The 121,896-nt window shown below is 43.1% G+C and overlaps 4 protein-coding genes across 8 annotated transcripts in view; 2 read left to right on the top strand and 2 right to left on the bottom strand.

Annotated features, from left to right (window-relative positions):
• Positions 1 to 3,672: 3,672 nt before the first annotated feature.
• On the bottom strand, positions 3,673 to 46,533 carry APOO (apolipoprotein O). Of its 2 annotated transcripts, none has more exons than XM_072138009.1 (9): positions 46,383 to 46,533; positions 28,429 to 28,536; positions 26,610 to 26,729; positions 21,470 to 21,524; positions 18,454 to 18,549; positions 17,728 to 17,819; positions 8,543 to 8,647; positions 6,080 to 6,168; positions 3,673 to 3,869 (listed from the first exon to the last, which is right to left on the bottom strand). In XM_072138009.1, the coding sequence occupies exons 1-8, from the start codon at positions 46,389 to 46,391 to the stop codon at positions 6,082 to 6,084; spliced, it is 672 nt and encodes a 223-aa protein (XP_071994110.1). In that variant the 5' UTR covers positions 46,392 to 46,533; the 3' UTR covers positions 3,673 to 3,869; positions 6,080 to 6,081. The 2 variants fall into 2 exon arrangements, with proteins under 2 accessions (XP_071994110.1, XP_071994111.1); XM_072138010.1 differs by having other exon boundaries at positions 3,673 to 3,833.
• Positions 46,457 to 64,691, top strand: C2HXorf58 (chromosome 2 CXorf58 homolog). Of its 2 annotated transcripts, none has more exons than XM_072138007.1 (8): positions 46,457 to 46,956; positions 49,139 to 49,238; positions 49,463 to 49,557; positions 51,318 to 51,429; positions 52,996 to 53,127; positions 60,898 to 61,127; positions 62,689 to 62,836; positions 63,761 to 63,838. In XM_072138007.1, the coding sequence occupies exons 1-8, from the start codon at positions 46,829 to 46,831 to the stop codon at positions 63,800 to 63,802; spliced, it is 987 nt and encodes a 328-aa protein (XP_071994108.1). In that variant the 5' UTR covers positions 46,457 to 46,828; the 3' UTR covers positions 63,803 to 63,838. The 2 variants fall into 2 exon arrangements, with proteins under 2 accessions (XP_071994108.1, XP_071994107.1); XM_072138006.1 differs by lacking the exon at positions 63,761 to 63,838 and adding an exon at positions 63,959 to 64,691 and having other exon boundaries at positions 46,463 to 46,956.
• Positions 64,692 to 75,467: 10,776 nt separating this feature from the next.
• On the bottom strand, positions 75,468 to 86,663 carry KLHL15 (kelch like family member 15). 2 transcript variants are annotated; one of them, XM_072138001.1, is made up of 3 exons: positions 86,369 to 86,663; positions 84,024 to 84,735; positions 75,468 to 78,259 (listed from the first exon to the last, which is right to left on the bottom strand). In XM_072138001.1, exons 2-3 carry the CDS (start codon positions 84,726 to 84,728, stop codon positions 77,150 to 77,152), a joined length of 1,815 nt encoding a protein of 604 aa, XP_071994102.1. In that variant the 5' UTR covers positions 84,729 to 84,735; positions 86,369 to 86,663; the 3' UTR covers positions 75,468 to 77,149. The 2 variants fall into 2 exon arrangements, with proteins under 2 accessions (XP_071994102.1, XP_071994103.1); XM_072138002.1 differs by having other exon boundaries at positions 86,544 to 86,663.
• A 30,214-nt stretch (positions 86,664 to 116,877) lies between these two features.
• PRDX4 (peroxiredoxin 4) overlaps positions 116,878 to 121,896 on the top strand; it is a 14,577-nt gene continuing 9,558 nt past the window's right edge. Inside the window, exons 1-3 of one of the 2 annotated variants that reach the window (XM_072137995.1) lie at positions 116,878 to 117,176; positions 120,140 to 120,257; positions 121,717 to 121,833. In XM_072137995.1, the coding sequence (XP_071994096.1) occupies positions 116,879 to 117,176; positions 120,140 to 120,257; positions 121,717 to 121,833 (533 nt within the window). In that variant the 5' untranslated portion in view covers position 116,878. The remainder of the gene's footprint in view (positions 117,177 to 120,139; positions 120,258 to 121,716; positions 121,834 to 121,896) is intronic. The other variant, XM_072137994.1, reaches the window with a different exon arrangement.

The raw sequence follows: 121,896 nt of genomic DNA, 5'->3' as shown, positions 1-121,896 counted from the left end.
GAAATAATCATAGGAAGGGTCATAGTACACAATAGGGTTTCATTAGGGTTAATGTATACACTGACCTAACTGTTTCTGACTTGCATTCATAATCAGAGAAATATGAGCCCTTACATGAGAAAATCCTTGTTTTTCTTAACCCCTTAATGACCTGGCCCTCCTTCAAAAACCTATAACTTTTGTATTTTTCCATGCACAGAGCAGTGTGAGGGCTTGTTTTCTGCATCACGGGGATACTACAATTATATTGGTTTTATAATGTTTTCATACATTTACATACAATGTCCAAAAAAATAATCTTCATTTTGGAATTAATACATTTTTCATACTTCAATGTACGGAGCTATGGGTGGTGTCATTTTTGTGAGATGAGATTATCTTTTTAATGCTACCATTTTGAGGACAGTACAGCCTTTTGATCACTTTATTACATATTTATATGTTGCAAAATGGAGAAAATGTGGCACTTTAGGTGCTATTTTCCGTAACGGGGTAAACGCCCAGAATAAGCGTTATTATATTTTGATGGATCGGACATTTTGGGACTTAGTAATACCTCACATGTTTATCGTTTGATCTGTTTATTTATTTTTATATCAGTTCTAGAGAAAGGGGGTGATTTGTATTTTTAGATTTTTTTAAAATTTATTCAAAGTACTGCCCATTGTCAACCCTCTTCTCCCACTTTTGACAGACTGATAGCAGCACTGCAGATGAAATGCTAGCACATGCTTTTAGATGACCTCAAAGGTCCAAGCATCCCACATGAACAGTTCCCTGGAAAGTGGATTGGTCGTCGTGGGCCAGTTGAATGGTCACCAAGGTCTCCCCATCTGACCCCCTCAGACTTTTATCTATACTATGCAGATACAAGATTTGCAGTATCTGAAACAACGCATACTGGAAGCCTATGCTAGCCTTTCTTCTGCGGGGTTGCTATCAGTGTGTCCAGAGTGGGAGAAGAGGGTGGCATTGACAATCCAACACAATGGGCAGCACTTTGAACACATTTTATAAGTGATGATAAACTTGCAAATAACTCATGAAAGAATGAAGTTATGTTAAAACAAAGCACACCATTGATGTGAAATTCTCAATAGTTTGATGTGTTACATGAACTTCTTCCCATTGGAAAAAAAAAGGCCAAAAAGGCCGAGTTCAAAATGGCCACCATGGTCAACACCCATCTTGAAAGGTCCCCCCTCCCATATACTAATGTGCCACAAACAGGAAGTTGACTTCACATCACCAACCATTCCTATTTTATTATATTTAGGTGTATTCATATAAATGACCCTCCCTGTATTGTCTGGGTTTTTAATTTTTTTCTTCTATTTAAGAAAATTTGCAATTTATATCCTAAACATTGGCTGTTGTGTGACACAATCTCTGTTTTTGTTCTGTTTCTGCCAAGTAACGATAACAAGCATGTCAACGAACCATCACACAATCTTATTACAAGATTTGATCCAATATTTTAGGTTTTATGGGGCTGAAAAAATTAGCTTTCAATCTGGTTTTCATGCCTCTTTTCATGCTAGGGGCCTTTAGACCTTTTCAATCGGCATATAATGGTTTTCATGTCCTTTTACAACAATAGGGAAGATAGCTACTTATTTTTTTGTTGGCATATGATCAACCATCCATTCTGCAGTTTTGTAAGTATCTAGATTTTTTTTTTGCTGAGTCAGCAGTGTATATGGAGCTCTTATAATTACCCAATTACATATATTCTAACTTTTTATTACCCCATAAATTCAACCCAAGATTAGTACTCGTACATAAATTGTAGAGATAACCACACAGCAATCTTTATGTACAGTTACATAAACTTCATAGTGTAAAGAAATGTGTCCTTACAATACCTCGGCGAGATGTTATTAACCCTGGTGCACGTGTCGTCTGCTTCTAGAAGTAGAACATTATAGAGACATGTGGCACATTTGTAGTTCCGTATTACTAAAGATTTTTAAAAAGGGATCTTAAATATAAGAGCTTTTAAAACTGTATAATGCTGCTTAGAACACTTTTAATAATTGGTTTGTGTTTTTAGAGACACAAGGATTGTCAATGTATTTATTTTTTGATGATAGATAACTTTTGTATAGTCAAAAATCATTTAAAGGACAGTTCTACAACCACAACTCATCTCTGATCCACAGGATTGGTGATAATGGTCATATCCTACCACAATTGTGGTGTCAATTTTGTAACCTGTTGGAAATCTAGAGATAATGCTGCCTACATGTTGCTGTTTTAAAGTATAAGTGTAAAGTTACTTGAAAAGAAATAGTTTTAGCGCAGCTGGAGAGCTCCTTTAACAACAATTCCAACAATACCTATCATATCATGCTTTTGGCTTCTTCCTATCCGGAGATATAGTGCCAATAGATATATGAGGCAATCTGTAATATCCTCTCAGACTTTCCTGAAATGGGCGGGACTTCCTGGTTGTGACATCACCTAAGGGCATTGAGGCCAGAGCACTAAGGACCAAATCAGCTCAGCCAATCAGGACACAGAGTCAGCTACTGCTTGTACAGAGCAGAGCAATGCAGGGAAGACACAGAGCACTGGAGCTCTGCATCATAGCAAGAAATGATCATACAGTAATCTGCTAAACCACAAGAAAGATATATTAATACATGTCCAACTACACTATTACACCTAAATGGGAATAAAGATGAACACAAGGCAACATCACAGCATGTGTAAATTTATGTGGCAATGTACAAAGACTTTCTCCTTGTAATTTGATGACTTGAAGCATGTGATCAGTCATATGATTGTGATATCACTGAAAGTTCTGGGGGTTTTTCATGTTTCCAACAATTATCAGGACTGATGTTAATCCTGCACCCAGATCATCTTCTAGTGCCCCTCCCAACAATATCCACCCACCCTCCTCTCCACCATCTAGATATGGAGTCCCATGGCAACCAACCAAGCAAAGGCAGCCAAGGGGACAAGGTAAAAGCCCAGATAGCAGGCAAACAGCAGCAAATATCTAATGAGTGTAAGTTAGAGGACTGCTTATTTTAGCATAGCATAAACTTTATGGTTGTTCTTTAATCATAGTCTGACCTGTCAGCCTGATCACCAACTTGGAAAAAATTTGAATCAGCGCTATTTCTAATACGACCTGAGAAGGTTAGTATAACTTTTTCCCTAACTCCCTAGATTAGCGCTAGGTAGCACTATGTTCTCTGTCTTTTTATTTTCAAGCATACTTCTAGTGTTGTCTTGTGGCAGTGCTGATTAGCCCTGTGACACCAACCTTTTAACAACTCTATGGACTTAGAAAGCGCTTTAACTCTGGAAAGAAAAAGGTCTATAGATCTGTAGAGCATTTTAATGCACAGAGCAGAAAGCTCTTGAAGCTGAAAGGGCACACAGACCTCTTGAAGAAGCTGCAACTATAGATATAAATGCATTTTTCACAATTCTGCTAACAACACACACAAAGGTATGGATTCAACGACTGCCAGGGCGAATACCTGACGCTGTACTGACAACACAGTTAAAAGCTTCCCATTCATTATCACTTTACATTTTCTGTCCTCTTGACTACTCAGAAGTAATAAAGCTGGTTGAAACTTTACCACATATGACTGTGTGCTTGCTTTGTTATTTAATAAAACCCGGCATCATAACTAATTCAAGAGGTCGATCTATTTGCAAATCAAACATGTTTATTAAGTGGTGTGCATTGTATACATAAATAACAGAATCTGACTTTGGATAGTAATTGCGTTATGCTGATGGCTGCCCGCTTCTCCATAGATCCTCCTGAGCCTCAGTGCAATGGATGATTTCCTGAGCTGCACTAGAAGCTGTTCCACAAGAAAAATGAAAATTATTAGGAAAATCTGTAAGAGAAAAAAACCAGCAAAACAAATAAGATGCAAATGATGAGCAAACGTATCTGAATGATGATGGATGTCTCACAGAGATGAGGCTAGTTTGAATTATTTTGTTATTACTCTATAAAAGTGATGGCGAACCTTTTAGAGACCGAGTGCCCAAAATGCAAACCTGGCCCACTTATTTATTGCAAAGTGCCAACACAGCAATTCTAGCATTAAATTATTAAAATCTTCTTGCTCTGTGCTATACCACAGCTTTCAGCGGTCCGGAGGACACCAATATCGTTGACAGAAGGTGGGAAAATTCAGATTGCCATTGGAGCTTCCCTGAACATGAATAATTGTGGGGCCAAGAGCAGGAGCTTCAATGGCTCCAATGATAATCTGACCATGTCCACACTCTCTCTTCCCGCAGTCTCAGGTAGACCAAGATGCTTCATGTCTTGGGCTACCCGGGCATGCAGGGGGATCCCTCAAGTCCTGTCTGGTGAATTCTGTGCTGGGGCAACAGCCTGAGTGCCCACTGAGAGGGCTCACGGTGCCACCTCTGGCCCCCATGCCATAGGTTCGCCACCACTGCCATAGGCAAAGGGCACATTTTATTTAACTGGTTCCTGACCACCCATGCTGTATGTTTATTTTGGGGACGGTCAACGCTGTATATTTTTGGGTGTGGGGGGTCAAAGCTGTATATTTATGGCTCATGCTTTAGGCGATTGCTGCAGGGGACCCGTGTGGAGAGAACAGGAGTAGTACTTACCACTTCTGTCTTCTGCAGCTCTCATACATAGCGCTCAAACAGAGCGTTGTGCAGAAAGTAGAGGCAGCGGAAATATAATATGTGACTGCCAGGATCTTGCTGCTCAGCAGCTGCTGCTGGGTGTGCCTAGAAAATTGTCACTGTGATGGTGGCTCTTTCCGCTTGTAGCCTGGGCTGGACAGCAACCCCAGTTACATTGAAAAAGATAAATGTAGTTTTTTAGTTACCCTAAGGCCCCTTGCACACATGTGTATGGGGGCCGTTGCTACAGTAGCAAAATTTGCAGCCGCATCACAACTCCCATAGATGTCAATTAAATTTGGTCAAGGTCCAGTGAACACATGCTGTCTTACCACACCATGACCGAATTGGGCGGCTGCTTGGCTTTTAATGAAGGGAGGAGGGTTGAGGAGCACTCACCCCTCCCCTCTCCTGCATGCGGCTGCATACTCGCTATAGGGCTACAGCATGGGCAACCGGAAGTTCGTGTGTAAGGCGGATAATACAGACATATGAGACATCAAAAAACTTAGGGCCATTAAAAAACGTGATGAATTAAAAAAATTGTGTATGGTCCTGGAGGTGCTAACCCTGTTAAGAAACCAAAGGGAAAATTATATATCTTAAAAGCCCACCAAATCATGATTGAAGGGGAGGTCCATCTTTTAGGCAATGTCTGGAACATGGGCAACATATTAGATCAAGGGAAAGCTGGATACATTCCCTGTGATACACAGTTATTTGACATGTCGTCCATGGTGCTGAACACAAAGCTGAAGGCGCTGTTTTCAATTGTAATGAACCCCCAAGAGAATTGCTGGAGAGAATGACCTTTAAACCATAAGAAGTACAGGCGGTCCCCTACTTAAGGACACCAGACTTACAGACAACTCATAGTTACAGACGGACCCCTCTGCCCACTGTGACCTCTGGTGAAGCTCTCTGGATGCTTTATTATAGTCCCAGACTGCAATGATCAGCTGTAATGTGTCTGTAATGAAGCTTTATTGATAATCCTTGGTCCAATTACAGCAAAAAATTTGAAACTCAAATTGTCACTGGGACAAAAGAAAAAAATTTGTCTAGAACTTCAATTATAAAATATACAGTTTCGACTTACATACAAATTCAACTTAAGAACAAACCTCCGGACCCTATCTTGTATGTAACCCGGGGACTGCCTGTATTACAAACCTGATTGCGGTAATCTATTTCTGAGACAATTCTGGTCTTCTGTGAAATGTTACACGACCACCTTCCTATTAGTAAAACTTGCCCTTGATCCAAATGGTGGCTTTCAAGATGGTGGCCATGTTTCAGATGTAGCTTAAAAGATAGGCCCCTCCCACTAATCACTTGCTGGGATATGCAGATATGTAACTTTCCTGTTTATTTGTGACATAACAGTGTGTCCTGGGCCTGTATATCTATACCAGTCATATGGAGAACTTACTGCTACTTGGAGCCTTCAGACGAAGTCTCTGGCTGTGTCTTCTCAGCTGAAGCTGGATCACTGCTTACTGCTTGGTCAGGACTCACAGGCTATAAAAGGAAAAATATTCAACTTTAATTTTCTTTCTCTGACAATTTTAATACTGCAATAACAGCAGGAGAATTTCCCAAGACAAAGTGATCCTTACAATTAAGGAAGTAGAGGTTCTGCTTTCAACGCCTCAGACAATTCTCACAAAACTATTTCTGCTGTCAATTCATAATTATCCTACAGACTTCCTAAGAAATAACATATGGACTGATATTGAGGTTATAGAGGTAAGCATTCTTGGCATAGTCAGAGGTACTGCTTCCGAAACCCAACTCACTATGACTTTAACTGTAGCTAAAGCGAGTGTGAGGTAGTCTTAAATCTAGGTCTTATCTTACCATAGGCTTAGGCTGCTCCTTTGTGTCTTCCCATACTTTACACTACAGCTTTGATTACTGTGTGTAAGAGCCCATAATAAGCTCAGTAAAAGTCAGTGCATGACCAACCAGTCTCCATTAGGAACCATCCAAACACCCAAATCCATCATCCGTACCGAGAGAATAGACACAGACTACATACAGCCCCACTGTCTGGTCTGTATGTGCCCTCATCAGGAAATGTGTTGCCAATTACCATTTTGGCTAATCTGTCGAATCTATTTCAAATCTATAGCCATTTTCCAGCACTCCATGTAGTAGAAAAAAGGTAAAAAAACGAATTTATTCAGACTAAAATTAGATGTGATCACATCCAAAAAGAAGTTGACACATTGCAGACAATGCTACTATTTTAAACAATATTCTCCAAGGGTCTTAAAGGGGTTTTCCCTTTAAAGAAAGTTCTCAAATTTAAATCCCCTAGTGATGCTAACACAATTAAGATAATTTTTAACTCTTTACTTCACAATTTTACTCTCTTTTATTTTTTTATTGCTCTTTTAGCTCCTATCACTCCCTAGGCTGCTCAGTGTAAGATTCAAGGGTCTACGGACGCACTTTCGTCAGATTTCCCGACATTTTCGGGTTTTGCACGGCTGTGACAGATATTTAACAGGGGATTGTATTGCACATGCTCGGATTCTGTCCAGGACTGCAGGGGCAGGGCTAGAGTGCAGGGAGTGAGAGAGAACAAGCTCCGTGAAGCCTCAGGCAAGATGGCTGCCGACCCTATCGGCAGAAGTTACAGGGTCGTGTCATGGGGCAACTGAAATTGTGTACAGCAGGACTGATAGAGACAAGTTGGACTTATATCTGTGAGATGCTGTATTTTTGTTAATAATAGTGACTTAGAGAATGTGTTATTTTGTTATCCTGAGTATATATATGAAACTTGTCTCCATGGGAATATCCTTTTTAAAGGACATTTAAAAAGTTCTAACGATGTTCCTCAGGACTTCTTTAAAGGAAACCTACCATTTAGAATGGTCGGTGTAAGCTGTAAGTACCGGGCACCAGCTCAGGGAGCTTACTTTTGCTAGTATTATAAACCTCGGTATCGCGGTTTTAACACTTTTTAAACTTTAGAACAGAGGAGGCTTCGGCGCTGTGTGCGCACGATCGTGCGCGCGCCTACATAAGAAATAGCGGAGATGTTGCGCGCGCACGGTCACGCTGAAGCCCCTTCTGCTCTAAAGTTTAAAAAGTGTTAAAACCGCGATACCGCGGTTTATAACACTAGCGAAAGTAAGTACCGGCACCAGCTCACCCTGAGCTGGTGCTCGGTACTGACAGCTTACCCCTACCATTCTAAATGGTAGGTTTCCTTTAACAATGTACCCCAGCGATTGCAGCAATAAAGAGTTATAAAAATTATTCTAACTAGTATGGGGCGCTTGGTCACCGTTGTGCTTTGTCTTTTAATTCATTCACTCCTCCGTGTTCCGATACACGGTCCCACCCATCCACAGTGCATAGAGCAGGTGACGGGCAGGACCGAGTGGGACTTGGGGAGAAATGAATGAATTAAAAGATGAGGCACTCAGACAAATTAGCATAATCAAGCATATAGAGTTAGAATAAAAGAAATCATGAGAAACATCGTTCACAGGGACTTCTTAGTAGGACAAGTCTACCATCAGTGAAACTACAAACATGACCATATGTATTTTGTTAGTTTTTGTCATTTTAGGATAGTTTTGTTGATCTCCCATGTGGTGCTTCCATGTGGATATGCTGTGGAGGTTAGCTGAAATATTCATCTTTTTTCATTGTCTCAACAGCTACAAATACTAAGCTAGAGTAACATGAATATGACAAACTAAATTATAAAATGTAATATTAACAACTTAAAATAGTGTGTTTATATTATATATAAGCATTATATGTAGGATGATAATTACAATATGTAATTATGATACATCTTCATTAAACACAACAGCACCAATTTCGACCATTTTCATAAATCTACATTACTGTACATTCTATATTTTCTTACCTTTTCATGTTTTTTGGAGGATTTCTTTTTACCACCATCCTTCCACAAAGACTCTAAAGTAACAAATCCTTGCAGACTCCAGTCATACAATATCGTACCAGTGTCCTTGAAAAGGAAAAATACTTAATATAAAAACATTGTAGAGGACACTAGAAAAGCTTTTTCACAGAACCTCCAATTCTCAGAAAGGGAAACTGCAATATTCTTTGTAAGTCAGAGAATTTCAGCGAATGTGGCAAGCGTGAGCATGAAAATCTAATGAATGACGCCTCCATCTCCTCATGAATTTTTTTTGTCTAATATGGAAGGGACGGCTCCTACTATTGGCATAAAGATATAAGGGGTGATAGGGGACGTGTCGCACATTAGACCAGTACAACTAGGCAGATGCTGGATGATTGACTACTGAGTCACACTTTGCACAGTCTATTAGTTGGTCTAGTTAACTGCATCAAATTTTGGCACACTAACTGAATTTTTTGACCCATTATTTTTTTTTTCTTGCGGGGATACGCCCCCTTTGTCATAATAGTCGGGAAAGTGTCTAAAAGTCTTGATAAAAGCGGTGCATGGTGCAAATGACTTCAGAATTTAAGTGCAAGTAGATTAATAAGTCTCCACCACAGACCTCCTTAAAGGGAACCTGTCACCAGGGATCTCATTTTCACTAAAGACAGGTTGTAGAAGCCCATCACCTGCAGAACAAATATGTATTTCGGCTTTTTTTTGAGCATTTTCATTACAATATGATTGTGTCTTATAACGTACCTTGCACACTGACAGAATCCTCTGTGTTGTCACAGGGGTTGGTATTTGGTTTGGATGCATTTCAAAAACAACATGTAACTTGTCTGTGTTGCAGACTCCTCAGGTCTCAGCCCCCACCTTTGTGCTCTTATACAGTTCTTCCCTCTCCCACTGATGTCAGCTCACCAGGCTGTGACCTTTGTGAAGGAGCAGGAGGGAGGAGCTGTACAGAAACACAAAGGTGGGGGCAAAGATCTGAGAGCGCGTAACACAGACAAGTCACATGTTGTTTTTTAAAGTGCATCTAAACCAAAGCCCATCCCCTGTGACTACACAGAGGATTTTATTGGGGTGCAAGGTTATAAGTTATAACACACAATTATATTGTAATGCAAATGCATAGGAAAGGCAGAGAGGCAGATTTGCACTGTTTTTAGTGAAAATGAGGTCCCTGGTGACAGGTTCCCTTTAACCCTTGTGGCACCTCAATGGAATTTTGGCAGTTCTGTTTTGCTCTACCTTTAGAACACCTTTACACAGCATAACAAATTGTACCTCGTTTTTATGACACGTACGACTCGGGAGGGAAGTTTGATTATTTAAATGTCATTTCTTTAAGAATTACACAAATTATGTGAAAAAATTAGATAACAATGTGAAAATATAAACATTTTTGTAATTCATCCCATGAAAGAAATTAGCAAAGTAGCAAAATCTGGAGAGCAGAATATAAAAATCTTACTGAGTGGCAATCTTACTGCCAGCCAACGAGAAGCCTTGACATGTTTACGTCCTAAGAAAGACACTGTTATCAGGATGGCCGATAAAGGGGGTGAGGTTATCGTTCTGGATAAGGGTCTAAATCATAAATGACACACAGACCTAAAGAATTTTGCCTAGTCATCCAACGTCTTTATTTGAGGCACAAATTAAAAGTCTCATACAAGAGGGAGTTAATTTAGCTATTTTATCCAAGAAACGTGGTGATTTGTTGTGTCCTTATCCTGTGACTGACATTTTTCATGGATTACCCAAAATACATAACAAAAATTATTTATTTCCTCCTCCCTTACATCCCATTATTTCTGGCATATGTCCCCTCAATGAAAAATTGTGCCAGTAGCTTGATCAACATTTACAGCCACTGGTTATGAGAGAGACAGTAAAGAGGTCCTCAGGATTTTTGATAAATTTACTTGGAAAGACAATTACATGTGGGTCACCTGTGATGTATGTTCTCTACATACATGCATTCCACACGGTTTGCCGTTAAAGGGGTATTCCGGGAATATGGACGTCTGACACAAAAACCCATAATGCTTTAAATAAATGAAAGTAACATAACTAAATGTCATTAGTCACAAAATGGAGCTTAAATGGTTTGATTTTATGATTCACAAAATTTTATGGTCTCTCTAAAGTTATCACTAAGATGGCCGCCACTGGAAACTACAAGTTCCATGATCCTTTAGTTGTCAGTAACGCCTCCTCCCTCTTATGCTCTGCTCCCAGTGATGATGTAACAGACTGTGCTGCTCTGTTACCATAGTAATGATGTGTAACTGCCATCACCACAACACTGTCCATACTGGATGCACTGCAACCTACCGACTACAGCCAAACTTAGTGGTGATCACATGACCTGCCCAGACAGGTGCAGGACATGTGATGTGCACATGTGACCAGTGGCCATCTTCTGTCCTGTGTATGCTCTGCAACGGACCGCTCGGAGGAAATCAACGGACTGATTAAAGGACCAGTAGCATTTTAATTCTTCATTAAGGTCTATGTCACCAGCATTTTTCTGCTAACGGGAGCAAAATTTTAAATAACAACTAATTACATATAAGCTTATATTTTACTGACTCATTTGTATATGAATTATGCTGATTCCTGGAATACCCCTTTAACTGCTGTAGAACATCATTTGTTTAAATACACAGGAACTGTGTGAATATTTGTTGAATACAACCAAGTGTTTGTTAAAGGACATCTACCACCAGGATAAAAGGCTATATGCAAATGAACCTGAGGGGCCCCAGGCTCCATTAACACCTATGGAGCTTGGAGCCCCTCAGGCTCATTTGCATACAGTCCCTCATCTTAGTGGTAGGTTCCCTTTAATACACAAAGGGGGCTCGGTTTTCAGCCTCATGGGCGAACCTCTTTATGACCTGGAGGGAGGAGGAAATTACATCGACAATATACTAATTGCGTGGTTGGGTCATGTGTCGTTTGTACCAGACTTTGTCTCATATTTAACCAACAATAATGTTAATTAACATTTGACTTACCCTGTACCCTTAATTTACACTGAATTATTATGGAGAACAGAGTATCCACGTCCCATTTCAGAAAAGATACAGCGGGTAACGCTACTCTCCATGCTAGCAGTAATCACCCTCCTCATACCATTTCATCGATTCCGGTGGGAGAGTTTATTAGGCTGAGAAGAGCTTGTACAGAACATACTGGATGTATTTGTCAGTCTTTGGAATTTAAAAATAGACTCCTCTTTAGAGGATATCCACTGTGGTCTATTAATAGGGCTTATGAGTTAACCATTAAGAGAGATTGTTACAGTTTGCTAGAGACTAAAATAAATAAAAATTTCCAGTCCAAAGTAACATTGTCTACAGAGTACAATGTAGAATATAATCAAATTCTTCAGATTCTAAAAAGAAATCTGCCAATTCTGTACCAAGATGACAAACATAACCATATTCTTGATAAACGTTGTCATTTTGTGTCAAAACAAATTGCAACAAATCCCCTGATCAAGGATTGTCTGGAGCATCTAAACATTTTTTGTATAAACATGTATAAAGCCATCTGGCAGTCGTGAAGGGATAAAATTGTTATACACTGCCCCTTGAGAGATGTATACTGTCTAACTTTCTGATACACAGCGGTGATCATCAGCCTCTGTCCACCTGTACAATACGGGCTGCAGTGTAAAAAGTGACCTAAGCAATGCATCTTTTATTACACACAACCCTACTCCTAACAATTTTTTTTGCTTAATCTGGGAAAAACCCTTTCATATACATATACACTGTGTGGCTAGCATATTTCTAAGCAATGTTTGAATATTCTGAAAGAACAGAGAACTTCTGTCATCTGCAGCAATGTAGCTCATATCCTCTTGTAACCCTTTCTATTTTAGACCCCACACAGAGAGATGAGATTGCGTGGCAGTACTATGAAGTCATGTGAGGACAGAGGGTATAGAATCATTGCTATTCATTACAATGTACATACAGTCATGAGAAAAAGTGAAGCCGCTTTAGTTACATATAAGAAGCGTTCTGGGAAAAGTTAAAGAGAACCCATCATGCAAAATAACCCCCCTAAACTAAATATATTTTCATAAACTGCCATTAGAGAGCATTGCCTCTATCCCTTCATTGTCCCTCTACATGCCTGTAAACCTAAGCAATGAGGTCCTAAAGCTGTATGCAAATGACCTGTGAAATGTCCAATGAAGCATTAGCATATTCAAGATGTCCACTCTATTCATGAGTGGGAGGCACAGCCACACCCCCAGTGCTTGACTGACAGCCTGTATAATGATGTGAGGCTGTATAATGATGTGCTTGATGGTGCTGGCGCCCCCTGCAGCCTGTGTGTGTGTATAGGAGAGATACAGCAGCTCCAGACAGCCATGTTACAGCAGACCATGTCAGATTCATGTGTAGCTGATGTCTGTGTCTCTCACCTGTATATTAGGAGGATGCAGCATGTCAGCAGATGCAGCACACACACTAGCCATGCTTTACTATACATTACACAGACATGAGCAGGGGGAGGAGAGGGGAGGGGAAACAGGGGTGACATCACTGCCTCTGACCATGTGACCAGCCTCATTTACATAATAAAGAAAGGATGATTTTACAATGATTAATGTATGAAATAACTAGATAAAGGCTGGGATGGGATCCTTGTGAGCTGCTCCAACAGGTAGAGGTGACAGGACTAGTGGCAGAGACCTGATGACAGGTGTCCTTTAAGTACACCCCTGCTGCTTCCATAAGAGAGCCTTCTATTACCAGAATTCTTTATCAACCACTTATAGCATCCCACAGAGCACAGCACATAATATATAAACACACCCTCATAGGGGAAGATAGATACTCAATTTGGTATAAAAAATGATTTTCACTGTGCATTGATATTTGTGCCCAAGAACGGCATCTAAACTTTTGATTAATCTCCCGCCATACCTATCATTAGGGCTGGATTTAGACAAAGTGGGGCCACAAAATAAAACTATTTTAGTCAGTAAGAGGCTCCTTTACCTTGCACTATAATAACACTTTGTAGTTTACAGTAGTAAGGTAAGGCAATCTGTATTATGGGGCAGTAGGAGAACTTTATAGGAGAGAGACAGATGATAGGTAGATTGAGGATAGAAGATAAATATGAAAGATGATATAGATTTATAGATAGATGATAGATTTATAGATGCATGAACATAAAGTAGATTATATATAGATAGCTAGCTAGATAGATGATAGAAGATAGATATGACAGATAGATCCAGTAGAAGAGAGAAATAAAATAGATTGATAGATGGATAGAAAATAGGAGATAGATAGGTAGCTAGAAGCTATATAAATAGACAAAAAATTATATTTATCAATGGTTAGATGATAGATATATAGACAGGAGATAGATGAAAAGCATCTTCACTCGGGATTTAACCAAGGGGTATTAAAAAAGCAATACAAAAGTCTGTATACAAAAGTCCACACGCAGGGAGTGCCTTTAGGACAGGGGGCCCTGGGTGAATGCCCAGTTTGCTGCCCTCTAACGCCGACCCTTTTTATCATTAAGCATCAGACACTGATAAATCTGATACGGTGTAACTTTGCACTGTGTAACATTTAGATATGTATAACAACTGTGTCCCAATTAATATTTTTCTGAGGCAATGTAGACTGTGGCTATAATAAATAAATTATATAAATATTATGCAAATTATACATTATTTTGTAAAGACAAAATAAATACAAAAAGTTCTATCTGATATTTAGACAAGATATTTACATCAAAGATTTGAATAAAATGGAGAATTGTTTGTTTGCTGTACTGTCTTTTTCTCATGATATATGCTTTACCACATCAGACATGCACTGATTTTCTAAATGATAATTAGTAATAGTAATTCCTATTTCAAAAAAATAAAAATTCTTATAGGAAATCAAATGCCCTATTAGGTCCTGGCAATGCCTCAAAGTGATATGAAATTGACTGTCAATTAAGCTGGGCATGAAGAGAATACCACCGAACAAATGGCGCTTTCTTCCTGCAGAGGAGACAATTAGCATTTTGTATGCGGGCAGATACGGCGCACAAAGTTCTCTTCATCCTCTATCAATGGCTCGCATGAAACCCACTGGAATAAGCAAAGTTATGCTCCTGCCAAGTCCTTATTCATGTGGGAAGAGTTACTCATTCATACAGGGATTACATGGCGAGCTTGCGAGAACGTGCAAAAATATATGGACATTGAGAAAATAAAACTGTGAAGGTAAATCCATCATAAACATCGTAGCAACTAAAATTTTAAACTGCAAGATCCTATTTGAGTCAGAAGAATTATTGCATGCTGAAGAGTCAGGTCTGAGAGGACATCTACATCATTAGACAGAGCAGCGCTGTGACAGAAGGAAATGCTTATGGGGTAAAATATAATCACTTATTTCATAGCCACGCGCTCGGTCTGAAAATATTATGTCAAGTGAGCAGTACAGGCGTTGCTACACACAGAGAGAAGAAAGAAGAGGAAGTTTATTTTTTTATATGCCGAGGAGGTGCATGGGGCATTTCATGAGAAGAGGGGGGGCCTGCCTACATGGGGCATTTCATTACTGGAGACTGTGACCAATGCATTTCCCACCCTAGGCCTAGTTTTCCCAGTTATTTGTGGCGAAATTAGGGACCTCAGGTCGACTTATACTCGAGTATATATTCTTCTTTAAAAAAAAATTCTATTTTTTAAAATTTTTTTTTATCTTTTACTATATTTGTAGATGCCCTTCTGTTATAAATAATAATAATTCCTTTAGTTATATAGCGCACACAGATTTCCAAATCAGTCCCTGTCCGCATTGGGCCTCACAATCTAATCAACCTACCAGGATGTTTTGGAGTGTGGGAGGAAACCACACAAACACAGAGAGAACATACAAACTTTGCAGATGTTGATCCTGGGACTTGAACCCAGGTCCCCAGCGCTGCAAGGCTGTAATGCTAACCACTGAGCCACCTGTTGCTAGCACCGATAGCGGATGTTAACCCTTTGATCATCGGCGGCAGAGCTGCTGAAGGCATTAACGAGCCGGCGGCGCGTGGCCACGGTCATCTTGGTTTGGATGGCGATTGGTTGCCATGTCATGTTTTAGGGTATCTATTATAATGTGCGATTTGCCATACGTTTTTTTCTGGCATTTAACCCTGTAATGGAAAATAATGCCCAAATTCGAAAAGACCACTTTTTTGCCATTTTGCAAAAAAAATTAAAAATTCAATAAAATTGATCAAAAGGCCGTACCGTCCTCAAAAAGGTAGCATTGAAGACGTCACATAAATTCGGAAAAAAATGACACCACACACAGCTCCGTGCACTATAGTGTGAAAAAGTTATTAGCGCCAGAAAACGGCAAAATGAAGAATTTTTGTTTTCTATTTTTGTAAATGTATGAAAACATTATGTGTGGAATGTTAAATACCATCACTATGAAGTGCAATTTGTTATGCAAAAAACAAGCCCCATACAGCTCTGTACATGGAAAAATAAAAAAGTTATAGATTTTTGAAGGTGGGGAGTGAAAAATGAAAACACAAACATGAAAAAAGGGCCTGGCCATTAAGGGGTTAAGAATATCCAGGCATACAAAATTTATAGGAAACCTACCACTTGAAGTGGCAGGTATAAGAAGGAAATACCGAGCACCAGCTCAGGGTGAGTTGGTGCCGGAGCTTATTTTTGTTAGTGTTTTAAACCGCTGTATCGCGGTTTAAAACACTTTTTAAACTTTATGGCCGAAGCTGCTTCGGCGCAGGGAGGTACGCGCTCGGCGCTTACCATGCGCGCAGCTCTCCTTCACTTCCTATGTAGCCGCGCGCATGGTAAGTGCCGAGCGCGTACCTCCCTGCGCCGAAGCAGCGATACAGCGGTTTAAAACACTAACAAAACTAAGCTCCGGCACCAGCTCACCCTGAGCTGGTGCTCGGTATTTCCTTCTTATACCTGCCACTTCAAGTGGTAGGTTTCCTTTAAGTTGAAGTTAATGAACAAAGCTTTATTGCGGTAATCCAAAGTATCACGTTTCGGCTGAAATAAGCCATTGTCAAATACGTCTACCGCGGTAAGAAGGAAGTAAGAAAGAAGTCCAGCATTTATGTGTCTGTAGTTCTGCGTGGTATTGCACGTCTGTGCTTGTGGATGGAGAGTGCCATTCACTTTAGACGTAACAGGCCCTGTAGTCTTGTACAGACTCCAAACTGTCATGAAGATGAATTGACTCTCCTTGATGAAGTCATGTGAAACTATGGTCCCCGTTAAAATAGTGTTTCCCCCATGCCCAGAGGGACAGTGCTCCTGGATCACAGTATAACAATGAAACTACACCACGGATGGGCTCTAGTAATGCCCCTAGAGCCCTTCTAGCTCATTAGCATAATTTTAAAACTAAATTTTAGAAGGAATGAAGAAGGAAAGAAGCCATAGACAACAAATATGATGAGATTACCACAGCCACAATGTGGAATAAGTGTCCCTGAGTGATCAAGCTTAATTTTGGTGGTAGATTTAAGGCAAAGTTTTTCTTATCTCACCATGCATTTGCATATTTAGTTCAGTGAGACACGAATGACCTATAAGTCTCTGTATACCTACAAAGATGGTCTTTAGTAGCAAACTCCATTTCATAACCATAAATCCTGCATTAGCTAACATAAATGTCACATACATTTTCTCATTTCAGCAAATATTTCTTCAGAAACAATAACATATTTTTCTTGCAGATCCCAGCCCACTGCTTTGCATAGGAATCCCGTCAGCCATGGGGAAAATTTCAGTTTGTACAATTTCCCTTTGAAATGATGATAAGAATGTAAACAAAATAACGAGTAATTATGTATCTATGTGAACCAGGAATGTGTGGCAAAGGTTCATGTCCATTAACCATGAATTGCATTTCACCACGAGGTAGTTCACAAATTGTGTTACATGCAGAATCTTTCCTGTCTCTGGATTGCATATGCTGCTAACAAAAAAATTCCTTCTGGCTGTGGAAGATCATTGTATGAGAAGAATGATGTGCCCCTAGTGGAAGAAATCTATTGTGCATGTCTGTCAAAGGTCAATGAAGATATAAAAAAAACGAGACCTAATAAGTGACTTAGACAGAGCCAACAAAATAAAGGCATACCTTGGCGATTGTAGCCGCTTGCTGGGGATAATAAAGGGAGGCACCAATTCCCATAAACCCCAGTGGATAGATTATTTTCTTTATCCTTGAACCTGTTGATAAAGATAATCAAGTTAACCTACTTTTTATATCTCTGGTTTGTTCTGGTTGCTAATCGTACATCAGAAAACAGTGTAATCAATGTGATACAACAGGGCTGGAGGGAAGGAACTTTCCATCTTAAACTTGTACAAAGGGGGTGGTGTACGGAGCGCGGTAAGTAAGCAGGCCGCTACACTCCAGGCCATCACTGTGACCCCAAGTCCCCAAGGATTGATGGTCTAGTCTAAAACAAATACAGGCAGTCCCCGGGTTACATACAAGATAGGGTCTGTAGGTTTGTTCTTAAGTTGAATTTGTATGCAAGTCGGAACTGTATATTTTATCATTGTAATCCCAGGCAGAACTTTTTTGGTCTCTGTGACAATTGGATTTAAAAAATGTTGGGTTGTCATAAGAATCAGGATTAACACTAAAGCTTCATTACAGACACATTTGATAACTTTTACAGCTGATCATTGTAGCCTAGGACTAAAGAACAATAAATAACCAATATCAAGGGGTCCGTTTGTAACTATGGGTCGTATGTAAGTCAAGTGTTCTTAAGTAGGGGACCGCCTGTAGGTCATCAAAATAAAAATCCTGGAAAAAGCTCCAAAAAGACATTTCAAATCACAATCTACTCACCTCTCGCAAGGAACAATCCAACAATTCCTGCAAAACCAATCAAACCGAGTCTGGGGTAGAATCCGGGGGGTGCATCTCTCAGCATTTCGTATGTCGCTAGAAGTGAAGGTATATAGCATTTATTTAGTAATAGGTAAATCTTTTTTTATGTTATACAACAAAGCAATGGATTGCAAAGAAAAAAACATCTGTCCTGGAGTAAAATTTCCCTAATTTGCAATGATGAGAAAAGCGGTGGAGGGAAAAGGTGGGGATTGTGCTGAAGAAGAGCAGAGGATTTACCATGAATCATATACAGGGGCTTGGACGCTATGGACAATTTCTACACTTGGGAATATGAAAAAGTGCCCCGCCCCCCCCCTAATGAAATGCCAGCAATGGCCTACAGGAGAAATGTGATAGAAATCAGTGGGCTGTCTATGTGTAATGCTGAATGAGACAGGGCTTCAGAACAAGAGATGCTCTATGTAACTGCCCTGAACTGTAGTTAAAGGACACCTGTCATCAGGTCTCTGCCACTAGTCCTGTCACCTCTACCTGTTGGAGCAGCTCACAAGGATCCCATCCCAGCCTTTATCTAGTTATTTCATACATTATTCATTGTAAAATCATCTATTCTTTATCATGTAAATGAGGCTGGTCACATGGTCAGAGGCAGTGATGTCACCCCTGTTACCCCTCCCCCTGCTTATGTCTGTGTGTAATGTATAGTAAATGCTGCATCCTCCTAATATACAGGTGAGAGACACAGACATCAGCTACACATGAATCTGACATGGCTGCCTGGAGCTGCTGTATCTCTCCTATACACACACATGCACACACAGGCTGCAGGGGGCGCCAGCACCAGGAAGCACATCATTATACAGCCTCACATCATTATACAGGCTGTCAGTCATGCACTGGGGGTGTGGCTGTGCCTCCCACTCATGAATAGAGTGGACAGCTTGAATATGCTAATGCTTCATTGGACATTTCACAGGTCATTTGCATACAGCTTTAGGACCTCATTGCTTAGGTTTACAGGCATGTAGAGGGACAATGAAGGGATAGAGGCAATGCTCTCTAATGGCAGTTTATGAAAATATATTTAGTTTAGGGGGTTATTTTGCATGACGGGTTCTCTTTAAGAGATAAGCATCCTAAATGAGAACCTGTCACCGAGCTTTACCCCATTAAACTACTAGCCCCCTCAGGTAGGGGATGAAATGTCCTTTTATGTGTAATCCACCTTTTTACCTATACAAAGAACTCCCTCCATAGTCAGGAAAATATGTGTTACTCCACTATCTCCATTAGTCCCATAACAAGGAATGCAGCGCAATGGACATGCAAATTCATGTTTCTTCTTATATGTCAAGAAATACAGGGCCCTTTCCACAAGATTGATCCATCTACTAGTCACTAACCATTAAAGGGATTTGCGCATGGAAAAAATCCCCTATAACAGTGTTGGCGAACCTATGGCACGGGTGCCAGAGGTGGCACTCGGAGCCCTCTCTGTGTGCACTCAGGCCATTGCCCCAGTTTCACCAAACAGGGCCACATCCACCAAATCTTCCTGCCGTCCCAGGCAACTTAAGGGATGCTGCTCTTAGTGCTATTTTAAAGCGACATTTCACTGGCTGTTTGAAACTGCAGGGAAAGTGAGAAGGTGTAGGCTAAACTGCATTGTCTTTGGATGTCCTCCTGCTGGACCCACTGTTCTTCCTGGAGAGAAGCTACAATGATGGTCTGAATTTGCCCATGTGGAAGAACAGATAGCAATAAGTTACTGCTTGAAATGCCATGTTGGCACTTCATGGTAAATAAGTGGATTTTGGTTTTAGTTTGGGCACTCGGTCTCTAAAAGGTTCGCCATCACTGCCCTATAACAATAATAATCTTTATTTATATAGCACCATCAAATTTACAAACCCCCTAGTTATGTTTACACAATAAAGAACCCCATGACCCCTAACTTTACAATTTTACAGTTATATTGCTATCTTAGCTCCTATCACACAGTGATGATCAGTGTAATATTCCAGACTGTCATTGGGGACTCTTTAAGCAGACACTTCGTGATCCCTCTAGTTCTGTGTGCTGGCAATGTGGTTAGATTATCACAGTGCAGGTTTAAGTTCCTCATGACTAAGGCCTTTACTAAAACACCTTAAACGTTCATGCTGTCCTATTCTTTGTATCTTTTGATACAAGTGGAACTAAGAAGTGGTAAGTGGTTGGTGTATCCAAAAAATTTTAATCTGCTCCACAAAGTGAACATTCTCTGTTTATAGAACTACACAATTTTATACACTTATAATTGCTTTTTAAGAAGATTCTGTTGAAACATGACATAATTTAGGGCAGTGGTGGCGAACCAATGGCACGGGTGCCAGAGGTGGCACACAGAGCCCTCTGAATGGGCACCCTTGCCATCACCCCAGGGCAGGGTTCGCCAGACAGGAGTCAAGGCTCCTTGCAGTCCCAGGCAGCCCAGGACCCTAGAAAGAAGCTACAATGATGATCCAAACTTCTTCTCCTCCTTTCTACTGTATTGGTGTCCTCAGGTGCCTATACCATTTAAACCTGTGACAGAGCAGGGAGTAATAAGTTACTGCTTATAATGTCGCATTGGCACTTTGCAAAAAATATGTGGGTTTTGGTTGTAGTTTGGGCACTCGGTGTCTAAAAGGTTTGCCATCACTGATTTAGGGGAACTAGGAGACGTCCATGTACAGAATTTCAGAAATTTGTGCAAAAATGACTGAAAAATGTGTGTCTGAGACACTTTTTAGACGGTTTTAAAAAGGTATCGAAAAAAAGAAGTTTAAGAGCAGCCATAAAAAAGATCACACTTATTAGATACACCTAATTTTTTGGGACAACATGTTTGTGTCTATAAGTGTACCGACCATAAGTAACTAATACTTCAATGACATTTCTTAGTGTTGGTATAAGATGCACCATATTTACATGCATTTAAATTCTTCTATTTCTCAATCTCCCTTATTCTGCTGGTAATTTTTTATACCTTTTGAATGTTCTACAGCCGTCTCCACTTTAGGTTTGGCCTTTACATACACATCCTGCAGAAAGTAGGGAAGAAAGTCATGATTAAAAATATGCGACTAGGAATTATTCAGTGCCAAATCAATAAAAATATGCAGAGGTAAAAGTTACATGCAGAAACAGTCAGCAAATTCTACCAACACAAATAATGAGTTCATTTATCTCTTGTCATTTTTCTTTATCATTCTCTTCTAAACATTATACATGACTCTACATATTCTACATGATGTGGACTGTTGTGACTGAATCATGAATTTCATACAACTCCAGGGACATTCAAGGGAGGTGGTAGGCCACAAAGGGTCACAAGTGAAACCATTTACCTCAGTGTGGTACCTAAGGTGCCTGACCACTCCAACATGCATAGGTGCAATCGTCTTGCTGGAGAAGCAGATATTATGGAACCAATAATGTTGGAGATGTTGATGAAAGCGCTATGCATCAACCAATTTTGACACCAGATGGGCCCATACAACTTGAATAACATTGGTAATCCAGTCCATGTGCCTCTGCATGAACACAGACCCAAAAATGCCCCAACTCATTGGGGCAGATTTACTTACCCGACCCATTCGCGATCCAGCGGCGCGTTCTCTGCGGTGGATTCGGGTCCCGCAGGGATTTATTAAGGTAATTCCTCTGACGTCCACCAGGTGGCGCTGCTGCGCTGAAAAGCACCTGAACGCACTGGAATACACCGAGCCGGGCTGAGTGAAGGTAAGTGCAAGCTCCGCGACAGATTTATTTATTTTAAATGCGGCGGTTTTTCCAAATCCATCGGGTTTTCGTTCGGCCACGCCCACCCGATTTCCGTCGCGTGCATGCTGGCGCTGATGCGCCACAATCCGATCGTGTGAGCCAAAATCCCGTGGCAATTCAGGGGAAATCGGCGCAAATCGGAAATATTCTGGTAACATGTCGGGAAAACGCGAATCGGGCCCTTAGTAAATGACCCCCATTGAGGTTGCATCATTAGGAAACGTCTGCCGGAGACTGGGGAACCTCAAATGGAGTGACCTGAACTTTCTGCAGACCTGAATCCCAATGAAAACCTATGGGGTTAGTTGAGTTGCCGAGTAGAAGATTGAACTCTGTAACCCAGAACTTTAATGACCTCTAAGAGCAGCCCTTCAAGAAGAGCGGGTGCCGCCTCGGCAGACAATTAGTGACTTGTAAACAGCTTTAGATCTTGTTGTCAAGCTGTTATTGATGCTCCAGGACACATAACAAGTTATTGAGACACTGAACATGATGCGTGAACTTTTTACATTTTCCATAAATTTCCCTGGGCATTAAAATATTCCTAACTTTTGGTTTATGTATATATACACCAATTGTATATTTTTTTTGAGGCTTCATCCCCTCGGCCATGTGCTCACCTGGACCGGATCCAGGGCGAGCACAGGGCTGGAAGGAGGAGATGAAAGGGGTGAGCGCTGTTCACTCCTCCTCTTTCCATAGGCAGACGAGCAGGTGTGCCGCAAATCTGCCAAATTATAGGCCGCCTTATTTGGACACGCCGTGGTGAGGCGCCATAGAGGTATATGGGGGCCGTCATCTGGTGACCTCTTTGGCTCCAGGTCATTGTAACGTGACCAAGTAGGGCAGCCTATACTTTGGCAGATGTGCAGCACACCCGCTAGTCTGCCCCAGAACAGCTATGTGAATGAGGCCTTAATGAGAGATTTAGGTGAAACCATGACATTGAAATACAGAGGTCATCAGCTTTCACGTCTTTGATGCCTCTTGCAGGAATGATAAAAAGGCAGCAGCAGACAAAACATTGTAAAAGCACATTGTTTGGGAATTATTACCCTACAAGAAAGAATGTCTACTCACACCTCTGAGTAATGTGTAAAATCACTTTACTATAGAGCTTTTGTTCTCACTGGAGCAGATTTAGCAACACATGTCCCAAAATTCTGGTCTAATTTACAACAAATTGCCATGTATCTTCTATTGCATGTGTTTGCTTTCAGAACTGCTGTGTCCCTTATTAGCCCTGATAAGGAGAACCAAAATGGCACAATGGAAAAATCCAGTACATAACAGACTTGTAATAATTCCTCTCACAACAGCCAATGTCTGTCTATATCAATGACATTTCATAAGATCGGAGTTAAATTGTTGTGTAGTTGTAAGGGTCAGAACACATAAGTCCATGCACACTGCCCCAGGATTACTCTCCATCATTGCTGTTTTTCCGATTCAGATGTGTAAAGCAGGAACAAAGGGCACATTATAGGAAATGTTGTGCAATTAACTGAATAGACAGGACAAGATTTTGATAAAGTCTATCTTTGGTTACTACTTGTCCTAGGACACACCAGCACACATCAAGGATCCAGGAAATATTTTATTCTCAATATTAAAGGGAACCTGTCACCACATTTTTCACAAATACAGCTAGTGGCAGCTTCCCACAGAGCCCTAGTAACTATCTGACACCCTGCTTTTAGCTAAAAATTGTTTCCATCACACCCCCATAATATCACAGTTATAAACCTGCCTGGGATATCTAGAGCGTGCGGGGGGGGGGGGGGGGGGGTGCTAATGTCATGTGACCAGGTTGACATCATCTCAGGTCCTTAAGCCTCCTATCATTAGCAAACTGAAAACCATGAATATATCTGAGCACATTAAATAACAGCAGCCTCCATGGAGGCATGGAGAGGACTAAGTCCTCTGATAAGTCCATGGAGGATGATGCGATTTCATGTGGGGACAGGTTCCCTTTAAACCTGAAATGATTATCATCTTTGCCGGCTTTAGATGGTCAATGTGTCAATGTTCTATGGCCTGAATTATCTCTGCAATCCCCATACCAAGTCACCTTCATGTGATAGACACTTCAACAAATATTTCAACAACTATGATCAAAATTTTTCATACAGTTCACACCCAAAACATCTTAGTGCCCACAGGCACCGCATTGCAGATCTACACCTGCTCTACTTATTAAATATTGTTTGGAGGTGCCGACCTAGTGTTTTCTTTTTAACTTTTTGAAGAAAAATCAGCCGTGTCCAGTTTCTCTAACCTGAGGCAATCAGCTGTTGTTGTGTGAAAAAGTCACCTCTGTAGCTTGTAGTAAAATGAATGTCTCCCCTGTAATTGTGGAAGTAGTACACGTCACTCAATGTTGGTGGTATGGGTGCACAAGTAGGCTGCAACACCTCTCAATAAATCTTGAAAAAAACTTGGCACTCCTGTGATACTTGATTTGCATATTTTATTATAGTGAATCGGCAATCCAAAATTAATGCAACGTTTCGGTCTTATAACATCAGACCTTCTTCAGACACGGATTGCTGGGCTTGCGGTGGTGTGAATACGGTTCTATGACTGTTGTGGCGCTTGGGGAGCTGTGGAGCGCGGGAGACCCCGCTGTAGGTTGGCTGCGCGCCCTGATTTGTGTTGCATGCAAACCGCCGCCGATGCGCCACAATCCGATAGCGTGCGGGGCAATTCAGGGCAAATCGGATAAAAATGTGAAACCGGGTGGAAATGCGTCCAACGGACCCTTAGTAAATGTTCCCCTCTGTGTTTCTCTGAATACAAGACCTAGCATGATTTTTCAAGCTTTTCAGGCTATATCTTCGGAAACAAGGCACCTAGAAACGCAGTTCTTGTGCCATTTTAAAAAGGAACTAATACATGGACAGGAGGTGGTCATCTAAGTAAAGTGCCATTGCTAGACATTTGTCCAATGATCACTGGTCCAATGATTCTGAAGCCCATAAAGTCACAAGGCATTCAGGGTTTGGAGAGGTATAATCATTTTCCCAAACATGAAAATATGATTATATTTGAATGTATATTTGAACAAAAAGAAAAAACAATAGCCTCCTGAAAATAAGCCCTAACCCAATTTTTTCGGCGCAAAAAGACCCTGACTTATTTTTTTTCTCTTTTATTTTTTAAATCAGAACATCTTCATTGTGTTTTTTAACCTTTTTACACACACACACACACTCGAACCTGATAATGTTATTAACTTTATTGGAGTTAGTAGCTCTATTGGAAAAAAAAAAGATCTTTTACTGGTTCCACAAATATTTAAGAGATTGTAACCATAAATGGATAGAATGATTTGGAAGTCACATACAGTCAAATATTTTATTATAATCAGTTAATTTATTATAATCATGTCATGAAACTTTTTTTTCATGGAAAACTTAAAATAAAAGAGGATATTCCAGCAGATCTATTGTTACTGGATTAACAGATTTTCTTCTACATATGTGTATACCGGTAACCTTCAAGCCATAGCAAGCATCAGGCCCATGTTAAGAAGCATAATAAATAAAGGTTTGTTTACACCGTAATATAATGTGAAGGACATAAATCCTTCCTGAATGGCTTTTTATGTTTATTCCTGTGTCTTTAAATCACTTTAAAAGCACAAACATTCTTGTTGTGTTGAAGTTGTTCATTAAACCCTGGAAACATTCAGAACACGCCATGCAAATATTAGTTTAGGCAAAAGAAAAGCCAGTGACAATCCATCTGAAAGGAGTGAGAGGGCTTTGTAACCATGGCAGAAGAAGCTTACTGTCTGTGGGTATTAATCCTTTATAAATCACAAGTAGCCAAGCAGAGCTACCTGATAACATTCTGTACCCTAGCAAGGCCACAGAAAGCCCACTGTATACAGGCAATAGTCTAAAACATTACAATATGGGGGGTGTACTTTCATGCACTTTCAATATCTTTACTGTAATATATATGTATGTGCAGGTAATTTCCTAGTTTGAATGAGTGCTAACCACTAAGCTCATGCAATATAATATCATATATATATATATATGACCACTTAGTGGTTAGCACTCATTCAAACCAGGAAAATACCTGCATTAAATATGTATGCTCACTCCTATGCAGGTCACAATGAGCTATCATATTGCAAAAGAAATATGGCTTCCTATGAAACTGGATGTATCATATGTTAATTCGGACTCAAATCAGGCAAGTCTTTCAGTCCTTTGTATTTGGTGTCAGGCCCTCTCTTATCTTTCACACATAAAAAGTATTTTTGGCAATTACATTCTACATCAATGAAATGCATAACCCGTCAGCTGCTGTGAGATACGGGACAGTACCTGACACCACTGAGTATATGGTGAAGTAGATGTTCTCAGCCATGAAATCCCCTCCTCCAACTCGGTTTGCTTGTCCTCAACATATCTGGTTTCTGGGACTGGACTAGAATAAAGTGAAAGCTGCAAATATTTAAGAGTAAAATAGATTAGACATCCAAAAATCTTAACTATAAAATCAAACAAATATAAGTTAATATTATGTGGCCAGATGAGCCCACGGCTGTCACAAGGTTATATGTTCACCCTATTGTTGACTGTATGTAGATCAAAAAAAAGACATAAATGTTTTCCTAGTGAATGCATAATAACAGAAGACTTTCCATTTATATCCATTGTAAATGTTAAAATAAAAATGAGAGGTGACATTCATCTGGTTTCCATTGTTGTTCCATCTAAGAACAGAATGTTTTCATATTAATATAGTAAATGATTTAGGATGAAGCGGTAACCCAGATCCTTATCTAACCAAATGGGTCCTGGGTTGCTACATACGGCATTAGCAGCCTCCCTAGTTTTTACCCTTTAACACCTACACAAGGAGCTGAACTTTGCTGCAGGGAGACCACTAAGTCACTACCCCTTGAAGTGGTCATGGTGTTAGTGACATTGGCCTGGGGACAATAGATACTGTGAAGTACCAAGGGCAAGCAAAAACGTAATCAGATGCAGGCCCAGATCAACCCGGAACTAACACACAGTCAGAAAGCAACCGAAAGTAAGACGAATTCTGAAAATGCAGAAGCACTAGCAAAATGATATTGCTCAGGTTTCCCCCTGTGGTGTAAAGAGTCTTATAAAGAGGAATAACTGTGGACAGCAGTAGGTACATGGTATGCGGAGTAGAGAGATGTGATTGTCTCCAAATAGGAAGGGTGCTGCCAACTCTGCAGTAACCAACTAAGTGGCTGTGACCAGTGCGGAGGGTGGGATACCACTGTCACAGACCACCACTTACAAGCACAAAGTCATAAGTGTGCATCTGATAAAGGAAACAATAGACCATCAATAGTAGCCTGAAGCGCTTTACATCTCTCATGGGTCTTGAAGCCCAGAATGTATTAGGCTTTGAACAAATGGGTTAAAGAGTGAGAAAGCAGCAGTGAACTGTAATATGAGGAACAGCAACTACTAAAAGTATGAACAGGTAAACACCTAAAACAATACAATAATTCTCCATGTGATGTGGATGTCTGATCCAACTGATTTTGATGGCCCATCCTTAGGAGGATTAAAGCAAATCCACCATAAAGAATCAATCTTACTCATAGATCCAGGCAGTGTGACTGTAGTAATCGTATATCGATTTATCATTGCCTCCTTCCTTCTAACACTACAATTAAGCTAATGAGCCTAAAGGGTTCCTGGGAGTGTTACCAATGCCCAACCGTGCTGCAGCTTCACAGGCTGTTTCACTGTATCACCCTTCTTCTCTGCTCCTGTAACACTTTCCCCTCACACAGTGGGAGGGGGAAGCGCTCATTGCACACTGTAACAACCTGTGAAGCTGCACCATGGTGGGGCTCTGCTACCTTCTTATAATGCTCATTAGCATAATTTTCAAAGTAGATTGTAGAAGAAAGGCAGCCATAGATAACAAATAAGAAGATTACCACTGTCCCAATGCCTGGATCTATGAATAAGTGTCCCTGGTTTATCATGATGATTTATTTGATGGTAGATTTCCTTTAATTGTACATGTACTATAGCCTATGGCAGGTTCTTATAGTGGAATTCTGTGCTAGGCAGTACCACGCATAGAATTCATCCCGGCCGTAGACTTTTGTCCGCTTAGAATTGTTCCTGTGGAGTTATAATTTACCTCTTCGACTTTGATCAGGGGCTTTGGAGGAGCCTTTGTTTCGCTTGCTGCATGTACATGAAGAGCGACAAAACTCAGGCTTGTCGGAACGGTCACAAATTTCACTGCCTGATAAAGAAAGATTGATCAGTACATGTAGGATTCACACATGACAACATGGCACCAGCAAAGAAAAACTGTAATATAAAATAAAATATGTGTGCAAGTATAATCAGACACATACTAATAAAAGTGTGTAGGGCAAGGTTTCTGAGAAAAAAAAACTATTAGAGAAATAAAGGAAACAGTTGGGGAGTTTTTTTTACTACTAAAACTTCCTGTTTGTGAACTATTTTGCAACCAGCCTCTCCCCTTCAGAACTAGCTGACTGGTAAAAATCCTGCAATGTGTCTATTAAAGGCAATCTGTCAGCAGGTTTATCCATCCACAACAACTTGGGGAAAAAAGCTGACAAATTCCCTTTAAAGTAGGCGAAGATGTCATCAAACTACTAAAGTTTATCCATTGCATGTAAAAAACAAACAAACATAAGAATATCTAGGGTATCCTTACTTTATACATGGTGGCAGACTATTCCCTAATCCCTTCCTGTAACTTGTAGATATGAATGTAATGGATTACAACATTTTATAAGAATATATAACAATAACTTGTATCTTTGAAGATATCTATTTCTTTGAAGAAAAAAAAAAGTCCCAAAACTGGGCAAAACAAGAATTAGAGGAAATCTACCATCAAAATTAAGTGTGTATAAAATCATAGATCCAGGTAATGTGACTGTGGTAATCTTCTTATATTTGTTATCAATGGCCTCCTTCCTTCTAAAATCAATTTTTAAAATTATGATAATGATCCCAAAGGATTCTTGGGGGCGTTACCATAGCTCCTCCATGATGCAGCTGCACAGTCTGTTACACTGTGCAGGAGCACTTACCCAAGATGATCCTGCACAGTGCTGAGGGAGCAAGGTGAGACATGCTCCTGCACAGTGTAACAGCCTGTGAAGCTATATCACTGAGGGGCTCTGGTAACACCTACCAGAGCCCTTCTGGCTCTTTAACAGAATTCAAAAAGTAGATTTTATGGAAAGAATCCATTGATAACAAATAGAAGGTTACCACAGTCACAGTGCCTGGATCTATGAGTAAATGTCCTTAGTTGCTTAAATATGATGGTAGATTTCCTTTAAAAACCCCTGATCCTGGGGTAAAATGTTACAGTAGCCCCTGTCACTGCTTGTTCATATTCAGGTGTGACATCATTTTAGTGCACGTACTACAGCAGAAGTTGGAAGCAGTGAAATCACCGATAAGCAACTGTATACAGAAGCTGGTGACGGGAGCTGCGGCACTGAACTTATTCCCTTGAGAGGAGCGAGTTAAGAGAGTTGTCCCCCATCTGCACAGACAATACCTTTAAATCTGGTTAATTTATAGGAGAAGAGTGAAGAATTCAGGCAACACCTTTTTAACGCTGAGTATATTTGATGGTGAGCTTTTGAGAATACTAGTTCTTTTCGTCAGACATGATGTTATGCTATGTTATATTTTCACATGATCTGTTGCCCTCTGGTTTGTCAGATGTTTTTATCACACACAGAAATACAAGTACAATCATATTATGAGTAACAAAAGCTTTTACTGACAGTTAGAATGAGTTACTGCAGTCAATATTAGCAGTGTTGACCCTTCTTCTTCAGGACCTCTACAATTCTCCCTGGCAGCTCTCAATCAACTTCTGGACCAAATCCTGACTGATAGCCGTCCATTCTTGCACAATCACTGCTTGCATTTTGTCACAATTTGTTGGTTTTTGTTTGTCCACCCGTCTTTTGATGATTGACCACAAGTTCTCAATGAGATTAAGATCTGGGGAGTTTCCAGGCCATGGACCCAAAATCTCTATATTTTGTTCCCTGAGCCATTTAGTTATCACCTTTGCTTTATGGCAAGGTGCTTCATCATGCTGGGAAAGGCATTGTTGATCACCAAACTGCTCTTGCAGGACATTCTGCTACCATTCTTTATTCATAGATGTGTTTTTCGTCAAGACTGTGAGAGAGCCGATTCCCTTGGCTGAGAAGCCACCCCACACATGAATGGTTGCAGGATGCTTTACAGTTGGCATGAGACAAGACTGATGGTATCACTCACCTTGTCTTCTCCGAACAAGCTGTTTCCCAGATGTTCCAAACAATTGGAAAGAGGATTCATCAGAGAAAATGACTTTACCCCAGTCCTCAGCAGTCCACTCCCTGTACCTTTTGCAGAATATCAGTCTGTCCCTGATGTTTTTTCTGAAGAGAAGTGGCTTCTTTGCTGCCCTCCTTGACACCAGGCCTTGCTCCAAGACTCTCCGCCTCACAGTGCGTGCAGATGCACTCACACCTGCCTGCTGCCATTCCTGAGCAAGCTCTGCACTGCTGGTAGCCCGATCCTGAAGCTGAAACACTTTTAAGAGATGGTCCTGGCGCTTTCTGGTCCTTCTTGGGTGCCCTGGAGCCTTTTTGGCGACAATGGATCCTCTCTCCTTGAATTCCTTGATGATGTGATAGATTGATGACTGAGGTGCAATCTTTCTAGCTGCGATACTCTTCCCTGTTAGGCCAGTTTTGTGCAGTGCAATGATGACTGCACGTGTTTCTTTAGAGATAACCATGGTTAACAGAAGAGAAACAATGATGCCAAGCACCAGTCCTCTCTGGAGAAATATGCAACCACTGGGAGAGCTTTCCTTTCATTTTTAATATCAGATTGGTGCAAGTTCATGCGCTGACGGAGTCTCTGGCCTGTTTCCCCAACATAAAGGCCTGTGGTTAGACACTGTTGACACATAATAAGGTAGACCACATTAGAGGACCTGCAGGAAAAGGTCCCCTTGATCTGATGTACCTGCTGTGATTGAGGTACAGGTACCTGGTCACCTGTGCGAATGTGCTGGCACATTTTACATCTGCTTTGCAGGCAGGGTGAGGTACCATTTTCTGATGGGGGTCTCATAGCACTTCGGATAACAAGTTGTTTCAGGTTGGGTGGTTGCCGGAAGGACAGGAGAGGAGGGACTGGAAATATTTCTTTTAGTCTTGTATCTTTATGCAGAATCGGTTGGAGTTCCTTGGCAATGTGACGTAGGATCTCCAGTTGTGGGCTGTAAGTGACTACTAGGGGCACTCTGGCCTCCTGTTGGGTCTTCTCATATGTGAGTAAATGGTCTCCATTAATGGAAACTGCTTTTCTTATTTGGTTATCAGTCACTTTTGGTCTGTAGCCCAACTGGAGAAATTGAGACCTGAGCTCCAGGAGGTGTTTTTCCAGGTCTTTCTTGTCTAAACAGATAGTTGTAGCGTATGGCCTGGCTGTATATGATGGATTGTCTGGAATTTTTGGGGTGGAAGCTGTTATTTCTCAGGTAGGCCTTTCTCTCTGTTGGTTTATGGAATATTGTTGTGGTTGAGCAGCTGTTTTTAATCTGTATGGTGGTATCCATAAAGTGTCTCCTTGTCTGAATAGATTCCGATTGATGGTGGGGTGAAAGTTGCTGTAGCCCTCATGGAGCTGAAGCATAGCCTCCTCACCTGCAGTCCAGATGATGAGATTGCCGTCCTGTATTTATCAATCTGTTTTAAATTGTTTAGTATCCTCTGATGATCACTGTTAGTGTGTATAAAACGCTGTGAATTTTCTGTTTCGTGCATAACATCATGTCAGAGAACTAGTATTCTCAATAGCTCACCATCAAATATACTCAGCCTCAAAAAGGCACAAATACAAATCTACACTACAAGCTAATTTATAGGGTCAGAATTCCCACACAAAGCTCTAATAACATACAACATGGCTTCATTTGGCTGGAATTAAAGGTATAGACAATCGTATTCAAGTCTCTTCAGCAGGACTTCTGATATACTCATGGAAAGAGTCATATTTCACCCATTATGCTACATAAAAAAATGATTCAAGGCCTTGGCAGTGACTGTAATGAATTCACCAAGTATGTCTGCGGGCTCAGGCCAGTGTGTGGGAGTTCTTGGCATCAGAGCAAAACACAGCAGTGAATGAAGTTCTTCTTTATGCATGGTTTGTGGCATAACAAAATGATGGCCGCCGACCAACACAAATGGTTCCTATTTCCAGCACTGTATCTACACTGGGACATGTCTGCTAGCGCTAGTAAGTTTTTTATTATTGCAATGTATAATTTCTTTTCTATTCTAGTCTTCTTTGATGATCCACAGAAATTTGGTGGATCATATGGACCACTTTGACTGCTACATGAACACCAAGGTTACTTACAATTCTGATCAAGAAGCTTAAAAATATTGGACTTTCCTTAAAGTGCAGTTCCGATATTTTTTTCCCCAAAAATCAATATTATCATGATTACCAATGTGCAGCAGATTCTTTGCTATCCTCCTCAGTTTAGCCTGGCTATGAAGTATCTGTATCCCCTGGCTGTGCTGTTTTTTGCTGTTTAGAGATAAGACCAGGGGCTGCTGCTACCTTCTCATACAGGAGGGAGGAGGGGGAGGTAATGTAACAGCTCTCTGTGTGTAGCAGTATGTTCAGTGCTGTAGATGCAGAAGTCTCCTACACAGAATAATGAGGTAGGAGATCTCCCCTGTTCGCCCATCCATCCCAGTCTGTGATTCTGCAGAACTTTCTCTGCACCTCAAGCTGTGTCATACACTCCTCTGCAGTTCCCTCCCCATACAAGGCATCATGGGAACTGTGAGCAGCCTAAATTTGACTCAGCTTCAGGGCAGATACATAAAGAGCTCAGTCTCCACCCACTTCACTGCTTCCGAGAAAGATTTTTGGACAAACTTTTTCTGAAGAGAAAATGCCATAAATCTGGAAAGAAAAGGGCCAGCAGCACAACATGGCAATTGCTAAGTTTGTTTTAAAAGGAGGAATTAATTGACAATTTGGGGAAAATCATTATAATATTGAAGTTTCGCTTTAAGGGTGCGTTCACATATTCGGTTTTTATATGTAGTTTTTGAAGCCAAAAGCAAGTGTGTATTATAATGGGTGGGAACATATCATCGAGAGGATTTACTCCTCCTCTTTTTTTAAATCCTCTCCACATCAAAAAACATATTTAACACCTGTTGTCAGTCTCTTTTGGCCCTTCATCTACAGTGTTCAGTGCTTGATGCACATAGCTCCATGTAGTGGCCGTGTCAGGATACTGCAGCTCATATCCTTTTCAAGTAAGTATAGGGCATCAATATCAACTTTGCCGTAAACCCCTTACCGGGGAGGTCTCTACGGGTTCTCATTACAGTTGAAGAAGAATGTAAAGGAAACCAAATGTGAATTTTATTTTCACATAGACTTAAACAGATCTTCCATTATGCATTTGTGAAAAAGATCGAGGTCTGCTATGCTATTTTTCTCAGCCATTAATAACAGAATGTGTAAGGGAACCTGGCAAACGTGGGTGCAAAAATAGCCTTAAGGTGGTGGCACACGTGGCGTTTTGAACCCATTTTTAGGCCGTTTTTAAGCAGTCCTTTAAGGCAAACACAATGGGGCTTATTTACCAAGGGTCAGCGGATCGCAATTCCTTCGGACTTCCTGACATTTTCAGGATTTGTGCCGCTGTGACAGGGATTTAGCAAGAGATTGTGTTGCACGCGATCAGATTATGGCGCAGCAGCGGTGGCTTTCATGCGACAGATATCAGGGGACGGGCCGTCAGACGAACCGACTGATTTGGACTGAGCGCGGGATTTAACATTCAATTTGTGTCGCAAGACAATGCACTTACATACACCAGGAAGAAGAAGGTGAACTCTGGCGGAGCTTTCGGGGATCGCGCAGGACGGGTAAGTAAATGTGCCCCAGTGTCTATTTAAGTGCACAGGACATGGCCGCAGTACTGGAACACAATTGTTTTCGTTTCATTTTTATCAGAGATGTCTAGCAGAAACAAGAGTGTGGTTTACAGCAGATGCCTGGCTTCTGCGCAGCTCAAGCCAGAAAACATCACGTGCCTTGTGTGCAGCTGACAATGTGTTTGTAATCTCTGGCCACCCTCCAGTCATCAGGCACAACACTTTTTTCTTTTTTTTTTAAAGTGCAAAATGACAAAATGATGGGACTGACTGTATAATACATGGGGGCTGGCTGTATCCTACATGGGGGCTGGCTGTATCCTACATGGGGGCTGGCTGTATCCTACATGGGGGCTGGCTGTATCCTACATGGGGGCTGGCTGTATCCTACATGGGATCTGGCTGTATCCTACATGGGGGCTGGCTGTATACTACATGGGGGCTGGCTGTATACTACATGGGGGCAGGCTGGCTGTATACTACAAGGGGGCTGGCTGTATCCTACATGGGGGCTGGCTGTATCCTACATGGGGGCTGGCTGTATACTACATGGGGGCTGGCTGTATACTACATGGGGGCTGGCTGTATACTACATGGGGGCTGGCTGTATACTACATGGAGGCTGGCTGGCTGTATACTACATGGGGTCTGGCTGTATACTACATGGGGCTGGCTGTATACTACATGGGGGCTGGTTGGCTGTATACTACATGGGGGCTGGTTGGCTGTATACTACATGGGGGCTGGTTGGCTGTATACTACATGGGGGCTGGTTGGCTGTATACTACATGGGGGCTGGTTGGCTGTATACTACATGGGGGCTGGTTGGCTGTATACTACATGGGGGCTGGTTTGCTGTATACTACATGGGGGCTGGTTGGCTGTATACTACATGGGGGCTGGTTGGCTGTATACTACATGGGGGCTGGTTGGCTGTATACTACATGGGGGCTGGTTGGCTGTATACTACATGGGGGCTGGTTGGCTGTATACTACATGGGGGCTGGTTGGCTGTATACTACATGGGGGCTGGTTGGCTGTATACTACATGGGGGCTGGTTGGCTGTATACTACATGGGGGCTGGTTGGCTGTATACTACATGGGGGCTGGTTGGCTGTATACTACATGGGGGCTGGTTGGCTGTATACTACATGGGGGCTGGTTGGCTGCATACTACATGGGGGCTGGTTGGCTGCATACTACATGGGGGCTGGTTGGCTGCATACTACATGGGGGCTGGTTGGCTGTATACTACATGGGGGCTGGTTGGCTGTATACTACATGGGGGCTGGTTGGCTGTATACTACATGGGGGCTGGTTGGCTGTATAATACATGGGGGCTGGCTGTATCCTACATGGGGGCTGGCTGTATCCTACATGGGGGCTGGCTGTATCCTACATGGGGGCTGGCTGTATCCTACATGGGGGCTGGCTGTATCCTACATGGGATCTGGCTGTATACTACATGGGGGCTGGCTGTATACTACATGGGGGCTGGCTGTATACTACATGGGGGCAGGCTGGCTGTATACTACAAGGGGGCTGGCTGTATCCTACATGGGGGCTGGCTGTATCCTACATGGGGGCTGGCTGTATACTACATGGGGGCTGGCTGTATACTACATGGGGGCTGGCTGTATACTACATGGGGGCTGGCTGTATACTACATGGAGGCTGGCTGGCTGTATACTACATGGGGTCTGGCTGTATACTACATGGGGGCTGGTTGGCTGTATACTACATGGGGGCTGGTTGGCTGTATACTACATGGGGGCTGGTTGGCTGTATACTACATGGGGGCTGGTTGGCTGTATACTACATGGGGGCTGGTTGGCTGTATACTACATGGGGGCTGGTTGGCTGTATACTACATGGGGGCTGGTTGGCTGTATACTACATGGGGGCTGGTTGGCTGTATACTACATGGGGGCTGGTTGGCTGTATACTACATGGGGGCTGGTTGGCTGTATACTACATGGGGGCTGGTTGGCTGTATACTACATGGGGGCTGGTTGGCTGTATACTACATGGGGGCTGGTTGGCTGTATACTACATGGGGGCTGGTTGGCTGTATACTACATGGGGGCTGGTTGGCTGTATACTACATGGGGGCTGGTTGGCTGTATACTACATGGGGGCTGGTTGGCTGTATACTACATGGGGGCTGGTTGGCTGTATACTACATGGGGGCTGGTTGGCTGTATACTACATGGGGGCTGGTTGGCTGTATACTACATGGGGGCTGGTTGGCTGTATACTACATGGGGGCTGGTTGGCTGTATACTACATGGGGGCTGGTTGGCTGTATACTACATGGGGGCTGGTTGGCTGTATACTACATGGGGGCTGGTTGGCTGTATACTACATGGGGGCTGGTTGGCTGCATACTACATGGGGGCTGGTTGGCTGCATACTACATGGGGGCTGGTTGGCTGTATACTACATGGGGGCTGGTTGGCTGTATACTACATGGGGGCTGGTTGGCTGTATACTACATGGGGGCTGGTTGGCTGTATACTACATGGGGGCTGGTTGGCTGTATACTACATGGGGGATGGTTGGCTGTATACTACATGGGGGCTGGTTGGCTGTATACTACATGGGGGCTGGTTGGCTGTATACTACATGGGGGCTGGTTGGCTGTATACTACATGGGGGCCGGTTGGCTGTATACTACATGGGGGCTGGTTGGCTGCATACTACATGGGGGCTGGTTGGCTGTATACTACATGGGGGCTGGTTGGCTGTATACTACACCCTCGGCTTATACTCGAGTCAATAGGTTTTCCCAGTTTTTGGTGGTAAAATTAGGGGTCTTGGCTTATACTCGGGTCGGCTTATACTCGAATATATACAGTATATTTTTTATTCTGTCATCTACAAAATGGGGTGATTTTAAGTCACCTCTTCTATTCTTTATACAAATTTTTTTCTTCATGCACGGAATCCCATTCATCACACTGTGGTCGGTTTGTGAAATAGGACACTATTGGTCTGTGATCCATAGCCTGGTCAAGGATATAGGTAACACCATGTCACAGAGTTGTGATTCTTAGTGCACGGCTAGGAGATTTCATTACGGCGGTGGAGTACTCCTCCGAATTCACTAAGTGGCCACAGTCTCATAATAAATTCAGCATGCAGTACAACGGCAGGGGGATTATGACAGGCTTCACAAATTCCTACCAATGTACCTCAAAGGAAAGATACCATCTAAATCAAGAATGAATAAACCAGGGACACTTAGTCATAGATCCAGGTAGTGTGACTGCAGTAATCTTCTTATATTTGTTATCCATGTCCTCCTTCCTTCTAAAATCAACTTTTAAAATTATGCTAAAGAGCCAGAAGGGTTCTTGGGGGCGTGACCCCGCCTTGCTGCAACTACACAGGCTGGTGCACTGTGGCAGAGCACTTTGCCCTTGTGAGATAATAGTGGGCAGAGGGATGGGGAAGTGCTGAGGGAGCAGGGGGAGACAACGTAACACCCTCAGCCCTTGTGGCTTTTTAGCACAGTTATAAAAAGTTGATTTTAGAAAGAAGGAGCCCATCAATTAAAAATATAAGACAATAAGCACAGTCATGGTGTCTGAATCTATGAGTAAGTGTCCCTGGTTTAGCGTGATCGATTTTGATGGTAGATTTACTTTAAAAAAGGACAAGTTCACATGTTGCATTTCAATTGCATTTAGAAACACAATGAGGAGGAGCTTTGCTGATCACATATGAGTTTCCACTAAAACGCATGTGATCGCTAACAAGCACCAGATGTTTCTTGTCTACATGCCAAACACGTGGTGCACGTTCCTGATTGCTTACATTTTAGTGGAAACTCTTTAGTGGTGATGTCACACGTGGCGGTTTTTGGTCGGTTTTTAAGCATGCGTTTTCAGTCCGTTTAAAAAACGCATGCGTTTTGAGACGCAACCTTTTTTACCATGAGTTTGGCTGCTTTGAACCTATTTATCTCAATAGATAAACAGGTTCAAGGCAGCCAAACGCATGGTAAACAGTAAAAAAAGAGACCAAAAATGCAGAAACGTGACATGTGAACGCTGCCTTAGTATTGAAGTGCATGAAGTTGTCCAGTGTTTTTCTAGTGCTCTGTTTTCTCTACACATGTTATTAGGCCAGATGTCTTCTTGTGGATTTGGCACTATGGTATGTTTGCCTGAGATAGGGATATTAGATTAGAAGCAATGCCGGAGACAAGGAAGGAGCAACGTCAGTAAATATATATTGTGCACAGCTCTCCAAATAATAGATACGCCACACGCTCTCCAAACCCGGGCACAGCGCCTCGTCTGACCGCTTCATGTTTACCTACAGATAGACAGCTCACATCAAAACACTAACCCTATTCACAAGCCTGAATATATCAGAATACACAGGACCGTCAGTAAGCAGGAAATTCACATAAAGCATTATTTTCCTTTACAAGCTTCCTGAAAGAGATGGGATCAGCCTTAAGATTAGGAGGATTTCCTATGTGCATCCGGCAAAATTCAAAGGCTGCCGCAGTTTACGTAATAGCTGGAGCGATGCATAAGAAATGATGCCCGGCTCTGTCCCGATACATAACAGGACTCCTATTAATAGAGCACAATCACTTCAAGTGGAGTCAATGAAAACAGGATGCGGTTCGGGTCATCTATGACTGTAAATAAGACTCTGTGCCTCATTAGTCTCCGTTCACATTGTATTGGGAATACACCTTTGCTGGATGAGAAATCTCCCAGTGTATTAGCTGGATGCACTCACACAATAATCCTGGCTGCCATCAGAATTTTATGTACAGGGGAATACAGAAACAACAACATTGTATCCAAAATCTGATGTATATTGAGGTACACCCTTGTCTTGTCTGACATGCATCCAAAAAGCGAAATGAACAGACCCTTTCTGTAATGAGATCTGACCTGCAGTACCCATAAGCAACCAGTACACCCACTGTGGTTCTGGATCTGAATGTGGGGGCTGTTTTACCCTCACAATCATATATCCATCACTTAACCTGAGAACAGATTTGCAAAAGAATATTCATGGAAACTCCCTTTAAAGGGACCAATTACCATATTTTTTGGACTAAAGGTGTACAAAAAAATCCTTCGATTTTCTCAGAAATCAAAGGTGCGCCTTAGGGTGATGCCACACACGGCGTTTTGAACCCGTTTTTGGTCCGTTTCTAAGCAGTGCGTTAAAAAACGTTTTTTGAAAACGCATCTGTTTTTGACAGGTTTTACTAATTATCTTAATTAACTGGTCAAAAACAGATGCGTTTTCAGAAAAGGGCGACTCTGTCTGCAGATCTCTTGGCACAAGCACACAGAGAGACCAGGGGTCTATACAAACATAACAGTGTCACCATCCCCTACAGCAGTGGTTCTCAACCTGTGGTTCGCGACCCCGGTGGGGGTCGAACGACCAAAACACAGGGGTCACCTAAAGCCATGGGAGCCACGATTTTATTGTATTTTTTGGCACGAATACAATATTCTTGTACATGGTTTGGGGTCACCGCAACATGAGGAACTGTATTGTGGGGTCACAGCATTAGAAAGGTTGAGAACCACTGCACTACAGAATAGTACAGCTCTATGCTAAGAACAGACAATATCACCTACAATATGTCTCTTATGCTACAAGTGTTACAACAGCAAAAATACAGGTGAATAAATAACATCATACTGTACATTTCTAATAAAGTACTATACCGCCCCCTGGTGTCTGCAGATGTGTACAACAGAAGACAAAAAGGCTCATAAACATTACATGAACTCTATCACCCGCTTCTACCAGTACAAACCCGAGACAGGGTATGAAACATGCTTTCACACCTTTTTTGTCACCTGTTTACCTATGAAAATTTTTGTTTTTGTAATGTGTGTAAGTGTGGGGGTCAGGATATTAGGTAATTTACCCATATCAAGCTATTAAATGTACTGCACCACTTTTTTGATATGTGCCTTTTACATCATTTCATCATTTGCTACCATTCCTGTCCATAAAATGGGCATAATTTTTGTTTACATATTAAAACATAATAAAACACTGAAAGCTGCCAAAACAGAGTCCACAAGAAAATAGCGCAAATGTGGTTTTTCCCCTCAATTTTACTGCGTGTGGAATTTTTTTTCCAGCTTCCCAGTACATTACAGTAGGAAGTACAATTATAAAGTTGACACAGCCCCATTAATGGAGTCATGGCAAAAACCTTTTTATTATACATGAAATTCTTAAAAATTTGTAATAAAACAAACATAAACAAAATTATGTTGGTTGTATCAACCAATGTTTCCACAATAACTGTTGGAGAAGAGATGTTATTGAATACAGTCTTATGTGTTATTGAAACGTGTTGTATTATCAACAGTGGAGCAGGCACTACTACTGGAACGATGAGATATAACCAGGACTGTGAGTAATACTACACCATACAAACACCTTGTGGTTACTGACTGTCCTGGATATACTATTTTTTGCTATTTCTATTCGATGTACGGTACTTCTTGTCTGAATAAGGGTGATAACATAGTATTATCCGCAAACACATCTCATTACTTAGAATACACCTGTTGGACTGTGGATTATCAACACGTTTCTGCATTACCCAACAAGACTGCACTTAATAACATCTCTTCTCCAACAGTTATTGTGGCAAAATTTTGCATGATATAGCCGTAGTTTTCAGACTATAAGACGCTTCTTACTATAGGACGCACCCCACATTTAGGCTTCCAAAGAAAAATATAATGAAAAAAGAAATATATTTACACCAATTAAAATATCCCTGTTGGTCACACTAAAGCACAGCACACACAGCTTTGCATCATCCAAACAGTTACACACACACAGCTCTGCATCATCCAAACAGTTACACACACAGCACTGGATCATCCATACAGTTACACACACAGCTCTGCATCATCCATACAGCTACACACACCTCTGCATCATCCATACAGTTACACACACACACCTCTGCATCATCCATACAGTTACGCACACACCTCTGCATCATCCATACAGTTACACACACACCTCTGCATCATCCATACAGTTACGCACACACCTCTGCATCATCCATACAGTTACGCACACACCTCTGCATCATCCATACAGTTACACACACACCTCTGCATCATCCATACAGTTACACACACAGCTCTGCATCATCCATACAGTTACACACACACACCTCTGCATCATCCATACAGTTACGCACACACCTCTGCATCATCCATACAGTTACGCACACACCTCTGCATCATCCATACAGTTACACACACACCTCTGCATCATCCATACAGTTACACACACAGCTCTGCATCATCCATACAGTTACACACACAGCACTGGATCATCCATACAGTTACACACACAGCTCTGCATCATCCATACAGTTACACACACAGCTCTGCATCATCCATACAGTTACACACACAGCTCTGCATCATCCATACAGTTACACACATAGCTCTGCATTGTCCATACAGTTACACACACAGCTCTGCATCATCCATCCAGATACACACACAGCTCTGCATCATCCATCCAGATACACACACAGCTCTGCATCATCCATAGAGTTACAAGCACAGCTCTGCATCATCCATACAGTTACACACACAGCTCTGCATCATCCATACAGTTACGCACACACCTCTGCATCATCCATGCAGATACACATACAGCTCAGCATCATCCATACAGTTACACACACAGCTCTGCATCATCCATCCAGATACACACACAGCTCTGCATCATCCATAAAGTTACAAGCACAGCTCTGCATCATCCATAAAGTTACACACACACCTCTGCATCATCCATCCAGATACACACACAGCTCTGCATCATCCATCCAGATACACACACAGCTCTGCATCATCCATACAGTTACACACACAGCACTGCATCATCCATACAGTTACACACACAGCACTGCATCATCCATACAGTTACACACACAGCTCTGCATCATCCATACAGTTACACACACAGCTCTGCATCATCCATACAGTTACACACACAGCTCTGCATTATCCATACAGTTACACACACAGCTCTGCATCATCCATACAGTTACACACACAGCTCTGCATCATCCATCCGATACACACACAGCTCTGCATCATCCATCCAGTTACACACACAGCTCTGCATCATCCATACAGTTAAAGGACAGCTATGCATCATCCATACAGTTACACACACCTCTGCATCATCCATACAGTTACACGCACAGCTCAGCATCATCAATACAGTTACACACACAGCTCTGCATCATCCATACAGTTACGCACACACCTCTGCATCATCCATACAGTTACGCACACACCTCTGCATCATCCATACAGTTACGCACACACCTCTGCATCATCCATACAGTTACGCACACACCTCTGCATCATCCATACAGTTACGCACACACCTCTGCATCATCCATACAGTTACACACACACCTCTGCATCATCCATCCAGATACACATACAGCTCAGCATCATCCATACAGTTACACACACAGCTCTGCATCATTCATACAGTTACACACACAGCTCTGCATCATCCATCCAGATACACACACAGCTCTGCATCATCCATCCAGATACACACACAGCTCTGCATCATCCATCCAGATACACACACAGCTCTGCATCATCCATACAGTTACAAGCACAGCTCTGCATCATCCATAAAGTTACACACACACACCTCTGCATCATCCATACAGTTACGCACACACCTCTGCATCATCCATACAGTTACGCACACACCTCTGCATCATCCATACAGTTACACACACACCCTGCATCATCCATCCAGATACACATACAGCTCAGCATCATCCATACAGTTACACACACACCTCTGCATCATACATACAGTTACACGCACAGCTCTGCATCATCCATACAGTTACACGCACAGCTCTGCATCATTCATACAGATACACACACAGCTGAGCTATACACACAGAACCCCCCGCTCTTCCCACTTTCCCCCCTTCCCATATTCCCTTCTTCCCCTTCTTCTTAGGGTGATGTGCAAACGCAGACAAAGCCGCGCCCCCCGGCCCGATCGCATCGGCGTTTCTATGGAAATGCCTGTGATCGGGAACGAGCCACCGGTGTTTTGCATTAAATTAACGCAAAACACCGGCGGCTCATTCCCGATCGCAGACGTTTCCATAGAAACGCAGATGCGATCGGGCCGCGGCTTTGTCTGCGTTTGCAAGCGCAGACAAAGCGCCACGTCTGACATCACCCTTACCTTGTCCCAGCGCAGCATGTCCCTATTCTCAGCAGTATGTGGTGATGTAAGAAGCATGTGATCTGTCACATGATGCTGAGATCACCGCAGGTCCTGTTGGACACCCGGGAGAGGGAGAGCAGCTCTATATCAGGGCATCATCCGATCTCCGTTACAGCTGTCAGGAGGGTCTGGCAGTGCCGGATCCTCCTGATCTTCGGTCTATAAGACGCAGACACTTTTTAGCAAGATTTTTTCTTGCTAAAAAGTGTGTCTTAGGCTACATTCACACACATGTATGGGGGACGTATATACGGGCGACGTATATACGACCGATATACGTCCCCCATACACTTCTATGGACTCACGGCCCTGTACGGGAGCGGTATGGTGCAGCACACGTGCGGCACCGTACCACTCCGTAGCCCGGGAAAAGATAGGACATGTCCTATCTTTTCCCGTGGTACAGCGCCGTGCGCTGTATGTTCCTATGGAGAGGGGCGGGGGTGAGCAGCGCTTATCCCCTGCTCCTCTCCGCAGCGCCGATGTACGGTGCTACGGTACGGCGGGCATACATCGTGTGAATGTAGCCTTATAGTTCAAAAAATACGGTAAGTATAGGTCGATACAACCAACATCATTTGTTTATGTTTGTTTTATTGCACTTTTTTAAAGAATTTTCTGTATAATAAAAAGGTTGTTTTTGCCATGACTCCATAACTGGGGCTGTGTCATCTTTATAGACCATTTAAATTTTCAACCAGTAGATACCCTAGTACAATGGGGTAAATTTATTAAGGCTGTATCTCCGTTTTATGGCTGCTGGTGATAAGCGGTGCCAGGAATAGATGTAGTATGTGGTGATAAGCGGTGCCAGGGATAGATGTAGTATGTGGTGATAAGCGGTGCCAGGGATAGATGTAGTATGTAGTGATAAGCGGTGCCAGGGATAGATGTAGTATGTAGTGATAAGCGGTGCCAGGGATAGATGTAGTATGTAGTGATAAGCGGTGCCAGGGATAGATGTACTATGTGGTGGTAAGCGGTGCCAGGGATAAATGTAGTATGTAGTGATAAGCGGTGCCAGGGATAAATGTAGTATGTAGTGATAAGCGGTGCCAGGGATAGATGTAGTATGTAGTGATAAGCGGTGCCAGGGATAGATGTAGTATGTGGTGATAAGCGGTGCCAGGGATAAATGTAGTATGTGGTGATAAGCGGTGCCAGGGATAGATGTAGTATGTGGTGATAAGCGGTGCCAGGGATAGATGTAGTATGTAGTGATAAGCGGTGCCAGGGATAGATGTAGTATGTAGTGATAAGCGGTGCCAGGGATAGATGTAGTATGTAGTGATAAGCGGTGCCAGGGATAGATGTAGTATGTGGCGATAAGCGGTGCCAGGGATAGATGTAGTATGTGGCGATAAGCGGTGCCAGGGATAGATGTAGTATTTGGCGATAAGCGGTGCCAGGGATAGATGTAGTATGTGGCGATAAACGGTGCCAGGGATAGATGTAGTATTTGGCGATAAGCGGTGCCAGGGATAGATGTAGTATGTGGCGATAAACGGTGCCAGGGATAGATGTAGTATGTGGCGATAAGCAGTGACAGGGATAGATGTGGTATGTGGTGATAAGCGGTGCCAGGGATAAATGTAGGATGTGGTGATAAGCGATGTCAGGGATAGATGTGGTGATAAGCGGTGCCAGTGATTGATGTAGTATGTGGTGATAAGCGGTGCCAGGGATAGATGTAGTATGTGGCGATCAGCAGTGGCAGGGATAGATGTAGTATGTGGTGATCAGCGGTGCCAGGGTAGATGTAGTATGTGGTGATAAGCGGTGCCAGGGATAGATGTAGTATGTGGTGATAAGCAGTGCCAGGGATAGATGTGGTATGTGGTGATAAGCAGTGCCAGGGATAGATGTGGGATGTGGCGATAAGCGGTGCCAGGGATAGATGTAGTATGTGGCGATAAGCAGTGCCAGGGATAGATGTAGTATGTGGTGATAAGCAGTGACAGGGATAGATGTAGTATGTGGTGATAAGCGGTGCCAGGGAGATGTAGTATGTGGTGATATGCGGTGCCAGGGATAGATGTAGTATGTGGTGATAAGCGGTGCCAGGGATAGATGTAGTATGTGGCGATCAGCAGTGGCAGGGATAGATGTAGTATGTGGTGATCAGCGGTGCCAGGGTAGATGTAGTATGTGGTGATCAGCGGTGCCAGGGTAGATGTAGTATGTGTTGATAAGCGGTGCCAGGGATAGATGTAGTATGTGGTGATAAGCAGTGCCAGGGATAGATGTGGTATGTGGTGATAAGCAGTGCCAGGGATAGATGTGGTATGTGGCGATAAGCGGTGCCAGGGATAGATGTAGTATGTGGCGATAAGCAGTGCCAGGGATAGATGTAGTATGTGGTGATAAGCAGTGCCAGGGATAGATGTGGTATGTGGTGATAAGCAGTGCCAGGGATAGATGTGGTATGTGGCGATAAGCGGCGCCAGGAATAGCTCATGTAGTATGTGGTGATAAGCGGCGCCACCATTAGAGATACTAGATGGCTCAGCTCTCTTAGAGGGCACATTACAATGTCTTGAAGCCCTTTATAGGAGATGTGGTACAATCTATGTGCTGCTATGTTCTGTTTCTAGAGCCCTCCATACTGTCACACACCACTGGCCTGGCGGTGATAACATGAGGAGGGCACGCTGGCACTTGTGGTCCCATATACAGCAGAGGCACAGGAGTCACAGTGCCCTACACGTGTCGGGCTATCCCCGGCCGCCATGCTGAGCACATGTCCCTGCAAGAGCTATGCACCCGCCGCTGCTATTCGCACTTGCAATCATTCCTCACCTTGAACATGACAGCGGAGGGAGGTCAGGCTGCAGGAGGAAACCAGGCCGCGATGCCCTTAGCAACCGCCGGACCCCCTAGCAACGCGTCTGTGCACGCGACGGCACCTCGCATGGGACAAAAATACTTCAAGCTTTCACTTCTGAATTTACCAAAAAAACAAATCATTTCACAAAAACAAGCACTATTTTATTACTCAGGCTACCATTACATTACATTACATGATTCATTTCATCGTCTACGATAGATGGAGTGTGAAGGTTGATGCACAAGGCGCCATCTTTGTGTACGGAAACCGGACGTGATGTAGCTCCTGTTTGGTTGTCATAGTGAGGGTAAACGCTGTGATTCTGGAAAATAAGTGGAGCTTGTGTATACCCGGTGATCCCATCATCAGCTGTACATGTACATAGAGGCCATCGTCATATGTCAGTGTATTATCTCATATGATGATGGATATCCGCGCCACGTCCAGCACATCCATCTCTATCAGTCTTCCCTCCACTACTGCCACACAATCACTGACAGCAGGGAAAGGTCACAGCAAGACAAAGCAAGCAGTGACCCTAGATAAGTAAGTGCCCATGTAATGTCAGTGATAGTACAATTGTGACCTTATCCCTGTCCTGTGACATCACTGTGTGCATATCCATGTACTGTGACATCACTGTGTGTACTATCCCTGTACTGTGACATCACTGTATGTATTATCCATGTAGTGTGACATCACTGTGTGTATTATCCCAGTACTGTGACCTCACTGTGTGTATTATACATGTACTGTGACATCACTGTGTGTATTATCCTTGTACTGTGACATCACTGTGTGTATTATCCTTGTACTGTGACATCACTGTGTGTATTAACCATGTACTGTGACATCGCTGTGTGTATTATCCTTGTACTGTGACATCACTGTGTGTACTATTCATGTATTGTGATATCACTGTGTGTATTTTCCCTGCACTGTGACATCACTGTGTTTTTTATCCCTGTACTGTGACATCATTGTGTGTATTATCCCTGTACTGTGACACCACTGTATGTATTATCCATGTACTGTGACATTATTGTGTGTATTATCCCTGTACTGTGACACCACTGTATGTATTATAAATGTACTGTGACATCACTGTATGTATTATCCATGTACTGTGACACCACTGTGTGTATTATAAATGTACTGTGACATCACTGTGTGTATTATCCATGTACTGTGACATCATCACTGTGTGTATTATCCTTGTACTGTGACACCACTGTGTGTATTATCCATGTACTGTGATATCACTGTGTGTATTATCCCAGTACTGTGACATCACTGTGTGTATTATACATGTACTGTGACATCACTGTGTGTATTATCCTTGTACTGTGACATCACTGTGTGCATTATCCATGTACTGTGACATCACTGTGTGTGTTATCCATGTACTGTGACATCACTGTGTGTATTATCCTTGTACTGTGACATCACTGTGTGTATTATCCATGTGCATCACTGTGTGTATTATCCATGTGCTTTGACATCACTGTGTGTATTATCCATGTACTGTGGCATCACTGTGTGTATTATCCTTGTACTGTGACATCACTGTGTGTATTATCCTTGTACTGTGACATCACTGTGTGCATTATCCATGTACTGTGACATCATCACTGTGTGTATTGTCCTTGTATTGTAACACCACTGTGTCTATTGTCCTTGTACTGTGACATCACTTGGTGTATTGTGCCTGTACTTTGACATCGCTGTGTGTATTGTCCCTGCACTATGGCATCACTGTGTTTATTATCCATGTACTGTGACATCACTGTGTGTATTGTCCCTGCGCTGTGACATCACTGTGTGTATTGTCCTTGTATTGTAACATCACTGTGTCTATTGTCCTTGCACTGTGACATCACTGTGTGTATTGTACTGTGACATCACTTAGTGTATTGTACCTGCACTCTGACATCACTGTATGTATTGTACTTGTGCTGTGACATCACTATGTGTATTGTCCTTGTACTGTGACATCACTGTGTGTATTGTACCTGTACTGTGACATCACTGTATGTACTGTACCTGTACTGTGACATCCCTGTGTGTATTATCCTTGTACTTTGGGGGCGTCTCCAACTGGATTGCTGGATTCAGGAGTAACATAGCTGAAGGGAGAAGGATGAGACATGGCCATGGGTTGATGTGTTGCAGAGGGCATTATTGTAGTGAATCAAGAACCCTGAGTTGCTCTGTTAACGCCCCCCAAAGCACTTTAGCCTTTTTACCTATGTTTAAAGTGAAATATTAGCACGGAAAGAGCTGCTGGAAAATAAAGGGATGGAGATGAGTGACATTGTGGGCATAGCCTCACATAACATAGCTAGGTAACATAGTTTAGGTAGGTAAATTGTGGTGTTATATTCCCTTTAAAAAACAAACAGAAGTCAAAATAAGCTCCAACACTATCACTGTGACAAATGCTTGATAATAGATTCGATGCATCCTGCTAGATATTTGACGAGACATAATTTGGCCTAGTTTGATAACTATATCTTTTTTCAATAATATCTTTTGTCCACAATAATATACTTGTTATTATTTTATGATTGTATTAGTGCCAGCATCACAATACTGGCTATGACTGGCTCACCTGAGCACTACAGCATGTTCTAAAAAAATGATTGGCCTCAAAGGTCCAGCAGAAGACAACCCCATTTTCTGTATAGATGATGCTTCATTTGTTTTTTGTTTTTTTTGTTTTTTTCAGGATTGACCTTGGAGTCGCCGCTATCCGAATTCAAAGAGCGTGGAGATGTCATCGCAACAAACAGATTTTTAGACTCCTAAAGCAGGCTGCCCGAGCTGCTGTCAGTATACACCTAATTTTTTTTATTTTTCTTATATAAATGGTATTAACATTAGATAGCCATGTAATAAAACTTTGATATGTTATCTAAGTGCACTAAACTGTCATCTTCTATTATATGTGTTCTCACTTTTAGGATGACATAAAAATAGTTGAGGTTTTATGTCTACCAACGACATGTCTACCATCGTAAAATCGTAACATTTTCCCCAAACTGTTTTGTAGGAAACCTTTGCAACATATCAAATTCTAAAAAAGGTCAGTCCCCTGGAAGCGGAATTGCTGAAAGACCCTGGGATGCAGTGTAAAGTAAGATTCAGGTAGTGTACTATGATTGGACAGTAGTTCAGCACAGTAACGCGGAGAACAGAACCTAAACTAGGGAAACTCTCTCTTGAAAAATGTTATTAGAGAGTGGTTCTTATATCAACCATTATTTAGGGCATAGAATTTCTTTCATGTCCTCTTAGACTTGAATTGGATCTTTTGTAATCGTCAATGTGCTGCTGTTCTGGAACACTTACCGTTTACCTACGTCTTACTAGCCAGAAGGAGCATTAGGGTCCAGAGCTGGAATCACAGTTCTGCTGATAATCATTCAAAGCCTACAAATTTCTACCAGAACTATACACAAACTTTTACATGTATTGGCACAGGGGTATGTCACTTATACTAAACTTTAACAGGGTATGTTTAAGGCCCTAATATGCCCACCCATATTATACTTACCTTGGTGCGCATGACCCTTGGGCAACAGGACCTGGGACTTCATGTGAATTCCTGTGGCATGGAGCAGAAGGAGGCGAGCCATCATAACTGTATTCACACACCCAGGTAGTTCCGAGTCCTGCTGCTCTGTCATCATGTGACCCACGGCTCATAGTGAACTAGGTAAGGGTACATTCAGATGCCCGTCTATGGAGACGTATATGGGTACGCAAATTTGCGACAGCGTTTACGTCCCAATAGATGGCAATGGCGTTCCGGTCACTTCATAGTGACGGTATTTTATATTCCATACCGTGTACTGGGAAGCAGGAAAAATATTCCAAATGCTGTGAAATTGGTGAAAAAAATGCATTTTCTTGTGGCTTTGGTTTTTACAGCTTTCATTGTGCTACCCAAATGACATGTCTACTTTATTGTGTGGGTCGGAACGAACAAGGAGGTATAGGTTTTCTAATGTTTTCATATGATGATGTCACAGGGAGCAACAATCTAAGCCAATATGGTGACACCAACACATTGCTGGCTTAACAATTGCAATATGCAGTAAAAGCCCACCATGTATGGAGAGGGCTCATCCCATGAGCCCTGTCCATAAACCCACACCCGACACGTGACGTCTTATTAAGGGGTTAATACCTATGATAAAAAGCATTGCCCTTATCCCTAAGTGGATCATTAACATGGCTGCAATGTTACAAAAATCAGTTTGTAAACTTATATACAACTCACCTAATGTGAGTCATTCACACTAAGGAAGTCCTGCATATTAAATTTTACTTGCATTGCAATTCCTCCGTGCTTAAGTGCTATGATATGCTGCTGTATGGAACGTTACATCATTGCCCACTTTAAGTCATGTGACTAAGGTCCTGTTACATTTGCAGATGTGTATGTATCTGATCACATGAAATCACAGCATCCTCCCTGGAGGATGGGGGGTAGTAGAAGTCCATGGAGGCTGCTGTGATTTCATGTGATCAGATACATACATGCGGTAGCTGTTGCAAATGTACCAGAACTTTAGATGAGGTCACCATGGTCACATGACATGCTGAGAAGAGGCATGGAACATGGGGAGGAGTAGATGGGAGGGGCTGACACGCATATTGTCAGGTTACAGCTTACACAATGGATAGCTAAACTAATAAAAAACATTCTCTTTCATGGAAATATACATCTGTGGAATGTAGAATATTATATTTGGTTCATCATAACATACACAAGAATGTGATATGATGTAGGAACCGGACAAAGCCATCCACTATTGCTGTACTTGTAGATGGTTGGTAATATAGTCTTTTTAGATGAGTACATACGATGTAGTCAATCATCCGATTTTCATCTTTTGCAGATTTGCTGGTTATGAGTTTCCGCCATTTATTGTTTTCAAAATTTTCCATAATTCAGGAGGTCATGGAAACCGTTTTATCACTGGAAAGAGAATAATTATGCCTTCAAGTGAGGTACAGTGCATGTGCATAGACTGATAGATACTAACGCATTGCTTGTCAGGGAATGTATTCTGTGTCTGTGTATGTGTTCCAGTTTCTATTCTCCTGATGTGTAAAGTATGAAATGTTCACTCTGCATAAGAGCCCTCCCCCACAGAGTCTGTCATAAATCATGTGAATCAATGTACTCATAAATTGTTAGCTCTTGTGAGCAGGGCCCTCAATCCACTCTTTTAATCTGACCGTGTTATTACTCTGCAATGTCCCATTTTGTTTCTATATGTCCTCCATGATCTGTAAAGTGCCAAAAGTCAACACAAAGCCTGGCTGCTGCTTTGAGAATAGATTGTAGAGGAGAGAGTTTAGTAAGTGGAAGAGCTATTAGTAAGGAGTTACAGTAGTCTAGTCGAGAGTGAATCAGAGCAACAATAAGCATTTTAGTGTCATGATCAGTGGTAACTGTCAGGATCAGAGGTAGTGGATCCTCGAAGCGGCCAGCACAGGTGTGAGGTCAGGAACGGAATCGAGGTCACATCAGGAACAAGCTTTCTCTAAGGCTATGAGACATAAAGATCCGACAGGGGACACAGGAAAGGGCTGGAATTCATCAGAGCAGGCGGTTGGCCAGCGCTAATTATCGGCACGCTGGCCCTTTAAATTTTACAAACTAGGGTGCGCACGCCCTAGGAGACGGAACCGCGCATGCGGGAGCATGGGCATCGCGGAGACCACCGATGGAGCCAGGAAAGGTAAGTTCCTTGCTGGGGCACACAGAGTTACACGGGTGCACTTGTGACCCGCGATATGGGTCTTTGCCTTGCCATAAGTCTCTGAGCTCCTTGGGCAGTTCTTTGACCTCAAGATTTTCTTGTGCTCCGACATACACTGTGAGCTCTGAGGTCTTATATAGACAGGTGTGTGTCTTTCCTTATTCTTAATTAAACAAAGCTGGACTCCAATGAAGGAAAAGAACCATCTCAAGAAGGATCAGAAGGATATGGGAAGAATGTGAGTTAAATATTGAGTGTCTCAATACTTTTTATTACACAAACAATATAAATTATTTTCTGGAATGTGTTCTGGAACAACCCCTTTAACCTTTGTAGATTTTACCCTACAACAGAATATACCATGAACATGTAAGAGGAAGGTGTATGCTGGGAATACCCTATAATTCTGCTGCATATTCGGTAGAAAGTGGCAGGATCATAATTTTTATAGCCACCAATAGATTATTCCTTTAGTATGCTACAATTATTAGAATGCTGATGCCTACTTTTCTCTGTTAAAAAAGTTGTCCAAAAGCATAAAAAATCCTATTGGTGGCCGGGAGGGGGCTGGTTGCCATCTCTCTGGTCAGTGCCCCATGTAAACAAACTGGGACATGGAAGCCATGCTGTGTTCAGAACGCAGTGCGGCTTCTGTGTCCATTTGTCTACATGGGCCATGGACAGGAGTGATGGCAGTGCGGGACACCAGCCCCCTCCCAGCCACCAATAGGATTTTTTATGCTCTCGGGCAACCTCTTTAAAGACTGCAGAAAAACAAACCTCATTTAAGTTTGTTTTCTATTTCTAGGCTGCAATCGATGCTTGCAAACTGATGGGGAACCGCATGTACTATGAGCAAATGATTTGTGATCAACTCGAGCATCAGAAATACAGAGTAACAGATGTTGTGGATGTGGCAACCTTTAAAGATTACATGCAGGTAAGAGACGTTGACCTTGACAGTAAAGGGAAGACAAACAATACGGTGTTAAAGGGGCTGTCCAGTTTCATCAATGAATTGTTATTCATTACATAATGAAAAGTTACACAATTTTCCATTATACTTTCTGCATCATTTGCTTACAGTTTTCTAGATCTCTACTTGTTGACATTCTGCAGGAAGTTCCATTGTTTGCTTCCTGTGGTTAAAAAACGTACCCTGGTCATGTGATGTCACACAGGTGCATGGCTCATTATAACACAGAATTCAAAGCTGTATGTTGTAAGGAGCCGTGCACCTGTGTGACATCACATGACCATGAACAGATAAACAGGAAGTTAACAAGGAATAGAACAATAGAATAAAATAAAACAATAGAATGACAGCAAGCAAAAATCTAAAAAAAAACATTAGTATATTGGAAAATTGTATAACTTTTCCCTATACAAACAATGGGGCTCATTTACTTAGTGTCACGCTGCTCACTTTCGTTGGACTGTGCACATTTTTTCGGGGATTACACGAATTGGACTGGTATTTAACAAGTGTCTGCAGTGGGAAATTGTGTCGCACTTACATGCACCACTAAAAAGATGATGAACTCTCTCGGACCTGAGCGGGGAAGCCACACATGCAGGATATTGGGCGCACAGTGCATTATTGTTGGTGAACTCTAGTGGACGGGTAAGTAAGCGGGTAAGTTGCAAACTAGGACAAACCATTTAAGTAATGTACCGTATATACCGGGTACTCGTGTATAAGCTGAGTTTTTTAGCACAAAAAATGTGCTGAAATACCTCACCTATGCTTATACACGAATCTATATAAAAAATAAACTTACATACTCACCTTCCGGTGCCCCTGATGCTCGGTGCGGCTCCCCGATGCTCCGGTCCCCGTGGCTCCCTGGGACCAGAGCATTGGGGGGTCGTGCCGAGCATCAGGGGCGCCGGAAGGTGAGTATGTAAGTTTATTTTTTATACACTGGGCAAACCAGGGGCTGTCTGGCTATATACCACAGGGGGTTGGCTGTATACTTTAGGGGGTTGGCTGTATACTACTGAGGTGTTGGCTGGCTATATACTGGGAGGCTGTGGCAATGCATTTTCCACCTTCGGCTTATACTCGAGTCAATAGGTTTTCCCAGTTTTTGGTGGTAAAATTAGGGGCCTCGGCTTATACTCGAGTGTATATGGTAAATAATTTATTAAAAAAAACAAAACTCAAAAGGCAAGTCATCCTCTGGTGGACTAGTAGGTTTGCTGTGTAATTTACTATACAGCCTTGTTCATACTGTACATTTTATGATGTTTCTAAACAATGGTTGCAATGTGACAGGTGTGGCAGGGTGGCTGCCACTAGAGAAGCTTTTGGGCATAAAATGTGCATTTTGCCTTATGAAAAGCTGAGTAGAAGACAGACCTGGAAAAGTTGGGTCTGTCTAATTAAGTTGATTAGTTTTCAGCTGGAGGGGCTGCACTAATACATGAGGCAGACTTCACACTGGGCTCCACCCTGGGGAAGAGACAGGCTACGGCAAAGGCCTGTGGAGTGGTGGCAGTGAACTGTTACTGTGTTTTTGGGGTGGCTGGCAGTAGGCCAGCACCTGGTGAGGTAGGGAACCTCGATGTTTAGTTAGTGCCGGAGAGGCTTAGGTATTATTTTTATGTTTTGAGTTTGTGTACTGCCAAATAAAGCTGGCTGAGGCCAGTTTTAACCTTACTCACATTGTGTGAATTCCCTGTGTGTGCTGGTCGTCTGCTTAGGAGACGACGATCCCCGGAGCTAATCCCTTACATATGGTGGCGGTATGCTGTGGCATGGAAATCAGCACACACAGCGAGATTTAAAGGACCAGTAACCCTCATGTGAGAGACTGTTGTTCCTGCTGCTGGAGGCGCTGTGGTCACGGGAAGATTTGTCTTGGTGTGAGAGATATACAGAGACTGCTTGTTTGCTGTGGGAGTAATCACCATGGGTCCGATGGATGAGTTCCAGAGACGCTGTCGGCAGATGATGTGGGAGGACCTTGGAATGCCAGAAGCCATTCGGGTTATGGAGACCCCAACTGCCAAGGCGAGCGGATTCCAGCCGATGGTTCAAGATGTCTGTGATCGGTCTGCAGTTCCTGAGGAGAGGTTGCTATGTGCCGTTGCCGGGGGCAACCGACGGGAGCAGCTTTGCAGATGTCTACGGATGAACCGGTGTGTGGCGGAATGTCCTGCGGCCAAGTGGCCACGTGTTGCAGTGTGTATGCAGCAGCGCAAAGATGTGGTTGCTAGGGGCAACCAACGGCGACAGCATGCGGCTGTGCCATGTGAGGTCAGTGCACCTCATTGTCCTCTGGTCAGGAGACCAGAGAAGTTGCCAGTCAAGACCTGTGAGATGATAGTGGGTGGAATCCCGCTGATGGTGGAACTGGACTGTTCTCAGGATGTCTCCAGAGTTAAACCGGACATCTTATTGTTCCTGAAGTACCAGCCAGGGAAGGGTAAGACTGTCTGGATTGACTTTGAAAGTGATATTGCGATTGTGAAACATAAGCTGGAGATTTGTGCAGATCTGGAGGTGGAGTTCATCCTGGGGAAAAACCTCCCTTTTTTCTGGGACTTGTGGGAAAGTATTCCAAGTAGTGGGAATAGCTGCTTTTCCTGGGAGACCCCTCTGACATCAGGTACAGTCCCAATCTCCCCAAAGGACGATCTGGAGAAGTCTCAGCGACCTGAGGTGATGGTGGGTGGAGTCTCAATAGGTTGCAGTCTGAACTGTGACCAAGGGGTCTTGATCCCACAGAAGGAGACTCTGCCACTGAGACTGATAAAGTCTGATGGACTATGTGATGATGATAATATTTGTGATGCCTTAATTTCTGAAGTTAAACCAGAAAAGTGTAATGTTGTGCATAATCTGCCTATAACCTGTGATTATAGTGTTAACTGTGATTATATGACACTACCTGTAACATGTGACAATTCTGCAATGCCGATAACATCTGATAGCGTTACAATGTCTGTTCAGAATTATGCAGAGTGTGAACTAGGTGCAGCCCTAGATACTGAGAGAGTTAGCTCAGAGGTGCCCCTAGAGGTTGTGAGTTGTAATGACACAGGTAGCGAGCCTGAGATGTGTAATGTAGCTAATGGCAGTTCAGATAGGGATACCGCCATAGCAAGGGCAGGTGAAGATAATGAGATCCTGATTGTTAGTGGTTTCCCTTCAGCCCAGAGTTACACAAACAGTGAGTGTGAACAGAGCCCTAGAGAAGCGGCTACTCGCTCAGAACCTGCAGGAGGTGGGGATAGCCTGTGTCAGTCACCTGTGGAGGAGTCTCACATCAGTGTTCAGGAAATGTCAGGGGGAAACCAGACATCTGATACACCTGAGGCTTCTGAGGAGATTGAGGTACTGAGTTCGTGTGTGAACAAGGCCAGAAGAAGCATCAATAAACTGAAGCGTCATGTGAATACTGGTTTGCGGAATAACTGGTATAAATGCTACAATTGTCACGTGTCTTATAGAAGAAAAGATGACCTAAAGAGACATATATTACAGAAACATGAGTTGAAGATTGATATCTCGTACTGTCCTTTCTGTGATACAGTGTTTGCAAAGAAAAGTGAATGGGAGGTTCACATGTGTACGTGTTCGGGGAACAAAAGAAAGTGCCAAAATGGTGATGCCGACCTCCAGGTGTGTTCTGTCGTGATGTGGCACCAGAAGTGTCCTAGGAAGGAGACCAGGCGTAAACCAGATCCCCAGAAGGTGGTGGAACATGTGATGCAACAGCCCTTTGGTAATTCTGCCTGCAGTGTGGTGAGTGCAGTCTACAACTCTGTGAGGGAAGGTCGCCCATGCATCCGCAGTGATCGTGATGTTGCTGAGAAGGAGGAGAAGCCCTTGACTGACGTTACAGTGACTGGATCAAGGCCTCTCATAGGCATTCTGGAGCCACCGGTTGCCACAAGTAATGACTTTGCTTGCAAAGGTTTGGGGAAACAGGAGTCCAACCTGGCTTTTCTTCAGCAGCCAACTGGAAAAGCCGTATTGAAGACAAATACAGTGACTGGTGCCCGAGACACTGTTACAGGTGCGACGTCCGATATATTGGGCTGGGAAGCTGGTGCAGTACAAGGCGGTGTGGGTGTGACTAAGTCTGTAGTCTCAACCGTGATGGCCACCCAAGTGGGATCGCTTATAACCAGTAGTCTGAATACAGTCTTGGGAAAATCCGAAGAATGGGTTAATGGTTACCCCCCGAAGACAGGTGAAGAGCTGTCTCAGCCTGCTGAACCTGTGGAGAAGGTTGAAGTGGCGCCAAGTCTACAACAAAGGGACCAGCCGAGTTGCTGTGTACGTGTGGAAGCTCTGTCGTCTCGTCTCTGTCATAGTGCATGCCAGCGTTCTCTGGGCAAGTGGAGGAATACCCAGATGGGCCCTACAGAGACTCCAGCACAGCTGCACCCAACGGTAGATCTGTCTGATCATCTGAAGAGCGAAAGTGAAGATGGTCTGGATGGTGAGAAGTGCCTTGAAGATATACCGGGTGATGACTGCAGTGGATGTGAGGAGACAGTGTCTTATATAATGTCAACAGAGCCCTCGAAATTCCTACACAGGAAAGACTCGGTGAAGACTGAGGTGTTGGCCAGCAAGGCGTATGAAGGACTGACCGAGGAAGAGGTCAGCCAGGAACCTAGTGCAAGCCATGAAGAGCTTAAGGCTGCCATTGTGGAAAGTCTATGCCAGGACTTGGGTCCGAAGTCCGAAGTGTTAGCTGGAGGTGATGAGGATGATGCTGATGTTGAGATGAGTTTCACCTACACCGAGAGCGGAGGTTGTGACCTCAGAGGTAGCAAGCGCACAGCTTTGCAGACATGTGACCAGAAGCTCACCAATGTGAATCGTGCCCTGGTTCTGAACGGTAATGCCCCCTTCAATGGCAAAGAAGGTGCCGAAGCTGAAGACTGGAAAACGGGCAAACCCGTGCGTGTCGTGTGCAATGCTAAGGGGAAAAAGCACAGTGCATATGCCTCAGTGGATGGTAACCGGTGTGACGGCATCCACAAGGTGATGAAGAGATGGGGCCTAACCATGCCAAGCCCTGAGGGGTATGTGGAGTCTCCAGTAAAATGCAAGAGAAAGAGGAGAAGAAAATCTATCATTGTTAATAGAGACATGATTGAAGATGATCAGTTGTGTGAAGGAAGAGATGCTGGGACTAATTTTGAGCTGTCTGTGTCTCCTGCAGTTAAGGGAAAAAGCTGTCATTTTCCAGGTATAGAAGATGTAGTAGATAGTAGGGTCTCTACAGTGCTTCTAGGAACTGTAGGGATTAGACCCCAATATAGGAGCTTTGACCCCGGAGGGAGAATTAAGCTTATTGATCAGGCCTACGGCCTTGATCACAGGGGGAGGATATGTGGCAGGGTGGCTGCCACTAGAGAAGCTTTTGGGCATAAAATGTGCATTTTGCCTTATGAAAAGCTGAGTAGAAGACAGACCTGGAAAAGTTGGGTCTGTCTAATTAAGTTGATTAGTTTTCAGCTGGAGGGGCTGCACTAATACATGAGGCAGACTTCACACTGGGCTCCACCCTGGGGAAGAGACAGGCTACGGCAAAGGCCTGTGGAGTGGTGGCAGTGAACTGTTACTGTGTTTTTGGGGTGGCTGGCAGTAGGCCAGCACCTGGTGAGGTAGGGAACCTCGATGTTTAGTTAGTGCCGGAGAGGCTTAGGTATTATTTTTATGTTTTGAGTTTGTGTACTGCCAAATAAAGCTGGCTGAGGCCAGTTTTAACCTTACTCACATTGTGTGAATTCCCTGTGTGTGCTGGTCGTCTGCTTAGGAGACGACGATCCCCGGAGCTAATCCCTTACACAGGACATATATATTCCTTCTTCTATAGTCTATCCTGGTATATCTCCTACCCATGTGAGCAACACACAAGCCCCTGCCCATCCAAATCTTATACAAATGTAATTAGTCAGAGCAGGTAACATTCTCAAACAAACCTAAATGAATGGATGAGTCAAAGAATATTTTCTAAAGCATGAATCATTACAGCATAGCACCAGAATGGCCCGAAACAACCTGTCACCCTGACAATGCACAAGCCCAACGGCATTTTTCTGTATTAAAAAAATGTAATCTTTATTAAATACATGGAATAAAATAAATAGTGAATATTGCTACAATACTGTATAACAGGTGAGACAAATGGGAATGAGCTTCATTACAGACACCTTACAGCTGATCACTGAAGCCTGGGCCTATAGTAAAGCATTCAGAGCGCTTCACCAGAGGTCACAGTGGGCAGAGAGGTCCGTCTGTAACTAGGGGTCGTCTGTAAGTCGGGTGTCCTTAAGTAGGGGACTGCCTGTACCTGTTATAACATTAAAAGCTTAGATAAGCTATAGCAATACATCTGACCATGCATGTGACCAGTATAAATAGAGGCAGGGAAACATAATGGGACATAATACTACCTGTTGTTTCACCCTGAGGTGCGTTTCAACCTCTGCAGGTCTTTCTCAGACAGTCACGTTCTTAGTTTGATGGTGACTCACTCATTTTAGATGCTTTCAGCAGTACATAGTGATCATATATAGTGATCTATTATAGAACAACATAATCCTGTTCAGCATTTTCTGGTACAATATTTCTTTCAATACATTGGGCTAAACAGGCCCGCCGCCATTCCTCACACACCAGTGCCTTGGGATTCATTCAGTGGTAGACTTCTATGGTTACATTCCAGCAAGAACACATTATTATATCTTTTATTAGTAATTTAATGACCTTATGTTTTCTTGTATTGCCAGAAAAGTTTTTTAAAATTGATATATTATTATAATAATAGGCCCGGAAATTAAAAACCCAACAATAAAACACCCCATCATGTAGATTGTCTATTAGCGACTTCTTGATTGTACAGGGTTATGGCAGATGGAAGAAGGAGCTGCGATAGCATTCCCTACGCACCTTCACCTGAATCTATCACTAAGGCCCCTTCCACACTCGCGTTGCATTTCACGTCAGAGTTTGATCAGGGTGCGATCAGGGTTTGGTCAGTGAAAAACGCGCATTTTGCATCAGAGTGCAATCAGTTTTCAGTCAGAGTTTGTTCAGTGTCTCAGTTTTTCACGCGCGTTTTTGATGCAATTTCAATGCAATTTCAATGCGTTTTTCACGCGCAGAAAACGCGCGTGAAATGGACTCAGGACTGAGCTCTATCTTTTCTATGGCAATTGATACGTGAAAAATGCATTGCACTTGCATTGCACTTGCAAGTGTCTCAGAGTGCAATGCGTTTTTGATGCATCTCCATAGACTTGTATGGTGCGTTTTTCACACGCGTGACTTGCAAAAGTAGAGCATGTCGAGATTTAAACGCGCGTTAAAAAAAATGCGCGTGTGTGCGTGAAAAAAAATGCAAGTCTGAAAAGATCCATTGATTACAATGGGTCAGAGTGCAATGCAAGTTCTGCGCATCAAAAGCACGCGCAGAAAACGCGCGTGAAAAACGCAAGTGTGAAAGGGGCATAAAAGTACTTTGTACCAAGACCCCTACATGCCTCTAAATGTGCGACCTCGTACTGTAAATCTGCCCACCACATCTGGGTTCATATGATCCATCTGAAGTGAATGATGGTGTGGATTAGAGTGCTCCAAAAAAGTTTACATTTTTTCAGCAAATTCCGATATGTGAAATACTAAAAAGAGAACTAACAGCAATGATACATGAAAAACATTGACAAGCCTTTTTTTCAGTATACGAGTCACCTTGATGAGACTCCAGCCCATCGTGGAGGAAGAGATAACTGCTGGAGAAAACTTTCTCTGAAAAACATGCCAAGGTCAACCCTTATGTATGACATAGTGGACTACGCAGAATCAGGAACCCTATCTAGTCGACTTAAAGAAGAAATGAAGCTTCTCCTTCAGATGCCTCACACTGAAGATGTACAGCATCGGCAGCTTAGCACCGTCACACAAGTCAGGTGGTGGTCAATTCTTACACTATTACTGTGGCAGATATAACAGACTGTCAAAAATATAGCAAGGGGGAAGGCCACATGTTAGGTTTTCATGGGAACCACACACAGAACAACCCCTTCCTGCAGTTGTTTAATCATAGGGGGTTACACTTGGAAGGCACTCCTTGGCCAAACTGGCTGGAAAAAGACCCACCTGGGTCTTAGACCATTCTAGAACCCTCGTCTGGGAAAACAATAGCTAACTGACCTTGTGTACCCACAGGGTGTGTGGAACGTCACACAATCTTCCTATTTACTTAATGACTTTATATTTTATATTTATTTGATGTAAGTTACTACTCTGTTATCTGTATATTGGGCACAAAGCATTTTAGTGTTTGACACAAATTATAACAGAATTGTGTTGGAAACACTTTAATAAATCTGCCCAGAACTTGGTAACGCTAATCCTTAGGCTGGTCATACTCTAAGGTTATTTGTGAAGGAAACCGTGACGATCCGGACCCCTGAAGGGTACGCAAGGTCACTCAGTTAACCTTTTATAGGTAATCCCAGAACGCACGGGTTCTGAGAGGCGCAGGAAGTGACTTAAACTTGTCCACACAACTTCCGGATATGGCACAGCAATAAATCTCAGCCCTGAACTCAAGGAGCTGCCACCAGTTCTCCTCTAATACTAGCCCGGACCGTAATGGGATTATATAGAGTGAGGAGCCAACCCAGTAGCATGTATATATGCGAGACACAGACGTGGGGATATGTGGAACGGGATAAAAGAGCAACACAGGTTACATTTTATATTTAATTTCCTTAAGGGCACACTAGACAAACAATATTTTCAGTTGGGATATATACGGTTACACAGAGTACAACATACAAGGTAGCACTACAAGTAACAGCACTTCACTAAGTAAGTCACCTTTGTGTGTGGCTAATGGAACCTGATAGACCACACCTAAAGATCGTTCTCTGCTCTTGATGGTAAAATGGATCCCAGACAAAAGACAAGGGACATTCAGAGGTGCCTGATTATATCAGGTGGGGTCATACCTCTGCCCACCTAAAAGAGGAATCGTGGGTCCTTCCTACCTGGTACTATAACCAGAGCCCTGGAGAAGCCAAAACTTCTCAAAGGGAAGTCGTAGGGTCATGGTTCTGGTATCATTGGACCCAGGTGAATCCCTGGATCGCATTGATACTAAACCTGACACATTTGCCATTGTCCTATCCAGAGTTATTGATATCTCTGGAACCAAGTATACTAGAGTTCCAGAAATCGCAGCCCCATGACCACCTGATTATCACAAATCCAAAAATGTATTTGTTCTTCTGGTGATATGGACCATAACTCCATAACTGTCCCTATTCAACCATGTGATTTGAGAGTTTTAATGGCTCTTTGTTTGAGACTTGGGGGGGGGGGAGGGATTCATGGAGTCAATCTGACTGCAAAAGTCTTTGAAGCAAAGTCGCATGCTGTGTTTGTAAACGATCTAGCTCAATTAGGCCAAGGCCAATTGCTTATCTGCTTTCTTCTTGAAACTTATATTCTGCTATTTCACAGATCACCTGCACCTCCACCATCATCAGCCATTTCTACTTACCTGTCGTCAATGCATTCAGTGGCACCGAGAAACTCATCCCGCAGATCACATAAAGCTCGCTGTAAAGTAGCCAAAATGAGGCGACTTTATGGCCCAGAAAAAGAACAGGTAAAAATAAATCCAGCTTTTTCTCCTTTAGGCCTTTTGCCCACAAACGTTTTTCTCAAGTCCAATGTGATCTGATTCAATGGATCTTTTCAAACATTATATTTTCGCGCCTCCAAATGCAAAGCGTCAAAAGTAGAGCATGTCCTATTTTGATGCGAGTCTAAAGGAAAAAAAAAACCCATTGAAGTCTATGGGTGCGTGAAAAAAAACAACTTATTTTTTTTTACCTGTGCGAGCTTCCAGGAAGTTGTTGAGAGCAGACAGAATGACACATGTAAAAGTAGATTTTTGCTACAAAAAATGCATTGTCGCATCACACTTGGATTGAAAATTTGTCATTTCATAGTCTTATCTCTGGGTATTAATTGAGTAAATCTACCGCCTATTCCTTGTTATCTGGCGTGTCCAGACTTCAAACTCACTGCAGGGGAAGAAAGGAGCAAAAAATATGTGATAGACAATATTTTTTTCCTTAAAGGGGTATTCCAAGAATATGAACGTCTGATATAAAAACCCATGATATAAATAAATGAATAAAACAAAACTCAATGGGGGAGATTTGTCATAAGTCTCTTAGAGCAGAAATGTTCTAGTTGCCCATGGCAACCAATCAGAGCTCAGTTTTCATTTTCTCACAGCTGTTTATAAAAATAAAACTGAGCTCTGATTGGTTTCTATGGGCAACTTGAACAGTTTTACCTCAGAAACTCATGATAAATCTTCCTAATTGTCATGAGTCATAAAATTGAGCTTATATAGTTTGATTTTATGAATCACAATATTTTATGGCCTTTCTAAAGTACTTATATATTATAGCACTTATAATAGAGGTATCGGCAACCCCCCCCCCACCCTTTAGCCTCTAAGTGATGCAAAATATGACTCTTCTCTGCTTATTTTTACATCAAAAATCATAAAATCTAGAAAGGAGAATTGATAACCCACCTGAGCATGCTAGTAGTTTAATGGATGACACAGACCCTATAAATGGCAGCCCTATGATACCTTAGGTTTGTTGAAAGAGCAATGGCAGGTAATTTACATTGAGCCACGTAAACAGTGAATGTTTTATTATCTATGACAATACTACTAGTGGTTAATCTTCTCCATGCTTCTTGGTAGGATCAGGATAATTCTGGAAACACCAACCAACGATTCACAGGTCAACAAGAGCAATCAAACCAGGTTGTGTTTTCCGATGATGACTGGGATGAAGAAGCAGAAAGACTTTATGCTTGGAGTCAAAGCCTGTCTTTAGAAGATTCCGGAATGCCATCCCCTGTTCATTTATAAAAACCATGGACTTTGTAAATGAGATTGAATATATTGGACTGTCCACAGATGCTGAATACAGAACATCGGCCGCCAGTTTTTTTGTCTGACTTTGCACATTCTTTTCAGTGCAAACTACTTGCACATGTGTCGCAGCTGCACTATACCCGGCGCAACACAAAATTCTGCACATAAAGGGGAGTTCCTGTGCGCCACATTTATCATGCAGAGTCCGACAGAAGTGTGTTGCACACCCCTTGTTAAAGGTGCACCATAAAAAAAGTTGGTGCCCTCTGTTGGAGCAGTGCAGGGGGCGCCAGATTCATGAAGAACGTACAACACAATTCATGAATCTGGCGCCCCTTGCACACTACACAGGTAACTGCGTATAGTATGGACTGCACTGTTTTTGCTAAATGTGGGCCATCAACTTATAAAATATGTATTCTCTGGCAATGAGATACCTGTACAAAGCGGAATATATAATAAGTGGTAAATGTTAAAAATTGATGTTTTAATATAGCTACTGTAAGCAAATCTACAAAATTGAAAACCGTCTTGATGCACATGGCTGATTTGCATAACCATAAAAGTTTTTTTTTTTTTAGTATCTGGAAAGTCTCATTATTTTGTGGAGGTATTTTACAGCTATTTTATAGGGAGTCTTACACCACCCCAATCATTATGATCTGCAGTATTTTTGAGAGAAATTCACTATGATGTTAAACATACCAATATTATTTCTGTACATGATGCGGTTTCTGAGAAATTCCCATTTTAAACCATATGCTAATTAGGTAGTTGATGTACTGAAGTCACATCCTTAGCACCCAGAACACCACTATTTCTGCTTGGACTACGACCTTCTTTGTAGGATCAGCAGGAGATTTCTCTTCTGAGAAGCATGGACATGAGAGAAGTGATTTAGGTGGGAATAGCAGTACACCAGGGGCTGAGGACATGCCCCTGTGTACACCAACTGTCTGACAAGAGGAATATCCCAGAAATGGCATAATGGATAGAAATCAAAATATGTTGGAAATTACACTGCACGCCTCTACATCATGCTTTGAGCATAATATAACGCCTGGTGGAGGCGACACAGCCTTTAAAGTTTGAAACTCTACTTTCATAATGATTTTCCCCACTTTAAAAACAAAACAGAACATTGTCCATATTTCTGTTTTGTAGCTGCTTGTCAGAAATGCTTCTCTGCAGCAGTGAAGTGGACAAGAACTCTTCCTGTCTTTGGCCCTGAAGTGGAGTTAAATTTAGAATGCCCAAAGATCCCATGATGCCCTGTGTTTTCTTATTAAGTAATCTAGTAGTTAATCCAGTAAGATTCCTGCAAGTAAATCCAGCTAGCAATACATAGTATATATACAGGATGTACATATTGACTATCCTGGCAATTTCCATCACATGTAGAATAGACCTTGTAATAAGTAGCAGAAACCAGCTGTGAAATAGTTACATGATGTGTTATGTGAGTACTACGTGTGAACAGCTCCCTGCTGTTCAGTTACATTTATACAGTATTACTGCAGTTGTTTGTGCATTCTTGGTCTTCATGGATGTGTTTTTCTCCACTCAAGTCCCTGTTCAATTCCCTTTCATTGTTATCCACCCTGCTCCTGTGCTAGTCACTAAGCTGTAACAAAGTGCATGGAGCTGGCCTTGTGTTTGGCAACCTCTGGCTAAACTGAGGAGGATAGCAAAAAAATTGCTAGACATAGATAATTATGACAATAGGCAAGGTAGTTCTATGTGGCACATAGATGCAAAAAAAATATATATATTAATGAACTGAGGTATGAACTGTCTCTTACGAATACCGAATTTAAGAAATACCACAAAGAAGAAAGGACGCACAAACATCGATGTGCTTGAAGACTAAAAATTTTATTTACATCATTTTATACATAACTGTACATAGTATATATTAAAACAATATTAAGATATGTTACAACCAATTTTTTAAAATACTTATTAAAAAAAAAAAAAGTATAATCCTCATTACGCCAACCTCTATTCGTTAGAGGTGGACTATTTCCAGAAGAACATCTCAGAACATGGCTTAAGTTACTGAACTAATTGTAATGTGAAGGTTATTTGTCCAGGATGGAAGATATCACCTAGGGATACATGTGCCATGTTTTTTCCCCCCTATCAAACATGTAGAAGCATTTTCTGGCTATAAAAAACCTATAAATGAAGTCCTGTGATTCCAGCAGCCTCTGCATGGATTTAGACATTGTACAGGAGAGCACTAACAGCTGCTATTAGAAGTCGAAGAACATGGGAAATCTCAAAACTAAAATTTGGCCAGTGTGATCTTTAATTTTCAAGATTAGATAGTTATACTTAGGCATAGATCGGTTATATTCAGCTGAAGTGTAAACACTACATATTATTCGGCGTACATACATTTTGGTTTATAGTTGCAGGATATGGATAATATATTAGGTTATAAATCTACAGTAGATATTAGAGTTTAGATATTTGACATGCTGCTTTGCATTCATTTATGGATTTCGGCAACTGAGATTCTTGAGTCGGATCACAATATATTTACACACCATAAATGTAACAAAGGTTTAATAACGGAAGGTAACGATGAATAACAACTACTGACCGATTACTGTAAAACTTGACCGTTGCCAATGCAAAGTTACCAACAGTACAAATACTTAGCGAATGCTGGTGCTGGTGTGTCATGTGCGCCAAGTATATAGTGTAGGGGTGTGTAACTTTTATAACTATTACTGGGCATTTTCAACAAAGCGATAACTATTGAGGATCTTGGACCACCAGTGATGTCTATTAAAATAAAAAAAGAATCTGCTCTCAGGAATCCGCATGTAGTCTGACCTGAAGCATTTCTATAGTTCAGAGCAGCAGAACACTCGTCCGACACAAATTATGTGTTTTGATACAAATATTTCAATGAACTATAAAATATTAAGGGAATTGTCCACTTTCAACAAATAAAATAATTTTTGGTAGAATGAAAAGTTATACATTTTCCAATATACTTTCTGTATCAATTACTCGTGATCTCTGCCAACATTCAACAGGAAGCTTCACCGTTTACTTCCTGTGGATAAACACCAGTCCTTAGTCATGTGGTCATCTGTGCGACATCACATGACCAGCAAACAGTGTTTATTCACAGGAAGTAATTAATAAAGCTTTGTGTGACCCGGCTCACCAAAGCAAGGAATGGGCTGTAGGTAGAAGAGTTCTTATTGTCATTTTTATTTATGGCACAATTCCTTAAAATCAGTAGTTCTGAACAAGTAATAATTTTTTTTTAGCAGATTCTAAAAAATAAATAAAATAAAAATAGCCATATACTATCATGGACTGAGCACAGTTTTGAGGATGCCACTTCTGCATTATGCAAGTAGTCCCTTCTTTCCAAAATCCTGCTGCCCAAGGGTCATGTGACCGTAAATCCCAGCGTTGAACGGTTACAGGGCACGTGTAACATGAGTGACCCAGTTTGGTTAGTAAAACTTAAACTTGGTATAAGTGACCAACCCCTTTAAGGGTGGAGGTATAAAATGACAAAATATGTAAAAGTTAACACCCTCATTTATTAAGGAAGTAGAGTGACCTTGTATTTGGGGGAGGACAAGTCTCCAACCTTCATTTTGAAATGCCTTCATACTTGCCTCCCTTTAAGCCCAACCAAAGTATAACGCTTAGGCTGGAAGTACTAGAATCTCAAGACGATGCATCAGACAAGTAACTGGTGCAATTGTATGCATGAATATATAGCAAAAGCCTTACTCCTTTTGTGATGTGGCAATAGTATTTACTGTATATGACACATATGATCCTATTAATAACCATCACTGCAAATATTTGGTGCAGCTTTATCAGAATAGTGAGCTCAGCTTTCATTTCCCCACAGCTGTTTATTAAATGAAAGTTGACCTCTGATTGGTTGCCGTGGGCAAATGGAACAGTTCTGATAAATATACTCATGATGGGGGAGATGAAATATAAGATTTCACATCTTAAATCTAAACTTTACAAAAAGGTAAATAAAGGGCGTATTCTGGGAATATGAAGGTCTATTACAAAAACCTATAATGCTATAAATAAATAATTGCAACAAAATTCAATATCATTAAATCACAGAACAGAGATTAAATAGTTTGCTTTTATGATTCACAAAGTTTTATTGGCTTTCTAAAGTAGGCGGAGTTATCTTCAAGATGGCCGCCACCGACAACTGTCAGTCCCATGATCCTTCAGTTCGCAGCTCCTCCACCCATCCTTTGCGCCCAGTGGACTGGGACCGACTGTCCCGATCTGTCCCGAATGATGGGGGACATTTACGAGCACCAATGTATCATAGCATCCACACACCCCTCTATCCTGCCAGATACATCAAGAGGCATAAGCCGCTGGCTAAAACTACGCCAAAAATCTGCAAACAAAAGCTTGTTTTTTTTAATCACACAGGCACGGGCAGGACGTCCCATGCCCAATCTACGCCCCTTCAACACCCACATGGCATGGATGTGTAGTAGTCGCTCTTAAAATCTCAAATTCCTGCTCAAGAATTTGTGATTATCTCACTGCGTCTAAGCCAGAAAACTGGTGAAGCTGCAGTGATAAATCTCCCCCGGCGTGAAACTGCCTTCACCTCACTGAGATGACGTTTGACCACAACAACGGCCATACTGGATGCTCTGCAACCAACCCACTACAGCCAAACATAGTGGTGATCACATGACCGACCCTGGCTGATGCAGGACATGTGACCGCTGTCCATCTTCTGTCCTGTGTCTGCTCCACGCGGGGAGGAAATCACTGCCTTAAAGGGCCAGTAGCAATTTAATTCTTCATCATAATGTATGAGCACAACAAGGGGAGCAACATTTTATTAATTACATATAAGCTTATATTTTAACGACCCATTTGAACATTAATTATGCTTATTCCTGGAATACCCCTTTAAGAAAAATTATTATAGTCAACATAGCAGAAGTTTTTAACTGCATTTCCACCCAGTGTATAGTTTCTAATACATAAAACATACGAAACAGGAGAAGTAATAGTAGTAGTATACCTGAGGTTAAAAAAAATTTTAAAACAGAAAAAATAATCTAGTGCCATAAAAAACAACCGCTCAGTGATTTAAAGAAAGCCGCAGTAACAGTATCAACTGTAGTAAAAATACTTGAATGCCAAAATAGATCAAACTATTGTGCATCGTGAAGTATTAAACGTGTAAAATCACCATCTGAGATTTATTCCTGGAAGACAAACTAATAAGAGAAATCATCGGAAATAGGTTTTTATAAACTTGCAAGGATTAAATATACAAAGATCTAGTATAAAAGCTATGTAAAAGTGTACAAAGAAGTTGGTATGATGTAAAGTGTTAGGTTTGCCCATGCATAATCCTTATAAAAAATTTGAGCAACCAGAGAGGAATGAAAATCAGCAGAGGACATTCTGTACAGAGCCTGCAGTCCTGAATGAGAATAACGTATATTCACTGGACTATCTACTTGCACAAAAATCAAGGGTTAGAACATCAATATCAATAATATCGTAATATCAATGGAGTCCCAACTATTAGGTATATGTAATAAATACAGGTGAGAAGCGTCAATGAAAAGAAATTTACTTTACTTTAAAGGGACCTCATGTTTTTGGTAATCTGTGCGGAAGTGTGTGTGTGTGGGGGGAAGTAGAGTAATATTGTAACATATCTTATATACTCTAGAATAAGCCGAGGCACCTAATTTTATCATAAATCAGTGGGAAAGCGTATCGACTCGAGTATAAGCCTAGGGTGGGAAATGCAGCCACTACTCTCTGATAAACTGTCCAGGAGTCTCTCCTCATGAATGAAATGTCCACAGCAGCGCCTCCAATTAATGAAATGTCCAGCACAGTGCTGGAAACTTAGTACTCACCCTCCGACGCTTACCCCTGGTGTCCTTTTCTACCCGAGTATAAGCCGAGTGGTGCTTTTTCAGCACAAAAATTGTGCTGAAAATCTCGGCTTATGCTACAGTACATCTATTAATAGTTCTGCTCTATGTAAAGTAAAGCTTCCCGTCTTTTACCTCATCAGCCAGAGATTCCAGACCATAAATGGAGGCCACAGATGGAGGGTCATGCGATCTCTCTGTCCATGAACAATTTCCCTGCCAGGACCTTATGATACGATTCATGTTTATAACATCAAGGTCCTGGCAGGGCGATTGAAGTCTATCTGTCCATGAACAATCTGTCAATTCCTGGCAGGGCAATTGTTCATGGACAGATAAAAATCACATGACCCTTCATCTGCAGGCCATTTTATGGACAGGAATCTCTGGTTGATGAGGTAAAAGACAGGAGACTTCATTTTACATAAAGAATACGGTGAAAAACCTTTAATAGATGTATAATATATTGAACAATTACCTAATACCCTGCTCCCCACACTTACATACAAAGGAAAAGTTACCAAAGCCTTTAATAGTTTTATTTATTGTACAGTAAGCAAATAGTTAAGATCCTTTAACGATCCTTAACGTGGGTTATCAATATTAGGCTGGATTCACATTAGTCAGTGATCACGCATGTGAGGAGTGCCGTGCCACGGACTGATCACTGTGCTGGGGACTGAACTCTGTGCAGAATATTGATATATGGTACAAGGAGTCCTGATATAAGGGAACAAGAAAAATAATTCAGTCCCAAGCCTAGCGATCAGTCCGTCGCACAAACAGATCACATACAAATGTGAATCCGGCCTTAGATTGGTGCGGCATTGACACCATAATGATCAACAGATTTAGGAATGGCAGATTCATCACAGCACCATAATATATATGCTGGCTGTGACTTGACAAGTTTCCCTCACATCCTCGAACAAGCGCTATTAACTAACTCTTTTTACAAATTAAATCTCAGTATATCCTTAACCCCTCGAATTTTCAATGAGGCTTTTAATAAATCAATTAGCGTGTGAGCCCCATTGGGGACAGGGACTGATTTGATATGCTTTGTACAGCGCTGTGTAATCTGTGTGCGCTATATAAAGAATTATTATTATTATTAAAAGATTGTAATTTTTGCATAGATGTGGCCTAAGGATACAGGTTATTACTGTATAATTTATCACTGAACTTTAATAGTACTCACACACATGACCAACCTTTTTTAGATGCAAAAACGGCCACTGCAACTTTTTTTGGCGTCTAAAACACGGACCTGTTGACTTAATGGGAAATACAGCCAACTTGCCGTGAACTGGACGCAAGACCTCAAGTCAAACAAAATAGAACAGGTCCTATTTTATGACGTTTGTTTTTGCGGCAGGTTTTCTCCACAGAAGTCTATGGGAACCGGAAAAAAACCCCTGCCTGTTGTTGTGGTGGGTTGCCCGGGTGACAGTCCACTGTATTTTTTTTTCGGATAAAGCTTGCAAAATGATGACAAAAAGTCTGAAAAACTTCAGCAAAAATATGGGACTGCAAATACATGTGTATTAGGCCGCATACGGTTAATGATGAGTAAAAAAAAAAAAAAAAAACCTGTACAAATTATATAGCAAAACTTTAAAGAACTTGGTTAGAGAAAATGGGTGATACAGATTCTCCTTAGGCTATCTGCACACATAGAGAGACGGCTGTTTGTGAGGCATTTTATGGGCTCAACATGCAGATTAGCCTCCATTCATGCGAGCCGAGCTGCAGTGACTTGGTTCAGCCACAACACAGAGTGGAGCAATATATGCAGTTACATAGCGGATATATGCGAAGAATAAGAAAATGTAATAAAAGATACAGAAAAGAAGATAGATGTTTGCATTAAAAGAATGCAAACATGCGCTATACCCGCACTGAAGCGGCCCCTCCACCCTCCATAGGAAACAGAGGATCACGGCCACACACTAGGGAAGATGGAGCCTGTACTATCTTTTCCCTGTGTACGGCACGGCACCGGGTGCCGTCTATGGGGACGTATATGTGGCCACATGTACGTCCCCAGACAGCCGTGTGAATGAACCTATTCATGCCATAGATGTCTAATGGGGATTTTTGTCTATCGCTCTTAGCTGAACTGGTGCAGTTTCTGTTATGTTAATATGGCAAATGGCCATGACCATTACCTCTTCTCACTGGTAATAGGGAGTAAATGTATAGGAACATTATCTATACTGAAGGTTTGTTTTCTTATACTAAAGTAGTAAATAAATTTTATTAAAAAAAAAAAAAAGGTTTTCTACACTATCTCCTATTCATAGGATGTCTGTCATAGCCGAGGACTGCTAGAGCCACTCACTGTCACTGGTGGTATTGATTTAGTTGAAAGAGAGCAGATTATAGGCCACAATTTTACCTTCTCGTAGAAAAAGGTGGTGGGGGTAGGATTCCAAAATATTGCATAAAATCAATTTTTTATTTGCCAATTATTACTATTCCAAAAAAGCACCAAGAGGCCGCCTTCATCAAGCTGCAACGGTGCCACAAGTGGTCCCTCTGTCCAGGCCGGGTTACTTGGTGTGAATGCGCTGTACATAAAGGCATCACTGCTATCATGTGGCTGGAGAGGTCCACATGACATCCACTGACGCGTCACCTACAAATAAAGAACATTTTCTATTTTGCACAGAATTTTATTTCCAACCTATTAAAATAAAAATCCTTTCAATAAGTTTTTAGTACATTTTTCTAAAAACCATAAAATTGGACGCAAGGATTACCTGCTTATCCTTTCCCATTTTAAACGGGTTATAAGTAGGGCAAATAAAGTGAAAGAAGAAGCACTTTATTCTGTGCTCAAATATATGGTCGAAGGATGAGATTATAGCTGCAAGCCAAAGGCTGAGCTCTGCCCCCCTGATATGGCAAATTCACAGCGTTGAATGCACCTGAAAACAGACAGACAATTTCAGCCATTCCACTGCAGATAGGTTTGCCACCAAAGCCTTAGACTATGGCCAAAGGTGGCACTCAGAGCCCCTCTCGGTGAGGACCTAGGCTATCACCCTAGTACAGTTAGCCAGACAAGGCCGCCCTCCTGCAGTCAAAGGAAGCCCAGGACGTGCCACGCCAAGTGTTATTTTAAAGTTTCACGTCCTTGGCTGCCTGGGAGTAACAAAGATGGGAGAAGGTATGGACAGGCTGGATTATTATTGGAGCAACCCCCTCCTCCCCCGATTCTTCCTGTACGAGAGAACCTGGATGGAAGCCACACTGATCATCTGACATTTGCCACTTCTTTCTACTGTATTGTCTCCTCAAGACACTGATACGATTGAAAGCTGTGACAGGACAGAGCAGTTAATAATAAGTTACTGCTTAAATTACTATGTAATCACTGTGATAAATAGGTGGGTTTTGGTTGTAGTTTGGGCACTCAAAGGTTCACAATCACTGGCCTAAGGTCTCTTCTTCAGGCGTTTGTTCACTTATTGTAAATCAATATCACACAGAGTCCTACTTTTGACTTTCTCTTAGCTGGTCTAGTGAGTCTGACTTAATGCAGTACAAGGCTGGTGAGTTATATTTTGCACCTCAGATAAGTTGGGGTACATTTACACTGCCGTCTATGGAGATGTATATGCGGCTACAAATTTGTGGTCGTATATACGTCCCCACAGAGGGCAATGGCGGCCCGGCGGCAGAACGGTGCCACACCGTACACACGTACGCTCTATCTTTCCCAGTGTTTGTGGCCGTGCTCTGCTTTTCTCTATGGGAGGGGGGGGGGGGGGGTGTGTCACCTCCTCCTCTCCAGCGCACAGCGATATGCCTGGCCGCATACGGCTGTGTAAATGTACCCTTAGTCTAGTTTTCTGCAACACAATATTGAGATTTCTGTTGCATGGATGGAAATTTCTGGCACACAGGCAATTTTTTGTGAGGCCACGAACACTTTTTTTTTTTTTTTTTTAACTTTTTTGGTCAAGTTGGAAAACTGCCTAAAACTGGTCTAAAACCTTCAATAAATTTGGTACAAGGCAATGACTCCAAAATTCTGGCATAGACAGATTAATGTATCTAGAACAGATTTAACGATTCCATAAGCTTCACACAGCATTCCTGGCTGCACATAACCTTCTCTGGCCATTTACATTGCAGGTAACAGAGTCCTTTCACTTGGTAGCAATCTGCCAAGGGAGTAGCGCATTGGGATTGCCATGGGAGTAATGCATGTAAAATGCCTTGTAATCCATTTCACAAGATATGTGTTAAGATTCTACAAACACAACCGGCAGAATTATGAACGCTGCTCTGGATTATAAAAGGTGCTGCAACTCAGGATTACCACAAAAAGTTATGCTTTACTAAGTTACTCAACTTTTATAAGGATTGTACTTGTGCATAAAGCTGAAGCAAAAAGTGTACATGCTATTAACGTCCAGTATACCTTATAGCAGCAAGAAAAACAATAGATTAATGCCCTTTTCACTATAAAACAAAGTCTGATCCTGGAGGTTCCTAAACTGAAAGGCAAAATTAGTTCTAACAAAAAAAAATCTGTTCAAAACCCAATACCAACACTACCCCACTATCAGAAGGATAGGAGCTTAGCGTCTGATTACTGGGGGTGAAGCCCGAGCTGCACAGAGAAGCAAGTGATTAAAAAAAACAAAAAAAAAAAAACAAACAAAAAGGAGCCCCATTATGTTTGTAGGATCCCCGGTGATCAGACACATCAGAAAATGAAATAAGTATTGTTCATAAGAAAATTCTTGGGAGCAACATTTAGACACTTGCCCTGCTACATGCACACGATGTATGCCCGCCATACCATGGTACGACGGGCATACATTGGCGCTGCGGAGAGGAGCAGGGGATGAGCGCAGCTCAACCCCACCTCTCTCCATAGGAGTATACAGCGCACGGTGCCGCACTTGTGCTGCTCCCGTACAGGGCCGTGGGCCCATAGAAGTGTATGGGGGACGTATATTGGCCGTATGTACGTCCCCCATACATGTGTGTGAATTCAGCAATGAAATATACAGCAAACCACCATAGACCCTTAGGTTCAGTTCAACTGATCCGCAGCGGGTCCAAGTATCATCATACAGGTAATGTGTCAACAGAAAATAAACCATTTACTTAAAGTTTAGATAATTTGTCAAACAAATACTGCAATTTCCATTGTGGCCACTTAGTCTAATAAAAGATGCAAACTTGGAAATTCTGTAGGGATTTTCTTTGCAGCAGTCACCTCATTTACATGCTGTTAACAGCACAGAAAAGCAGCTTGGGCAAGACCGCAGCCCCCGGTCAACATCTCCATGATAGATTAAAAAAAAAAAAACAAAAAAACAAAAAAAAAAAAAACACACTACAAATCAGAAAATAAAAACAGATGATAGAAGTGATATGCTTTGCTTTCAGGTTTTAATAAATAACATTTGCGTTACATTCTCTTGAAACACAAATACAATAAACTTAGCAGAATAATTCTTAAAAGGGCAACTAAAACGGATTTTATTTAACTTCAGAAATTTGCAGGTTCCTAATGGTAAACTTTGGAATATATTTAATTAAGGCAGCTTCTCTGCGTCTTTTTATTGTAGTGAGCAGTGTATCTGAAAGCCTTCTGAGCTCCACCCACTTTAGACAGATAAGGAGGCTAATGATTAACGTTTTCCTTACCCAATTCCCTTTACAATTCCTTGCTCTGAGGAGATTACATTATCCAGAGACTGACTGTAAAGATTTCAGTCGTTAAACACATTGTCGCGGTCAGCGGATAAAGGACAGAACTTCGATATACACAAACTGACGCAAAAGAAGGACACAGGAACAGATTTACTTAAAGGACATCTACCACCAGGATGAAGGATTGTAAACCAAGCACACTGACATACTGGTTTGTGCCCTCTCTAGCAGTATCTGCTCTTATTTTAGCAAATGCCCTTGAGTCCCTCAGGATCATTTGAATAATTTTAAAAAGCTTTTTTTTGTAAAAACCGGGGAATAATATTTTAGAAGAGCAGATCCTGCTAGAAAGGGCACACACCAGTAAGTGTGCTTGGTTTACAATCCTTCATCCTGGTGGATGCTTTTCCTTTAATAAAGTATATTACAAAGTCTAATATGATCACCTGCATTATTTATTTATAAAATTTTGTAGAAATTTGAGTTACGCTTTAAATCCCTTACTCTGCTCTTTCTGGCAAAGGACAAAAGCAAAAAAAAAAAAAAAAAGTTGTTTTGATTTGATGAATATGAGGATGTAAATGAACCTGGTTTTAAAATCGGGCTACTAGACCACAACATTTTATAATGATATGCCCCTTTAACACATGTGTAATGAAGTAGGATAGATCAAATATCCATAATAAATTCAGCCTGCATCTTCTATTCAGTGGACCTGTTACATTGCCTATTAAGAGCCTTCTGAATACTAAAGGTAAGAACCATATGACATCAGGTGCGCAGAGAAAGCAGAACGTTATAGTCACTTGTGCAAGAACACACAATTATTAGCCAAAAGTTTTCCCTTTGTTTTGAGGGTTCTGAAAACCTCAAATAGTTGTGCTTTGTGCACCCTCATTTACAGCTGCCATGTTGTCTGATCTTTCCCGTTTATGGACCGGATGTTGTGGTCACTTACTTCAAATCTGGAACAAATGCTGCAGCCATAAAGAATATCAGAGGTAGCAAAAGGCCTGAGTCATGCAGATACTTAAAGGTTGATATCTGTACAGGAAAATTATTTAGCAAGAGGTCAGTTTGCCATTAATAAGCTAAATAGATCTAATTTCCAAGTCACGTGGCAGATTCAATAATTTAAAACAAAAGAAAAGGGTTCAAGTACGATAAAAGATATAAAAAAAATAAAAAGGTATAAAATGCAGTCACACTATTGTGATATTTTGCAAGATTCAGGCCAGACCCATTTTGGACTTTTGAAAACTGACTGCTCTCTGCGTATCACAGAAAGCCTGTAATTTTGACCCTACACAAAGCATAAAAAAAGGGTAAAACAGCTGCTTAAGACATTAAAAAAAAAAATAATAATAATACGGCGACATGAGTTTATTTTCTACTATTGTTAAGTGCAACGTTTCACGTGCTCTAAAACATATTCTGGAAAATGGAGACTGCATACTTGTAGGCCATCCAGCTTGCAAGGCATTCTGGGGTATTCATCTTCTTTCCATTTGTTCTCCTCTGGGTCAAAAGTCAGGATAGAGTCGCTGTAATGACCATTATAACAAAGTCCGCCCAGCACCATGATCTGTTTATCCAGCACAGCGACTCCGTGGCCACTCCTGCCAATGGGCATAGATGCCAGGATAGTCCACTGATCTGCCTCGGGGTCATAAACCTCAGTAGATGGACAGCCCTGCGATTCAAAGGACGCTCTTAGAATAACGCACACTCCACCAAAGACATAAAGTTTACCATTGTAAGAGATCATCTTGTGAAAGCATCTGGCGTAGTTCATTTTGCACTTGTTTTCCCAGCAGTTCATGTGCACCTGTGTCCTCCGGGTTCTCTGTTCTACCGCTCCCTCTTTACTTGGGTCGAAAACACAAACTTGCTTGGAAGTGGAAGAGGATGTGATCCCACCAGTGATGAACAGCTTGTTGTTGAGAACGGTACCCTCGTGGCCATACTTATTCACTGGGTATGGATCTACAAACTCCCACTTGTTTTCTATGATATCATACCGCTCCGTAGAATAAAAGGTTTCGTCTCTCGTCCTTCCCGCAACTGCATAAATAAATCGCCCTATAACACCCACTGCAAACTCAGACCGGGGTACAGACATATCGGACATCCGCACCCAGCTGTTCTGACGTGGATCGTATCTGAACACTTTCGATGAAGCATGAAATTCTCCATCTGGGCCGAGTTCTTCTCCTCCGAGCAAGAAGACAAAATTGTTGACGATGGCCAGGCAATCCGGTCGTAGAGGCACCAGGGGTCCTTCCAGTTCCCACCACACACGCGGCTTGTGTAACAGGAGGATTTTGCTGTTGACCATGCTGTGTCCTATCATCCCCCGGAACACGGCTGTATGAGGTTTCACTGAGCGAATGTGGTTGGATTTCATCTCCATTAAGGGTTGCTCGCTTACATTGTGAAAGTAGTTCAGCGCCTGCTCAACCTCGTGCCTCAGCTGGCGGGAATATCTGTAAAACTCTGAAGTTTTTACCTAAAAGAAGAAAAAAACAAAATGTTGGTTGGCCAACAGATTTAAAGACTACCAAGACTACTATCATAGTCGGATTATTTCCAAAGCAGACATACATCATAGTCCTAGTTTCTTGTCTCTTTCTATTCCCAATAAAATCTACACAGCAAATCCCTAAACGTTCAAAGCCACTGCACAGACTTACATAAAAAGTGCTATAGATCCATACAAGACGGTACCTACTGGTACCTACTGCGATATAGTGGGACGCATGGTCCCTGTGGCTATAAGCAGTTTTAAGATTTAAAGGGGTATTCCGGAAATATGAACATTGGATACAGAAACCCATAATGCTATTAATGAATGAATACAACAGGACTCAATGTCATCACAAAACAGAGTTATCAGGATTTGAAAAAATATTAAGGGTTTTCTAAAGTAGGTGAAGTTATCTCCAAGATGGCCACCATGAACAACTACAAGTCCCATGATCCCACAGTTCTCAGCAACAGCTCTTCCCATGTGGACATGTGACCAGCGGCATCTTCTGTCCTGTGTCTGCTCCACATGGACAAAGTCACAGGACTGATTAAAGGGCAAGTAGCATTTTAATTCTTCATTAGCTAATATGTTAATGATCCATTTGAATATGAATTATGCTTATTCCTGGAATTCCCCTTTAAACAAAAAAACATTTAACACATATGCAAGAACGCAACACATATAACAACAAACATAAGTCAATGACCCAGTGGTGATCCGTACTTGTGTAGCACTGATGATCTGCAAGAACGATTACCACAGCCACAAAGCCTTGACACTTTCTATAGCAGTTTGGGAAAAGTTGCAATACTAAATAATCCTTTTAATTATATTTCTATATAGAAATAATGCACTGTTACACACAAAAAAAAAAAATAAAAATCTTAATGCAATATGTTGATACCATTAAAATACAAGTTCTTTTCAACCTCTAGAAGAATACTAACCCGATGTGCTGCAACCTGGAGCTGATGCGGCAACTGTGAGAAAACTAGTTACATGGAAACAAATATATCCCATCTGTTATACCTTACTGGATCCAACTGAGGGGTTAAATATCTTTTTAAGCAAGCTTAGGCCCAGTTCACACCTGTGTTTTGACCTTTATTATTACCTTCTGTATTTAAAATGGATATCCCTTGATTGACTTTTGCTAACCGAGCAAAAAAAGGATGAAGGCAAAAAACCAGGATGAAGGATTGTAAACCCAGCACACTGACATTATACATACTGTTGTTTGCTCCCTTTGGCAGGATCTGCTCTTCTTTAACCCCTTCAGGACGTAGACAGTCTATAGCTTAAAGGAAACCTACCATTTGATTTGATGCATTATGAAGCAAACACACTTTGAGAATGCTGTAGCTACACTGACAAAGGATCATATCTTGGTTAATCCCTGAGCTGAGTGGTTTTGCTGAAAAAAAAAAAAAAAAAAAAACTATTATAACATTCGGGACCTTGGGAGAGCTGGGTCAGCATGGCTTCCTCGAACAACACATTACACACGGGAACTTGTAATTACAAATGGCAGTTAGTCAAGCATGACTAATCAACCTGAGCCGAATGACTCATACACAGCAGCTGGGGGATGGTGCAGCAATTGATTTTTCTGTCTGGCAGGGAGAAAAGTGATTGCTTCATCTTCTCCTGCAAAGAAAAACTCTCCTGCCAGGAGAAGCGCGGAAGCAAGTGCTGAAGGAGCCATAGAAGCGACAGAGCTTCATTATCATAATGTTATATCTGTTTTATCAGCAAAATCACTCAGCAGAGGGATTAACCAAGATATGATCCTGCATCAGTGTAGCTACAGCATTCTCAAGGTACGTTTGCTTCATAATGCATCAAATGGTAGGTTTCCTTTAAAGGATATTTACCACCAGAATGAAAGACTGTATGCAAAAGTCTGGAGCCCCTCAGGCTCATTTGCATAGTCTTTCATACTGGTGGTAGATGCCATTTAAGGCTGAGTTCCATTTTTGGTATTCTGAGTTATATGGTTATAACTTTTGAACACTTTTACTTATGAAAGTGATTTTAAGATTGATTTTTCGTCACGTTGTACTTCATTGTAGTGGTAAATTTTGGCCAATTTTATTTTATGAGTAGACGCAAGAAAAGTGCCATTTCCAATAAAATCGAGATGATGTAGTTTTCAGGCAGATAGTTTTATCACCTAAATTAAAGTTGCTAAATAACATTTCCCATACGTCTACTTTACATTTTCATCATTTTGGAAATGTCTGGATAATTTATTTTGATGTCACGCGGCTTACAAATAGAAAAACTCTTTTTCAGGGAGATTTCCATGTTGACTTTTTTTGGTATCACTATCGTTTTTGAGGAAATTTGCAATACAGAAACCCCCTACATGGTCAAATTTTGTCGGTTAAAGGTTCACTTAGCCCTTACATTTACACCTTTACAAAAGATAAAAAGAGAAAACCCATCTTACAATGTGTTATACAATTTCTCTTGAGTACAGAGACCCCCCGCATTAACCATAGTATTTAGTGGTTTTTTTCTGGTTCATGGCGCAATTTTTTATTTGTTTTTGTTAATGTTGCCATGCGAAGGGTTATTATGTAGGGGATGAGATGCATTTTTAGAGCTACTATTGTGGGAAGGCTATGCCCGATTTCTGAAAATGAAACACTGTGTGTGTGTGTGGGGGGGGTTTTTTAGAAAAATTATCAATTCTGTTATTGATTTACTTTTTTTTGGTGTTCACCAAATGCTCTAAGTAATATGTTAGATTTATTCAGCAGGTCAGTACGATTACCACAATGCCACATTTCTATATTTTTTCTAACATTTTACTAACGTTGTAAAATAAAAACAAATGTGGGGAACAAAATCTATAATTTTTGCATCACCATTTTACAAGTTGCATAACTCTTAATTTTTGGTCTATACAGCTGGATGAGAGCTTGTGTTTTGCGGGACATGTACGTTACAATAGCAAGTACCTTTTCTGTATTGATACAGTTTTTTGATCACTATTCATTGCATTTTTGTGGGACAAAATAGGTAAAAAATATCATAATTTGGGTTTTTTAAGGCGTTTATAATGCGGGCATAATAATGATTTTGTTTTATTGTACGGGTCATTGCAGACATGGCGATACCACATATGTGGGGTTTGTATGCCGATTTTCACTTTTTTTATTGTATATGCATTACGTGTAACAGGCTTTGGGGGCTTTTTGATTAATTTATTTGTTTACTATAATTTAAAACTTTTTTTTATTTTTTTACTTGTCCCACTATGGGACATGAACAAGCAGTGCATAGGCTGACACACTGTCTGTAAGGACCTTATAGGCATTTATTATGGACAGCCCTGTGCTCTTTGCTCAGACCCCAGGGTTACCAAAGCAACGATGGGCACCCGCCCTACTAAAAATGTTGCGGGGACGCTGATTGAGAAGGGAATCTCCCTGCATTCATTTAAATTCTACAGTCGCCCTGACCACGACATTTAAAAGGGGTTAACACCCTTAATTGGAGATGGCTCTGACCGCTCGTGTTACATGGGGATTCACAATGTCACCTCAGCTAGAATGTAATGCCGATATGGCATTGGCTCGACATTGTACTAGTACGGCGTTAACAGGTTAAGCTTCCTATGCCCTTGTTTTTGAGAGAAAAGGCTTTAAAAATTATGCTAATGACCCTGAGGGTCTCCAGGCTCAATTAACAACTATAGAGCCATGAGCCCTTTAGGCTCATTTGCTTAATTTGAAATGCCCTTTTTGTTGAAAAAAAAAAAAAAAAAAAAAACCCTGAGAATAAAAAGCTAGGAGAAGAGCAGGTTCTGCACACAGCAGCATGTAAGTGTGTTTGATAGACAATCCTTCATCCTGCTGGTAGATGTCTTTTAACACCTTAGTAGTCAAAAACAAGTGGACACTTCCTCTAACCAATAGGCCATATAAGAATAGAACACAACCATGAAACCATTCTTCATCGTTTAAAGGGGGTTGCAATAATTACTGAAGGAAGCCATTAATGTGTGAATGGTAGGAGGCAAACAAGCGGCCTGCCACACAGATTAAACACCTACTAGTGGCTAGTAGTTGTAACTACAACTGCAGCTCCCTCCCATCTACTGTAGTTACAGATTCTAGCTGTTACATGGAACCTTAAGACAGCAGGGCAACCGAGACCGTCACTACAACTGTTCACAGGAGCCTTATGCATTGGGTTTTCAGGACCAAGTAGGCAAAGCAAGATCTAATATCATGAGCATAAACTTAAAGGGGTTGTCCACTTTTGCTAAACAATTGATAGGGTTTGTGTGATTAAAAGTTAGATGCAAGTGTGAAAGTGTCCTAAGTTTAAGAGGAGTATGTAATATTTACATGGCCACATTTCTCAGGCTGCCCCTCAGTTGCTACCATGCATGAAATCATGTGCTGAACAAAAATGGATTGCAGAGTTTGTAAAGGAAATACTTGGAGATGAGCATAACTCTGAACTAAACTCCATCAAAAACCCCCAGGACGGACAGAAAGCCCCCCAATGATCATAAATCTATTGCAAATCCTGCCAGAACAAGAAAAAGGGAAGGACAAGGTTAAGGGAGGATGTAATAGTTAGGTGTCCACTTATCTTTAAGAGAAAGATAGGTAAATAGCGGCTCACCTTAGCTCAACGTCATGCTCATGGAGTGCGCCCGGACCTTGACGTAGTATTGTAGAGGTAAAAACAAATTCACTCCGGCACCGGCGTGGCTTGATTAAAATTTCATTCAATCTTTATTTTCTTCCGATTAAAATATAGGACATGACAACCCAATGGCAACACCAGTTGTTACATATTGCGGGATTAAGCCTACGCGTTTCAGGTGCTACACGCACCCTTAGTCATGGCACGCTGCCATGACTAAGGGTGCGTGTAGCACCTGAAACGCGTAGGCTTAATCCCGCAATATGTAACAACTGGTGTTGCCATTGGGTTGTCATGTCCTTTATTTTAATCGGAAGAAAATAAAGATTGAATGAAATTTTAATCAAGCCACGCCGGTGCCGGAGTGAATTTGTTTTTACCTCTAGTCCACTTATCTTTGACCATTATGGTCTGGGTATAGGCTGCCATACTAATGAGACATATATTATATCTAAATCTAATGTCTGCGCTTTCTCTACCCCCATACATTGCACTGCATGACAAGTGTACAATACTCACAACTACAATTACAGACTGGTCTTGGAGTAATCATGGGTAAAAAAAAAAAAAAAAAAAAAAAAATTATATATATGCGCTACTGCTAGGTTCACAGATCTGTTTCTATCCACTTTTTCTGCCATATTTAGGAGCAGAACAATGATAACACCATACAGAATGGAGGTGTCAAATAACAGATTCCAATTAAGATGAAACATTGTGGTCTATTTGTTCTCCATGTCCATTATTTTGCCGACAGGAACCATATTTTTTAATGAAACCTGTTAAACAGATGTGAACCTAGCATGATGCAAAAAGAAAAAGAAATAAACGACTGAAACCAACTTAAGGACCACGATAATACATTTTCTAAATGTGTCATTTTATTTGCTGTAAATATGTAACAAATAATAAGGAAAAAATAAAATAAAATAAAGGGTATACAGAAACCAATAACTGCGGGTCAGTTCTGCCATCTCCATTTGCTTACCCAACAACCCCCATGAATCTTACCTATTGATGTGGTGGTGCCCTAGCTAAGTGAAGAATCTTGTCTAGAGCTTTCAATCTCACTAACCTTCTCATAGACATGGGATGGAGTCATCAAACAAAACCTGATGTTCTGTATGATGGTGTCTGTGTGTCTCCAGCGCCTTCTATCATGCCGCAACCAAGCCTGAACAGCTTCATACAGGTCAATCTCGGGGAACCGACTCAAGCGGTCATTGTCCAGGTAGCTCTTGAGCTTTTCAAAGCTAAGGTAGGAGAGAAAGTCAGGTCTACCCATAAGAGGAACAAAGTTTTCCAACAGAAAAGTGTCCAGCTTCTCCCTGACACCTTCAACGTCAACACTGAAGTCATCCAGAAGCCTCATAATTTCTGCACAGTTGTCCAGACATATTTTAGCCATGAGGAAAGAACAGCAAAATTTGACAACTTCGGTCAACTGCACATACATAGCCGCCTGCAGGATTTCATGAACGCTGGCCATGCTAAGGTCTATGTTCCCATAGTACATGAACTGGAGCACGTGGCTGAAGCCGGTAGCCGTCAATCCTTTTAGATATATCTTGTCCTGATCACGTTCCCTCATGTCGGCCGTGAACATAATGCGGAAGTAGTCACTCTGAGTGGCCAACAGTGCTTTGTGTGCTTGGAACTGGTGATCTTCTATCACAAGGGTGACGTCAACCAACAGGCCCTCCTCATACAGTGCCCTGAATCCTGCAGTGACACTGCTATCATGGTTTGAAGAAGTGAACCCTTCCACGTCCCCGGCCATGAATCACCTAAAGAATACACAACATGGTTATTTAATGTACAACATCTATAACAGTTATTAACCAAGCTAAGTAGGAACAAGCAATCACAGAGTGACTACAAAGTTATGTCATTGATGCAACTTACCGATCCTTTTATATCATCTCTTCAGTGCTGGGTTTACATTTATCTTAAACCAGTCATTTTTAAAAGATGGGATCACTATGTAGAGCTCTACAACTAAGGCTACATTCACGCGATCGTATGGGGTAGGCCGCAAGCGTCCATACGCCCCCAAGCGTCCATACGTCCCCTATACATGGCAATGGGTGCACGGAGCGATATGGTGCCACACACGTCTGGCATTGTACCATTCTGTACACGGGGAAATCATAGAACATGTCCTATCTTCCCCCACATGCACGTCCGTACATCTCTATGGAGAGGGGAGGGGTCACCCCTCCTCCTCTCTAGCTTGCCAGGCGGGCATACGTTCATGTAAATGCGGCCTAATGATGAAGCTCAGATCCATACATCTCTATGCAGCTGAGCTGCAATACCAGCACAAACCACAGTCAGGTGTGGTGCAGTTATTTGGAACAAAGCAGCCATGTTCCTCAACCTCCAGACAACCCCTTTAACAAAAGGCACATGGGCCACCCTGCTCGTGATTAGTGGAGGCGACAATCCCAATAATCAGACCCTATGGGTTTTACAGACAAAATGCAATGCAGAGTACAGGTGACTGTACATCATAGTGATAGATGTTACAAGGAGTCCCCCTGGGACAGCCATAGCTAGTTGCATCATTTTGCCAAATTGGCTGTTCGGCAATATGTCCGTCTCAGGCAAATCCACTCATCTCTAGTCCCTGGTCATGTGATGTCACACAGGTGCACGGCTCAGTAATCACAGCTGTTCGTGTGATACGAGTCGTGCACTACAGAGAAATTTCTATCTACAGGAAGTAAACATTGAAGTTTCCTCAGAATGACAGCAAGCAGAGATGTAGACAAGCATTAGGAATTGATTGAGAACATATATAGGAAAACTAGATGCCTTTTCTTGAAAAAAATTAAACTATGCCTTTCACTGTCCGTAGTTTAAGGGATCCACCACTGACCAGGACACTTCGGCTGGCTTGGACAGGTGTATTTAGCCCATTAGATTTGGGCTTCAGGTCAGCCATACTGTGCAGGGCATCTCCATCCTCTGTAATAGTGTGGGGTCACTGCCTCCCTGTGGGACTACTGTCCTGTACTATTATCCTGCTTTTAGTCCTATGGGACATGTATTATAGATGACAATGATGCAGACAGCCCCGGTCCTGGCTGATTGTACAGGCAGACAAGTCATCCCCAGGTCTCAGCCAGGACTTCATCTGAATGGAGAGGTTTTGGAACACTTTCTATGAGATACATCAGACTTCAGAATCATCTTCTACGAGAACAACCATAAGGAAGTTACTGGAGGCCATAAGACCATAGCATGAGCCCCAGTCATGGCTGGTGAGAGCCACAAGAAGGGGCCTGCACAGGGGGAGATTGTCAGTCTGGGATATACAGTGCCACAGCAGCACAGAGTGTCACAGCTTTCCTGCCCGTGCTGTCATGGGAGGAGCAGTAGCCCAAATATGGTAAAGCCGGTGCACACAATACTCACCTACCAGCCCGTCCACCGAGGGGATGCGTCCTGCACAGCCCAGCCCTGGGTGTAACATCCGGCCTTTATGTCCTGCACGTCTCCGTCGCTGCTCGGTGCCCGCTTCACAGACACTGCTCACCGCATCCCCGCCACACCAGCTCCGCTATCCACCCAGACAGCAGCACCTTCCTACCTGCAGCGCCAGGCCACGGAGCAGCCCCGGAAGTCGTGTCACAACGCCGGGCCTACCATTGGTGGATCTCCAGGCTGCGCTTCACTGATTGGCTCGCTGTCTTTCCGCCCATCCGCCCTTTCCGTTGGGACTAGCGCTTTCCATACTGGATGGATTTTTCCCTTAGTAAAGATGGCGGAAGACGCCACACCCCCTTGGGTGTTGGGGCGGGGCGTATTTCGGCAATGCATCTTGGGTATAAAAGCCGTGTGATAGGACTGTTTTTTTTGTTTTTTTTTTTAAATTAGATTGTTGCAGTTGCCTCTTCCTCTACAACTTGTGTAAACGCACTTTCACATGTGGCGTTTGGGTTGCGTTTCAAAATATATCGCACAGACTCCTCCTGTTATCACCTATTGAAGGAAGGTTGCATGAGAAAAGTAAGAGAATTGAAAACATGAATGTCCCACTATATTGTCACAGAAATGTTTTTACCAGGAAGAAGCAGTACAGAAAATCTACCAAGAAAATCCACCATGATAAACCAGGGACACTTACTCATAGATCCAGGCACAGTGACTGTGATAATATTCTTACATATGTTATCCATGGCCCCTGTCCTTCAAACATCAACGTGTAAAATTATGCTAATAAGTCTAAGGGGCTCCAGAGGGAGTTTCCAAAGCCCCTCAGTGATGTATTTTCATCTGCTGTTGCAATGAGCAGGCGGAGGGAGAGAGAGCAGGGGGTTGGATAAGACATGAACTGCTCATTTTAACAGCCTGTGACACTGCAGCACTGAGGGGCTCTGGTAACACCAGAGCTCCTCACACTCCTTAGCATAATTTTAAAAGTTGATTTTAGAAAGATGGATAACAAATATAGGTTATAAATAAATATAAGTAGATTACCACAGTCACGGTGCCTGGATCTAGGAGTAAAGTGTCCCAGGTTTATCATGAAGGATTTTGAGGGTAGATTTCCTTTAACATTTAGATGCAACACTTGGCATCTATGACTAAACAATTTGTATATGAGCCGGAATCCTTATGTAGCTAAAGATGAAAAAAAGAAATAAACGCATACTTCCCAAGTTTTATGATGGAGAAAGAAGAACAGTGTGCTGCAGGCCCGTTTTAGTTTAGCAGTCGCACCCTTTGCCCCACTCTTTAGCTCTCCTCCTAGTTTTTCTACACAATATTGTGCCTCCCTTACTGGCCCCCACCTACTATAATGTCCCCTTCCTGTGAGACCTCACAATGTGTCATGCCCCTTATCTGTGGCCTGTCCACACTGTAAAATAGCCCTTTCTTGTGCCCCCCACTGTGTTATACAGTCTCTCCCGTGCCCATCCTCCAAAAATGTAAAAAAGCAATATATAGTTCTGCATAAGATTGCATTAAAGTTATGCCATCTAAAATTCACTAGTGTGATATCATATTTCTCTACAGACGCCATTTTGTCCTTTTGTCCTGATTCAAACATAATTTTTCTTTCTCTAGGGCACAAGCCATGTAGATCCGGCAGGGGACACAGGAAGGGGAAGGGAATTTATCAGGGAAGGTGGCCGGCAAGCGCCAATTATCGGCGTGCTGACTCAGGTGTCAGACTCTATGGGGCACATTTACTTACCAGTCCCGTCATGATCCCCGCTGTGCCTTGTCCGGCGAGGATTTGGGTATTCTGCGCGTCCAAATTCCTGCATGTGTCGCTTCACCTGCTGAGGTCCACCGGAGTTCACCTTCTTCTTCCGGGTGCATGTGAGTGCTCATCTTGCGATACAATTTACTTTTTAAATTCCACGGTTTTCCTGAATCAGTGGGGTTGTCCGACGTCCACGCCCCCCGATTTGTGTTGCATGCAAGCCGTCGCGTCGATGCTGCAGAATCCGATCGTGTGCGCCAAATACCCCGGGGCCATTCAGCGCAAAACGGAAAAAAATCAGCGAAATCCGACGAAAATGCGGTGTTCGGACCCTTAGTAAATGTGCCCCTATGAATTCTGACCATGTCCTAAAATGGAGACTGTACTGTGATGCTTTCTCTCCACAAGAGGGCAGTGACATCCAGGTGCAAGGCAGAGGAACAGGTTGAAAAATACCTACAGAGGGACTTTTCTTCCACACAGAGGTGTGGAGTTGTTGAACCCCAATGCTAAATCTGTCAGGGTTCCTTCTGTACTCCCTTGAAGGGATTATTTCATTTATATGGGGAATAGAGGAGAAGTTTAAAATATCAAATGGGCTGTATCCACCCCTTTAAGGGTACTTCTTGTGATTCGCTGGCTTTCTACATCAGTGCATCAGAAGAAGATTGCAGGACCTAGTGTCCTGTAAGTGCTGGGCTGTGTCATCACCCAGACCCGGCACTAAGACCAGGGATCGGAAAAACTTGGATCCTAGGTCTTTAACCATGATGGCATGACCACGGTGAGTAAGTATAATGCCCCTGGATTGGAGCCCCGGTGAGCTTACCAGGTGATCCAATCCATCCTGCAGCAACCCCAGGGTTCAACGTGTACCCCGAGGCAACTGCAACTAACGAACCATGTGTCAGCATGTGTATTGCAGTGTGTAAGGGCTTGAACAAGAGATCATACACCAAGTGTGGATTTTTTTATTTTTAAAAAGTAAAAATCATTTTAAAATAATAAATAAATAACATAAAAGTCCCCTAATCACCACAGTTTCCATATTAATCTGCACAATAAATCAAAAGCAATATTGAACCTTCACAGCAAATGGCGTAAAAGAAAAACATGAAAAAATTCCCGTAATTTATAATTATTCCTCAAATACACTCACAAAAAATGTTAGGCCTCTGAAAAGTTGTGATTTTCTCCAACATTGGTTTTGCTCAGTAGAATTGAACAAAGATATATAAACTGTAAAGTGAGGTATCACCATAACTGTAGTGAGCCAGAGAATAAAGATAAAATATTATTTTCACGTTATGGTAAATGGGCAAAAAAAGTATAGCTTAAGCTCATGAATAAGCTATAGACCCCCCCCCCCCCCCAAATGAATTATCTATACCTTGTATGTCAACCCGCAAATACTAAGCCCTCATATTTCGGCATTAACAAAAAAAATGAACATTTTATAGCCTGTACAATGTGACAATACAAATCTGCTGTGAATGGCGCTGCTTTCATTACATGCCCGGCCTTGTGCCCCTACCACATGTATCAGTACACTCGGGAAAAATTGTCATGCTTCCATTTTGTTTTAACTCCTGTGAAACATTTAAAGGGTCCATAGAAGTTGTTTTACATATTGTAAAAGTTAAAGGAAACCTACCACTTCATAAGGTAGGTATGAGATACAAACACCGGGCACCAGCTCAGGGTGAGCTGGTGCCGGTGCTTAGTCTCGTTAGTGTTAAAACCGCGGTATCGCGGTTTTAACACTTTTGAAACTTTCTAGCAGGCACTGCTTCGGCGCTTCGTGCACACGATCGTGCGCGCGCCTACATTGGAAACGCCGCAGGCGTTGCGCGCGCACGGTCGCGCGCAGCGCCGAAGCAGTGCCTGCTAGAAAGTTTCAAAAGTGTTAAAACCGCGATACCGCGGTTTTAACACTAACGAGACTAAGCACCGGCACCAGCTCACCCTGAGCTGGTGCCCGGTGTTTGTATCTCATACCTACCTTATGAAGTGGTAGGTTTCCTTTAAGAAGCAAAACAATATTTACCAAAGATTTGGACACCAAAGCCAATAAAATACCAAATAATATATAAAATAATATTCTTTATTAATAAAATGATGTAAAAATAGCATATAAGTTACATATCAGGCCATAGGTAATGGTACACAGAAAGGGAATTATCACCTTTAGTACATAGGAGCATAGAGGTAGAGGTTTCATGTTCATAGTATCATAGTTTATACGGTTGAAAAAAGACACTTGTCCATCAAGTTCAACCAAGGAAGGTAAGGGATTGGATAAGGAAAGGATTTAGGGGAAACAATTCTTTATAATATAACCATCAATGTTACATAGATGTAAAAAGGCATCTAAACCCTTCTTGAAGCTCTCCGCTGTCCCTGCTGTGACCAGCGCCTGAGGCAGGCTATTCCACAGATTGACAGTTCTCATAGTAAAAAAGCCCTGTCGCCTCCGGAGATTAAACCTTCACTTCTCCAGATGGAGACAGTGCCCCCTCGTCTTCTGATTTGATTTAATCTGGAACAACTTACCACCATATTTTTTGTATGGACCATTCATATATTTATATAAATGAATCATGTCCCCTCGTAGTCGTCTCTTTTCCAGACTAAATAAATCTAGTTGTTTTAATCTTTCCTCATAATTAAGACCCTCCATACCCCTTATCACTTTTGTGGCTCTACGTTGAACCCTCTCCAGCTCCAGGGCATCCATTTTATGGACCGGGACTGGACAGCATATTCCAGGTAAGGCCGAACCAATGCCTTGTACAGTGGTAATATTACATCCCTATCCCGAGAGTATGTACCACTTTTGATACATGACAAGATCCTACTGGCTTTAGAGGCAGCAGATTGACATTGCATGCTGTTATTCAATTTATGATCTACTAGTACCCCCAGGTCCTTCTCAACAAGTGACTCCAAGATTTACTCCCCCAAGGACATATTTTGCCTTTGGATTACTAGCCCCCCTGTTTCATAACATTTTTTACACTTTTTTTCACAGTTTTTTTTTTCAAAACTTATCGCTTAATTTTACAACTAACATAAAGTACAATGGGGGGGGGGGGGATTTATCAATGTGTCCAAGGTTCCGTCATTTTAGTGGAGGAAAACCCAAGTCATTTTTTGCGTCAGATTTATCACTGTGTTATTAACTGTCATTAACTGTGTAGGATAAGGGTGAAGACACACGTGGCGTTTTTATGGTTCAATAAGAGTTTATTGAGTAAAAACACAGTTGTGAAGAAAGTGACAGTAATATGAACAGTAAAAACAAAGTACAAGTGCCCAGAGACCTACATAGCGGTCTAAATATTCGGGACGCAGCCCCAAGGTGTAGCTTTGTATATTGACAAATAACGCAGGCGTAGGCACTTAAGGTACCTTATTACAAAAACAAGTAGTAAGAACAACTGGAGGAAAGGGAGATTAGGGGAGGATGTAAGGGGAAGGAAGGGAAGTTGGGGGAGGGGGGGTTTGGAAGCTCCCCTGGCTCAGCGGGGTCTTTGAAAGAGATATACGTGTATCGGGAGAGTGATGGTATGGAAAATACTTCAACTATCAGGGGTTACCCGTAAGCCATGTGGCACATAAGTCTGAGTTCCTCCACTGTGTCCATTTCGACCAGGTGGAGAAGTAAGTCTCCATCCGGTTGCCGTCCGACGCGCGGAGTTGTTCCATGCGACAGATACGGTCTACTTCCTCAACCCACATCAAGCGGGTAGGGGGGATTGTAGATTTCCATAGTCTGGGGATCACTAACCTGAAGGCCACCAAGAGATGCCTTAAGATACCTTTCTTGATGTCGCGTAGGCGACCTGGTAGCATTGAGAGTAGCGCCATTGCGGGTGAGAGATCCCCAGAGGCTCCACACATATCCTTATAAAGATCCCAAACGGCGGGGGGGCGTGGCCTGATGCCGACCTAGGAGGACGTGCACCGCGGAGCTCCCGGGACCTGGCACCCTATCACCCTTCCCAGGCAGCCATCCTTACCTGTACCCCCTCCAGTCTGCTCCCCGGTGCCGCGGGTACTTGCCCCCATACTCCGGTGGCGGTATCGCGGCGGTCACCGGCTCCGTGCGGTCCCCTCCAGCACTTCAGCTCCTGCGGCCTCCCACGTGTTCCGCGCGGCGGCGGGACCATAGCCGCCCGACATCGCGGCTGTACACCGGAGAGGTGTTGAATACCGGGGGAGGGAACCCCCCCCCCCCCGTGCTGTGCCGCCGACCCGCTGTGCTGCTGACCTGCCCTGTCAGGGGATCGTGGCAGCGCTCCAGCCAGCCCTGTATCCGGCCGGAGGCGCCATCTTGCTGGACTCCCCTGCGCTGCCTGAGGCCTAGGCGCGCAGGGTTAACCCTGTCACTGCCGGACTGCAGCCAGGAATAAGGTAGGGAAGTAATTCCCCTGCTGCTGCCCTCCTCTCACCTGGGGACCCCAAGCTGTACAGCCCACCATACTCCCAGTGATCCCCTGCTCCTGGGTTTTGTTCTATATTAACCCTTGCAGTGCCGCTGTAATACTCCACGTGGGTTTAGACTGTATCTCTGCTAATTACTGGACGCTAGGCTCCTCGATTGTTTATCACTGGCCCCCCTGTCCAGACGCCATGGGTAACCGGAGGAGGACGGCTAAATTGCAAAAAGCAGCGTCCGGGGTGTCTGCGCCTCCATCGGATGATGAATCCATCCATGAAGATCCTCCATTCCAGTCCCTGGAACCCCTGGATGCGCAGGAATGCTCCACATCACAAGCCGTTCTTGCACAGATTCAGTCAAACGCTGCCAAAAAGTTGGGGAGATTCTCCCGCACACAGCCCTGCTCTCCTCAGGGGTCCCCAAACTCCTCTCCCTCCCTCTTTGAAGGCTCCCAGAGCCCGCCGCAGCTTGTAAGTTATGAAGAGGGCGCTGATCCGCCTGACGTGGCCACTGAACTGGACCGCAAATTTGCAGAGGTGCTGGCGGCCATTAATGGGTGCCAATCCAAACTGGTTACCAAGGTGGATGAGCTGCGACAGGACTTTGTTCTTTTAAGACACGATGTTCACAAAGCCAAAGAGCGAATAACAGAAACTGAACGCAGAATATCTGAAGTGGAGGATGTCCAGAGGCCTATGCCGACACAGATAAGAGAGCTTCAGCGCCAAATGTCTGCTTCCATCGACAGAGCTGACGACTTCGAAAACCGCCTGCGACGGAACAACGTCAGAGTGGTTGGCCTCCCTGAAAAAGTGGAGGGGACTGATCCGGTATCCTTTTTTGAAAATTGGCTCAAAAATATGCTTCCTGCAGATACCTTCTCCCCGTTCTTCACAGTAGAAAGGGCCCATCGTGTGCCATTCCGCCCTGGCCCCCCAGGGGGCAATCCAAGACCCTTCCTGGCCCGGCTGCTGCACTTTAGGGACAGGGACTCTATCCTCAGGGCTGTCCGTACCAAGGGAGAAATTCTTTATGCCAACAGCAGAGTGTCCTTCTACCCTGATTTCTCTGCATCCGTCAGGAAACAGCGAGCACAATTCACCGAGGTCCGTGCCCGTCTCCGCGACAAGGGGTATAAATACTCCATGATGTACCCTGCCAAGCTCCGAATAGTGGATGGTCAGAAGACTCGATTCTTCACTTGCCCAACCGAAGCCCTTCACTGGGCTGATGCAGCTCCACGGGCTCCAGCTGCAAGGCCCGCACCTCCTGAGTGACTGGACTCACATATCCTTTTGTCTGATGTGCAGTGACTGTGCTGGACTTGGTCCTGAGTGGTTATCCAGGGGTCCCAAATCACTGTTACAGTATTCTAATATTTGTTTACACTTTACGTGCCTCACAAATGTACCCTGTGATTGATTTGCGCTTTCTTCTTGGTCATCTTGACCGTGCGCCATTTATGGCACTCCATTCTCTCCCTCCCTCCCCCCCCCCCTTCCCACCTCCCCCTACCATTACCTCCCCCTACCATTACCTCCTTGCGTCTTCCTCCTTCCCCCCCCCCCCTCCCCTATTTCCTCTTGGTTCTCTCTAAATATGGCTGCCTAATAACCTCCTGATCATCTATTCATTAAGGGTTGAAGGTCCCGGGACAAATGGTGTAGGTTTGTCTTGAGTTAGGGACCACTGTTCTACTATTTGACTGTTAGTGGGTATAGGTCTACACTACTGCTGTTAGGGTGTTAGACAGGGGGTTTGTATTCTTGGGATTGTTAGTTTAGTTCTGTTATATTTGTTATGCTCACTGTTGTCTGTCTGTCTATGTCTTTGTGGTATGAAAGGATGAATGCTTGGTTGCTCACGTCTCCTTCCCCACACCCCTTTCCCTTCCGCTAAGATGTCTTCACTTAAGGTAATGAGCTGGAATGTGAGGGGACTTAACTCCAAATTCAAGAGGGCTCTGATGTTAGATGTCATTAAGCGTCAGGCCCCCCATATTGTATGTATCCAAGAGACACACCTTACGGGTCAGAAGGTCCTCTCCCTGAAGCGGGCCTGGGTGGCTAGAGGTTACCATTCCTCCTACTCTGTCTACGCCAGGGGAGTATCCATACTCATATCCAAAGCGCTTCCCACAGAGGTCATACAGGTAGCACCGGATCACTTTGGCCGTTATGTAGTCATACATTGTGCCTTGTGGGGCTTTGCCTTTACTATTGCGTCTATTTATGTCCCACCTCCCTTTGATCCAGCAGTATTGCATCTAATATCCAGTAAGCTGGCTGCTATGCCTCCAAGCCCGTTACTCTGTATTGGTGACTTCAATGCAGTCCCTAACCCCTCCTTGGATCGTACAAGTGGTCTTGACACAGGCTCGGCCCGTCTGAACGAGTGGCTCACCTCTCTAGACCTCGCCGATGTTTGGCGTAGTAAACACCCTCAAGAGAGAGAATATTCATTTTATTCCTCTGTTCATAAGAGCTTCTCTCGGATTGATCTGGCCTTTGTCTCCCCTGATATGATGCAGCACGTTGACCAGATATCCTATTGCCCGCGCAGTGCGTCAGACCACTCCGCCTTGTTCATTAGTCTCCTTATAGGCCCCCCCAGCGACTCCCGCTTATGGCGCCTGCACCCGGCTTGGCTCCTGTCCCCAGCGGTCCAGAGTACTGTTAGGGCTGCGCACAGCGAGTTCTGGGATGTACACTCAACCCATCCTGATCCTCTTCTAGTCTGGGACTCGTACAAGTCCTCGGTGCGGGGGGCATTCATGTCGGGGGTAGCTGGCCATAGGAAGTCCTTAAATGCCCAGGAGGAAAGGCTGACGGCTGTACTGGTGACTGCAGAAAAGGATTATCTAGAGAAACCTACTCCGGGGAATAAAAAGACTTGGGCTCAGGCGCAGAGGAACCATCTAGCTGTAGTGAAGGAGCGCACCAGCAAACGCCTGCTAGCCAGGGAAGCGTCCATCTTTGAATTTGGAGATAAAAACGGGAAGCTGCTTGCGTATTTATCGCGGGCTGAACGCCCCTGTGCTTCCGTTCCCTCTATTATTGATGGTAACGGAGCATTGATCACAGAACCCCGGGCCATTAACATGGTATTTCATGAATACTATTCTTCTCTTTACAGCTCCAGATTGTCCGCCTCTTCCGTCGAGATCTCTGGATTCCTTGACAGTCTTCCACTTTGGAGGCTCACACAGGCACAGTCATCGGAGCTTGATGCTCCGCTCTCGGCAGAGGAGGTGGAACTGGCCATCCAATCGTTGCCCCCCGGTAAGACACCTGGACTTGATGGGCTGGGAGGTGAGTGGTATAGGGATAACTGTGAGACTCTGGTCCCCCTTCTCCTCAGCCTGTACTCCGATGCGCTTGATAGTGGTTCCCTCCCCGACTCCATGCGAGAGGCCCTTATTGTAGTTCTTCCTAAGCCTGGCAAGGATCCCCTGCTTCCTGACTCATACCGCCCAATTTCCCTCCTAAACTCAGATGTTAAGATACTAGCAAAAATTCTGGCAACAAGGCTTAATAAAGTAATACTATCATTGGTTCACCCGGACCAGACGGGCTTTATGCCTGGGAGGGGAACTGACATAAATATACAAAGACTACACCTGAACATTGCAGAGGCAGAGCGGTCTCCAGACCCAGGGTTTATATTATCCTTAGACAATTGTAAGGCGTTTGATTCTGTGGAGTGGCCCTATTTGTGGACCCTTTTGCCTAGAATGGGTTTTGGCCCTCGATTTACAGCATTGGTTAAGCTACTGTATAACGATCCCAAGGCTAGGGTGCGGACTAATCTTAACATCTCACCTACTCTCCCTATGGCTAGGGGCACTAGACAGGGTTGCCCACTATCTCCCCTCCTCTTTGCACTCGCCATTGAGCCCCGTGCTGTGGCGATCCGCCACTCTGAGGGCATTAAGGGCATAACTAGAGTTACTATTATTGAAAAGGTATCTCTCTATGCTGATGATACACTTGTATATCTTGGGGATGTGGGCCCCTCTCTGGAATCCCTTCTGTCCCTGATAGAACGTTATGGGGGGTTCTCAGGCCTTCGGGTTAACTGGGACAAATCGGCCCTCTTTCCCTTATCTGATGTAGGGGTACACTCCCTCCCCGTCCCAGTCCGGGTGGTGTCCACCTTTAAATATCTGGGAGTCCAGGTGTCACGCAAGGTCCAGGCATTTACGGAGTTAAACATTACACCCCTGATAGCTGCAACGGAATCGCGCCTAAAAGCCTGGTCCACTCTCCCCTTGTCTTTGTACGGGCGTATTAATATATTTAAAATGATTTTTCTCCCAAAATTTCTGTACCTTTTCCATGCCTGCCCTATACTACTTCCTAAGAGCCTGTTTAAACGCTTAGACGGCATTCTCAGGTCCTTCTACTGGCAGAGTAGCGCCCCGCGATTCAGTCTAGCGCTGCTTCAGGCTCCCAAGTCTAGGGGTGGACTGGCTGCCCCGGATCTGTATCTTTATTACCTGGCTTCCCAGCTAGTATATGCCCAGTGGTGGATAGATATAGACATGGGTAATGCAGCTACTGCACTGGCTGGTGCCCTGGTGGGTTCCTATGAGGCCCTTACAAACCTGCTGTACAGGTATAAGTCCCCATCTGATACCCCACTTCCCCTACGTACGGTAGCGGTGTGCTGGCGTAGGGCACAATCCCTGGTAGAACCGAGCAGCTCTCCCCCTCTCTCGCCTAGGACTCCATTGTGGCTCAATCCGTGGCTTTCTCACTTCCTCTCCCTCCCAGGCTGGACAATGTGGGGGGCAGCGGGGGTGAAATTTGTAGGCCAGCTCTTATCCCCGGAAACAGAATTACTCAGCTTTAACGAGATAAGGGAGAGACATGCGGTACCCAATACGGCCAGCTTCCATTACACGCAACTGCGACACGCATTCAAAGCCCAATTCGGCTCCTTCAGCCTGACAGTGAAATTCTCCAAACTAGAGACTCTGATGAGTACCCCGGACCTCCCTAAGCCACTCACTCAGTGCTATGCTCTCCTACAAGAGCAAAAGTCCAGACCGTTTGATAGAGCCTGTGAACGCTGGAGTGAGGATATCCCTGACCTGTCAGATGATGACTGGAGGGAGGTCGAACTGTCCTACTTCACATCTGTAGTGAGTGCGAGGGACTTCCTGATCCAATCTAAATTCCTCCATCGAGTTTACTTCACCCCTGCTAGACTATTCCGCATGGGAGCAATGCCTAATGATCTTTGCTTTCGCTGTCAGGCTGAAGTCGGATCCTTCCTGCATTGTGTCTGGTCCTGCCCTAGGGTCCATGTCTTCTGGTCCGAAGTGCTGGAGTTCCTTAATTTACACTTTGATTTCCCACGCTTACTGTCTCCCTCTGTGTGTCTCCTCGGCATCATAAACGAAGTTGTCAATGGCCACTATGACAAAATTTTCTTTAGGTTTGTCCTATACTACGCCCGAAAAGTGGTGGTGATGACCTGGAAGGACCAGGAGCCCCCTCCATTAAAAAGATGGATACTACTCATTAATAGTGTCATTCCCCACTACCGGTCCCTGTATACCAACAGGAAGTGTCCCCAGAAGTTTGACCGCATCTGGTCCAGATGGTGCGCGACTCCCCATACTGCCCTATAATCACATGTGTTATATACTCCTCTCCATGATGAAGGAGACTGAGCGTGCTGGTGTGTGTGTGTGTGTGTGTGACTGATTGTCCCTGTGTCAATAGTTATTTGTGTTGTATCAAGATGTCTGGCTGCAGTATCCTGCTGTTATCTACTATGTAATATCCCTCAGGTAGTTTTGAAACGCAGTAAGATCCTGACTGTTACCATGGCTGTTATATAATAATCCTGTATTGGGGGGAAGGAAATATGTGACAGACAATCTTGATTTCTGGTTTTGTTTATTATGTTTGTATAAAAATTCAAAAACTGCAAAAATAAATACTTTTAAAAAAAAGATCCCAAACGGCAGACCAGATGGAGGCCACAACCTTACAATCCCACCAAACGTGGCGCATAGTTCCCAGGGCGGAGAGGCAACGCCAGCAGGTTGGCGAGGCTGATGGGAACATGTTGTGGAGGCGAACTGGGGTCCTATACCAACGGGTAAGGATCTTGTAGTTTGTTTCTTGAATTTTACCAGACACAGACATTTTGTGGGTGAGAATAAGGGATTTCTCCCATGATTCCTTGGCAAAATTCTCCCCCAGCTCCTTTTCCCAGGTCGACATGTAAGATAGGAGATGGTCCTCGGTATCAGTATCAGATAAAAGCCTATATAGAAAAGACACACCATGGGGAGGTACGATTTGTTTAGAGCATAGGTTCTCGAACGTGGTTAGGTCCTGGATAAAACACTCTGTGGGGTTCAGGGAAGCTAAAAAGCTCCTCAATTGGAGGTAATGGAGCCAAGCCCCTGGGTAGCTTCCCTTTTCACCTAAAATGTCAGAGAGGGGACGAAGTCCTGTATCGGATAGAAGGTCAGCAATTTTTCGGGGTTTCCCGTCAATAGGCTCCAGGAGTGGGGAGGATAATAGCACCTGGGGTAGGCCTGGGAATTCCCTGGCAGGAGAAAGTGGGCCAGGGATGCTGGTTATATTAGAAGCGGGTGCGAATTTGCTCCATGCTTTCAATACCCCTGACATTAGAGGAGAAACTTTGAAGATCTCCCAGTTGGTTTTGGGGGGTAGCCAGAATAGGCCAGGCAGGTTACTAGGGTTGGGGAAGGCACTCTCAATACTAACCCATAGTTTGTTTTTGTTCTGTGAAGCGATGTCAAGGACTATTTTACGATTGGATGCTCTGTAGTAGCGGGTAAAGTCCGGTAATCCTGCCCCCCCGTCCTCTTTATGTCTAGTCAGGAGGCTGTATTTTATTCTGGGGGAAGATTCCTTCCAGATGAATTTAGTGGCAATTTTACGTAAGCTTTGAAGAAAGGATCTCGGGAGGTCTAATGGGAGCGTCTGAAAGAAGTAGAGGATTTTAGGTAGCGAGTCCATTTTAAGAGAGTTTATTCTGCCAAACCAAGAGAGTGAGAGTGAGCTCCAGGATTTGAGGTCTGTCTCTAGAGATCTTAGAAGGGGAGCGTAGTTGAGGTCAAATAGTCGTCCAATGTCCGATGGGATCCGGACTCCTAAATATTTTATATGGCCATTAGCCCAAGAGAAGGGAAGGGAAGAGCGCAGTGAAGGGATCATCGATTCAGGTAGGGAGATGTTAAGGATGTCAGATTTTTGTATATTAACCTTAAAATTACTGACTTTACTATATAGCTCGAATTCCTTCAAAATGTTGGGGAAACTGTTGACAGGGTCTGTGACATACATAAGTAGGTCGTCGGCGAAGAGTGATAGCTTGTGGTTTCTACCTCCTATCCTGACCCCCCCAATCGCCGGGTTTTTCCTCAGAGCGTGCACCAGAGGTTCCATAACTAGAGTATATAGAAAGGGAGAGAGAGGACAGCCCTGACGGGTGCCATTACAGATGGGGAAAGGAGCTGACAGGGAGCCATTGACCCTAACCCTAGCAGATGGGCCTCTATATAGAGCCATGATCCTCTCTCTCATGCGACAGCCCAGGCCCACCCCTCTGAGCGCAGCCTCGAGAAACCCCCAGTGGACCCTGTCAAAGGCCTTTTCGGCATCTACTGTCAATAAACATAGGGGTATCCCCGAACGCCTCGCCCAGGAGGAAATGGCTAAAGTTTTTATCGTGTTGTCTCTCGCCTCACGTCCGGGGACAAAACCGACTTGGTCTGGGTGTATGAGATCGGGGATGAGAGGGGAGAGACGGGTCGCTATAATTTTGGCGTACATTTTGACGTCGATATTGATTAACGAAATAGGCCTGTAGTTGCTACATATTTTGTGATCCTTATCGGGTTTCGGAATTACTGAAATGTGAGCTCTTAGGGTTTGGGGTGAGAAGGGACAGCCGCGCGAGACAGAGTTAAAGAACTTGGTTAGGGTCGGGGTCAAGACCTCGCCGAAAACTTTATAAAACCTGGGGGTGAACCCGTCTGGTCCCGGACTCTTACCTATTTTAAGGTTTTTAATTGCGGACATAGGGGCACATTTACTTACCCGGTCCAGTCGCGATCCAGCGGCGCCTTCTCTGCTCTGGATTCGGGTCCGGCCGGGATTTATGAATGTAGTTCTTCCGCCGTCCACCAGGTGGCGCTGCTGCGCTGAAAGTCATCTCATCGCTCCGGAATTCACCAACTCGGACCAAGTGAAGGTAAGCGCTCCCCAAGCGACACTTTTTCGGTTTTTAAATGCGGCGGTTTTTCCGAATACGTCGGGTTTTCGTTCGGCCACGCCCCCCGATTTCCGTCGCGCGCATGCCGGCGCCGATGCGCCACAATCCGATCGCGTGCGCCACAATCCCGGGGCAATTCAGGTACAATCGGCGCAAATCGGAAATATTCGCGTAACACGTCGGGAAAACGCGAATCGGGCCTTTAGTAAATGACCCCCATAGTCTCATCTTCAGTGAAATCGCTGTCCAATGAGGAAGCCGAGTTCAAAGGGATCTTCTTAAGTGGGTGATTGTCTAGGTAAGACGAAATCTCCCTATTTGTCGTGATCTGGGATTCTGGGTCTGGGGTTGGGTTTAAGTCATAGAGAGATGCGTAGTAGTTCCTAAACTCCTGCAGGATCCCGGCTGGGGAGTTGATGGCTTCACCCTGGGGAGAGTTGAGGGAGAGGATTGGGGGTTGGGAGGATCGTGGGTGGAGCGCCTTGGCAAGGAGCTTTCCGCATTTGTCACCGTATTCATAATAATCTTTCTTGATTTTGTCCCTGAAGCAGAGACTTTTCTGATCTAGAATCTGGTGAATCTGGTGGCGAATAGCGGAAATCTCAGCCCGGGTGACAGAGGGGAGGTTTTGTTCGAGGATTCTTTCGAACATAACTCTGAGAACAGGGAGAGCAGTTTGGCAGAATTGTCCCTCTTGAGACGAGCTCCGTGTGACATGAAGGTACCCCTAATGTTTCCTTTCAGAGTCTCCCATAAAACTGGAGGGGGCACCGGAGAGGAGGCGTGGTCAGACAGGAACTTAGCTATCGTATCTCTAACCTCCGTTGTACAGAGAGCATCGTTTAGGAGATGGTCGTTAAGTCGCCACGAGAATTCCCTCGAGCGTCTGCCTATGTTGCCCAACCAGCCGTACACAGGGGCGTGATCGGACCATAGGATATTGTCGATGGAGCTCTTAGGCCCTCTGTCCAACAGAGAGTGGGAAACAAATAAGTAGTCCAGTCGACCGTAGCTATTGTGGGCATAGGAGTGGTGGCTGTAGTCCCTAACACCAGGATGTAGTGTCCTCCACAGATCTATCAGTTTTAGTTGGAGCATGGTGTGTCTTAATCTACGAATTGCAGTGTGTGATACCGAGGACCTACCTGTGGATGAGTCGAGCGAGGGTTCAAACGGGATATTGAAGTCGCCACCCAGGATTATTGCTGATCCTTCAGCAAAGTCAGTTAACCTCTTCAAAATTCGTAAGCCAAAGTGGACCTGGCCCTGGTTTGGAAAATAAACATTAGCAAAGGTGAGAACATTACCAAGGAAATCAGTTTTGAGGAAAATAAATCTGCCCTCTGGGTCGACCTCTGAACTTAACACCTTGGGCTGGAAGGACTTGTGGAAAGCTATAGAAACTCCGCATATTTTTTGTGAGGGATGGGGGCCATGATACCAAGATGGATAAAATTTGCTAACACATCTCGGGATATTGTCAGCTTTAAAGTGGGTCTCTTGGAACATGGCCACCATGACTCTCTTCTTGTGAAGTCTATAGAGAATCTGGCTTCTCTTCTCGGGTTTGTTAAGACCTCTAGTGTTGTATGTACAAAACGTTAGGACTGTCATGAGGAGTCAAGTGTGGAGCTAGGTTTGAATAGTGACCCGTAAACCTGAGAGAGCCAGGAGGGGAGGGGAGGCATGGGAAGGAAAGGAAAGAAGGAGGGGGGGGGGAGAAAGGGGGGAGGGGAGGTGTGTAAGATATAACATAAGCAAAAACATAAACATACAAATATACATATACAGCCCGGGTGCCATGTGGTACCCGGTCAGACTAAATTGTGGCTATATGAGCCTTCTGTGGCGACTAGCACCACCGCCCTAGTTGTGGGGAACGCGGTAGGTGGGAGGACAGAGCCCCCGGCCTTGTTAACAACATGGTGACCTATGATCACCCATTTCTCTCTTGGAGGGGGTACTGGAGCCGAGTTGACAGTTGGCCAGTCCGGAAGTGAAATTAGTGGGAGCTCAAAGGTACCCAGGAATTTGGGCAGGTCGCCCAGAGATCTAAATACGGCAGATTTACCGTTTTTCTTAGCTATGAGCTGGAAGGGGTAACCCCAACGATAAGGAATATCCTTTGCTTTCAATTCAGCCAAGAGAGGACGCAGAGCCTTACGGAGTTGGAGAGTTCTTCTGGCCAGGTCTGGGAGTACAATCACCTTGGAGCCCCGGAAAGAGATCTCGTTCAGGTCCCTCGCTCTGCGAAGGATAGTTTCTTTCTCCTTGTAGAAGTGGATTCGGCAGATGATGTCGCGGGAACGACTCGGGTCGGATGGTTTGGGCCCAAGGGTACGGTGAATGCGGTCAATTTCTAGTGGAGATGAGGACGGGTGGCCTGTTAGTTCTGAGAAGAACGCTTGAGCCCATTCTTCCAATTGAGAGGGTTCGACCGATTCACTCACTCCTCTTATTCTCAGATTGTTTCGGCGGTGCCGGTTCTCAATATCTTCTAAGTGAGTTAGAATGTCAGTAATATGAGCAGCGTGTTCTTGTAGAACTTGTGAGTGAGAATCTAGCTGTTCCAGAATTTTCTCCTGGACTGTTTCAGATTCTGCCACCCTGTGGCCAATATGTAGAATTTCTTGCTTTAAGCCAGCAATGTCCCTCTTATGTGATTCTTCCAGCCTCAATAAAAGCCCGTCCATTTCAAGCTTGGTGGGGATAGCTCTGATATGAGCTTTCCAGTCCCAGTCATCATCTGGTGCAGCACCCATGGGGGTAGGGGCGTCTCGAGAGGCTTGTGGGGAGCTAGATGGAGCTCTGCATGTGGAGGGAGGCCACGAGGTGGGGGAGCACATGGAGGAAGAGCCAGGGCCTATATCGGAGCCCCTGGAAGGTAAGGGGGGGAATGGCTCCGAAATAGCAGGTAACGGGGGCCCCCCTGATGATTTGGGGGGACTTACTGCTTTGGCCCGTTCCTGCTCTGCACCTGCGGCAGCCGCTGCGGGGGATGAGGTGGCCGGCACCATCTTGGACGCCATGCGGTCCGGCGTGTCTGGGCCCTCAGCGGAGCGGAGGAAGCGCTGTATACCTCCCGGAGGCTGCTCGGGGACTGCAGGGGCTTTTCTGGCTCTCCTCTTGCTGACCATGCCAGGAGGGGATGGATGTGGATGCCCGCGGGTGATGTTATAGCGCGGTCAGCCGGGAGCTCTGGAGATGTGCGTCCTACTCCTCCATCGGCTGGCCACGCCCCCCACGTGGCGTTTTTAGGCCGTTTTTAGTTAGTGCGTTTTCAGATCGCCACGCCACGTGTGTCTTCACCCTAAGACTGTGCACACGGAACATTCAAACAGGCCACGCCCCCTTTTCCAAAGGCCCCACCCCCTCAGTCAGACAAGTCTGAAAATGGCTAAAAACAGTTCTAAAAAACCTTGATAAATGTGGTGTACGGCTTTTCACACTGTTTTTTTTGCGCAGAACTGCCAGAATTGTGGTGCAAGTCCGTTAATAAATTCCCCTTAATGTTTCAGTGCAAACAAACAGAGTGACATGTTAACCCCTAGGGGACACAGCCTATTTTGGCCTTAAGGACGCGGCCCCATTCTTCAAATCTGACCTGTGTCACTATAAGTGGTTATAGTTTTGGAACGCTATGAGATATCCATGGGATTTTTAGATTGTTTTCTCGTGACACATTGTACTTCAAACTAGTTTAAAAATTTGGATGATATCTTTTGTCTTTAGTTATGAAAAAAAACAAAATTTGGAAAAAATTTGGAAAAATTCTTTATTTTCAACGTTCTAAATTCTCTACTTTTGATGCAGATAGTCATAGCACCCAAATAAATTCATAACTTACATTTCCCAAATGTCTGCTTTATGTTGGCATGGTTTTTTAAGATTCCACATATTTTACTAGAATGTTATGAGGCTCAGAATTTAGGTATCATTTTTCACATTTTTTGTAAAATCACCAAAACCTGTATTAGATGGACCTGCTCAACTTCTAATTGCCACTGAGAGGCCTAAATAATAGCGAGACTCGTAAATTACCCCATTGTGGAAACTACACACCTCAACGTATGAAAAACCACTTTTAAGAAGTTTGTTAACGCTTTACGTGTTTTATAGGGGTTAAAACAAAATGGAGGTGCAGTCTGCAAATTGTAATATTTTTTCACAATACACCCATTTTGGGTGGAAAATTAAACATTTACAATGGATTAAATAAAAAAAGGCTCCACAAAGTTTGATACCCAATTCCTCCCGAATGCACCGATACCCCAAATGTGGTGGTAACCTGTTGTATGGGCGCACGGCCGGGCATAGAAGGGAAGGAGGCGCCATCCACATCAGATTTTCTATGTCACATTGTACAGGCTATAATTTTTTTCTTTTTTTTAATGTGGACCTATAGGGGCTTATTTCTTTTGCCACATGAGATGCACTTTTCTGGTACGTAATTTAGGGGAATCTATAGGCTAATTGGTGAGATTTTATTAACTCTTTGTTGGTGGAGGAAATGAAAATCATCACTTTTCAGGAAGATTTTTATGGGTTTTTTTTTTTGCCCGTTTACCATACCATAAAAATAGTATATTATTTTTATTCTATGGGTCGCCACGATTACAAAAAGACCTCATTTATATAGATTTTTTTATTTTTTTCCCATTTTTACTGCATAAAAAGTAATTTGGCAAAAATGTTGTTAATTTTAGCATCACCGTCTTTCATATGCATAACTTTTTTATTTTTTGCCTCACAAATCTTATTTTTTGCGAGAAGGATTGTTCTTTTTAGTGGTCTTATTTTAGAGTGCATAACATTTTTTAAATCCCTTTTTAGCGCATTTTTATAGGGTATTAATTGAAAATGATCTTTTTTATGGAGCTTTTTTTTGTTTTGTTTTTTACGGGGTTCACTTTGCGGAACTAATAACGATTCTGTTTTATTATGCAGATTGTTACGGACGCAGGGATACCAAATATGTGGGGTTTTGTGTATTTTATTCAATTGTACTGAATAAAAACCAATTTGGAGAAAATCTTGTTCATTTTAGCATCACCATCTTTTCATATGCATAACTTTTTTATTTTTCGGCTGACAAATCTGGTTAGGGGCTTATTTTTTGCGAGAAGAGTTGTTCTTTTTAGTGGGCTTATTTTGGAGTGCATAACATTTTTTAAATTACTTTTTAGAGCATTTTTTGATAAGGTATTAATTAAAAATTATCTTTTTTCGGAACGTTTTTGCGTTTTTTTTCTACGGCGTTTACCGTGCGGGTCCAGTAACGATTCTGTTTTATTATACAGATTGTTACGGACGCGGCGATACCAAATATGCGGGGTTTTTTGTGTTTTTGTGTTTTTTATACTTTATTAAGTGTTTTTATGGGAAAGTGACATTTTAGGGGCTTATATTTTTATGTATTTATTTTTTATTTATTATAATGTGTAGTGTTAAGTGTTTTTGCATATTTTTACTTCTACATACTTGAACTTAAACTAGTGATGCTCTGATCACTGGTTTAAGTTCAATACACTGCTCTACAATACCATTTTATTGTAGAGCAGTGTAAACTGTCTGAGCAAGCTTGCGCATGCTCAGACAGTTTACAGCCAGACCCGGAAGGGGTCTGGCTGCCATGGAGACTGGGCAGCTCCGGGGCACATGCCAGTCCTCGGAGCTGCCCAGAAGTGGATCGGATCCCCCGGTAAGCGGCACGGGGGATCCGATCCACAGCGCAAACACCCTTACACGCCGCGGTCATGTTTGACCGCGGCGAGTAAGGGGTTAACACCCGCGATCGGAGCCGGCTCCGATCGCGGGTGTTAGCGCAGGCTGTCAGCTGTACTAGACAGCTGACAGCCGCTGCTTCTGGTACCAGCTCCGTTCGTGAGCCGGTGCCAGAAGCAGGACGTTATAGAACGTCCCCGTGCGCTAAGCATCTAGCGCCGGGGACGTACTATAACGTCCTGGTGCGCCTAGGGGTTAAAGGTACCGACTCAATATATAGTTTTTGGAAAAATATCAAATATCTTTATTTAAATTCATACTACAGACAAGTTAAAAACATTTAAAAGCACCAACATGTGCAAATTCATGTCCTATGTAATCAGTCAAATATGTGCAAAATGATGCAAGGATTACAATAGCAGCCACGTAGATATGTGCAAAGAATAAGCAGTGGTTGCTGTGAAACCCTCTCCCCTGTAATGCCCGCACGATGCAATCAATTTCCTAGTATAATATAAAGCATAAATAAATCCAATCAAAGCTCTATATGCTGTGAAATGGCTAAATAAATGAAAAGATATCACCGGGATGACAGGAGGGGGGGGGGCTGGCTCCCATTCACCTTAATGTGTCACAAGAAAACAATCTCAAAATCACCTGGATATTTTAAAGTGTTTGGAAGTAATTATCATGACACTGTCAGGTTCTAAAAATAAAGACTGGTCATTAACCCTTTAAGGACCTGGCCCTTTTTTGTTTTTTCATTTCTATTTTTCACTCCCCACAATTAAAAATCTATAACTTTTTTTTACACATAAAGAGCTGTGTGACGGCTTGTTTTCTGCTTAACAAACTGCACTTCATAGTGATGGTATTTATTCTTCCATGCCGTGTACTGGGAAGCAGGAGAAAATTCCAAATGCAGTGAAATTGGTGAAAAAACGCATTTGCGCCATTTTCTTGTGGGCTTTCTTTGGGTCGGTACGATTACGGGGATACCAAATTTGCATAGGTTTTATAATGTTTTCATACATTTACAAAAATGAAAACCTCCTGTGATCACTCCATAATCACTTTTTATAGAATTTTTTATATTTTTCAAAATGGCAAAAAAGCGACATTTTCAAATTGCTAGATTGATATTTTCTGTTATGGACTTATACGCAGTGAAAAAACATTATTATATTTTGCTAGATCGGGCATTTACAGATGCAGCAATAGCTAATGTGTTTATGATTTTTATATTTATTTTAATTTTTTTTTTCCTTTTTTTTAACTTTTACTATTTTTCAGACTCCCTAGGGTACTTTATTCCTAGGTTGTCTGATTGATTCTATCATATACTGCCATACTAAAGTATGGCAGTATATGGGGATTTTTTAATCCTCATTCATTCCAATGTGCAATTAGTACAATTGCCATGGCAAGCGGTCGCAGCTCCCCGATGGAGTCACAGGGAGCGACGATCTCCAAACAGATGGCGGCGCCCATGCAGCTCCATCTTTTTGAAGCCGCCGGCAGCTTTTACGGTGGCAAAGTGCGGGTTAGCACCCGCAATCCGTGCTGGCACTGATCGCGGGTGTTACCAGTAAGTCTTTGCTGCGATATGCAGCAAAGACTTACCTGCTATGGAAAGGGCTCAGCCAGTGAGCCCTCTCCATGCACCCACAGCCGACCCGTGACGTGCTATCACGTCACAGGTTGTGAAAGGGTTAAGCTGAAAACGAGCATTGGTCATAAGGGGTTAATATTCAAACAAGAAAAACACAAAAGTGATGGCTGTTTATACAACACAGCTGGAGTAGGTTGGCTGTTGGTATAAGGTTGCCCTCTATTGGAAGGTAATAGGAATTGCTCAGGGAGATCCAAGATTTGAATACTCAGATGTAGCAAGGATTTTTTAGTAGGAATTGTTAATCCCCACAGCTCATATGGTCTCAAATTATATTCATAGTCGACTGTAAAGAAACTACTCCTATTAATAGTTCTCTATTCTTTCCAAAGGGGGCTGTTTTTTGTTTTCTGCATTTTAACTGCTTGTGAAGCTTCCGCATGGAGGGTCTGTGGTAACACCCCCAAGAATCCTGCTCGCTTTTTAGCATAATTTTAACGCCTTAATGCCAAAGCCACTTTTTACCTTCCTGACACGGCCCAAATCTTCACTATAAGTGGTTGTAACTTCGGAATGCTTTAGCATATCCAAGTGATTTTGAAATTGTTTTCTTGTGACACTTTGTTCTTCATATATGTTGAAAAATTTTGGTGGTATGTTTTGCATTTATTTATGAGAAAATCAGATAATAACCAACATTCACCGAATGTCTACTTTATGTGGACTTGGTTTTTTATGCATCCTCTCATTTTTGTAGGAGGTTCTGGGGCTTTGAACTTTAGGTGCAATTTTTCTCATTTTCATAAAAAACGCTGGGGCTGCCATTGGAGTAGCGAACCCTCCGATTCACTTGTGATACCCCATACACACTGCAGCTGTCGGCTATACTATACAGTAATAGTACTGCAAAATGTGGGAACGCATCTCCCGCCATGCAGTACTATTTCGGGAAGGGGTTAATAGTTGAATTTAGAAGGAATATTTATCAATAAATTAGAATATCAGCAAAAAGGTTTGTTTTCTATTATTTCATTCAAAAACTATAAAGTCATATGAAAAAGAGAAAACTTTTTCAAGTGTTTATTTATTCTAATGTTGATGATTTTGGCTTACAGTGAAGGAAAACTCAAAAGTTATCTCAGAAAATTACAATATTATGTATTATTTACCCACTGTAAAAAAATGTTTGTACACAGAAATGTTGGGTGAAAAGTCTGTACAGTAAATGCTCTTAATACTTGGTTGAATCCTGGCATGAATGAGGGATCAGCTTATGGCGCTGCAGATGTGTTATGGCAGAACAGGTTGTGTGATAGCAGCCTCCAGCTTGTCTGCATTGTTGGGTCTGGTGTCTCTCTTCTTCCTCATGACAAGACCCTATGTAACCTCTATGGGGTTAAGGTCAGGCGAGTTTTTTGGACAATCAAGCACAGTGATACTGTGGCTATTAAACCAGGTGTTGGTACTTTATGCAGTGTGGACATGTCCCAAGTCCTGCTGGAAAATGAAAATTGTGCCTCTGCACTCTTCCTTCAGACTGTGCGACCCCTATTTTCAAATGAAGTGAAAATTTTACCTTCAGGTAATAAACAACACCCTGGACGACAGAGCAACAGACCAGTTCTTTATCTCCTTGGCACGGGTAAGAAGCTTTTGTCTATAGGTCAGGAGTGGATGACACATGGAATGCGACCCATGTCCTGGATACGTCTGTGTGTGGTAGTTCTTGAAGACTCCAGCAGCAGTCCACTCCTGAATGGCTTTTTCTTAACAGTCCTATTAAGGCTGCAGTTATTCCATTTGCTTGTGCACTAACTTTCCATTAGTATGCTTTGGTACAGCACTCTGTGTACAGCCAGCTCCTTTAGCAATGACCTTTTGTGGTTTAGTCTCCTTGTGGGGCCGCGGTCACATGTGCCACTAGCGTTTCTTTGCCGCTAGCGCATGGGGGGGCATGCCTCAGCCCGATCGTATATGTGTTCCAGGGAAACGCATTCGATCGGTAACCAGACCCCAAAGTTTTGTATTGTTTAAATGCCAGACACCGGGAGCTGGTGAACAATGCGATCTGGCTGAGGCCCGTCCCCCATGCACTAGCGTGCTGTTATGACCTGAGCGAGGAAGCGACACATGTAGGATATCGGGTGCACGATCTTAATGAATCGCGACAGAATGCATTATCATCGGACAATGCATTTTCTATGAACTCCAGCAGATGGGTAAGTAAATGTGCCCCATTGTATGACTTCGTTTTTTGTGCAATACCATAAAAATGTTTGCAGTTTTTTTGTGACACATAGGGGCACATTTACTTACCCGGTCCTGTCGCAATCCCTGAGGTGTGTTGTCCAACGAGGATGAAGTCCGCCTTGATTCGCTAAGATCGTGCGCCCGATATCCTGCATGTGTATCTTCCCTGCCGAGGTCCGCCGGAGTTCACCTTCTTCTTCCCGGTGTATGTGGGTGCATGTCTTGCAACACAATTTGAATTTTAAATCCCGCGCTTAGTCCGAATCAGTCGGGTTGTTTGATGACCACGCTTATGATTTGTGTCGCACGAAAGACGTCGGGAAACCCGGCGGAAATGCGGTGTGCGGACCCTTAGTAAATTTGCCCCATAGTGACCTTTTTTCAGCACTCACCCCTCCTCCTCTCCAGCACGCTGCCGTGTGCTCACTTAAGCTAATGTTCGGGTGTGCACACGGCAGTGTTTGGTAGCCTAAAACCGCTGAAAATGACTTGGAGGTATTGGTAGCCAGGAAACTTAATTTTATTGACCGCAGCCAGGCAGCTTCTAGTAATGAAATAATTGTGAATTCTTGTGCACTGAAGAATTTGTAATTATTATCGCAACTACACTAATCCATGCCATGTGGGCGTGAAGGGGGTGAAGAGGGGCGCTGCTGCCAGTGGATTGGGTGGGCACAGGGCGGTTCTGCCCAGTGCCTGTGTTCTTTTTAAAATCCTGTGACTTTCATATGCAGGTTTTTATGCAAAACTATCTCAGGTCGGATCTGGCGTAGTTTATCCGTCTTATCCTGAGGCGAATCTCTGCTGTAGACATTTTATTAATGAGTTGTTGGACATTAGAGTAGTGGCTGCATTTCCTACCCTATGGATTATATTCAAGTCAATAACTTTTCCCAGTTTTTTTGTGGTAAAATAAGGACCTTTGGCTTATACACGAGTGCAACACCCCTGCCAATGCATAGGTGAGGTGGTAGTTGCGAAAAGTGCCCTCTCCCTGTTAGGAACTGTTAGGGAGACTGGTCATCTCTCTAGGACAGTGGTGGCGAACCTATGGCACTGGTGCCAGAGATGGCACTCGGAGGCCTCTCTGTGGGCACACGGGCTGTCTCCCAGACACAGAGTTTGCCAGACATGGCATCTTCCTACAGGCAGTCCAAGTAGTGCCCTGCTTTTTTAAAGTGACCTATCCTGTGCTGCTTGGTCCTGTTCGAAGAGTTAAAAGGTGTGGACGGGTGGATTGGAGTTTGTTTCTGCCTAAATTGCTGTGTTGGCACTTTGGGAAAAGCTAGTGTTTTTTGGGACTCATTTTGGGCACTCGATCTCTAAAAGGTTCGCCATCACTGCTCTAGGAGATCTCCAAATTTGGAGAACTTACTAATTGCAGCTTGAAGCCACTGCCTGGTAAGGCAAGAGTTAACATGCAAAATGTTATTAACCAATAATATTCTTTGTACCATTGTAAAGCAAGCTGGAAGCTGGTTGGAGGTTGCTGTCAGCTGACCAGGGGAGTATAAAAACCACTGGTGGGCGGGAGCACAAAGTCAGGCAGTTCAGTCTTTAAGCACATGTCAGAAGCAGGTCCAGAGTGCAGCTCCTGCAGACTGGCCATCCAGATACACTGCAAGGAAGAAGTGGTGCCTTAGGCCACTGCCTGATACCTTGGGCAAGTCAGGAGACTAAGCCACAGAGCAGAGGTCCACCATCTGGGCTTGTCTCCATCTTTTCCAACCCAGACTGAAGTTACTACCAGGCTGCGAGTCACCCTTCCTGCAGACCACCTATTTCCTCCAGCTGCTGCTAATGTTTGGCCGTTGCCTGCTGTTTGAAGTTCAATAAAGAACTGTAAGTTGATTTGCACAAATCATCCGTGGATCAGGCTGTTCCCATATAAACCTCATGGGTTGCCCCAGGCAGAGGCAGCATCTACATCTCCTACCTGGTCTGGAAGATCTTGTCCAGACGGCGGTCAGGGTGGATAGTTTCTAAATAACTGGGTTATAAGCATGGGCGTCGCTAGGTAGAAACATCCGGGGCTCGTGCCCCAGATCTTTTGGCCGGAGCCCCAGATCTCGCTGGGTAGAAACATCCAGGGCTCGTGCCCCAGATCTTTTGGCCGGAGCCCCGGATCTCCCTGGGTTAGCAAGACATTTGTCCCCCTGCCCGGGCATCTTCCCCTCTCTCATCATGATCAGTGTCCTCAAGACATAGATCGTGATGAGAAACTACACAGTGCACACTGCTTTCTCTGCAGGACCTGTGATGATGTCACGATCACATGACCTGTTGGGGGAAGCAAAGCACAGAGCTGCACGAGTGAGGTGAGAGGGAGAACATAGGGGGATCTGTATGGGGCACATTACTGGGGACATTACAGGGGTGCTGTGTGTGGGGATATTACAGGGATGCTGTGTGTGGGGATATTACAGGGGTGCTGTGTGTGGTGACATTACAGGGGGGCTGTTTGGGGGACATTACTGAGGGAGATTACAGGGGGCTGTGTGTGGGGACATTACAGGGGACATTACAGGGGTGCTATGTGTGGGGACATTAGAGGGGTGCTGCGTGTGGGCACGTTACAGGGGACATTACAGGGGCCTGAGTGTGGGGACATTACAGGGGGATGTGTGTGGGGACATTACAGGGGGGTTGTGTGTGGGGACATTACAGGGCGGCTGCGTGTGGGGACATTACAGGGGGGTGTGTGTGGGCACATTACAGGGGACATTACTGGGGACTGTGTAGGGGACATTATTGGGGGATGTGGGGTGGACATTACTGGGGGCTGTGTAGGGGACATTATTGGGGGGTGTGGGGTGGACATTACTGGGTGGCTGTGGGTACATTTCTTGGGGTGTGTTCACATGTGGCAGTAGGAAGGAGTTTCCAGTGAAACAAATGTGATCAATCTGTATTTGTTTAAATGCAAACGTGTGAGCACAGCCTTACAGTATTTTGGAAGTGATACCACACGAGGCATTTTGAACACGTTTTTGGCCCGTTTTTTAAGCAGTCTGTCAAAAAATGCATGCGTTTTGATCAGTTTGAATTAACATAATTGGTCAAACCTGTCAAAAACGCACGCGGTGGATGAATGGGACGTGAGGATATCCCTTTTTTGGGCTAATCCTCACATCTCGGCTATCTTTTGGAAAACTTTAATACGCCGATATGTAAATTTTTTTAAGCGGCTATTGGGGCGTGGAATAGCCGGACATGAGGCTACAAGCCGCGGCTACTCCAGTAGCCTCTTTTCTCCCCCTACCACTGCATCTTCGGCGCGCAGCTTCTCGTAGCTGCGTGCCCTCATCTGAATACCCGGCATCTGCGCATGTGCAGTAGCTCCGGCCTCTGAGCTGCACAGAACGCCGGGTATTCGGACAAGGGTACGCAACTACGAGGAGCTGCGCGCCGAAGTTGCAGTGGTAGGTGGAGAAAAGAGGCTACTGGAGTAGCCGCGACTTGTAGCTTCATGTCTGACTACTCCACGCCGCTTAAAAAAAAGGGCTATCCTTACGTCCCATTCATCCACCTACCACCCGATCTACCTTTATAGGTAGAATCGTGGTGGTAGGTTCCCTTTACAAACGGGCAAAAAACGGGTTCAAAACGCCATGTGTGTCCCCGGCCTAATAGTGAAGTGGACATGTCACCTGCAGTCACTGGATGTAAGTCGGGATTTCTCCTGTGATTTCTATAGTTGTATATACCCTCAGTAACATTGTCATTGGCACAACCACTTCTGATGGGCTATGTACAAGATGGGGCATTACTAAAAGTGCGATACACATGCGCTGGGCCCATGCCCCGGATCTTTTACCACCCCAGCAACGCCCCTGGTTATAAGAACATGTGTGAAGTTAATCATTAAATTACTTTTACGAACAATAGAAGATTAAAGGGGTATTCCAGAAATATGAACAGGTGATACAAAACCCCCTAATGCTATAAATAAATGAATATTACAAAACTCAATGTCATTGGTCGCAAAATTGAGCTTAAATAGTTTGATTTTATGATTTACAAAATGTTATGGGCTTTCTGAAGTAGGTGGAGTTATCACTGAGATGACCACCACTGGAAACTACAACTCCCATGATCCTTTACTTCTCAGTAACTCATCCTCCCTCTTATGCTCTGCTCCCAGTGATGATGTAACAGACTGTCTTGCTCTGTTACCATAGTAATGATGTGTAACTGCCATCATCACAACACTTTCCATGCTGGATGCGCTGCAACCAACCGACTACAGCCGACTGGGCATGTGCAGGACATGTGATGTGGACATGTGACCAGAGGCCATCTTCTGTCCTGTGTCTGTTCCATGCGAAGGAAATTAATGGAGTGACTAAAGGGCCAGTAGCATTTTAATTCTTCATTACTGTCTATGTTACTAGCATTTTTCTCCTGAGGGGAGCAAAATTCTAAATAACAACTAATTACACATTAGTTTATATTTTAAGGACCCATTTGTATATGAATTATGCTTATTCCTGGAATACCCCTTTATAGAGTAGTACTTAAAGGGACACAACCCAAAAGAGAGCCGAAGAAAACATCAATAGATAAATAAAATAAACAATGTATTTTATTAAAGTGACAATGCACACATTACAAAAACATGTATTATGAGGACAGAAATGGGGGGGAAACAATTTAGCCCCTGATGGAAATTGGGGCAACCATCGAAAACATAAGCGCCCTAAAGAAACCCCAGAACCTAATGTAAAAAGAACTAGTGCTGCAGACTACACAGTCTGATAGGTGGTAGTAAATGGTGCAAACGGGAGTGTAAGAAAGAGGATATCTCCTCAATGCAGTCCTATGTGAAGTGGGGACCGGAGGTACCGACCGGCTCCCACTATACACACAATCATTTATTGCTTACCCGTGAGCATGATGATAGGTTCTATGGGGGATCCTAGGAGGCCAGTAAACATACATCCCGACGCGCGTTTCGCTGATGCTTCGTCAGGAGGTTTGTGTAGTACTTAAAGGGAACCTGTCAGCATAAATTGACTTAATAAAACCAGTATCTTGCCAAGCAGCTCATCATCATGTTTCTTTCATGGTCCAGTGTGGCGGCATCAACTAGAAAATCTTTGAAGTGAGATGTAAAATGGTTGTATAAAGTCAATGAGATGGATATTTTAACACTGAAGTCAAGCTCTCTCTTCCTCGAAACTCCCCCTTCACTGTAATTGATGGTCCTGCATCTAGAGATATCACTATCCAGATCTGCTGATGGCCGATGCATGATGTCAATCAGGGGGAGGCGTTCAGAACCCCCCACCTTGACTTCGGTGTTAAACTCTCCGCCTCCTTGACTTTATGCAACCAATTTATTAGTGATGGGAATTCCGTCTCTTCTTAGTGAGCTGGCTCAATAGGCTCCGCTCACTAAGAAGAGCTGGCTATTCCGGCTCCTGAACGGCTCCCAATTAAATATATAATAGGAAGCCGCAGGACAGTAAGTCATCCCACACCACTACACTTTTAACCCAATTTTATTGGGTTAAAGGGGTTATCCGGGTTTAAATTTTTTTTTATGTCCGGGCTGGGGAGGGCTAGTTAAACATAATAAACATGTACTTACCTCCTCCGGTGCTGCCGATGTCCCGCACCGCGGCCCGTCTTCTCCGTGCGCCGGTTTCATTACACCGGCGCACAAGGGAGCTTCCGGCCGGCCACATCCTGGACTGGAAGCTCCCTGTCCGCGGCTTCCGTGCCCCTGTAAACAAACAGGGGCACGGATCGAAGGGACTGCGGCGCGGGACATCGGCGGCGCCGGAGGGGGTAAGTACATGTTTATTATGTTTAACTAGCCTTCCCCAGCCCGGACATAAAAAAAAAATTTAAACCCGGATAACCCCTTTAAAGAAGGCATGGTGAGCCGTTTATGGGCAGGGTTTAGTGAGCCACATTTAGTGTTCACTTGAATGAGCTGGCTCTTTGTGCGGAACCAACCATCACTACAATTTATATTTCACTTCAAAGTTGATTTTCTGATTAATGCCACCACACTGAGCCATGAAAGAAACAAAGACTAGAAAGTGTTACGCTGCTTGACAATATACTGGTTGTAGTTCATTAGAACAATTTCTGATGACAGGTTCCCTTTAATGTCTTACATCTGGGCACATGTTGGTTTGGTTGCTGGGGGTGCCCTAGTTGTATGAACAGCCCAGGGCCCATGGGACACTTAATCCACCAATGGGTTCTTTGAAAGTCCTCAAAGGGTCCTAAAACCGCAGATTAAAAGGACCCATCCTTCATTCCCAAAGAAGCTTGATTTTTGTCTCATATATGTGGGAAGTGACTCCAGACTGCCCTAACAATAAATAACCATGAACTATATTCCACAGACTGGAGAGTCTAGGGGAGCTGTAGGTGGGCGGGGTTACCGGGAGCCCTCCCCTTATGTCTCCCGCCCCCGCCCTGCACATCCCGGCAGTGCACTACGTGTCTGTTCTGCAGCAGCTCCCGCACACAATGGCGGCTCCGCTCTCCAGGCCCGGCGTCTTCCTGGCGCTCTGTGTGATCTTGCTCCAAGCTCTGGCCGGCCGCTGTCACGCGGCAGAAGACAAGGAGCAGGCGCGGCCCGGCAGAGGGGGTCAGGACGGAGAGTGTCACTTCTATGCCGGGGGGCAGGTGTACCCCGGGGAGGCCACCCGCGTGCCGGTGTCCGACCACTCCCTGCATCTCAGCAAAGCAAAAAGTGGGTGTCCAGAGCAGAGACGCGGCAGCGCATGCGGTACCGCTGAGCTGTGCTGCTCCTATTGGTGCAGGCGCTCAAGTTCAAATTGGCGGCCAGTGCCGCGCCACGGTATAGGGGGCCTCTCCCTAGTAGTTGTTTCATCTTGTGTAGTACATTATTTATTATACTATATATGCTGTGGACGAACCTTGCAAGGCTCTGTTCACACTTGTCATGGTGAGATGCAGAGCTGTGAGCAGAGCAATAGAATAGACCCAAATCAACCTATATTGGGGTCCATCCATAATGGTTATCCTGTCACTGGAGGAAAAATCATGTGCTGTATATATTCATTTACTAATGGCTTGTAGTCAACAGTTTGGGGTGAACATCTGTCATTTATTCCTTCAGGAATGCACAGTGTCTTCTAGTGCTTTTATTTTTTTACAAAAATGACAGATACCTATGGGACCCCTTATTTTCAGTTGGGTCCATTGGTGCTTTTTTTTCTGCTACTTTAATAGAGCTGAAATATTATTACATGTGTGAACAGCACCATAGGAAGTAGTACATACTAGATCTGTACACCCACAGGGCGGATCCCCATGATGTGTTTTTAAACGCATCCAATATGTAAGTGGAAGGGGTTTGTCCAAATCGCATACGTGTTTCCCACGCTGTTTTGCCAAACTCCCTCCAAACTTGCCTTTTGGTTGCATTTAAAAACTCGACAAAACATGTCACGGGAGGAATCTGCCCATAGGCTCATTGATTCTTTGTATGTAACCAATTACTGTCCAAGCTCCTGGATCTCAGCTTCTGGACGCAAGTGGTACTTAAGTTTTCATTGTTGGCTGATTACATTGTATAGGCCCCACAAAAATGGGTCATCAGGTGATCTAAATATCATAAAGGGGTTCTCCTAAGTTTGAAATACATGGCTGCTTTTTTCCAAAAACGGCGCCATACCTGACCGTGGTTTGTGCAGGTATTGCAGCTCAACTGCAATAACACACAACTCACCCATGGTCAGGTGTGTTGCTGTTTTTGGAAGAAGGCAGCCATGTATTTCATCCTTTGGAGAACCCCTTTAAATACATTTGAAATGGAGGGAGCTATAGCTCTGATGGGAGGTACAATGCTGCAGTCGCTGAACACCCTATGCAATGTTGAGAAACTTATCGTTATATACTGATCATATTCTGTATCTATATATGAGATCGCTGCTAGAGATCGCTGCTGATTCAGTGTCTGCTCACATGTTACTGCCTCATGATTTAAGAGATTACAATTAGGGTAAGTTGCAAAAAAGAATTTAATTAGAAAGCTGGAAGTATTTGCATGAACTTGAACTCCATGTCATGAAGCAGAGGGGCCGTGTAAGATATCTAAAGTAACACTGGTGTAATGTGTATTGATGTGGGGCATGTGGCTGAAGTGTCAGTACCTGAAGGTTATGCTCGATGTCTAGGGGGCTGCCTTAAAAGGTAGCTACAAAATGCATGTTTTTCCTTATACCATCTTGGTACACTTATTTGCATATTTTTCCAGAATCTCAGTGGAGTGCCAATAGCTATAAGTTTTCACATGCCTGCAAGGCAGCATTAGATGGCAAAGTCTTTGTAAGGAGAAATCTTACTTCCCGGCTGTAGGGGATTAGTAGAGGCATCTGTTTGGGGAGTGCTGTTTCCCAGCCTCTGTGTACTTCCCATGTTTGTTCACTAGTGTTATCACTGGCCTGCAGCTAAGGACACGTAATACAAAGCTATAGCTATAACTGCAGGTAAAACAACGGATGTGCACCTCTTCATGTTTAGTATCATCTGAGCAACTGATAATATTATGGCCATATTATAGTATGGAAAAAAAACCCAAATATTTGTGAATAATCACAAAAAATGCCTTGTCTATTAAAATATAAAAATGTTCATCCCAATGGTAAACCCTGTAGGTGGAAAAAGTCAAAATGCCAGAATCTGCTTTGCTCAATTTTAGTTAATTTTTTTGCAAAGTCCCCAGTTCATAGTTCAAAATTGGCCAAAAAATGATTCCATACATGGAAATCTAAAAATCCTATTGGGGTTAGAATATGGTCATTTTTATAATTGTTTAGAGAAGTTGGAATTGTTTCAAAGTTGCATAAATGTGGCATTTGTTGCTATAGTGACCTGGATATAAGAGGTTGTCATTTTTACTGCACAGTGAAAAAAATTGAACCTGCAATAATTGTGCATATCGTTATAACTTTTACCCCTGTGTTACACTAATTTTGCGTTCTTTACTTGCTCCTCATACTAAATGGTGACATTAGGAACTAAAGGACATCTGTCATCAGATTTACTAATGGTAGACCGCCCTCGCCTAATTGCTCCTTACCTTGTCTAGGGGAAGGCACAGTTTTTCAATAATTTTGGGAATACTAAAAAAAATTTGCTTTATAAAAATATGTTAATGAGCCTTGGGCTCCACCACGTGGTGTTCTCTCGCATGCGCACAACTTGCAGACAGCCGGCTGACGTCATTGGCTGGCTGTGGCTCAAGAGGGATGGACAAGTGGGGGGCGTGAATAAATTACCGCTTGACGGAACCTAGAGGAGCTCTGGTAGTGTTGTCTGGAGTTCCTAAGGCTCCTTAGCATATTTTTTATAAAGTTGATATTGTAGTTAATATTCAAGCAGTCCCAGAGCCATTAAAAAACTGCTTTCCCCTGTACAGGGTAATGAGCAGTTAGATGATGGCAGTCTACCATCAGTAAATTTGATGGTAAATGTTCTTTAAATTAACCTGTCACCACATGGGAACCTGCCACTAGCTGTATTTGTGAAAAATGTGGTGACAGGTTCCCTTAAATATCTGTCTCACAAAATAAGCCCCCAAACAACTCTGAATGGAAAAATTAAAAAAATTTTTTTTTGGGGGGGGATTAGAGGAGTTTTCTAATGTGTGTGTGTGTGGTTTTTCTTTTTGTCTTTATCTATTTTTAGTTTCCAAGCCAGCTCCATACTTTGAGGGAACCGCAGTCATAAATGGAGAATTCAAGGAATTAAAGCTTACAGATTATAGAGGAAAATATCTAGTTTTCTTCTTTTACCCTCTTGATTTGTAAGTATCTCTTTTTGGGTTATGAGTATCTATATACAAATGGTCCTCTACTTAAGGACACCCAACTTGGACGAACCCTAGTTGAAGACTGTGACCTCTGGTGAAGCTCTCTATAGTCTTAGGCTGCAATGATCAGCTGTAAGGTGTCTGTAATGAAGCTTTGTTGATAATCCTTGGTCCTATTACAGCAAAAAATGTAGAAATTCCAATTGTCACTGGGGCAATTTTTTTTTGTCTGGATCAACAATTCTAAAATATCCAGTTTTGACTTGCATACAAATTCAACTTGCCTGTATATATTGAGGCATGTCCAGAATGTCTTTCCAAAATCTATGGGTTTTTAAGGACCTGGTGAGATGTGCATTACATCACTGAACAGCCCCCTTAGGCAGGGTATGAAATATCCTTTCTAGCATTGCCTCATTTATGTGAAATCTCATTCTACCTATTTAAAAACAGAAAAAACTCCAAAGTCCTATGCAAATAGTCAGGGAAGAGTCATAATTGGCCTGAGATCTGATGAGTTGCTCCTAGAGGCTGGAAGAGGAGCATCACTTCAGAATGGGCTTCTTTGAAGACTTTATTTTTTTTTTAAATAGGTAAACTGAGTTTTAATATAAAAGTGAGGTCTAGAAAGGATATTTCATATCCTACCTGAGTGTTGTGGGGTAAAAGCTGGTGTCTCCTCACACCAGGGCTTGGCTTCATATTGAAGGACTGAATAGAACTGGTTTATAAAATGTGTACATATTATTACATTAATATAGTAACATATTATAGACTATATGTGCCTCAGTGGGGGATTTATAAATGGGAACCTCCTTGCAGCAGTTTTTAGACACTTCTATCTACCCCTTTGTCTTTAGAGCTCTACTGTCTGTTAGATTTTTCGGTCTACACCAGAAATCTGGATTAATTTGCACCTGAAAGGCCTTGCTCCAAATTCGTTGAGGTTTTTATTTTATTGCCCATTGAAATGAATGTGGCTATGTGCTACCTGCTCCGAAACGGTACAGTATGGGTAGCATACAAACAAAAAAATTAGGTAGTGTGAAAGTGGCCATACAAAGATCCTCATTAGAGATCCATGTTGTGTGAATAGAACATATGCACAGGAAACACTGGCTGAAATGCTCTTTAACTTTAAAATAAACCTGTGTCTTCTCTTGTAGGAGAATGCAGAAACCTGTCATCAGGAAGGTCATTTTTTACATGACAGGTTCCAATAGCCTCTGGTATCTTGATTCAAAATATGCCTTTGTTGTGCATCTGTATGATGTGCACCTTCCTGATGACAGGTTCTCTTTAAAAATATGGGTCATACCCCGTATAAAATGTAGAGGGTGTTAGGATGTGTATTTGCACAGGCATGCTATGTTTCTTAGTTTCTACAGTTTCTCTTTAATCACTTTTCTCCACACTTAATACAGTTTTTTCTCATTTTATTTTTTTTCCCTAGCACATTTGTGTGTCCTACTGAAATTATTGCTTTTTCGGACCGAATGGAGGAATTTAAATCCATAAATACTGAGGTTGTAGCTTGTTCTGTGGACTCTCAATTCACACACTTGGCATGGTTTGTATCATTGTGGTTGTATGTTGTCAGCTTGAACTGTAATTTGTAATATTCATGAGGTTG

The sequence above is a fragment of the Engystomops pustulosus genome, chromosome 2 (assembly GCF_040894005.1).
Source record: "Engystomops pustulosus chromosome 2, aEngPut4.maternal, whole genome shotgun sequence".
Classification (NCBI taxonomy): Eukaryota; Metazoa; Chordata; class Amphibia; order Anura; family Leptodactylidae; genus Engystomops; species Engystomops pustulosus.
The sequence above is the reverse complement of the archived record's forward strand: the minus strand, read 5'-3'. Positions and strand labels throughout refer to the sequence as shown.

What these genes read in the sequence shown, in the direction of transcription:
- C2HXorf58 (XM_072138006.1), top strand. Translation starts at nt 46,829, where the DNA reads ATGATGATGGATATCCGCGCCACGTCCAGCACATCCATCTCTATCAGT. An exon ending in AGCAGGCTGCCCGAGCTGCT is followed by an intron (nt 49,239 to 49,462) that starts GTCAGTATACAC and finishes ACTGTTTTGTAG; the next exon opens with GAAACCTTTGCAACATATCA. An exon ending in ATGGCCCAGAAAAAGAACAG is followed by an intron (nt 62,837 to 63,958) that starts GTAAAAATAAAT and finishes GCTTCTTGGTAG; the next exon opens with GATCAGGATAATTCTGGAAA.
- APOO (XM_072138009.1), bottom strand. An exon ending in TGGATTGTTCCTTGCGAGAG is followed by an intron (nt 17,820 to 18,453) that starts GTGAGTAGATTG and finishes CTTTATCAACAG; the next exon opens with GTTCAAGGATAAAGAAAATA. An exon ending in AAGCGGCTACAATCGCCAAG is followed by an intron (nt 8,648 to 17,727) that starts GTATGCCTTTAT and finishes TTCCTTTTCAAG; the next exon opens with GACACTGGTACGATATTGTA.
- KLHL15 (XM_072138001.1), bottom strand. Translation starts at nt 84,728, where the DNA reads ATGGCCGGGGACGTGGAAGGGTTCACTTCTTCAAACCATGATAGCAGT. An exon ending in CATCCCATGTCTATGAGAAG is followed by an intron (nt 78,260 to 84,023) that starts GTTAGTGAGATT and finishes TTCTTCTTTTAG; the next exon opens with GTAAAAACTTCAGAGTTTTA.